Source organism: Gallinula chloropus, assembly GCF_964237585.1.
Source record: "Gallinula chloropus genome assembly, chromosome: 26".
NCBI classification, from domain to species: domain Eukaryota; kingdom Metazoa; phylum Chordata; class Aves; order Gruiformes; family Rallidae; genus Gallinula; species Gallinula chloropus.
The window spans coordinates 5580004-5721966 of NC_140111.1; the positions used below are offsets into that span (position 1 = coordinate 5580004).

Genomic DNA, 141963 nt, shown 5'->3' on the forward strand with positions numbered 1-141963 from the left:
CAGGCACTGGCAGAACCCAAGTCCAAGTCCACAACTTTTTGCCAAAGTCTTTCATTTACATTCTGTGAGTCTGACCATGTTGTCATATGTATAAACCCCACAACTTTAAAAAATGGTTTGTATGAATCCAAGCCTAGGTCTGCTGGTTTTCAGTCCTACTTTCCATCTATCTAGCTAATTATGCAAACATTTATGTCCTGGCACATATACTCAGGGGGGATAGAATTATCCCAGTATTCACTTCAGCCAGGAGCAGCTTTAGGTCTGAGCAGAGGTCTATCTGTAGGGTTTAATTCCTGCACATCACTTTGCACTCCAAGTTAAACTGCTGGGACCCTGTTTTCCCAGTGGAGCTCCCACTGTTATTCCTCTACCCTCAGATGTGGGAAAAGGAGATGGCTTACCCTTCCCACACGTGAGAACCCGCAGCTCTTGCATTGCTCCAGCACCCTCTGCAGCTGGTGCTGTCACTCAGCTGCTCAGCAGGGGCCTGTGTGACCCCTACATCTTCCTGACACTTCATTCCTGAAAGAAGAAAGAACAACAATCCTCCCTGCTTGCTAAAATCCCATTTGTTGGTCGAGGCAGCCACCTTTAACCTTCATGAAGTCAACATCTCTCCAGTCAAGCGCTGCGTCGCTCTCGCAAATTGATTTTGCACGACTTGGGGGTAGCAGCAATGCAAGATTGATGATGGTTATGGTAAATCACAAGATGAGATTGTGTGATATTTAATGACACTTAATCATCAGCCAATTAACTGAGCGATTCAACAAATTGTGTTATAATCAAAACAGCCACTTAGTTAAAGGTTCAGCGTGGCAAGGTTCACATGAGAGTTGAGGAAGAGTTTCCTAAATCAAATCACATCAGCAGAAGCACGTGCAGAGATACAGAGGTTACCCTGTGATCCACAGTTCTTCCTTCCTGTGAGTGGTGGGCGATTACTCAGCCTTCTCCTTCCTTGGCATTTATTAGCAGGCAATCTTTGAAGCTTTCACCTCCATCGGCATCGATCGGCAAGCAATCTTTGACCCTCAGAAAATCATAGCCTCACAGGCTGGTTTGGGTTGGAAGGACCTCAAAGATTGTCTAGTTCCAGCCCCCTGCCATGGGCAGGGACACCCTCACTAGCCCAGGTTGCTGAAGAAGGGAGAAAACGGTACCAGCTCTGAGTTTATTGAGGAGATCCAAAGGGGCTGTGATGCCTCAGCATCAAGTTCATCTTTGTGCATAGGCAACAGGAGAGCTGGAGAGCAAGCATAGAAAACCCAGTGCTCTGGATTACTCTTGAAAACCCCCCTGAGTCTGCTCTGAGTCTTTCTGCCCCCCCTCAAGCTTCACACTGATCCCTTCTCCTCAGCCCTCCTCTTTTCCTTCCACTGAAGGTCCTTTCTACAGTCTACCCCAAGAGAGTTTGTTGGGAGTGTCATGTGGGATCTGCCAGGCCTCCCCATGTTGATATTTCAGTATTGACCTCCACACCAGAGAGGCTTTAACCACGTGCCTTCCTTGACTGCAGGGCAAGTTTCACATCCATGGATAACCTCTGGGATAGCGTCTGCGGTCAAGTCCACCCCTCAACCATGATTCTATCTCTGTCTTGCATCTCTTCCTTGATGGCCCGAGGTGTCTTTGCCCCAGGCTGTTACTAATTCACCCTCATGTTCTCAGTCTAGATGTATCTCAGCCACTTCAGTCTGAGCAGCCTGATCCACTGGCTGCTTGTTTTGATGTTCCTCCATGGCCTGACTCTTGGGTATGTGGGCACCTATATAGTGTGCTTCTACAATTAGCTGCTTATGGGGAGCTGCTGAGGGACCTGGGTCTGTTTAACCTGGAGAAGAGGAGGCTGAGGGGACACCTAGTTGCTCTCTCCAGCTCCCTGGAAGGAGGGTGTGGAGAGGTGAGAGCTGACCTGTTCTCCCTAGTGACAAGTGATGGGACAAGAGGAAACGGTGCCAAGTTGTGCCAGGGGAGGGTTAGATTGGATGTTGGGAAAACCTTCTTCCCAGAGAGGGCTGTCAGGCCTTGGAACTGCCCAGGGAGGTGGTGGAGTCTCCATCCCCGGAGGGATTTAAAAGCCAGTTGGATGTGGTGCTGAGGGACACGGCGTAGTGGTGGGTGGCAGGTTGGGGTGGTGGTTGGACTTGATGCTCTTCCATCCGAGATGGTTCTATGATTCTCTACCCAGGCAGCATTATTGAATCAAGGTGATCAGTTGGTTTTGTTACATGAATTATATTTACCACAGAATCAGGTATAACTCTATTATATAGACACATTTTGTTCTCCTCTGGATGGTTCACTTGCTATGCACATATGGTAGGCTCTAAAGCTGTATCTCAAGAGGACTTATTAAAAAATTTCAATTCATATTGATTTAATGACTTGAGTTTCTCTTCTCCACATCTTATTTCACCTGTTTTGTTCCAAACAGTTAAAAAGGCGAAGGGGAAAAGGACTGAATGTTGCCTCTTTGTTCAGAGAGGGGGTGGGTGCCCCATCCCTGGGGGTATTCAAGGCCAGGTTGGCTGGGGCCCTGGGCAATCTTGTGTAGCTCCAGGCCTGGAGGTTGGTGTCCCTGCCTGTGGCAGGGGGGTTGGAGCTCTGTGATCCTTGGAGTCCCTTCCAACCCAGACCAGGCTGTGATTCTATGATTCATCTGGCAGTTTTGCCTGGGTAGTTTTCCTTCTCATTGCTTTTATCAAAACTGATGCTCTTGCAGTTGGGAGGAGTGAGGCCAGTATATTTGGGAATATTCACCTGGTTAAGTGGCTGAATCCATGCTATGCTGTTTAATCTCTTCCCAGCCCAGATGATGTATGCCAGGTTACAGCTGTTGCCATGTAATCTACATGCTTGATAGTTGTGATGAAACTAGCTGAACAGAAACTTGAACAGGATGTACACTTTCCTGTTTGTTCATATCCATAGCAGGCAAAACGTGGGCTGAAGACTTATGTTTGCTACTGATTTACTCTCTGTTGTGGTGAGCCAACTGCAAATTGAATCCGATGTTCTCCTGACAACAGGCCTGTAACTTCATAGTTCCAAAAGGACTGAAATTACTTTCTGATCTATTTGCCCTTCCCCTTTCTACAGAAGCAATTGTACCTTCTAACAACTGTCAACCACTTAATTTTCTACAAACTAAAGTAGTAGGAACATGCTCACTCTGAACACAATGTATTTAGAAATACCCTGGTTTTTTCCTCCATTTATATCACTTCATCCTCTATTGCCCTGTTTCAGATCATGGCAGGAGGGATAAGGAGATGATGAAGGGCCTGGAGCATCTCCCCTGTGAGGAAAGGCTGAGTGAGCTGGGGCTGTTCAGCCTGGAGAGAAGAAGACTAAGGGGGGACCTTATGAATGTTTATCAATATCTGAAGTGTGGGATGCAGGGGAAATGGGCAGCCCCTTCTCAGTGTCTGTGGGGACAGGACAAGGGGCAATGGCTGCAAGTTGGAGCACAGGGAGTTCCACAGCAACATGGGGAAGAACTTTTCCCCAGTGAGGGTGAGAGAGCCCTGGGACAGGCTGCCCAGGGGGTGTGGAGTCTCCTTCTCTGGAGAGATTCCAGCCCCATCTGGACACCGACCTGTGTGACCTGTCCTAGGGAGCTGCTTTGGCAGGGGGTTGGACCCCATGAGCTCTGGAGGCCCCTTCCAACCCCTACGAGTCTATGATCTACCCAGGGGATTTTTTGCAGTCTTCCACCTCTTAGCCTTCTGCTGCTGCTTGAGTTTTTCACTTTCCTTCATTTTCTTAGGCTTCCCCCATAATTTTTCAAGGCATCTCCATGATCTTAGCATTTTGATTCCCTGTGAGGTAGGAGGTGTTCATATAACCTTCATTAGCTGGCAGGAGCTCTAGTCAAACCACTGAACAAAATTACCAAGGCTTTTATTTTGTCCCTCAGTCTTGTCTGATACTTATTACTGAGGTTCAGTTCTGACTTGCTCTGCAGATGGAGAGCTGGCATCACTGCCACCAGGATTTCTAATTTAATGATAATGTTTCTTTTAGCACTAAGTCAATATTTCCGGTGTTAATTAAATTTGATGGCTTCACAGTAGTAAAAAAAGTAAAAAAAAAAGATCTGCTTCAGGTACAGGAAACATCCAAATGTGTTCAGAAACACTTACCTGGTGATTTATCTTAGGACAGAGAGCAGGGGAAGCAAGAAGTGAAAGGCAGAGGTGGCTGGCTTTAAGGCTGCAGAGATAGGAAAAGGGAAAAAACCACCAACCCACCAGCTGGAAATGGCTTAATCACCTCACACAATGCAAAGTCTGTCAGGTTGAACACTGGTTTTTACTTGAAAGTTTTCTTCTTTTTCCCTTTCCCCTCCCTTCCCCCCTCCCTTCCCCCTCCCTTCCCCCCTCCTTTCCCCTCTCCTTTCCCCCCCTTTTCCCCCCCTTTCCCCCCCCTCCCCCCCTTTTCCCCCCCCTTTTCCCCCCCTTTCCTCCCCCTTTCCTCCCCCTTTCCTCCCCCTTTCCTCCCCCTTTCCTCCCCCTTTCCTCCCCCTTTCCTCCCCCTTTCCTCCCCCTTTCCTCACCCTTTCCTCCCCCTTTCCCCCCCTTTCTTCCCCCTTTCCCCTTCCCCCTCCTTCTCCCCCCCTTTCCCCCCCTTCTCCCCTTTCCCTCCCCTTTTCCCCCCTTTTTCCCCACCTCTCCCCCCCTTTTTTCTCCCCTTTCCCCCCTTTTTCCTTTTTCTCTTTTCCCTTTTTTTCAATCTATTTTTACTACAACAAGGGGCTTTATATATGAAAGGTGTGATAAGGAGCTAGAGGCAAACAATGGCAAACTGCATTCAGTGGGCTCACTCCCAGGAACAACTCACTTGCATCTGCAATAACTATATCCAATAAAGTCAGCTTTATCTCTGTCTTACCATTTCTCAGTTTGTTTTTCCCTGGTACTTGTCATAGAATCCCAGCCTGGGCTGGGGTGGGAGGGACCCCAAGGATCACAGAGCTCCAACCCCCTGCCACAGGCAGGGACACCAACCTCCAGGCCTGGAGCTACACAAGGTTGCCCAGGGCCCCAGCCAACCTGGCCTTGAACACCCCCAGGGATGGGGCACCCACCCCCGCTCTGGGCAGCCTGTTCCAGCCCCTCACCACTCTCTCTGCAAAGAACTTCCCCCCAATATCTCATCTCACCCTTCCCTCCTCCAGCTTCACTCCATCCCCCTTGTCCTGCCAGTCTCTGCCCTTTCACAAGCTGATTCCCCTCCTGTTCCTCTGCTCCCTTCAGGGACTGGGAGGCTGCAATGAGGTCCCCCCACAGCCTTCTCTTCTCCAGGCTGACCCAGCCCAGCTCCCTCAGCTCTTGTACCAGAATAAAACCAATGTCCCAGCTCTTCTCACTGAAGTAGTTGCTACCCCCTCATGCAACTCTGTTGGTGGATAAGAAAGCTGATGATCAAAACACTGAACTCTGCAGAGGTTGAGTAAGCAATTAGCAACATCATTTGAGCTCTGGAGAAAGAGCAGCTGGCAGTAGGGTGTTGACAATGTCTTGTTCCTAAACAGAATTGATATGAAACCCTCCAAAAAGTTGGGGCTGCTGCTGCTGTCATTGAAACTGGGGAATCTGAAGCAGGATGGGAAGATGTGTACACATTTTTCTTCTAAGCTGGATCTGTTCCCACTTAGTTGGGATTTCCTTGTGCAACTGGATTGAACCATTGCCTTTTGTCTTCTCTCCAATAGCAAGAAATGAATGTGAATGAAAACAGGTAAATGTTTATCTCTGTCTTGAGACTTAGCAACTCCAGGAGGTCAAGTGTGTTCAGTTATTCCAGCAGCTGTGCTAAGGGAGCAAAGAGCTCTGCTTCCAAGTCTAGACAGCAACTTCTGTATTCCTTGTGTGTCTCTCCTCTTTCAAGTGTTTTTTTCTGGATTTGAGGCCCAGTGCTACGTAAAAATGAGGAATATCCTTTCCTTGAAAGGTCATAAAAGCAAGCAGTGTCTCAGCTGCAACATTAATCCTTAAGACAGGAAAGACCATTTGCCAAAAATGTTGATAAATCATCCTTTTTAACATAATGTGTTCTGTCTTTACATTCTGCATGCTGTTGTGGCTATTTCATGAAGAGCTCAACGTCCTGAACAAGGTCCAAAGCACCAGAAGCTTTCTATTAAATCAAGGATACTTTGTTTTTAGAATCAGCAAAGGAACAGTTAGAAGAGTTTGATGGGCAAATATTTGGAAAAATACAAAATTAGCTCAGCTTTTGGCATATTGCAGAACTCATCTGTTGTTTTCATCAGGCCACAGGACCGATGGCATCCCCAAGGAACAGAGCATTCAACCTTTTGAACCATTTTTTGTGGGTGTAAAATAACAACCCCATGCTTGTGCTTCAGTGAATGGCTCGTGCATTTGGAGGTGGGACAGAGTGGAACAGTTTCATCTTGAGTTTTTGTTGTTATGAGGATGATGAAGGGCCTGGAGCATCTCCCCTGTGAGGAAAGGCTGAGTGAGCTGGGGCTGTTCAGCCTGGAGAGAAGAAGACTAAGGGGGGACCTAATTAAAGTCTATAATTATCTGAAGCAGGGGATGCAGGGGAAATGGGCAGCCCCTTTTCAGTGTCTGTGGGGACAGGACAAGGGGCAATGGCTGCAAGTTGGAGCACAGGGAGTTCCACAGCAACATGGGGAAGAACTTTTCCCCAGTGAGGGTGAGGGAGCCCTGGGACAGGCTGCCCAGGGGGTGTGGAGTCTCCTTCTCTGGAGAGATTCCAGCCCCGTCTGGACACCGACCTGTGTGCCCTGTCCTAGGGAGCTGCTTTGGCAGGGGGTTGGACCCCATGGGCTCTGGAGGGCCCTTCCAACCCCTGTGAGTCTGTGATTCTATACGTTTCTAGAGATCCTAATAAATCTGTTGGATTATGTCCCAAGTGATAACCTTTTAAATTTCTTTCGTGCTGGAACTTCTGCACGACTTTTCTTGAGACCACCCTTTGCCGCTGCTTTTGTCATTGAGCTTTGTGATCTCTCTCACTGGAGCTACCTGATCTAACTGCAATTCAATGAAAGTTCTGGGGACGATTTTTGGACGAGATGGAATTAATCCCTCTGCTGAGTGACTGCTGTGGACACTGAAATAATTTATTTTTTAGAATTTGCCTGCAGTTAAGAATTATTCCTAAATTATCATTTGGGAAATAGTCACAAAACATTTCTAGTTTTCAAGAGATCAGCATAAATTCTGGTGTTAAGCATGTCCTGTGGAATCCTAGATGGTAATTAAAGTTCAATCAGTTTACAAGTTCATTAGGGATTTCTGGTGAAACCACAGAACACGTTAGAGCTACTGTATTGCCTCACACCTCAGAGCTAGAGCAATGAGGATGTATTTCTCTCCAATCTCTTTCCCCCCATCATTTCCTCTGTGAAGGAATTGTTAGTGGTAGAGTATCTCCCTCTTCTGTCAGCAGCTGTAAATGCAATGTAACTGTGGTTTCTATTTAAATACACACCAATCCACTGATTTTTCAAAACACTCTAAGTTATGCTGCCTGTGAAAAGGGAATTTGTACTTCTCAGGGCTTCAGCACGTGTACTGGAGCATAACATGGACAAAGGGGGGTGGTCAATGGCTCTATGTCCAGGTGGAGACCAGTGACAATCAGTGTCCCCCAAGGGTCTGTTTTGGGACGGGGGCTCTTTAACATCTTTATCAATGACATGGATGATGGAATTGAGTGCACCCTCAGCAAGTTTGTGGTTGACACCAAGCTGAGTGGTGTGGTTGACACAATAGAAGGACAGGAAACCATCCAGAGGGATCTTGACAGGCTGGAAAGGTGGGGCTGGGTGAAGATAATGAGGTTCAACACTGCCAAGTGTCACTTGTTGCAGTTGGCCCAGAAGAATCCCAGCCATAGATACAGATTGGGAGAAGAGCTCCTGGAGAGCAGCCCTGCTGAGAAGTGCCCAGTCCAGGGGCACAATCCCCTCCCCAGCCCTACTGGACACACTATTTCTGACACAAGCCAGGATGCCATTGGCCTTCAAAGACTTCATGTCCAATAGAACACATGATCCATCCCATGTTACAATGATTCTGTGACTGGCAGTTCCTGTGCTCTGGAAAGTCTGGTTTTAACTATCCTCTAGGTCACAGAACCACAGAATGGTTTGGGCTGGAAGGGACCTTAAAGATCATCAAGTTCCAACCCCCCCTGCCATGGGCAGGGACACCTCTCACTAGACGGGCTGCTCAAGGCCCCATCCAACCTTGAACATTTCCAGGGAGGGGGGCAGAGTTTGCCTTGGAATATAATATACCAAGACGAATTTCCCACGTTGCCTTTGCATTCAATAGCATTTCCGATTTGTTTTCTAAAGCTACTTCAGTTTCACACCACGAGGTGGAGATGTCTACCTGCAAGTCTTGGTAACATGAGCCTAATTTTTAACTGTGAAGTTGTAGTTAAGTTTTGAATAAAATGCTTCCTTCCCCCCACCTTCCCTCCACTTAAAAAGAAGTTAATTAATTAATTAAAAAACCCCAAACAATGCAGAATAAAAGTATGCAGATGCTTTAGCCAGAAGCTCCATCATTCTTTCCGTTTGTGCTTTTAAAAACCCCACCTGCCCAGAAACAACTGTCCAGGCTGGGTGGATGTGAGCATTCCCCATGGAATTTTCCAGTGTCCATTCCATAGGCCCACTGGGAAGATTTGCTCCCCTACCTCCAAGATGGAGCTGAGAGCTGGGGACGATGCTTTCAACCTGAGTGGCAAGGCAAGGAAGCGAGGAGCTCCTAAGAAGTCCACACCTAAGCTTATGAAGTGGTTAATAAATTCCCAGCTGGAGGAATTCTGTTGGGAAAGGGCAATGCAAAACCAGGTCAGACACCCAACACTACAGCTAATGCAGAGAGTGAGAGAAATCCCAACTTCAGAGAATTATAGAATCATAGAATGGCATGGGTTGGAAGTGTCCCCAAGGGTCAGAGAGCTCCAACCCCCTGCCACAGGCAGGGACACCAACCTCCAGGCCTGGAGCTACACAAGGTTGCCCAGGGCCCCATCCAACCTGGCCTTGAACACCCCCAGGGACGGGGCACCCACCCCCTCTCTGGGCAGCCTGTTCCAGCCCCTCACCACTCTCTCTGTAGCAAATTTCCCCTAATATCTCATCCAACCCTTCCCTCCTCCAGCTTCACTCCATCCCCCTTGTCCTGCCAGTCTCTGCCCTTTAACAAGCTGGTTCCCCTCCTGTTGGTGTGCTCCAGGACAAGCTCTGCTTCACTCCAGAGAGAAGCGTTTAGGCCTCTGTGCACCAGGAAAATGAGGACAAGCTCAGGAGCTGGTGGCCGTTGGGTCAAGGGGCAAGAGTTCCTACAGATTTGCTGAATTCATGCTCCCCTCTCCCTAGGTACCACCATTGCCTCGTGGCTGTATCCTCATTTGGTTTCAATTCATGTTTATAACTTACACACTCCAGGCTCCTTCAGCAAATTATAAGTGTGTTTGCCAGATTGCTGTCTGGGAGTAAGGGAAGAAGCTATTTTTTCCTTGTCATTGGGCTGTTGCTATTGTGGGAGAAATGTGTCTGAGGATCAAAATCCTTTGCTAGAAGGTGACCCTGACAGTCACTCCTGTTTGACAGGCACCATGGCTCCTGCTGTGACTCAGGATGCTGCAGTTATGGTTTATGGAGAAAAAAAATTTGATTTTTTGCATTCTCTTGAGTCCTACATGTCTTGTTCTTTTTAGTTCCATGGATGAAGAAGAAGGTAAAATGTTTCTAGTAGATGCCTTTTTTGTTTTTTGAAGTGTCAAGGAGCTGGCTCCCCCCAAAAATAAATGTTTAGATTTTAAAATCAGGGAAACTGAAGTGGAATTTGTTAACACACACACACACTAACCATTCATATATGGAGCCTGACATGCAAAAGAAGCATAATTGCATAGGATAATGATGCTACAGGATAATTGAGATGAACCCGTTTGACACCAGAGTAGGACTCTAGTAGACACATATACAGCCTGGGAGAAGAGCTCCTGGAGAGCAGCCCTGTGAGAAGGACCTGGGTGTCACGGGGGATGAGAAACTGAACATGAGCAGCAGTGGCTCCTGCAGCTGGGAAGGGCGATGGGATCCTGGGCTCCATCAGCAGAGGGGTGGCAGCAGGGACAGGGAGGGGATTGTCCCTCTCTGCTCTGCCCTGGGAGGCCCCAGCTGGAGTCCTGTGTCCAGAGCTGGGGCCCCAGGACAAGAAAGATGTGGGGCTGTTGGAGAGGGGTCAGAGGAGCCACGGAGATGATCAGAGGGCTGGAGCAGCTCCCCTACAGAGAGAGGCTGAGGGAGCTGGGCTGGGTCAGCCTGGAGAAGAGAAGGCTGTGGGGGGACCTCATTGCAGCCTCCCAGTCCCTGAAGGGAGCAGAGGAACAGGAGGGGAATCAGCTTGTTAAAGGGCAGAGACTGGCAGGACAAGGGGGATGGAGTGAAGCTGAAGGAGGGAAGGGTTAGAGGAGATATTAGGGGGAAGTTCTTTGCAGAGAGAGTGGTGAGGGGCTGGAACAGGCTGCCCAGAGAGGGGGTGGGTGCCCTATCCCTGGGGGTGTTCAAGGCCAGGTTGGATGGGGCCCTGGGCAACCTTGTGTAGCTCCAGGCCTGGAGGTTGGTGTCCCTGCCTGTGGCAGGGGGGTTGGAGCTCTGTGACCCTTGGGGTCCCTTCCAACCCAGACCAGGCTGTGATTCTATGCCTGCTAAGCAATTGCAGGGAATGGAATGACCAGGAGCAAGGGAGAGTATGTTGTGATCAGCCACGAAGGGAATTATTTAATATTAAATCTGACAGAGAGAGAAGGATCCACCTCAGGCTGAATAAACATTTAGGTCAAGACACAGTATGGTTTTCCAGAACTCTAAGCTTTTGCTTTTCCCTGGGAAGATAAAATCAACCACACTCTGGGGTTTAAAGCTTCACCTCCACCCTTGGCTACTACTTCAAATATTCCCTCCTCTGACAAGGCAGGTGACAGAATCCATGAGCAGAACTGTGCTGCAATCAATGAACCCCTTTTGTACAGGTCATCCAACCATCATTGCACAATGTCAACTGCTACCAGCTGAGGCTTGACACCTATATGTCAATCCCATCAGTTAGCCAGGGTTCACGTCAAGGAAAGGGCTCTTTGTAGCAGAAATGTCTGTAAACTCGAAACCAAGCTTGAGGTGCTGAGGTGCATTAATGCACAGAACCCTTTTCCTCCATCCCAGAGAGAGAGAGAGATGCAAGAAATCAAAGTGCAGCCATTTTCTGTAGTAGAAGAAACCATTTGACAAAATCCTAATCTAAATCAGAACCTTGAATAAGCTCCCAGGAAGGTATGTGAGCTCTCTAGGATGATGATGTTTGTTTTCTTTGAACTGTTATGCCCAGTTGGAGGAGGCTGGTGAAGGGCACAAACGTCTCTGGGGTTTCTTTGAAGTATACACAGGGAACAGGAGCAGTAGGTGAGACCCCACCTGGAATGTTGTGCCCAGTTCTGGGCCCCTCAGCTCAAGAAGGACATGGAACTCCTTGAAAAAGCCCAGTGCAGGGACACCAAGATGATTAAGGGAATGGAAGCCCTTTCTTATAGGGACAGGCTGAGGGAGCTGGGCCTCTTTAGCTTGTAGAAGACTGAGGGGTGACCTTATTAATGTCTATAGATATATAAAGGGTGAGAGTCAGGAGGCTGGAGCCAGGCTCTGCTCAGGGATGGCAGCACCAGGACAAGGGGCAGCGGGTGCAGCTGGAGCAGAGGAAGCTCAATGGGAATATAAGGAGAAATCTTTTCACTGTGAGGGTGGCAGAGCCCTGGGACAGGCTGCCCAGAGAGGTTGGGGAGTCTCCTTCTCTGGAGACATTCACACCAGCCTGGATGTGTCCCTGTGGGATTTAGTCTGGGTGACCCAGCTCTGGCAGGGGTTGGACTGGGTGATCTTTCAAGGACCCTTCCAACTCCTGATGTTCTGTGAGTCTGTGCTAAGTCAGGCTGGTATAACAACAGTAGCATTTCTAGAAGGGTAGGGACTGAATATTTCTGCAGCTTTTCCCATCAGTTGCAGCCAGGAGGGTGCTCTGCACCCAGGTTTGTCTCTGAGGAAACCTCTATCTTTTCCAAATTGGCTTTTTTTTCCTCTTTTGTTTTTTCCTCCTTACAGAAGATTCCCTGGCAGTTATGCTACGTTTCCACTGTACTGACTCTTTCCTCACTCTTGCCCTGCAATCCCCTTCACAGGACTCTGGAGCAGGGATTCCCAGTCCACAGCTTCCTTCCTAATCGCTGAGGCAGTTTTCTCTGCTGGAATGGCCTCTGCCGTTGCCATGACAGTGACTAGCAGGATCATAACACAAAGGTGAGGAGCCTGTAAGTTGAAGGAGGCCTCATGTAGGGTTTGATTGATAGAAAGAGTGATTTTTAGCTTGGTAAGAAAGAGTGTGAGCAGCTCCTCCACTTGCCCCTCGCTGGGTTCCCAGGCCCCAAAGCCCTCTTGCAAATAGGGAGGTATTTGCCCAGAAGCTATGAGAACAGAAGCTTATCTAAAAAAAACCCAAGGAATTCTTCCATTTCTCTCTGAAGGATTCCAAATAGCAAAAAAAGAGCTAAAGATGGGGCAAAGAGGAGCTAGCTACTGATCCATCCACTCCAAAGCATATATTACACTGTGACTAGCTGCAGCTAGGAGTATATGCTGCTCCTGGCAGACAGAAACACCCTGGTACTTGATTTTTCCCTTTATCTCCCATATATTTGGATATGCTTAGAAGTCAGAACAGAAGTCAGTCTTTTGGCCAGTCAGTCTTGCAGTTAATGTTACTCTTCTTCATTAAAAAGAGCTACAAGACTTAATGTCACAGTTTCCACAGTTCCTTCTTACCCGTATGTGTTTTTAGGGTCTTAAAAGTTGGAAAGCTACTGCTACTATACCTGTTGTAATTAACAAACCTTCTGTTCCTTTGTGGTAGTCAACAGACAATGATAGAATGGGGAAATTCATTGGAAATGAAGAAGCTTTGACTGAATTTTCATTACTATAACGGTCTAATTCTAATGGTATCAACGAGAAGTCAGAATGAGTTCTAAAATGATATTCCCATTATCAACTACTGGAGTTCCTAGAGAGAAAAAAGGAGGGAAAATGTTAGAAAGAAACACTTTCCCAATGTTTTCCTTTATGGTTGCTAGTGTTTTTTTCAGGCCTGCAAGAATATCTCAGGTATTTAGGTCAGTAAACTGTGACAAGGCAATGTGGAAAATATACTTGTGTTGTGCCTGTGATTAAATACATATTGGATATACAGCTGGAGTCAAGCTATCAGTATATTGTACTGATAGTCCTTCTTACTTCAATCAGAAATCCTGGTTTCTAGCCAGAATGACCCAAATAATGAAGTGGGAAATACTTAACTTGGGAAGGAGTGTGGTGAGGAACAGGCCCTGAAAGTCAGAAGTGTATTTTCACATAGTGATTGAGACACCATATAGTTGTGGGCAATTCATGTAGGAACAAATTTTCTGTGTGTTGCACCTGTAGCTGTAGATTTTCAAGAGAGCCCAACTTGCAACACACAGCTGTGGGTTCATAGAATCAGAGGATCACAGAATCTCCAGAGTTGGGACCCAAATCTAACTCCTGGCTCCACACAGGCCCAGCCCAGTCAGGGCCTGGGACTGAGGGCATCATCCAGACACTTCTTTCCCTCAGCCCAGCTTGGGGCTGTGCCCCTTCCCTGGGGACCCTGTGCCAGTGCCTGACCCCCCCCTCTCAGTAAAGTTGCTGTATCAAGTCCTCTGTTTTGCCAGGGGGCTATGCCACTAGAAGCTAACAGTCATAGACTTGGAGGACTTAGATGTCTATTCTGTTCAGTTCTCTGCTAGAATGTCAGCCTAATGCAAGTAGGAAATGTCCAAAATTAAACACAAACTGACACTAAATTCACACTTACAAATGGTTCCCATTCAAAAATACTGTAGCCTAGATCCAATTAGCTGTTACCACTTATCATGAACAAGTAGAATTCTAACCAGGCTGATTTGAGCCTCAGCTACCCCCTCAGATTGGATTGGCAATTAAGGTACTAGCTGTATTAGTAATTATGGTTTACCATGAAATTACCCTCCCTTCTCCCCTCTCCCCTCAAAAAACCATCAAATTAGCTGTGAGGGGAATTATATTTATCACAGGCCCCTGTGCAGTAGAGACATAGCAAATAAATACAAACAATTAGAAAACCACTCAGAGTACTGTGCCAGCACAGTAATTAGGGTTTGAAGACAGGAATTTTTGCTGAAGCCAAATTGGCTGGGTTGTCATCCAAGTGCTGCTGCAAGTGTCTTCAGCAGGCACCCCTCAGGGTGCACATCCAGCCACTGGCTCCCCTGGTCCCCTTGCAATGGCAGATCCAGCACAAGGAGCAATGCAGAGAATAGAGTGTTCTCCCAGTATAACCCTGCAGTAAGGAGCAGAATGTGTATCTACCAGTTTACTCTTCTCTGAAATGGTTTAGTGACCCCAATGGATAACAGGCAGATGACTCCTCACCTGGAGTACTGTGTCCAGTTCTGAAGTCCCCAACATAAGAAGGACATGGAACTGTGGGAATGGGTCCAGAGGAGGCCACAAAGATGACCAGAGGGCTGAAGCACTTCTCTTGTGAAGCCAGGCTGAGAGAGTTGGGCTTGTTTAGCCTGGAGAAGAGAAGGTTCTGGGCTTACAGCAGCTTCCAGTCCCTGAGGGGCCTATAAGAATCTGTGGAGGGACTTTTTAGAAGGGTATGGAGTGATAGGACGAAGGGGAAGGGTTTTAAATTGGAAAGGGGTAGATTTAGGTTGGATATTAGGAAGAGTTTCTTCACTCTGAGGGTGGTGAGGCCCTGGCACAGGGTGCCCAGGGAGGTGGTGGCTGCCCCATCCCTGGAGGTGTTCAAGGCCGGGTTGGATGGGGCCTTGAGCAGCCCAGTCTAGTGAGAGGTGTCCGTGCCCATGGCAGGGGGGGTTGGAACTTGATGATCTTTAAGGTCCCTTTCAGCCCAAACCAGCCTGGGATTCTGTGACTGACAGTCAGATCAATACAAGGCTTTTCACTTTGGCCTATGGAACAGCTATCCCACTTCATCATCACCTCGACATTTGTTGCCTTGCAGGCTGTGAGGTACAGTTGGTTTTGTGTATGATCGCTGGGGGATCATGGACTGCATATTGTGCATGCATTTAACCAGTTACTTTAAATTATGATTTTATTTTTTTAAACTTTAGAGGAAGTAGCTTTGCCTCACCAAACAGGCAGAAATGCTGAACATTTTATTTTTTTCAACTCTTTTAGCCACCCAAATATGCAGAAGCATATTGAATTTTCTTTACCACATAAGAATTTTCCCTACCTTAAAGTTGAAGCCTTACCTTGCTTTTAAGCAAGCAAAGAAAATAATATTTTATTTATAAATTCTCACATCTTGATCATCTTTAGACCAGTGTTTGTAAGAGTAAGAATCACCTCTCCCCAAAGAACATCTTTTCACCAAAGGAGCTGCTCCTAGGCCTTCAGATTCCTGGGAGGTTGGGTTTTTTTCATGAATTGTGGTAGGTAATGGTGTATTTTCCACTCTCTTATGCTTCCATGATAGTTGATGATGGAAGCTCTTTCTCTTACAGACTCTTACAGATTTTGCTCAAACTCTCTGAAATGATTTCTACTTAGTGGTTAGCACATCTTCAGCTTGGTTCAGAAGCCAGGCAATTCTGGTTTTGGCCAAAGCAGACTTAAGGAAGATACTATGGCTTATACCACTCGAGTTAGGTACTGAGGAATGTGTGAAAAAGTATCCTTCCAGAAACTTCCTCTCCTACAATACAACCCACCAGCACAAGAAGACTCCTCTTTTACTCCATATCGTGTGCCACAGAACCTCCTCCCATGGACTTACACCAACAAGGCTTTCTTATCTAGAAGAGAATTGTTCCACTGGTTTTGTGGAATAAGAATCTAAAACAAATTATAAAAGATAGAAGCTTTAAAAAAAATAGTCTTACAGTAGAAATATTCACATGTTCTTAACCTGTATACACCACTGATGCTCCAACCTCTGCACGCCTGAGATTTAATCCAAAGGGAATAATTTCCCTTTTCTAGAATGTAGAGACAAACTGGTCCATCAGTCATGTGTAAACACCATGAGGGGATGATTTCAGCATGTTGTTAGCTAGTCTTTGCATAACAAAGAAACAGAGCTGGCAAAATGAATGATATTACAGATAGCCTTCTCTGGTTACTGTTGTGCTTTTTACATCATCTGCCAAGGATTAGAAATTCATCAAAAGGCCTCTGATATTGCAGCAGAATGGTTATTTCTCATAGTAATGTGTGATCTCTTCACATCTTGAGCACATATTCATAGATCATTCTGAAGAGCCTAAAGTTCCTGAAAAATGGATCATTTTGAGAACAAATAATAGATCTGGGGAAAAAAAACCTGAAATCTCTTTGCTAACTCTAAAATGAACCCCAGAAATACAGAATACAGGCAACTAAAGGTTTGCCTGCCTTCCTTATGTCTGCAATAGAGTCACTGTGTGTGTCAGGGCAAAAAAAGGGAGTGTTGTAAAGGTTTTGTTCCTTCTGCTCTGAAAACATTCACATGACAGTGAAATTTGCTGACATATTTTGGAACAACAACTGTGCTTCTTCAAAATGGATGGCAGGGTTGTTCACTGTAAAACAATGTCTTATTTTGTTTCCTTTTTCTTTTAATAGCATACCATCTCCTAAATTCCTATCCTGAACCTAAGGCAACACTTTCTTTCCATTTCACTTAGATGTGATTTCTGATCTTGCAAGGACTTAATAATGCAGAGAGGAATGCAATTAAAGGATAGGCTGTAGTGCATTCTGAATGGCATCATAAATAATTAAAGCACAATTATTAATCTAGATGCTTGCCATTAAAGAGGAAAAGACTGAAGAAAACAATAAATGGCCTTCATTTGCTTTACAGAATCTATAATTGAAGATATATTGACAAAAGGAAGCAGTCAGTGTAATACTTTGTCTCCCTGTCTGTAAAATACAACATGATACCTCTTCCCATTTCAGCCAGAACAATCTAGGGTGCAGACAGCAGAGAATAGAACGTTTCTATCATAGTAATTCAAACTACCTGTTTGACAAATGAAAAAAATAGCCTCCAGCCCACACGTTGTGGCCTGGCACAGAGTGCCATCCAAAGATGAATGCAGCTGATGAGATTAATTTGTCGGGCCCTTACTTATCACCTACAGACTGAGGCTTCGTATATTATGAGCTCATTTCCTGATGCATGCACAACGTGCTATTTCAGCTTGGCTCCATCCAAACAGGACAATTTACTGTGGCCAGAAGGGGCCAGAATTACCACCGTATCACATTATTACAATGCTCTCCTAGTTTGTTCAGCCATACCCCTGAGTATTAGGTCTGCCATGAGCTTCTGCTGAGGGTGGCATGTTAAAAGCATCTTTCTTTTTGGTCTCTCTGTCACTTTTTGTCCCTTTGACATTTGAAACATGGGAAACTCAGGAGCTCTGGCACAGGATTTTCTTGTTTGCACTTATCCGTATGCTGGGGTCTGTTTGATCATGTTCTTCTCTTCATGAAATTATAGAATGGCATGGGTTGGAAAGGACCCCAAGGATCACAGAGTTCCAACCCCCTGCCACAGGCAGGGCCATCAACCTCCAGGCCTGGAGCTACACAAGGTTACCCAGGGCTCCATCCAACCTGGCCTTGAACACCCCCAGGGACGGGGCATCCACCCCCTCTCTGGGCAGCCTGTTCCAGCCCCTCACCAGAAATACAGAACTTCTCCCTAATATCCAATTTAAACCTTCCTTCCTTTAGTTTCACTCCTTCCTCCTTGTCCTGTCATTATCTACCCTTTTAAAAAGTTGATTCCCCTCCTGTTTGTCTGCTCCCTTCAGATACTGTAAGGCTACAATGAGGCTGCAATAGATGGGGGTAATTTAGAGCCCTGGTATAGGAGTAGAGTAATGAATAGTTTGTCTGGCAGAAACAGTTATTGTCTCCAGTGCCACACAAATTCCCAGCATGTAGGGTCACACCCCATATGAAAGCAGGGAGAGGATCAGAGCTGGGACACTCAGTGTGGCCAGAGGGCCATGGGCCACGACTTGCTCAGCTCAGAGTGTGATCAGAATCATGCCAGTGGCTTTAACAAGGACTTTGGTGACTTGCAGCTCAATATGATCCTTTGGAAGGTGGTCCTTGCAGGAATCTGGCACTTCTTCTGGCCCTCAAACACCAAGGATGATGCGGCTCCTTCAGAGTCGGACCTGCAAACCCAAAGCAGCGCTGCCCTGCTGCCTGGCTGCAGTGGCACCAGAGGCTCTGTCTGCATCCACAAATCAACATGAAAATCTCTCACAATTCGGTTTATTTTAAAGAGAGAGAGTTTGGCTTCTTGTTTTATAACTTCTATAAAGTGGGGCTCTGTGTACAGCCCCAGCATACTGCTCCCCTGAAGACAGAGCAGCACCTCTGATGAACAGTTTATTCCCCACAAGTGGATTGTGTTTGGAAGTGTGTTACTCACAGTACTGCTCTAGCTGTGTCCGCCTTCTCATTTCAGCTGGAATTGATTTTTTGTGTAAAATACTACCAAGGATCAAAGCATTCATGGTGAGGAAGTTTTTCTGTTCAGCTGTGAGAAATCAAACCCTGTCCAGGATCCAGAGTCATTCTGAGCCTGCTTTGGCAGGGGGGTTGGATCCGATGATCTCTTGAGGTCCCTTCCAACCCCTACAAATCTATGATTCTATGATTCTTAAGGCACGTGCAGAACAGTAATCTGATTCCAAAGAAAGATTTACATATACCAAACTACTTAGTATTTAGCTGTGTGATATGAAAATAAGGTATTGCTCTGGAGATATTTGTAGTCAGTGAGAAAAGTTCATATTGACACTGTTATCTGGCTTGCAGCATTTTCCCACTGTCTCAAGGACTCATTTCTATGTGTATTTTTGCTCCTGGAGCATTTTTCCCTTGACACACACTTCAAATCTAATAGTAAATTGTAAACTCAGTAATTGAACCCTCTACAACTGAGGTTGTTGATCCACCAGGCTTGCCATGTGCATGTGTTCTTGTTTCATGACACATAAATAGCTGCCCAGCCCTGAAAGCAAGATAAGATGTGAGTCTTTGAGCTGCAGGAAGGACGGGAGGAGTGACTGACAGCAGCAAAGCCGTGAGAGACTGGTTGAGACAACTTTAATTTGTTTGTACAGCATGGCATATGGCAGGGTCCTCACCTCCCGTTTGGGTAATGATAAATGGCAAGATGTCGACAGTTATTAATTAAACTGCCTGGCATAGTAATGTACATGATGATAAGGCCTAAGAAATGTGGAACATTCCTTCCACCCCGTCATGAGAATGAGGCCCCTCCACTGTTCTCTGGCACAGCAGAGATTAGACCAAAGCATCAGTATTCCAGGACAAGCTGGCTACCTAGTAACTGCCTGAACCCAGGGTCTGAAAAATGGAAATCCTCTCTCCTGCGATATGTAGTAATTAAAGTTCAGCATTCCTTCTGCAGGAAATGTTTCTCCTGTGTTGTTCCCACAGATTGTGCTACAACAACAATTTTAGCCCCATGAACTGTTAACCAATTATAAAGGGATTTTCTCAGTCTGCTTTAACTGAGGATCAAAGGCAAAAATAGGGGGTTGGGGGGGGGATGCTGGGGGGGGGAGGGTTTGGCCAGGTATTATAATTTAGGATCCAAAACACTGAGTGTACACAGGGCTGGGGGCTTTGGTCAGTCAAAGAGAATGGAGTTGGGGGAGTAACTCACACCCCCATTGCAGCTTTTCTGAACCTTATTTTTGATGCAATTGTACCTCAGTAAAATCTAACAGGCAATCTGGCCAGTGATGCTTAATAAGAGCTTTAAAGCAATGATTTGGGTGCCAGGAGAGCAGGTGTCAGTGCCAGGGGACTGCCTTGTACATCCTATTCCTGCAGTACTGGCCCTTGGCAACTGGCCTGTTCCATCCTCTCTGGTTACACAGCTTGTGCTTCTGAAATCAGGGAATGCTTTTCCAAATCAGCTTTAGCAGATGTGTAGACTTTATGAGGAGAGGCTGAGGGAGCTTGGGCTCTTTAGCCTGGAGAAGAGGAGGCTGAGGGGTGACCTCATCAGTGTCTATAAATATGTAAAGGGTGAGAGTCAGGAGGCTGGAGCCAGGCTCTGCTCAGTGACAGCAGTGATAGGACAAGGGGCAATGGGTGCAGCTGGAGCAGAGGAGGTTCCATAAGGAGAAACCTTTTCACTGTATGACAGAGGGAACAGGCTGCCCAGAGAGGTTGGGGAGTCTCCTTCTCTGAAGATATTCAAGCCCCATCTGGACACCGACCTGTGTGACCTGTCCTAGGGACTCTGCTTTGGCAGGGGGTTGGACTCAATGAGCTCTGGAGGTCCCTTCTGACCCCTACAGCTCTGTGACTCTGTAAGGAGGCTTGGAATCAATTACTGCATGAAAAGTAAAATGGGGTCTACAGTAGGAAATGCAAAAAATTGATATAAAGAACAGTGAGAAGAAAGTGGCACCTAAATACTTCCTTGCCCTAGAGCAGCCCTTCCAAAGTCACCACAGGTCCTACACGAAGAGGGTCTTTTAGAAATACACACACAGCTTAAGAATTTTCACAGCTGTTAAAAACACTTTACATGATTCTTAAATTCAGAAAAAGAAAGAAAAAAGAAAAGCAGTCACTATATAAAAAAGCCAACAACCCAAGCCCTCTCTCATGTAATTAAATAGCAAGAAAAAATGTTACATTCTCAGAAAAACTAACTGCATCTTCTCTCCTACCAGTGACAGTCTCCTGACTCAACTCACTCTGCAATTAAATCTTTTAAAGCCCTCAAGCTGGTAGCAACACAAAATACCTTCTTTAAGGGCACCAAGTGCCTTTCTTAATGTGAGATTTAGGGTTGGGTTTTTTTTTTTTTTTTTTTTTGGAACTGCCAGAATGTTTAACTCACTTTTCTTTTGTTATTTGACTCTGTTATTATTCTATATTTATACTGTACAGCCCTAACTGCCCTCACTGGGCTGGGATTTTTTAGTCCTGTACACAAAGAGCAACCTGGAAGTTCTTACAATGTATGTGCTGACTGTATTTGACCATATTTTTACTATATTTTACCATATTTTCATTATTTTTTTGCCATATTTTGTGTAATCTATCTGCAGTCTGCAGGGAAGGGACTGCTTTAAATCTCTGTTATTTGTAACAGATGTGTGCTATGACCTCCATAACTACTTTAAATGTTCCAGCAGGATTTAGACCTTTCAGATTTGCCTACCTGACTAGAATGAAATTTCACTTTTTAACAGTAGCAACATTTATCCCAGACATATAAACAGCCTGGGAGAAGAGCTCCTGGAGAGCAGCCCTGCTGGGATGGGCCTGGGGATTCTGGTGCATGAGAAACTTCACATGAGCCAGCAGTGGCTCTTGCAGCTGGGAAGGGCGATGGGATCCTGGGCTCCATCAGCAGAGGGGTGGCAGCAGGGACAGGGAGGGGATTGTCCCTCTCTGCTCTCCCCTCCCCAGCTGGAGTCCTGTGTCCAGAGCTGGGGCCCCAGGACAAAAAAGATGTGGGACTGTTGGAGAGGGGTCAGAGGAGCCACAAGGATGATCAGAGGGCTGGAGCAGCTCCCCTACGGAGAGAAGGTGAGGGAGCTGAGCTGGTTCAGCCTGGAGAAGGGAAGGCTGTGGGGGGACCTCATTGCAGCCTTCCAGTCCCTGAAGGGAGCAGAGGAACAGGAGGGGAATCAGCTTGTTAAAGGGCAGAGACTGGCAGGACAAGGGGGATGGGGTGAAGCTGAAGGAGGGAAGGGTTGGATGAGATATTGGGAGGAAGTTCTTTGCAGAGAGAGTGGTGAGGGGCTGGAACAGGCTGCCCAGAGAGGGGGTGGGTGCCCCATCCCTGGGGGTGTCCAAGGCCAGGTTGGCTGGGGCCCTGGGCAGCCTTGTGTAGCTCCAGGCCTGGAGGTTGGTGTCCCTGCCTGTGGCAGGGGGTTGGAGCTCTGTGATCCTTGGGGTCACTTCCAACTCAGACCATTCCATGATTCCATGATTCTATAAGAGGTTGTTTGGCTTCTGAAGGAAAGCTTGTCCAGGTGCTTTTTCTTTTTCCTTTCGAAACAGTCATATTAATCAGGCCATCAAGTTCTATTTTTATTTTATTTTATTTTTTCCCCAGTTGGGAAGCATGGATTAGTTTTATGGTTGCTGATATAACTTTTAATATCCTCACATTCTCTGTGAAACTTTATCTTGGGCAAGAGAGCATGTTGGAATGATCTCCTTGCAGTTACAATTAGAAAAATGTCAGCCAACATCTACACTTCTATCCTGCTGCAAAATGAGAATGTTAAATACTGAATATGTTAAGGAAGAGATCTACATTTGTTAATATAATATTAAGACTAAAGAAACATCCCACCTGGTACATGTGTGGAGTTTAATATCACATCTGTGTAAAAATATTTTAAAATAACACCACTACATGCTGATTTACTACAAAATATGTCCAAAAGCATGTGTGGGGGGTTTTTTAAGGTAAACTGGGTACTTGTCCTCAGCAGCTTGCAAAAAATATAATGGAAATGAAGTCAAAGGAGAGAGGTCAGCTTAAAAGAACTGGTAAATTAATCTTTGCTCATGTTTGGAGAGGTTATTAAGCTTAAGCATTAAATCCAAATATTCTTACTTTATTTTTATAATATTCTTATAAATAAGAATATTCTTATTCTTACTTTTGAGAGATGAAATATTGCTGACAGGTCTCAGTTTTGGCTCTCAAGAGACGTAACTCATGCCTATGTATGCAACCAGACTCAAATGGTTGATGCCTCATTGTGCAAACCATCACTAATTCGACATTCAGTGGCACTGAGAAAGCTCTCTCTCCAGGAGCTCAGCAGGCAGACATAGAACTGAGTCCCAACAGACAGCTTTTGTCTTCTTAAGAACATGAGGTTTGCTTACTCCATACATCCTGTGAAGGAGTTCAGTCCATAAACTAGAAAGAACAGAGTGTGCACAGTTGTGAGAGTACAAAAAGGGATTTATAATAGCACCAATGTTAAAATGTGATTCTCTGCTGTGTTTCTGTGATGGGGGTGACATTGCAAGCTAGCATGAAGAAGGTTGGAGATAGCTGAACATACTTCACACAGTCAATCTTCTCAAAAAGACAGGGATCTCCTGGAGAGAGTCCAGAGGGGCTACGGAGATGATGAAGGGCCTGGAGCATCTCCCGTGAGGAAAGGCTGAGTGAGCTGGGGCTGTTCAGCCTGGAGAGAAGAAGACTAAGGGGGGACCTTAGGAATGTTTATCAATATCTGAAGGATGGGATGCAGGGGGAAATGGGCAGCCCCTTTTCAGTGTCTGTGGGGACAGGACAAGGGACAATGGCTGCAAGTTGGAGTACAGGGAGTTCCACACCAACCTGGGGAAGAACTTTTCCCCAGTGAGGGTGAGGGAGCCCTGGGACAGGCTGCCCAGGGGGTGTGGAGTCTCCTTCTCTGGAGAGATTCCAGCCCCATCTGGACACCGACCTGTGTGACCTGTCCTAGGGAGCTGCTTTGGCAGGGGGTTGGACCCCATGAGCTCTGGAGGTCCCTTCCAAACCCTATGATCCTGTGATTCTATGTTTCTATGATTTCCAGGCCAGGCTCCCTTAGAAGCAGGTCCCAGAGTCTGGGTGTTTGTAGCTCATGAGTCAAGAAATTAGCTGAATTATTTTTTTCCTGTTAAATGGATTTCTTGGCTATTAATCCATTGTAAACTGTCAGGTGCTGCAGATGTGGAGAATCCTTCAATAATATGTTCCTTTTTTATTGATTCTCATGGCTTTTTTTTGGCCTTTCATAACTACAGTGATCTTTTTAATACCACGTAAATATAGTCAAGGTGATTGTCCTTTAAATACTGTTTTAGGATCCAGATGTCAAAAATCAGCAGAACTCAATGAACCCCATAATGGCTGCATTTTTTTCAAGGACATCATTTTCTTCTTAGCTATGGTTTGTTCACTTGGGGTTTTGTTGTTGCTGGTTTAGGTTGTTTAAATGTTTTCTGGACCAGTTTCTCATCAAATGTGTGTGTGTGAGGTCTCACCAAACAGCCAGCTCCAAATCTGTTTTCAGTATACCCACCACTGGCCCAAAGGCCACCCATAAACTTTCTAGATTAAGTTAGAAGGGTTTATGTGAATGCCCTTAGGCATGTGTCATTTTCACTGCTCTTGGGCCTTCAATTTGCCTTCTAAATAGCAGAGCATTATATATATATATATATACATACACAATATTATATCATATAATATAACAACATTTTATATATATATGTATAAAGTTATATTTGCACTTTTTGCAGAGAAATACGAGTACATTCGAAGCCATTAGGTGTAATGTCTGCATGTAACCTGCACTTCAAAATAATAGTGGTGTATGTCAGTAAATATAGTGGGCTGGTACTGCTTACCAGGGCAGAATGAGAGCTGTGTAGTTTAAAAGTAAATTGGATGTGGACTGGATGTATTGTTCCTGCAGTTTGTTGGTTCACTGTATGCTGTGAAATCAGTCGCATGCATCTGATGGTCACTTTGGGTTCCAAGCATTGAAAAATAATGATAAACTAAGTAAAATACTTAAATTCTAGTCAGACAGCTTTTCCAGCTAGAAGGAAGGGACATGCTTAATGATCACAGAATCTCAGAATCACAGGGGTTGGAAGGGACCTCCAGAGCTCATGGGGTCCAACCTCCCTCCTGCCAAAGCAGCTCCCTAGGACAGGTCACACAGGTCCGTGTCCAGATGGGGCTGAAATGTTTCCAGAGAAGGAGACTCCACACCCCCTGGGCAGCCTGTCCCAGGGTTCTCTCATCCTAACCAGGAAGAAGTTCTTCCACATATTGGTGTGGAACTCCCTGTGCTCCAACTTGAGCCCATCGCCACTTGTCCTGTCCCCACAGACACTGAAAGGGGCTGCCCATTTCCCCTGCATCCCATCCTTCAGATATTGATAAACATTCCTAAGGTCCCCCCTTAGTCTTCTTCTCTCCAGGCTGAACAGCCCCAGCTCACTCAGCCTTTCCTCACAGGGGAGATGCTCCAGGCCCTTCAGCATCTCTGTCCCTCCTCTGGACTCTCTCCAGGAGATCCCTGTCTTTTCTATACCACGGAGCCCAGAACTGGACACAACACTCCAGGTGGGGCCTGACCAGGGCAGAGTAGAGTGGGATGCTTAAATTCTGAAATTATGGCAGTTTTTCTACTAAAAATACCCTATTCATGAATTCCTGTCACTGAACTATGAATATTCACATTTATTAGCTTTTCACTGCAAAAAGTACTATTGCCCTGTTCTTGTTGCAAGTCCAAAGAACAATCCAATCCATATGACTGTTAGCTCTTGCTGACATATTAGAGATGTTAATCAGAAGACTAATTCTAGAAGAATATGTCTTTTTAAATGACTGGGCCAATTTTTGGCTCCTAGGAGGAGTCCAGACACCTCTGATTTGAAGACTATTTTATTCAGAGGCCCATATTAATTGGTGACCAGGCTGCAGTTTGACATGCATTTTCTCCATTCATTGAAAGTCTATGCAATTGCCTGTCCTCTCTCTCCCCTCAATAATGATTTCTTGATAGCACTGTTTTTGTTTCTAGACACGCAGAAATTCATCACGAGTGACAAGTTGCTGGTTCTGAGCACCACCCTTAATCTGAAGAACAATTTTAGAAGAAAACGGTCACTTTTAAAACTAACTTCTGCTGCTAATTTAACTAGGAAAAAATAAGGCCCTGCAAATAGCAAAGCCCTCCAAATGGGAGAGTAATTACCTTAAATTAAGCCTTATTTCTGGTTATAAAAAACCCAACAACCAACAACCACCCAATTTTAAAAGCATGTTGTGCAGACTGGAAGCATTGGAGTTAAATACTGGCCATTTTCTAGTGAAAGGGAAGGAAATGGACAAGAGGAAGATAGAAGAGATTAGAGAATCTGTCAGATGTAAATAGTCTCGGAGGAGCCACTATGTCCTAAGGCCTCTCCTAAGGGAAGTTTTTACACCAAAGAATCTGGTAGCCTGAATGAAGAGTGACATCACTTACTTATTTAGCCAGAGCTGAGATGTTTTCTTAAGACATTGAAATAACCTCATGCCACAAGCATTAAATTGTTGGTGAAGTGATAAAGATGTCTGTTTAATTTAGGGCCTTGATAACCACGAAATAAATACACTTTTGTTCCTTGGTTTGAGAGTATATTTAAATTGCCTGGAAAGCCATGAACAAGAAAGCTAGAGCCTGAAGTTTAATAGCACAGAAAGCCTGATGTGGGAGTCTTCAGTAGGGACATACATGAATTGGGACTTGTAACTCTGTCAAGGAGCTGGGGCTGCTTTCCTCTGAGATGAAAATGATGGCATTACCCTTATGGACACCAGGAACACAAATCAGTGTTTCCACATACTGGGTGCTGTAGAAATTCCTAAGAAAGGGACAGTTTAAATCTAAAGTGCTGCTGCCAAAGTGTCGTGAGAGCCCCATCTAGATGAGTTAGAACCTGAGTAGCCAATAGGTAGCACTAAAGTGACTCACATCGCACGCTGTTTCATCTGGGTTGGCTAAAATGGATGTTCATGGCACCAGCATGAACCAGTCAGGCCCTGGTAGCACAAGGGAGAAGCAAAACTGGGTTGGATTACAGGCTTAGATACTAAAGTGTTCCAAATGATGTCAACTTATGCAGTGTGGCCAACACGCTGGAAGGAAGGGCAGGCTGGAGAACTGGGCCTGGGTGAAGTTCAACAAGGCCAAGTGCAAGGTCCAGCACAAAGGTCAGGGCAGTCCCAAGCACAACTACAGGCTGGGCTGTAGGGCTGAGAGCAGCCCTGGTGAGAAGGACTTGGGGTGTTGGTGGACAGTAAGCTCAACACGAGCCAGCAGTGTGCACTCACAGCCCAGAAAGGGAAACGTGGCCTGGGTTGTGTGCAAAGCAGCATGACCAGCAGGTCAAGGGAGGTGATTCTCCCCCTCTCCTCTGCTCTCATGAGACCCTACCCGGAGTGCTATGTTCAGCTCTGGGGTCTGCAGTACAAGAAGGACATGGATCTGTTGGAGTGACTCCAGAGGTGGGCCACAAAGATCATCCAAGGGCTGGAGCAACTCTCCTGTGAGGACAGGCTGAGAGCATTGAGGTTGTTCAGCCTGGAGAAGAGAAGGCTCCGGGGAGACCCTATAGCAGCCTTCCAGCATGTGAAGGAGCTAAAGGAAAGACAGGGAGGGACTCTTTATCAGGTAGTCTAGTGATAGGATGAGGGACAATGATTATTCAGCTGAAACAGGACAGATTTAGGTTAGGTATTAGGAAGAAATTCTTCTCTTTGAGGGTGGTGAGATGCTGGAACAGGCCGCCCAGAGTTGTGGCTGCCCCCTCCTTGGAAGTGTTCAATTTAACCACACCTAGTGATGTGGTAGAGGTGAGAGAATGTTTTGAAGGTTGGCTTTGTGTTCCTTTTACTGCAGCATTAGGGCTTGTGCTTATGAGTTATATTTTACTGATCAGTTGTACTATCCTTTTTTCACAGTAAAAACTGTGTTCCTAATTCAGTGAAAAGACAACGAGGCATCATGGGCTTTGTCCATGAAGCACTGCAGCTTTATGTCACAACTCTCCAATATTCAGTGTAAAAACTGTTCCCACAGTTCTGGCAACATAAGAGAAATGTCTGTCCCTTTGCATGTAACTGGAAAAAAACCTTGAGCAGAATTCTCCTTTGGTGGCTTTAAAACTGTAACGGGGAGTGGCTGCCCTGTTTTATACAGCTGAATGGCATCAGTCGTGTTTGTTACAAGTTCTGCTACATGTACTGGCTTTATTTTAAACTGTGAGTTATTTTAAAGGTGAGCTATCAGGGGGGCTTCAGTTTATTCAAGTTTCAGGTTACAGCTGCACAGTATGTTCAATCCAAGCTCAAACTACATGTAAATATGTTCTATGTTAATTTAAGACATTTTGGGGCCTGTTTACTATAGAAAAGTTGTGCTGCGCGCCCATATACTGCACCAATTTGAGTGAAACAAGCTAATTATAAGTTGATGTCATACAGCTAAAAAAAAAATATCCAAACATGTTTATTCCTTCCGTATTTCATGATGCTGACGTTCTAAACCACAGTTGCAGGACACACACAGAATGTGTTTTCTGGGCCTAGGCCTCGGTGGATACAGTTACATCCTTTATTGTGCAATTTGTAATTAAAAAGCTGAGCTTCATGCAAAACCTTTGGGACCCTGTGGATGCCAGGAGGCTGTTTGGGCTCCCTGGGAGTTGTATTTCACTGAATAATAGCAGAATTGGGATGTTTTTTTGGCCAGAAAAAGAAGTAGAGTTGGCGCAGGGCCTATTTATTGTGTCAGGCAGTATATTGTAGAGCTTCACCGTCTACACAAGTTGGAAAGAAAAAATGGGGGACAAATGCTGGTTTGGGGGCATCAGGAATCCTGTCTGAAATAAGTAATTTTATTGATTTTGTGTGAACCATCCATTATGATAGTTGTTCAGCTCCTGACAGGCAGCTGTGTCCAGCCAAGCGAAGGCAAATTCAGTGTTACTACTTACAGTCCAGTAGCACCCAAATTATGCACCATTGTGCTATTTTATTGCAAAAATTACAATGAAGAAATTTGCTCTTGCCTTGAAGAGTTCATAGTCCTGAAGAAAAGCTATTTAATGCTTCTGTAACAGGAGTGCATAGCAGGTCCCTCCCTATTAAAAGCCCCTTTGGAGTATTCATCACTCTGAAAGAGTCTGTCCCAGCTATGTCTGGTGTCTGGTAATGTTTCACTGATGTAAGGACAATCTATAAAGACACTCTGGTTTTCTGTTATTTCCTGTGTCAAGCTTTTTCCCTTAGGAAAGAGCTGAAAATATATAGATTTGGTGTGAAACAAACTGAATTTCCCTACAGACACCCATTCTCAAACCCCCACTTAGAGAAGGCCTCTCCTTTATACATCATGTCCCTTGAGTCCTAAGTAATGCTTTCAGCAAAGTCTAACATAGTTTATTTGACCAGTAAGTCACTCTCTAAATTGCAGTCTTGTTCTAGAGCCCTACTAACGGCTGTAATATGTACTAATCTGGGGGTAAAATCATGTATACCTTTAAAAAATCATGTATACACTTAAAAAAAAGAGAGAGAGGAAAAATTCAACCCAGATGCTCTGTTTGAAAAGTACCCACAACAGGGCTGGGGACATCACACAGACAACAATGTAGTTGCCTATCCCAGTGAAAGATCCCACATCTTGATTTTTCAAGCTGGTTTTGCACAAGTTCCTCTCCAGGTAACATAAATTACAACAAAGGTGGTTGGAGGAGACTGTTTGAGGAGTTATATTTCCATGAGAAATGTCATGTATCAGACTGAGAAGTTCCAGGATCGAGTTTCTTTAGAGATGTGTGGGTTATCAATTGAGAGTTAAAGACCCTGACATACTCTATCATAGAAATTGGAGTCAACACCCTGACTTTTCCATAATTCACTGGCTTTGCAGTAAATCAGCTTTATAACGTAGCCAAAAATCAATGAGTCTTCCTATAATTAATCATTGTTTCTACTTTATTAACAACGTGTTTAAAATTAAAATCAACAGACTAATATTTTTAAAGCAGTGTTACTTCTCATACTCTACAAGGAAAAACATTGCATAAATAATTTCTGAGAAAAAAATAAATACATAATTCACTCTCTGAAACAATAACTTTTCTCTCTAGTTTCTGGTCCCCCAGAAAATAATTGCAAAATCTATTAACATTGCAAATTTCCATAGTTGATATGATTTCAGCATAAACTCTACATAGGAAATAAGAACAGTCAGGACCTGTCTTCATCCCAAACTGTGTTCATCTGATACTAGGCATAGCACTTGTACAGGATATATACAGCATGTGACAATTCACTTTCTGATAATATTCTTTAATGTAAAAATGCAAACATTAGTCTGAATGTTGAGAAGCTAAGTAAAATTGCTGTCGAACTAAAGGCTTACCAAAGCTGCACATACCAGAGATGTTTCTAGAGGAATTAAGGACTTTCAAACTAGCAGAGGCTCACTTTTAATGCAGAACTAGCACCTTACTCCCAGAACTTGGCTTGCACGGTCTAAGAGGTGTGTAGCCAGATAATCCAAACTCCACAAAATAGAAAATGTAAATTGAGATATCTAAGCTGATACTAAAGTCATTTGTGTTCTAGGGAATAAGGGATAATCAGCATATTCTATGTTAAATAATGCAAATCAGCATATTTTATGTTAAATAACGCACATCTTTAGCTGTTTACTGGACAAGCATCAGTGAGGTTATCTGGCTTGAGAGGAGCATTCATTTCACACATCTACTCCACACAGTAGTTTGTTCAATAGTTCCTAAAACAAATTGTTGCCTCTAAACCAAGGATTTTAGTTATCAAATCTCTGTTTTGAATCTGCTGATCCTACAGTCTTTTAATGAAAAATATTTAACAGATTTGTCACACATGTTTTGAGAACATGAGTGTCCTATTTTGATTTTTGTGTTTTAGAGGAAAGAACCGGGGCATGAGGACATCTGACCTGATGTCAGTTACCCAACAGTTCGACTTCAGTCACCATAACTGTTGATACCCCTACTACCACTAACTTTCTACAGCTCATCCAAAGAGCGGTAACTCTCCTGGTGCAGCCCTAATCACATGCCTGTCCTGCATCATGGCACTTGGAAAAGTGGGAAGGGGATCTCTGTGTTCTTTTCACATAAAAGTGAGGAGAATGACTTCTAACAAAGTGAGACTGTCACCGTAACGGCTTCACTTTCCTCTGCCTTCCTACTGGTCCAAGCCACATGACCTCACGTGAGTCTCCAACGTATAACCTCTCCTCTCAGACTGAATTTAGATGTTGCTCCCTCCAGCTCGGTTTATCTCATTCTCTTATCAGACCATAACTGCTATAATCTGATAGATTTTTGACTATGTGAGCCTTTGACCCAGCTTAGCAGAAGGAATTGGAACCCTACTGCAGTCAGAACATCATGCCGTGGCCTGTGAGCGCCAGTTGATGTTTTGTAAAATATCCAGAGCTGCTAGGCTGTTATCACTCAGAGCCACCTTCTAATAAGCATTTTCTAACTCATGCTGGTTAGATTTGCTGCTCCTGGCTCTGGAGAGACGGGGCTTCTTGTTCTTCTGAGGCCTGGCAGTTTCCTTTCCAAAGTCCTTCAGCTCAGACTGGTTGTGGTAGCGGGTGTAGCGTTTGCATTTGCAGGCCGTCACAGCTCGGAATTTATAAGTCCGAGTCTCTTCCTCAGGACAAGCCATCTGGATGCGCTGCGTGCGAGTGTGAGCAGGGATGCAGCGATAATCCAGGGCATTCTGACGCCACCACTTCCCTCTACCGATGGAGTTGGGAAGGAGGTGTGAGGGGACACACTGACCAGAGCAGACCAGTTCCTTGACAGGCTTGACGCTGCGGCAAGGCCCCTCTGTGACATAGCGGGTGGTTCGCATTTCTCTGCAGCTGAAGTCAGAAGCATCTGCAAACAAGAAACACATTATTTACCCATCACTTTCTTCCCCATCCTTGAGAAAGTACCTTCTCATTTCCATAGCAGATACCTGGCCCCGAGCCACACACAAGCTGAACGTGTTGAAGGGCAGATTTTGGGAAGAGTTTCTCTCCAAGGACTCACTTGTGCAGCTTCTGACTCTTTGGCTACTCTAGTTACGAGACCCTTGAATAACAATGTGCAAACACATCCATCCTTCTCTTGCCACTGGCTAAATTTCATGCCAGGCTTGTGGGCAGTGGAACTTCTGCCGTGTAATGCCAGCAGCAGTGGTTACTTCCAGGGAAATTTTGATGGAAATCTCCTGACTTCATTTACCCACAGGAAAAGCCTGTTCTCATTGCTTGAGTTTAACTTTACTTCAGAGGTTGTGTCCAGATTTAAAATCTTTTGCAGCAAAGAAAGTTTTAAGTGGTTTGTAACTCAGTTTAGTGTGTTCCAGGTTAGGAAAATTAACAGGTAACAAGAAGCTAAGGAATTCCTACTCTTCCAGCTCTAGGTTTTCCATGTTCGCTGCTGCTCTGTGTGATAGCTGCATATCATTTCCTTCAGACAGCTAAAGGCATCTTCTGGCTGATTAGGAAATGTACAGTACTTCTCCACACTCCTTGGGGTTTTTTTGTCAATGGATAGCTATAGGAAAGTGAAACATTAGGAAGTGCAAGAGTTTTCTAAATCCTTAGCACTAAAAATCTTTCCAACTTTTCCCAAAGGTGTCTCCTTTGCCAAGTGACATGCTTGGATAATTGGACTTGCTGGGCTAATTGGACTTGCTTGGAAGACAGAGAATTTGATTTTTGAGGGTGCTCATCACATACCTTCACCTAGATAAAGAAAGGATAATATTCTTCTCTTAGAAAAAAACCAACATAGTATTAGTTTAGGAACACTAATTGTGGTGGAAATCCTTGAAGGTGGGATTACAAAGAGGATGCTGTGGCTCTCAGGCCCATTCTCCTTGCTGTGCACAAGGTGTTTCTCTACTTAGTATATCCAAAGAGGACTCTGTCCTCGAGTTGTTAGTGATAGAGCAGTATTTGTACCAACATTTTACTTTTTGTTTTTCCTGTGAAGTATGGAAACATCATTTTTAGTGCTCCACTTGATATTTCCCAAAGCACAGCTAGCAAGGGTTCATTTTTCACAAGCTGTAGAGGTCTGTAATTAATGAAAGGCAACCATCTCTGTCAGGATGCTGTGACAGCAATGCTGACAACTGAACTCCATGTGCACTTAGGCTAATACTCCCAGGTTCTCTAAGGATGTAACAAAATCATGTCTATGTAAAGATAACGCCCTAAATCAGGTGTTTTCTACCACCATCGCACGTAGGCAGGCATGGTTAAATATACAGGCATTTGCCTCAGCTATATAGGTTCATTTCCTGTGCTTATATGCCCTCTGCTTTACGTGTGTGGGTTCCACATGCTGCAAAATTATTCATGGTCTGGTGCAACATTATGTTGCCAACATTATGTTACCCTGGAAGGTCTGGCTACTTCACACCATTGTTTTGACTCCTGGTGTTGAAGATGTTAAAATATGTTGTGTAAGACCATTGCACATCTTGAATAACTGTCCAGTCTCCTTCACTCTCATCCCCAAGTAAATGTGCTTTCCCGCACTTGATGTCAGAGCACAGAAGTGAAGGTCAGGCTAAAAAAATGAAGGTAGTGAGATGTAGCAAAGCCAACCTGCCATGAGCTAGTGGTTGGTGGAGCTGCCCTTGGGAATCACAGTGCTCCCCCTTTTAGGGATTTAAGACCCTTATAAGGTCACACTCTCAAAAACATTGCTTCATTTTTTTCCTTCTTCTAAAAAGTGTTATTGCCATGGCTCTAAACACCTTAACTGACAGCTGCCATGGGAAAACACAACTCCCTCCCAGTTGTCCTCAGAAAAACAAGCCCAGCTCAGATCTGCGATGTGCATCAATGGAAACTCTAAGCTTGACTTGCTGCTACTGTGCATTTTGTAGCCAAAGGAGTCAGTTTGGAGGACCAGGGTCTCCCTTTTTGCCAGTACAATGCTTATTTTAAAATAACTTTCTCTGATGGGTGCTAAGTGCTCATCTTCCTTCTCACTTCACGAAGCTTGTGCTTTGCACCATGGCTAACGCTGGACATGTGGCCAAATGCAGGGACCACCGACTCTGAGACTGCCCAGCTCTGCAAAATACAGCCCCCTCCAACTCATCTGGGCTTGAACTCCCCCTCCTTGGGGCATTCATGCCCAGATGAGTTGGAGGGGACTATACCCCTCCTGGGTTAACCCTTCCTAACAGCTTCCGTGGCTGCTGGCAAAGCGCAGTGAGCAGCACACTCCTCTCCTCGAGCTGGACCCAACCTCTACATTTCTGCTGTATAAGCTTAGCCATCACCAGTGTGCCTCTCTCACAACATTAAGGATTTATATTGTTACCTCCCACGTTCAGCCCACTGCCCCATCCTCACATCAGATGTCTTTTTAAGCCAGCCACTTCCTTTGCAGAGCTTGCCAAGCACTAAATACTGGGGAATTTAAGCAGCATCTTCTCCAGGTTTTACATGATTGGAGTTGTGTCTGCAGAGAGCAGATGGGCAGAATCAGAGTGCACATTGTGGTACCTATGGGTTGTTCTATAGACCACATTTTTCATCAGTAAACTCTCATATATCCCTTCCAACCTTCACACTGATAACTCTCCAAGAGGAGATGTAACTCCCTGTCACTTCCAGCATTAGGTCCACACCTAAAGCTTTTAATAAACAAACATACATGATAACAAGTTTCCTTTTACAAACCGGCTGTTAAAGAGTCCAAACCAGTAATAACAACGTTATTTTTCTTACCATTAGGCTCTGGAGCTTGTTGTATGTGTCTTCCTCCATGCTTTGCCTGGTTCATTGTGTTGTTGTTGCTGCTGGGTGTCTGCTCCACCGGGGTTTCTGTATTTTCAGTGATCTCAGGGATTATTTCTGTAGCATCATTTTTAAACATCTGCCACCCTTCCACTGAGCGAAATGCAATCTGTATTAAGACACAGACAGAGCACACAGCCCAAGAGATCTGCATGGTGGCAGCTCACAGATTAGCTTTTCAGCACCCTGACAGTCTCAGATCCCAGGCAAAGGCACATTATTCCCCTTTTTTAAATCCTTTTTAGAACCGAGCCAGCCAATGACTATACAAAGTGGGAAGGGCCAGACAACAACTCATTCATCTCAGCTTTTGTCAGTGTGAAATAAAATGGGTGTGTGGGGGTGGGTTAAGTGACAATATTCTACAACTTCTATGTAAGAACTTCTCCTATGAGCTTCATTTTTGTGCCTGGCAACAACAGGGATTGACAAGGCTGGGATGAATTGCAACCTGACGAGTCTTTCTGCAATTTCTTCTAACAATGTTATGATTAAAACCTGCTTCTACCTCCATATTTGAATATCTTTGGCTGTTGTCTTTTCCAAAGGCTTTCAAGATTTTATTTTTGCTGTTCTTTTTCTCCTCTTTTTCCCCAGGCCAGGTACAAAGTAAACAAAGCTGCAAACTGTAGCTCAGTAGTTCTGCTTTGCAGTCTCAGTAGGGACAGGGTGTGAGCTGTTTGGGGGGATGTTTCTTTTCTCCTTTATGAAACAAGGAGCTCTACATTTTGTTTCACAAATGTACTGGAAGAAACAGGAAAGAGCTTCTTTTCAGAAAGAAAAGTTGTTTGGGTTAGTTTTCCTTAAAAAAATAGGCTGCTTGGAATATGTTAGTTAGGGTAAACAGCCAGGATGCTGTACCTCAGGCTTTTTGATGTGCCCATTCTCACATTTTTATTGCTTAAAAATATATATCTATATATTCATTGCATACTACTGCTTTTGCTGACATTCTGTGCAAGTGCTGAATATAGTCTCTGTGCTTAAATACAAGAAGATAGGTCTTTTCCAGCCTTGTGATTCTGATAATCAGACTGATTTCCATTAGTGATGCCAACAACAGAGAGGGAATTGATGCCCTTATGTCTAGGGCACTTGTGCCCAAGATGTGTCATGTTTAAAAACCTCATCTCTGGTATTCTTCTTCCTTGCAAAAGTTACAGCAGTGATAGCTGCATCGTTTCTTTGGCTCAAGACCACAAACACTTTCAAGTTCTTTGCAAAATATATCAGGCTAAATACATGAATGTGAAGGCATCTCAGCTATTAGTAAGGTTAGATACTACATCAAACCTGTTGTAGGTACTGAGAGCAGAATGCTTTGTGTTGCTGCAGTGTTTCTGTACATCCTCAGGAAAGTATTTCATGGAGAAGAGATTTAAAAGTGATTCACTGCCTGACTTTTCCATTACCTATGGCTTGCATTCTATCCTGACAGTTCCCCTGACTTGGCATGGAAAACAGGCATCACCAAAGGCAGAGTGGAGGTGTATTGTCCCTTGGTGTGACCTCGATGATAAATAAAGAACAGCAGCAATGTCATGAGGACATTTCACTTCAGCCTTACACACACACCAGAGCACTACCAGTACTGAACTTGAGGAGCTTCAGCCTACCTGCTCTATACAGCTGAAGTTCACTGTGACATGCTTTCTCTCCTAGCCTTTCTCCTTGCCCAAAATTACAGCAATCAGCATTCTCAGAGGAGCCCCCTCTCCAAAGCAACCATGCCTTGTGCCACATGCAGCTGTGAGCCCTTACTGTCTGCTCCCCTTCCTCCTTCCCTCCAGCCCCCATCTCATGCACGCTGCCACCTCAGAAATGACTCTGTTCTTATGGAGGGGTACAACATACTATTTTCTTTTGCCAAGATGTTTCTCCTCCACAGGCAGTGAGGGTAGCCTTCTTTGATACAGACTGTTGTCACATCATTTCCCTCAGATGTGCTGAGTTCCATTTGCCCATCATCTGCAGCAGCTCTGATTATCCTTCATTAATAACTCCCCCCTTTACTCAGAACAGCTAACGATGGTCTCACAATTACAGGAAGCCCAAACACTCAGCCATTTGCAAACACTGTTTTCCAGGCACAATTTTTCTTAGTTGTTGGTAGTCTTTTTTGGCTGAGAGCTACAGGTGGAATCAGGGCAGGGGATACACAGCTTCACAGGGGCATCGCCTGACTGCCCACCAAACACAAAGGGTTCTGAAGACAAGACAGCCCCCAGCTGGAAAAGCTGGAGAGCCACTGTCCTGACAGAGTTTTGCTGATTGTTTTGGGGTTTGATTATTTATTTTTGTAAATTATTTTTCTCCTTCAAAGAACAGACTAGGCTACTACAGTGGAGTTATACTTGAGACTCTTGTGTAGACTCTGCTTTCAGGTCTCACAATACAGCTCTTATTTCTGTCCTTTGGATATACTGATGTGTGATCTTCTAATGGTCCTCAAAGGAACAAGAAGGTGTGGAGTTTGGATTTGGGGGTTTTTTACTTTAATTTCGGTTGGGTTTTTTTTTTAATGACCAAGTTGGGAAGGATGACAAGGAGCTAAAGAAAGAGTTGTAACTTTTGTCAGACAGGAACACCACCTTGCAGAGATATCCACCACCAGCAGGCTTGTCTGAAGTGGGGTCACAGCTTGTGCCACACTGGAGTTCAGGTGGAAAGCAGAACAACAGAGCAGAGAACTGAGTACTGGTAAGCACTGAACCACTGCCACCTCATCATACCTCATCACTCTTCTATTTAAATACCTTCAGACATGCACACACCTTCCAAAGCTCAATTTCCATTCATTTCCTTTCATATCAGGTTTCCCTAGAGAACATTCCCAAAAGCCACCAGTCAGTGTAGGCCTACTGCAGAGAACCACCCTTACAGCAACCAACTGCCACCTAAAGCATTGCAATTTTCTTGATGTAGCTTCTCTAAGTAAACAATCCCCTGTATTAACTGTCTTAACATTTCGTTTTGCCCATTGGGAGAGGTAATACCCCAAAAACCTATGGAAGTGAAAATCAGAAGTTATATTCAGCCTTCAGCTTAAAACTTCTTGTCCATAAGCTCAGAGAGCATCTTAATAGAGGCAAGAAAAGAATCCAAATCCCATAGACAATTAGATTCCTTAACTGCAAAAAATTCTTCCATGTCCTGTAGGTGCTTGGCTGCTCACAGGACTTTCTGCAACAAGGCAGAGGTGGTCTGGGCTGCAGCCCAGTTGATTTATGAAGTATGGGGAGGGGATGGGGTGAAATAAGACCCATGAAGGATGCTTTCAGAATGAAACTTCCCCCACAAGGGTTGAAGTGAGTTTGGACCCTCTATATTCATAACTGGGCTGCTGGTTTCTGAGTTGAAAACCCCATATCCGTGCTCAGAAGTAATGGGATGTATTAGGGGAGCTGGCACACAGAGGAAACCAGCATCATATACTCAGCCTGAACCCACTGCTGCTGCTTTCTGGACTTGGGCTTCTGTCCTGCTGTACTTGAATGGCAAAGCTGCACCATGAAGACATGTGCATACAGACAGCTCCTGAAACCACTTCTGTCACTCACAGCTTCTCGTGCTCGTGATGCACCCCCTCTGCCCAGTCCTGGGGCCAAGGGATGCTCTGTTAGGTACCCCAGCCTTAAAATACAGGTGTGCAGTTTAACCTTACCTGTGGACAGTGGCTCATCACCTACACACTGCCCAGGAATTCAGTTTTCTGACATATTCAAGAACTTATTTGCTTCTCACACAGGTCTAAGATGCTCCAAAGCCACCCTTCCAGGCAGCTCTTTTATCTGTCTCCTAAGAATTCTGCTGAGTCACAAACTACCTTGTGAAGTATCGATCACACTACGATGGGATTTTACCTGCAAGCAGCCAGAAATAAATGGGAGCTTCGTGTTCTTCAAGAAGAGACCAGCAAATGCACTGATAAATCCTTCTGGTGGCCTGTCTTGTTCGGTGATAGGACAAGAACACACATTAGATTTGGACAACAGCACTGTTCAGGAATGGAATGATGACTATCTAGTGAAGAATAACAAGCCTACAGCTCCATCTGGTGAGTCAGCTAGCCAACAACCTGGGCATGCTGGAATTAAAATTTAAACAAAAAAACCCCCAAACCAACCACTTACTTGTATTACTCCCATGATCTGCATTCCCAGGATTTATTTGCAGAATAGCAGAAATGAATAGGAAACTCATTCTTGTGAATAAATCCTTCAAAAATACCCCTTGGGCCCGTTCTACTTTCAGTTTTACTCATTGGCAAAGCCTAGAAAGTCATTTTAGATGGACACCTCTGCTAGACTAAATGAGATTGTATTAAATAGTCCCTCTGTGCTAAAAACAGTAAACTAGCAGAACTGATTTAAAGAAAGAAGGGGGAAAAATCCTGCTCCTACTTCTAGCATCAGAGATATAGTCACTTCTGGACAACACAGCTCAGTGGAAATATTTAAATTATGAAAACAGAGCAATGAAAATATTTAAGATGAATTAATGCTGACATCAGTAAGGGAGGTAAGCCAGGCATGCTCATGTTGTAGGAGAAAAACATGTCCAGGACCAACACAGCCTCAACATCCAAAAATGGAGTTACAGTGTATTGTGGCTGCTAGTCCTGTGTTTGGGTGTTACTCATTCTAAGTCTGAAAGAACTTCATGAAATGTTTGGTCTTCAGCAGTTGACATATGGCAACATTTGCTCAGGAAGCATTTTCTGGTACCGACCAGTCAGAGTAGAATCACAGAACCATGAAGGCTGGACAAGACTGCCAGGATCATCCAGTCCAACCATCCCCCTGCCACCTATAGCCCTCACTAACCCCAGTCCCTCAGTACCTCATCTTGACCTCAGTACCTTCCCTTGAGCACCCTGAGGGATGGTGACCCCACTACCTCCCTGGGCAGCCCATTCCAACACCCAACCGCTCTCTGGGAGAAGAAATGTCTCCTCATTTCTAACCTGAACCTCCCCTGGCACAACCTGCAGCCATTCCCTCTGCTTCTGTCACTTGGTATCTGTGAGAAGAGGCTGAGCCCCAGCTCCCCACAACCTCCTTCCAGGGAGCTGGAGGGAGCAAGAAGGTCTCCCCTGAGCCTCCTCTTCTCCAGGCTGAACAGCCCCAGGTGCCTCAGCCATTCTCCATCAGACTGGTGCTCCAGCCCCTTCCCCAGCTCTGTTGCCCTTCCCTGGACACGCTCCAGGGCCTCGATGCCTCTCCTGGAGTGAGGGGCCCAAACCTGAACCCAGTATTCGAGGTGCCAATGAACTCTGAACACACAGTATTCAGGTAGCAGACTGGATACACCACCTGCCAACACTGCAGCCTCAGCTGCAGGACCAAAGGAGGAAGAAAACACTCAGAAAAATGGAAATTTTTGCTTTGAACCTTAATTTTTAGTTACAAATTTCTCTCCTGTGCTTATGCAAGACCTGAGAAAGACTTGGTTCAGCATGAGTAGAAGGTGAATTTATTTTTACATACAGCATCATTTTATCTACCTGGACTCCTTTGTTCCTTGCTATGAAATGCTAATAGCTTCTCACCTCCAGTGCACTAACTCTTAAAGACAAAACCCCAATGCTATTGCTTTTTCCTTCATTCTGCTGGATTTACCATGGTAATTGTATCTGTTCTCTGTTCCAGAGACCCCCTCCCATCTCCAGAGTGGCTTTCTACACCAGAAGTGGCTTTCCACACCAGAAGTGGCTTTCCACACTGCTATTCTGGATAAACACACTCATGTAAATCCCCATCACACTATTTTAGCTATAACCAAGAGGTTTCAACTCCAAAAGCTCAGTGCTGCTATTTGCAAGTTGTTCTTCAAAGTGTCATCCAGAATAAGCATCCTTGGAAGGACCATCCTACAGCAGAGGGCAAGTAGTGTCAGTAGAATAGAAAGGTGTGTATTCCTTCCAGTGCTTTCTCAATTTCATGTTGCATGGAAAGGGATCTCTCATGCCCATTTTTATAAGTTTCCTTCTACAGTTGGAGAAATTTAGACACATACAGCATATTGTTATGGGTCAGAGCCATACAAGCTCTTCTTGGGCAGCTAAAATAGGCAATCTGCAACATTACTGTACTTAAAACAGCAAGGTAAGACTAAAGGAGGAAGGCTATGCTCCATTAATGGAGCAGCAGCCTGACATTCTAACTATTTTTAGCTTGCTCTGAGAGCTGGACTAGGAAGTTATTTCATTGGAGCCACCTGTCAGTAACTCAAAATAGGATATACCATCTTAGAGATCAAGTTTTCAAATCAGTTGTTAACATTGGCTTATTTATTCCTCTCCCCACCCTATTACAAAGCATTTGTTAACTCAGTTTTGTTATAACTGAGATAAATGGGTGAGAGTACCACTGAAGTTACCACACTGAGCAGTGTCCTATGAATTAATAAAATCTATTGACTATAAACCCAAATTCCTGTATGCCTTGATTTCTCAGTATTTCTTCATACTTACAAATGCTGAAACATCACCATGAGGTGAACAGGCTCAATTCAGTAAATAATTCTGGCTTTAATCTGACAGCTAATAGCTTTTATTACCATCTATGGAAGAGTACAAAAATCTAATGCCCAGTAGTTTCTGAGCTATCCAACGGACTGGAATTTTCAGTTCTAAGCACAGGTCAAAGTGCTTTTTGCACCCCCTCCCTTGCAGCACAGACAGGAGTTACAAATCCACAGTGTGAGATGGGAGAGAGATAAAATCTATGCCCAAAGTAAAAATGTTAAAAGGATTATTTATACATAAGCCTGCAGTATAAAACATCAGTATAATAGAAAAGTTAAGGCCAGTATTACAGAATCACACAGAGTCCCTGGGCTGGAAAAGACCTTTAAGATCCAACCATTCCCATCCTGTGCTAAACCATGTCCCTGAGCACCTCATCTACCCTCTGTTAAACACACCCAGGGAAGGTGACTCAGCCCCTCCCTGGGCAGCCTGTGCCACAGCCCCACAACTCTGCCAAGGAAGAACTTTTCCCTCCCATCTGCTCTGACCCTGCCCTGGGGCAGCTTGAGCCCATTGCCCCTTGTCCCATCTCCTGCCCCCTGGCTGAAGAGACCATCCCCCACCTCTCTGCACCCTCCTGTCAGGGCAGTGGAGGTGGGGAGAAGGTCTCCCCTCAGCCTCCTCTTCTCCAGGCTCAACACCCCCAGCTCCCTCAGCTGCTCCTCAGAGGATTTGCCCTCCAGCCCCTTCCCCAGCCTGGTTGCCCTTCTCTGGACTCACTCCAGCACCTCCATGTCCTGTTCCCCAAGGTACACAGCATGAAATTAGTAACTAAGAATTTTGCAGAAGCAATTAATTGAATACTGATGTAGTGGGAGAAAGGAAACAGGCATGTCATTACCAATCAAACTAATTACTGCTCATTATTACTGAACCAGCCCAATTCAAACCAAGCACTAACTACTGCCTGAGCACAGGGAGGGGAAAGGGAACATGATGTAGAGTGTTCCCTGGTTGCCCCTTTAAAGCACACAAAGAGAAAAGGCTGCTCAATTTGGCAGACCCCACCCTGGGTAAGGCAAGAGAAGTAAGGCTGGACTGCAACCAGGAGAACACCCTCTGGAGTTTAATTTCAAGAGTGTTATCTAGCTCTATAAAGAACTCCCCTCCTCCCTCTGCTCCCAGCCCCCAGAACCACCCCACCCCAACGAGTAAAACAACATACATCCTTGATGAGTGACCTGAAAACAAATGAGTAGTTCTGGGCTTATGAGTGTTAATAATCCAACTGTCTATCTGCTTAAGACAGTGTTCAGGTTTTCAGGCTAGAATGCCACTAAAGCCCAGATAAAAAGGGCACATGTAAGTGTGAGGTTCTGTTGGCTTCACCAACAGTTCCAAGGTTGCAGTGGGAGGTCTTCTGCATTCACACAGTGCTGTAACTCACACCAAGGCAGTGCTCCTTCTCCCACCACTGTGATGACTCAGTTCCTCTGTATGGGAAGCAGAACCAAGACATCCTTTATTTGAAGAGAGAGGAACCTTTTCCTATCCCATGTGGTATGTAACAACAGTGATTTCTGGTTTTTAATAGCCATGCAGTCCAAGGAGTAGAGTGTACTGCTGCAAGCTGCTCTGTAAGCACACCCATGCTGCCCTACACAGGCCATCCCCATGTGTGCTCCTCCATTCCATGTTAACAACCAGCAATAATAAAGATGGGAGAGAGAGAGAGAGAGACATTGAATTCAATACAGAACTCAGGAGCCAGTGTATTCTGATATTTAGGTCTTTATCACACTCCTAAATACAGACATTATTTCTTCCCTGCTCAAGTTTCTTCCTCAACATTCACTCCTGACATTTCTTTTTCCTGCTATGACTTCAGCACAAAAATCAAAGGGCATTTAATACTGGACTATTTCATGTCAATCACAACAGCAAGGAGGGCACAGTGTGCATCAAGACTGGGCTCTGAATGGCTTTACTACCACACGCTGTGTATTGCATCAATCCACACTGAACACAGTGCTGCTTACACTTTATATGAGTGCATCTGTGTATGTGTATATATAAATATATATATATATGCTTTTCTGTTCCTGGGAGCTCCTACCCACAAACATTAGGCACCTGTGTGCATGGAAAAAGGAAAGCTTTAGAAAATACAGTCCTTTAATTAAGGGTGAAGAGATGAGTTGGGGCTCTCCCAATATAGTGCTCTGGTGGGGGACAAGGCAAAGCTTAAATGAATCACACTCAGTGCGAACCACAGAGTCTGGGGAGGGGGGTGTCTGAAACACACGTGAAGGCAGCTCTGATCACTGGAGTTACCCCACCAGTGACCCAACTTTGTGTCCTCTTGAAAGACAGATCCAGAGTTCAAGAAAGAGCCTTTCACCAGCCCAAAGCAGGAATTCTGTCTCCCTCCCTCATATTAGGTGACGTAGCTTGGTGATTTGGGTTTGGGAATCTAAAGCCCCTAATAACGTCCTCTGATGGTTTGAGACCCTTCAAAACCAGTCCGGTGCTTTCTTCTAGGGCTTCAGTTTGCCCTCCTTCAGCAGCCGCTCGTTGAGCTGGCAGAGCTGCCTCAGGAAGCCGTCGTTGGGGCCGATCTCCCGCTTCTGGCGCACGGTGCTCAGCGCTGACTTGACGTCCATGTTCTGGCGCAGCATCAGGTAGGCGATGACCAGCGTCGGGGAGCGGCTGTAGCCCTCGCGGCAGTGCACGAACACCTGTCCTGCAGGGAACACAGGGCACGACTTGGGTTGGACTGGGAGGTATTTATGAAGGGCAAGACAAAATAGGGAGCGTGGGAAGTGTGGGAATGCCAGTCCTTCAGCAGCTTGAGGAATGTGAACTCTGACTGCTGCGGGAGACACAGAACTCAGGGGAAGGTGCTGTCGCTCTGTGAGCAGCTACGTGTTCTGGCACCAAGGATAGGTCTTGTGGCAGGACTTGTGACCCCATGGGGGGCCCATGCTGCAGCAGTCTGTTCCTGAAGGAACACAGCCCATGGTGGAGCAGCTAGTAAAGAACTGAAACCCTTGGGAAGAACCCACACTAGAGACCTGTTTTTGCAGACCTGGTTTTGTTTCTGATTTTCCTGCTCTGATTTCATGGGTAATAAATCAATTTCCCCAAGTTGAGCCTGTTTTGCCTGTCATGGTTATTGTTGGTGATGGGCCCTGGGTAACCTTGTGTAGCTCCAGGCCTGGAGGTTGGTGGCCCTGCCTGTGGCAGGGGGGTTGGAGCTCTGTGATCCTTGGGGTCCCTTCCAGCCCAGCCCATTCTATGATTCTATGGGCATCCAGCCAAGCATAACCCACCACATCAGTAAATCCTGGGGGTAGGTATCCTGGGACAATACAGCAGAGAAACCCAGCTTAATTTTACTGCTTCTCAGCTGCTTCCTCTTTGACCTGCTTTTCCAGACACAAAAATTTTCCCCTTCCCACATGCACTGGGAGATATGGACCAAGCCTATTCTCCAGAGTGATTTTTTTTCTGAGACAAGTGAAGAGATGAACTGTGCACACACATTTGCATCAGAACCACAACTGGCTTTGAACCACAGCAACAGCAAGTTGGGTTACAGTCGCCTTGAGCTGCAGAGGCCGCTCAGGTCAAGGCAACTGTCTAATCAGTACCAAGTTAAACACCTAAAATAATTAATCCTCAACATTTCTTGAGAGCCCATTGGCATAAATTAGTAGGTTTTAGAGATCATTCATCATATACATGGAAGAGAATTGACTTCCTGTGCTGGTTTTGGCTGGAATAGAATTAATTTTCTTCACAGTAGCTCGTACTGGGCTAAAGGTGCCTGGGAGGGAGCTGGGGAAGACCTGTTCCCAAGGGCATGGAGCAATGGGATGAAGGGGGATAGTTTTAAACTAGAAAAGGGGAGATTTAGGTTGGGTATTAGGAAAAAGTTCTTCTAAGGGTGGTGGGTCACTGGCACAGGTTGCCCAGACAGGTGGTGGAGGCCCCATCCCTGGAGACATCCAAGGTCAGGCTTGCTGGGGCTCTGAGTGACCTGACCTAGTGAAGATGTCCCTGCTCACTGCAGGGTGGGACCAGATGGGCTCTGAAGGTCCCTTCCAACCCAACACATCCTGTGGTTCTATCCTATGATCCTATGCTTTGGATTTCTGCTGAAGATGGTGTTGATAATACAGAGATGTTTTTGTTACTGCTGAGCAGTGCCTGCCAGAGTCAAGGATTCTTCTGCTTCTCACCCCACCAGCAAGTAGACTGAGGGTGCACAAGAAGCTGAGAGGCAGCACAGCTGGGACAGCTGACCCTAACTGACCATAGGCTACTCCATACTGTATGACATCGTGCTCAGCATATAAAGCAGGGGGAGGAAGAAGGCAGGAGGGATATTTGGAGTGATGCTGCTCATCTTCCCAAATAACCATCATGCACAATGCAGCCCTGCTTTCCCTGGCCCATGGGAAGCAGGGAATGAATTCCTTGCTTTGCTTTGCTTATGTGCATGGCTTCTGCTTTACTTACTAAGCTGTCTTCTCCCCAACCCCCAAGTTTCCTCACTTTCACCCTTCTGAATTCTCTTCCCCATCACACTGGGGTGGGAGTGAGCGAGGAGCTGTGTGGTTGCTGGCTGGGGTTAAACCATGCCACTCACCCTCTGCAACTGCTCAGGAGGGTTTACAGCCTTCCTCTGTGAAAGGCAGTGTCATGAGGGCTGCCTGCCAGATCTTCAGCATACCACATCTGCCTCCCAGAGAGTAGAAGTCTGAAGTGCCAGTGAAGGAACATGCTACTGCACTGATCTTCACTTTGCTGTCCTTACTCCACATTTCAATGTCAAACTGAACTATCACATTTCACTGGTGAGTTAATTTTAAACCTGCCTCCAGCATAACCCAGCTACAAAGTTCCTCCTTGTTTACCACAGTGAGAAAACACCAGCAGGTATGACAGACAACCACTGAGAACTGTAATTCAGATTGATTCTGCAAGTGCTTAGATCAAACTGGGCAGGGACAGGCAGTGGCAGGAGGCACTATTAAACTCTTCTTCTCCACCCCAATCTGTGTCAGTGAGTCACAACACTAACTGGAAGGGTTGCACTTCAGTTTTTAGAACTCTTCATGCTCCACCAAACTGGAGATAGTATTTCTTTCTGTCTGTCAGAAGCATATCCCAGCTCTAGTACCACCTTTGCCCATCTCAGAGAAAGAGCTTGTACAGCTGTAGGAGTTCTCATTCCTCCTTTTTCATGCTCATTCATGGAGCAAGGAAAAAATGAAGCATGAGTAGAAATAACTGCTATGCAGAAATAGTCAGGGAGCAACACCATCTGGCCCACTGCTCTCTGTCCTAGGATTCCTGCTGAGAAATGTGGCAATCGACAGGATTGCAAACAGCATCCCCAACCTCCCTGCAATCCCAGGGGATAATTGGGTAATCAGCACATAAAATAATTCATGACTTTACAATAAAAATTACAGTAAAGCTGCAGTCTCCATCCTTACTGAGCACATGGGAAAAAAAACCCACCATGTGGCAGGTCGTGCGATTACCCTTCAGCAACACGTACCTTGTAGCACTTCTGCCCTTAAATTTACACTTTCTAGTGCCCATAACCAACTTTTAGAGCCTGGATTTACTTTATTTTTTTCACAAGACTTACCACTTCTAAGGAAAAATAACATGCTTTTCCAGAAAGGCACTATTATAGGATGGAGCAGCTCTTTCATTTTCCAGTCACCCCTATAGCGACAGGCTTCTGTCTGCCTTCTACTGTAGGCTACATGTATGGCCAGAGGGTGTCTTATGGTGTATTCTGGGTCTGTGGATTGTGATCTGAATTCCTGACTTGGTCATTCAGCTGATAACCTGAGCAAAAGAACCATTTTAACCAGTAAAAGAGCTAAAGAGACACACACACAGTTCACAGAAAACAGGGTAGAAAGAGATTTCAGTTTGCCTTACCATCCTTCTGGGAAAGGGCTTTCTCAATAAAATCAGCTGCCTCCTCAAAATAGCGACTGAGGTTAAATTCCTGTGTGTCATTAGCTTTAATGCCATGGTATCTGATGCCTGTGCCTTCATAGAACTCTGCATTAGTGTTCACATGCATGAATGACTTCCCCTCTGCTGCATTCAGAACGTGGGTTATCCCCAGCCGCTGCAGCTTCGAAATGTTCTTGGCTATGAACCTGTGTGACAAAAAGTGTCAAGAAAACTATTAGAACGTGGTGAATCAGCTCAGTGTTTATGTCCCCAGGAGGTACTGATAACCACACCTTTGATATTTCTTTTTTTTCCTGGTAATAGATGCTAAATATACTGTGCCCAGAAGTGAATTAGCTACGGATTAGAAATCCACAGGAATATTTAAGGCCATGCTGGTGCATGAGAGAATGCTGCTTTCTGGGCTGACAACCAAGCAGAGCACACATGGAACTGAATCTCTTAAACCTCACTGTGGCACAATATTGTAACTCTTTCTGGATGTGAATTTTTGACCAAACTAAGAAATCATCAGAGATAACACAAAGTGCAGGATAGTCACGTCTAAGATTAATGGTTATCTATATAATTATAAAAGCAGTTATAAAATGCCTCTACTGCCAGCTAACAGTCTTGTGGGGCTAAGTAAGCAGGAGCTGGAGAAGAGAAGGCTGTGAGGAGACCTCACTGCAGACTTCCAGTCCCTGAAGGGAGCAGAGAAACAGGAGGGGAATCAGCTTGTTAAAGGGCAGAGACTGGCAGGACAAGGGGGATGGAGTGAAGCTGGAGGAGGAAGGGGGAGAGGAGAGACTGGGGGGAAGTTCTTTGCAGAGAGAGTGGTGAGGGGCTGGAACAGGCTGCCCAGAGAGGGGGTGGGTGCCCCATCCCTGGGGTGTTCAAGGCCAGGTTGGATGGGGCCCTGGGCACCCTTGTGTAGCTCCAGGCCTGGAGGTTGGTGTCCTTGCCTGTGGCAGGGGGTTGGAGCTCTGTGATCCTTGGGGTCCCTTCCAACCCAGCCCAGTCTGGGATTCTGTGACTTGCTAGCCTAATGCTTCTTACACACTGGAACACAATCTCTAGGAAGGGCAGATAACCACTAATACAAGGTGGCTGCTGACTCCTTCTTCCCACTAACCCACTGCTTTTCATTTGGAGTTTGATTACTTCCCTATGTCAGTCCCAATCTTTGCCTTGCTTTCCTGGGAAGAAAAAAACCAACCTATGTTCTATCATGGCATGTGATCTCCTAGTAGAGTCTGGTCAGCACTAGCAGAACATGCTGGAAGGCTTTGCTGAGAGGTAACTGAGCTCCTGTACACTCTGTGAACAGAGGGAGCCTAAAGAGACACTAAGTCCCTTGTTTTTCAAGGCAGTGTTCACTGTGTGTCTAGCTGGATGTGGGAACAGAAATCTTATGCAAAAAAATCTCCCTACAGCTCAAGCCATAAACTGCAGATACAAGGAGTTGTGATATTAAGCTGAACCCCAGAGGATTTCTGTAGTCATCTTTTTGGACAAGGTTCTAAGAGATGGGAACACACCTAAGGGTCTTGGTGGGCACTCAGCTGTCCTAAAAAGAGTTAAAATCAAACCCAAACTTGGTTGGTTTCTTCTATCTGTATGAATCTCTGAGGGCATGTTTATAAATATCTCAGAGGTGGGGCACAGGGGGACATAGGCAGCCTCTTCTCAGGGTCTGTGGGGACAGGACAAGGGGCAATGGCTGCAAGTTGGAGCACAGGGAGTTCCACACCAACCTGGGGAAGAACTTTTCCCCAGTGAGGGTGAGGGAGCCCTGGGACAGGCTGCCCAGGGGGTGTGGAGTCTCCTTCTCTGGAGAGATTCCAGCCCCGTCTGGACACCGACCTGTGTGACCTGTCCTAGGGAGCTGCTTTGGCAGGGGGTTGGACCCCATGAGCTCTGGGGGTCCCTTCCAACCCCTACAACTCTGTGACTCTGTGATTCACTCACAATCTGCCCATAACTCAAGGCTATATGAACATCTCCAGTGCTCCTTTTCTGACTGTTCAACCCTTAAATTGTAGAGGAAGCAGATGAATCCTTATGCCTGAGCGAAGCCTCTACATGTCCTGCTGCCTGTGCCAAACAGCCATGGCAATGACCCAAATATTTGTAAAGACTTCATTACCCAAACAAATGTTGACAGATTTTCCATCTGGCAGGACATTATCTGTGCCAGGGGACACAGTGCCTGGGTACCTCTGCTTGCAGCACAGAAGTAAATCCTACAGTGCAAAGCCAAACCTAAAAAGGGAAAATTTAGCTGTGAGGTCCTATGCTCAGTGGGGTGAGTATATGGGTTAAATGTATAGATCAGTATACATCCCATCAGCATCAACAGGAGTTCACATCCTGGAGCTGTGTGGTTGAAACTGGGAGCACAAGACTGGCTTCCCCAGAGGCAAACTCATTCCCAGTGGATTATTTCTGCAGATTTTATAGATTTTTTCCTAATCAGCTAGAGATCAAAAAGAAAACATTTGTATGCTGGGTTTTTTTTTCTCTCCCTTTCCAAACAGGCCCTGGATCTCTCCCATCCTGAAAATTTCATACCAGCTGCATCATGTTTGATGTTGAAATCCCAGCTCCTCCAAAGAGCAGAGAGATGCTAACATCAGCTGCTTCTGCTTCCCTAGGAAACAACAAGGAATCACATCTGTTCTCACTATGGAAGACTCAGAGTTCCCCATCCTGTGACTAACACTAGTAAGAAGTGTTTAGGGAGAAGAGGAGACTGGCTGGAGAGCTGTCAGGCAGAGAAGGACCTGGGGGTGTTGGGTGGCTGCAGGCTGAGTATGAGCCAGCAGTGTGCCCAGGTGGCCAGGAAGGCCAATGGCATCCTGGCTTGTGTCAGAAATAGTGTGGCCAGTAGGACTGGGGAGGGGGTTGTGCCCCTGGACTGGGCACTGGTGAGGCTGCACCTCGAGTGCTGGGTCCAGTTCTGGGCTCCTCACCATCAGAAGGACATTGAGGTCCTGGAGTGAGTCCAGAGAAGGGCAACCAGGCTGGGGAAGGGGCTGGAGGGCAAATCCTCTGAGGAGCAGCTGAGGGAGCTGGGGGTGTTGAGCCTGGAGAAGAGGAGGCTGAGGGGAGACCTTCTCCCCACCTCCACTGCCCTGCCAGGAGGGTGCAGAGAGGTGGGGGATGGTCTCTGCAGCCAGGGGACAGGAGATGGGACAAGGGGCAATGGGCTCAAGCTGCCCCAGGGCAGGGTCAGAGCAGATGGGAGGGAAAAGTTCTTCCCTGAAAAGAGTTGTGGGGCTGTGGAACAGGCTGCCCAGGGAGGGGCTGAGTCACCTTCCCTGGGAGTGTTTAAAAAAGGGCAGATGAGGTGCTCAGGGATCTGGTTTAGCTTAGGATGGGAATGGTTGGACTTGATGATCCTAAAGGTCTTTTCCAACCTTGGGATTCTGTGATTTTGAAAAGAGATGAACCCATTTACCAGCCACAACACACAGGTATTAGAGACCCATACTATAAAGTATGGTTATATGGGTTTATAAACAATTAAACTGAGACTTTTATGGCAAACAAAACTCCAGAACATGAACACATTGTCACTGCCACTGTTAAGTTCATGTAAAATCATTCCCTTGCTGCTTCCTCCCATTCAGTCACTAAATTCAACACTAGTTTTTGAAGAAAGCCTTTCATACTTCTCAGCACACACATGCACTTCTGGCACATTAAGCCCAAAGAGCTGCTGCTGCATGGATTGAACCCACGAGCATTAAAGCAGACAGAAAACTCAAGATTGGAAATTCATACCCAGAATGTTTTTACCAAACACAGGCCTGGAGATGGGGCTGGAATTGTTACAGGCTTCCAACAGACTGTGACAACCCACCAAACCAACACCAGATTCCCTCAGCCAGTAGCTGAGAAAGCTAAGGCTGCTTGCTTTCTGGCAAACCACTGGTTTTGACAAGACATGGTTGGTCTGAATAAACCCCCCTGAAGTCATCTGACAGATGAATTTTTATTCTATGCTGTGACCTCATTTAACCTCACCTGCCTGGATGTCTGTGGGATGCCTGGAGCATCTCCCCTGTGAGGAAAGGCTGAGTGAGCTGGGGCTGTTCAGCCTGGAGAGAAGACTGAGAGGGGATCTGATCAATGTTTATCAATATCTGAAGTATGGGATGCAGGGGGACATGGGCAGCCCCTTTTCAGTGTCTGTGGGGACAGGACAAGGGGCAGTGGCTGCAAGTTGGAGCACAGGGAGTTCCACAGCAACCTGGGGAAGAACTTTTCCCCAGTGAGGGTGAGGGAGCCCTGGGACAGGCTGCCCAGGGGGTGTGGAGTCTCCTTCTCTGGAGAGATTCCAGCCCTGTCTGGACACCGACCTGTGTGACCTGTCCTAGGGAGCTGCTTTGGCAGGGGGTTGGACCCTATGATCTCTTGAGGTCCCTTCCAACCCTTCCAGCTCTGTGACTCTGTGATCCATTTCTCTGAAGATGAATTACTCCTAGGGAGAGACAGCAGCACCCCATGCAAAAGATGCCAAATGTTTTCCAACAGAAGTTTCTGAATCTCACTCACACAGTTTAATTTTTTCCTGAGCCCCTGTTCAAATTCTCCTGCTTTTAAGCCACACACTGGGGCTTTGATGTTAGAACTCTACAGACGTGGTTACTCTGCGAATTCTGACTGGTACAAAATCTCTGCCACTTACAGTGGTGTCCCTGGACTGCAGAAAGGAGAGTTGAATGTCAGATAAACTCAGTACTGGTTTGTTCTCCTGCTGCATTGCCTTTCTGGACTTCCCTGCAGCTCAGCACAAAGTGCTTCCAAGGACTCCTCTGAGATTCAGGGGGGAGATTTGTGCAACAAAGGCTGAAACTCAGGGATGAGGTGACCACCTCTCAGATACACACTGTGCCAAGACAGCTTCCAGATGTATTCCAAGCTCCAGGCAGATGCTGGAGCAGAACAAGACAGGCTGATGAACTGCAAACCCAGGCCCCAAAGCTGTGCCTTATTTCTTGCATACAGTGGTAAAAGCTTTAATGATGCCTTGCAGGCTGCTGGCCAAAGCCTGAAAGGTTGAGAGCAAAGGAGATTCACTTCCCCAGCAGTCTGAGGAGGAGTCAGGTCAGGAAAAGAGACTTCTCTTTAGCCTGATCTTTACAGGAGGGTACAAAGGAGGGACCTGGAGCTGGGAATGGTGTGAGAACAGCTCTGCAGTTTCAAATCCTTTCAGAATGACAGCTAATGCAGCACATGCTGCTTACAAGGCAGTGTGCCACAACCCCACTGGAGGCAAAAAACCTCCTCTTAAGAATCAGTATTGCTTCCAGTTCAAGAGTGTCCCTGTCTCTAAATGGGCAAGACATGGATTTGATGGATGGACCACTCGGTGGATCAGTAATTGCCTGGATGGTGACACTCAGAAGAGTTGAGGTCAATGGCTAGATGGCAGGTTGATGGTCAGTTGAGGTCAGTGGCTAGAGACCAGTGATGAGTGGTGTCGGTGAAGAGCACACCCTCAGCAAGTCTGCTGCCAACACCAAGCTGTGTGGTGTGATCAATGCACTGGAGGGAAGGGATGCCAGCCTGGGGAACCTTGGCAGGCTTGAAAGGTGGGCCCATGCAAACCTCTTATGCTATCATCAACTGCACTGCTGCTCCAGCTGTCAATTGGCACCTCAAAAGCCCATCTCAGAGGGTAAAGCTTTCCACTAGACAGACACTTTCCACCCTGCAACCTTATGTGCATCCTGTTCCTAGACAACCTTGCACCTGAACACACTGAAGTCCATACTGTGTAATTAAATCAATCACTGAAGAATGAAAACTACAGTAGCCAACTATCTCCAATATTATTTTTTAATTATTTACTGTGCACATCACCTTGCAGGCTCTGATTTCATTCCTTCACTATGATTTCATTTCTTCTGTGCAAGGGCTAGAAACATGAAGCAGAAGGTGGCTGCCAGACATCAGACTGGCCAGTGAGATAATCATTCCAGTTCTATCTCTAGGTACACACACCCTGCATCAACTGGCAGGGACAAACACCGTTTGGTTTGGCTTAGGAGAACACAGATGAAACTGGCTGCTTTTGGCTTGGATGGGTGTACTCTTCCCTGGGTAAAAAACTGGCTGCTGAGCCCAGAGAGTGCTGGTGAATGGAGTTAATTCCAGTCAGCAGCCAGCCACCAGTGGTGTTCCTCAGGGCTCTGTGCTGGGGCCAGTTCTCTTTAATATTGTTATTAATGAGAGGATTGAGTGCACCCTCAGAAAGCTTGCAGGTGACACTGAGTTAAGTGGGGGTGTTGATCTGCTTAATGGCAGGAAGGCCCTATAGAGGGATCTGGACAGGCTGGGTTCATGGGCCAAGGCCAATGGCAGGAGGTTCAACAAAGCCAAGTGCCAGGCCTTGCACCTGGGTCATGAGAGCTCCAAGCAGGTGACAGGCTTGGGGCAGAGCAGCTGGACAGCTGCCTGGCAGAGAGGGGCCTGGGGGTGTTGGGCACCAGCCAGCAGTGTGCCTGGGTGGCCAAGAAGGCCCAGGGCACCCTGGCCTGGAGTACTCAGCGCTGGTGAGCAGGGCTGGGGGAGTCATTGTGCCCCTTACTCAGCGCTGGTGAGGCCTCACCCTGAGCGCTGCGTCCAGCTTGGGGCCCCTGGCTACAGAAGAGACCTGGAGGTGCTGGAGTTTGTCCAGAGAAGGGTGATGAGGTTGGTGAGGGGATTGGGGAAGAAATGTCCTGAGGAGCGGCTGAGGGACCTGGGCTTGTTTAGCCTGGAGAAGAGGAGGTGGAGGGAACACCTAACGGCTCTCTCCAGCTCCCTGGAAGGAGGGTGTGGAGAGGTGAGAGCTGACCTGTTCTCCCTAGTGACAAGTGACAGGACAAGAGGAAACGGTGCCAAGTTGTGCCAGGGGAGGGTTAGATTGGATGTTGGGAAAACCTTCTTCCCAGAGAGGGCTGTCAGGCCTTGGAACTGCCCAGGGAGGTGGTGGAGTCTCCATCCCCGGAGGGATTTAAAAGCCAGTTGGATGTGGTGCTGAGGGACACGGCGTAGTGGTGGGTGGCAGGTTGGGGTGATGGTTGGACTTGATGCTCTGAAGGTCCCTTCTAACCAAGACGATGGTTCTCTGAGAACTTAGGGGTTCCAGTTCTATTTCTTCAGGGCCCTGGTGTTCTACACCCGTACGAAACAGCCCCGAGTTTCACAGAGACGAAGAGTACAAATTCTGCCAGAGAGAGCAACGAACAGCAGCCGGGCAGGGCAAGGCTGGCACCGGTACCGCCAGTCCCAGCCGCCGCGCCAGGGCCCCGCAGCGCCTCCCGGGGCCCATGAGGACCCCGCGGCCCGGCTCTCCTGCGCTACAAGCCCCGCTCGGCCTCCCCAACCTCTGCGCCCAGGCGCTTGCGAGACCCCAGCGCACAGGCCGCCGGCTCACACCCTCCCCCCCCCGCCCCGCCTTCCCCGCGCCTCTGGCGAGCCGCCCGCCTCGGCCCGGCCCCGGCCCGGCCCCGGCGCGGCCCCGGCGCACTCACGCGTTCCCCACGTGGATGCGCGGCACCACCTCGTTGCTGTGCGCGCTGGGCAGGCTGTAGCAGCCGCTGCCGTTAGCCAGGAGGTCGTTCAGCTCCTCCACCGAGATCTGGTAGTCGGACATGGCCGGGCCCCAGCCGCTCCCCGCCGGCCCCTCGGCGCCGCGACTCGGGCCTGCCGCGCTCCCGCCCCGCCCCGCCGGGCACCTGCCACCGCCCGCTGGGCGGAGCCGCCTCAGCCGGCTGGGCCGGCGGCGCCCGGCAGCGCCAGCGCCGGGTGCGGAGCGCGGCGAGGAGCGGGCGGGTGTATTGGGGCGGCGCCGGCCCCCCGCTGCTTCTCTCCGGCCTGTGCCGCGCTCCGCGGGCGCTGCCGGGCCTGTGCGGCGCGGGGCATGGACCCTACAGCGGGCCTCACCCTGAAGCTGCTGCTGATCGGAGACAGCGCCGTGGGCAAGTCCAGGTGCGGCCCGGGCGGGCCGGGCGGGCCGGGCGCTCTGGGCAGCGGGGCTGAGCTCTCGGTTTCTTTTCCCCCCGCAGCCTCCTGCTGAGGTTCACCGACGGGACGTTCGAGCCCTGCCTGAAGCCCACCATCGGTGAGGCCCGGGACCGCCGGACCCCCAGCTGGGGACGTGCTTCGCTTGCCTGACTTCGGGTCCCGCGGGCGAGAAGCGGGGAGGGGGGGGGATCCGGGACGCTGAGAGGGGGATGCGGGATGCTGCGGGGGGGTGGGGGGGGGAGAGTTGGGACGCTGAGAGGGGGATTCAGGACCCTAAGGGAAAGGGTCGGATTCGGGACGCTGAGAGGGGGATACGGGATGCTGCGGGGGAGAGGGTGGGGTGGGAGGGGGAATTGGGACGCTGAGAGGGGGATCCGGGACGGCGCAGGGGGTCGGGATGCTGCTGTGGGGATCTGGGACGCTGCGGGGGGATCCGGGATGCTGCGGAGGGGCTGGGACGCTGCGGGGGGATCCGGGACGGCGGGGGGGATCCGGGATGCTGCGAGGGGGATCCGGGACGGCGGGGGGGATCCAGGATGCTGCGGGGGCGATCCGGGACGGCGCTGGGGATCCGGGACGGCGGGGGGGATCCGGGATGCTGCGGAAGGGTTAGGACGCTGCGGGGGGATCCGGGATGCTGCGAGGGGGATCCGGGATGCTGCGAGGGGGATCCGGGATGCTGTGGAGGGGTTGGGACGCTGTGGGTGCTGCTTGCTGGGGGCGGGGGGTGGGGGGTGGGAGGATGAAGGTGGCTGCCGGTTCTCTCTGACAAGCCTTTCGCTTCTTCTCAGGGGTTGACTTCAAAGTGAAGAAGATGGTGGTGGACGGCCACGCCGTGCAGCTCGCCATATGGGTAAGGTCTGGTCCCTCACTGCCACGGGCAGGTTTAGTTCCCTGGGGATGTCAGGACGTTGTAAGAGCTGCTTCTTGTGGGGCGTTTTCCTCTCCCTCCCCTGCCCGTGTGTGTGGGTGGTGAGCTCAGGATGCACACGGCCCGAGTGCCTGGTGTGGCTGCACAGCACTAGTTGCAGGTGAGGTTCTTCAAAAGCTCCAGTGAGCCCTTAGTGTGGGGGACTCCCTGCAGTTCTAGAAGAGCCAGCAGTGAGCCAGCAGTGTGCCCTGGGGGCTGAGAGAGACAATGGGATCCTGGGGGGCATCAGGAGGAGTGTGGGCAGCAGGTCACAGGAGGGGATCCTCCCCCTCTGCTCTGTCCTGGTCAGGCCCCACCTGGAGTGTTGTGTCCAGTTCTGGGCTCCTTGGTTTAAAAAGGACAGGGATCTCCTGGAGAGAGTCCAGAGAAGGGCCACGAAGATGATTAGGGGCCTGGAACATCTCCCCTATGAGGAAAGGCTGAGTAAGCTGGGACTCTTCAGCCTGGAGAAGAGAAGACTAAGGGGGGACCTAATTAAAGTTTATAATTATTTTAAGCAGGGGATGCAGCGGGAATCAGCCAGCCCCTTTTCAGTGGTCTGTGGGGACAGGACAAGGGGCAATGGCTGCAAGTTGGAGCACAGGAAGTTCCACAGCAACATGGGGAAGAACTTCTCCCCAGTGAGGGTGAGGGAGCCCTGGGACAGGCTGCCCAGGGGGTGTGGAGTCTCCTTCTCTGGAGAGATTCCAGCCCCGTCTGGACACCGACCTGTGTGACCTGTCCTAGGGAGCTGCTTTGACAGGGGGTTGGACCCCATGATCTCTTGAGGTCCCTTCCAACCCCTACAACTCTGTGACTCTATGATTTCGGGCTGCTCTTTCCTGCTCTTACACAACTGGGTTTCCCAAACCCTCTGTGAAGACGTGGCCTTGCCAGAAGGGCAGGCATTTCGTGCCTCCATGACCCAGAAGTGCTCCCAGGACAGACAGCACTTCAGTAAACTGCAGAGAAGTGATGTTCTGGGTAAGCTGCATGATTTCCTCTGGGTGCTCAGATGCTTTACTGTGGTTCAGATAATGGTAAAAGGAGTATACTTGGGTCCTGAACTATTTAAAGGTTGCTTCAGACTTGTTGGGAGACTTGAGCATTTGTTCTGAACTTCCAGACACTGTAGTTTCAGCACTGGCAAACAGATTGCAACTGTGTGGCCAGGATTGTTTGTAATCTTAAAGCTCCACCTGTATTCCCCTAAATGGAATGAAGGAGCCCCAGAAGGAAGAGATTTCGTGTGTATGGTCATAGGTATTTGAGAAAGAGCATGTTCTTAGAGATGAAGTCAGTGGAACTATTGGAAAGGGAGCACAAACGTGCCCTGAAAAGCAATAAAAAGGCCAGAAATCATTTTGTTTTCATTCACAGTGTTCAGGATGCAGAGGGATAAAGTCACACTTGCTCTAGCCAGTGAGTGTGTGTATTGGCTGGGTTCTGAACATGCTGCACACAGAGCAGGAGCTTTCATAGTCTCACAGGCTGGTTTGGGTTGGAGGGGACCTCAGAAATCATCTAGTTCCACCCCCCTGCCATGGGCAGGGACACCTTCACTAGCCCAGGGTGCCCAAAGCCCCATCCAACCCATGAACCCTGCCAGGGATGGGGCTTCCACAGCCTCTCTGGGCACCCTGTGCCAGGGCCTCACCACCCTCAGAGTAAAGAATTCCTTCCTCACATCTAACCTAACCCTGCCCTCTTCCAGCTTGAAGCCATCACCCCCTGTCCTGTCCCTGCCCTCCCTGGTGACCATTCCCTCTCCCTATTCCTATAGGACCCCCTTAAGATATTGGGATGCTGTAATTAGGTCACCCTTGAGCCTTCTCCTCTCCAGGCTGAACAACCCCAACTCCCTCAGCCTGGCTTCACAGGAGAGGAGCTCCAGCCCCTTGATGATCTTTGTGGCCCCCTCTGGACTCGCTCCAACAGCTCCATGTCTGGGGTACTGGGGACCCCTGAGCTGGGTGCTGTGCTGTGAGTGCCCAAGAATTCTTTGCCCTATAATTGCCCAGGGGTGTGTCTCCTTGCTGTGCAATGGGAAGCCAGAGCAGGACTTGCACAAGTTGTATAACTGGAAAAGGCACTTTGGCAGCAGCCAGCCTGTGACAGCATCAATCAACCTGCTCACTGGGGAGGGGGGAATTGGGGCAGCTGAGCAGTGATAAAAGCTGCCAGGCACATACAGCACATCAGGGGCAGTAAGAGGTTTCTGCTTCAGCATCCATGTGTGTGTGGATGCCTGAGATACAGTTCCCTTAGCAGCAGTGACCTGATTTATGCAAATAGATGGCCAACTTTAGTTCCTCTTTTTAACAAACTGCAGCACAGCTCTTTGTCTGTTGTAATCACATAAAGTTAAATAAATATCTTTGTAAAAAATGGGATTTGTGCAATTCTTTTGCCTCCTTATTGCTTGTTCTGAGGGGTTTTGGAATTTACTGTTGCTCTGCAAGCTCTTTTGAAGGTTCATAAGGGGGTGTGATGTACTGCAGGAAGAACTGAGGGAAAGTACTGGGTTGAAATGGCCCATCTGCTTAGAGGGTTAGCAGGCTGGAGGTGCCTCTTTCTAACTGGGTTCTCCTTTCCTGCTGTGGAAGAGCTCAGGGAGATTTTTGGAACCACTGTGCCTCCTTTCCTGGGCTCTCTCTCCCTGGGATCCTTGCACCATTCTGCTGGGCTGATCCTTAATGGGTAAAGCCTGGCTGGCTGGCTTGCAGCAATAGCCTTTTACATGTTTCTTTTGGGGCCTGTTGACTTTCTTCTTGCCTTCTCATGCTACAGGTGTCTCTGCTTTTTGCTTTACCCTTCAACCAAGCCCTCCCCCTGTGCTTTTCTACCCCTCCTCACCCATTTTCTGGTGCAGTTGCTACCGTTTCCCCACTGCTTCCCTCACCCTGTTGCCCTGCGGTGTTACGTATCCTCACTGGGCAGGAAGAATTTACCTTGTGTAGACTAAAATACCCATTTTTTGTTTCATATCTGTTTGATTTTGTGTATGTATTTGTGGGCTTTTCTTATTGCTTTGCTATTTTATTTTCTCCCTTGTAGGACACAGCAGGACAGGAGCGCTTTAGAACACTGACTCCCAGTTATTACCGAGGAGCTCAAGGGGTTGTTTTAGGTAGGAGTTACACAGAAGAAAACCATCATTGCTCTAAGTGTGGTCTTTATTAATCCCTTCTAGGTGCCTGTCCTTAGCCAAGGAGGTTGCCTGAGACAATCTGAGGACCAGTCAGGGTTTTTACACAGTCGCTGCATCGTTGGCTGGAGCACTGAATGTGCAGAACCACTGGCAGGGAAACGATGCTGCTTCAAACTCCTTTCACACACAGAGATGTCACACTGCCAGCTGCTGAATGGATGAATTATTAGCTTTGCAGTAATTACTCTGTTGAGCTTCTAGTAATAAGGCAAAATGGGTTTTGTGGTTGGTTTGGGGGTTTCCTCCTCCCACCCCAATGTTTTTACTGGTTTTTTTCCAGAAACTGTTGGTGTGAGACATCAGATGTGAGGTTTGCAGCACAAGGATGGATGGATAGTCCCTTTCTGTGTGAAAAGGAAGGGATTCTTATTCTCAGGGGTTGTGAAGGCTGAACACCTTGCTGTACAAAATGTTCTGACAGCTCTTTAGACCCTAGTGACTGAGTGAATGGATACATGGCTAACATCATGAATACATTCATGATGTTACTAGTCACTCTGTTTTTAGGAGCAGTGCCTGCAGGTAGTTACACATTAAATGAGGTGGCCAAATACCCTTTTAAAAACCATTCTGTGTGGCCCAATCTAGGACCAGTAACAGGTAAAAGAGTTCAACTGGTGTGTCTGACTTCCAGTCCCAGCCCTGTGGCAGGGATGTCAGTGTCCTGTAATCCCCAGGGGTGCTGGGTGAGTGCAGCCACCGTGTCCCAGCTCAGGGAGGAGGTTCCAGTTGATGTGTTTTCCTGTCATTTCCTAACACTGCTTCATTTTCAGGGCAGTGGGTAGTAGGGACTAAGTTCTACCATAATGAAGTCAACGTTGATGAAGATTCCACGTGTGTTAAGCTCTCTCTCCTCTGTTACCAGTGTATGATGTTACCAGAAAGGACACTTTCACAGGACTGGATGGCTGGCTGAACGAGCTGGATCTGTACACTGCCAAGGCCAACACTGTCAAGATGTTAGTTGGCAATAAAACTGATAAGGTCAGTTCAGAAATGCATCCTCTTCAGGCTCTTCCACGGGTTCCTTGGCTGTGATGGGACTCAGCTCACATTTCTACTGTCTTAACTTGAATAAGCAGCCTTCCTGTGCCTGAATTGCAGCCTTCCCATCCCTGAGGGGAGCAGAGGAACAGGAGGGGAATCAGCTTGTTAAAGGGCAGAGACTGGCAGGACAAGGGGGATGGAGTGAAGCTGGAGGAGGGAAGGGTTAGAGGAGATATTAGGGGGAAGTTCTTTGCAGAGAGAGTGGTGAGGGGCTGGAAGGGGCTGCCCAGAGAGGGGGTGGGTGCCCCATCCCTGGGGGTGTCCAAGGCCAGGTTGGCTGGGGCCCTGGGCAACCTTGTGTAGCTCCAGGCCTGGAGGTTGGTGTCCCTGCCTGTGGCAGGGGGTTGGAGCTCTGTGATCCTTGGGGTCCCTTCCAACCCATTCCATCCTATGATTCTATGGTAATACATCCAATTACAACCTCTTTTTTTTTTGGAAGCAGATCTTGTTAAAGATTTGAATGGAAACTCTTCTGGAGAGATGCAGATGATGAGGGAGGTTTTCTTTAGCCAGTGAGAGGTCCTGCCCACAAGCTGCTGTGTAGCATCACGTGTAGCTGCAGCACAACAGCACAAGTGCTGCTTGCTTTCTGACTAGCCCAGGACTTGGACAAGTAGAGGGGAAGGAGAATTCAACTCTTCAAGCAACTGTAGAGTACACATCTGTGTGGGTGCTTCATGTTTCTGGGGTGTTTTAACATACCTTAGGTGCCTGTTGCATCATGAGACGTTTCAGTCTTGCTTCACTGCAGGAGGTTTCCAGTGTGGCTATCCTGAACTAGCTTTTCTGCCTCCTTTCCAAATCTATCCATTTTCAGATCCTTTGATGCACTTTTTCAGCTGTTTGAGGACTGAAGCCTCCTCTCTGCCATGTGTCTTGCTTCTAGCTCATTCAGAGGATAGCAACACCTTCATTTCCTACTGATTCCATGTTGCTGGTGTTCAGTTTGACCTCCTTAAGGAGCTAAGCTGGCTGTGGAGTGGGAAAATCTGGTTGCTGATGACTACATGGCTTTATAGACCTTCTTCTTTCCAGCAAACCTTTCCTTCTGCAAGGCTGCTTTTCCAGGGGCTTCCTCCAAGTGTTAAATGTACCTTGGTTTAGTCGTGTTCTTCATTCACCTGCAGCCTGATCGTGAAGTAGAGAGAAGAGAAGGACTCCAGTTTGCTAGGAAACGCTCCCTGCTTTTTATAGGTATGTAACTCTGGCTAAACTGGTGCTTATGTTGGTGCTGCTGAGTGTGAGTGAAGCACACAACTGCATTTCAGGTTGATTTACTTCATTTTTTAGCACCTAGTTAACCCAGTTTCCTTTTGCTGCATCAGTTGGCTGTAGGTTGCAGGGGTTTTTTTCAGAGATGGCTGCAATGGGAAGCACTTTTCTCCAAAAGATGTTTACTTCATGTGCTGTGTAGGCATGAACTTCATTAAAACTGGCAGGGTTTTTCATTCAGAGCCCAGAAGACTGGAATTTTTCTCCTGGCTGATGTCAGCAAGGACCCTGGGCAGCCTCTTAAGCTTTCAGGCTTCTGTTGCAACTACATAAGATCAGCAGTGCTGTGACAGTCTGAAGATGGGGAAGAAGTGGAGTGTGTGTGCTTGGAGTGTTGTGTGTAGGTGTCTTGTTTCCTTTTTCAATAAAAAGGACCTTTTATGTGAAGCTGGTTGGAAAGATTTCCAGATAGAACTGGGTCAAACACCTAAGGGACAACAGGCAGTGACCTCTGCACTCTGCTTCCCAGCTTAGTTATGGAATTACCTTGTAGATTTACTGTCACAACCTGAGAACAGCTTCTCTTTCTCTGTGTGAGAGAGAATGGGGAGCTGTGCAGTTTTTTCAGATGGAAAAATGAGTTGCTTCAGACTTTATAATACCCAGTGTTTCTGTTTATCATGCTCAGTTCAGCAGAAGTGTGCCTTTCAGTGGGAAGGGAGAGGAGAGCCACTCATTAAACTATTGCACCTTCTTTTTGGTCCTTAAAAACTTCTTCTGAAGTGAACTGCTCCCTGCAAATAAAATGAAATCCTCTCCCCTGCCCCTCTTCTTCCCTCTCCACCAGAGACCAGTGCCAAGACACAGGATGGAGTGCAGCATGCCTTCGAGGAGCTGGTCATAAAGATCCTGCAGACCCCAAATCTCTGGGATAAAAACACAGGGAAGGGGGGAGTCCAGCTCACAGCATCTTCAGCACAGCAGGATCAAAGCTTCTGTGGTGCTTACTGTCCCCTTTCTTAAATCCCCAGGGGGCTGCTCTGTGGGAATGGAGTGGACTTTTTTCTTTAAAATAAAAGGGGAAGGGGGGGAAGGGGGGATTCCAGCACTACTTGTGCCTTATTCGACCTGACACCAGTTGTGTTGATCCAAACCCCAAAGTCATTAGTCAAATCCATTTTTGCTCATGTCCTGGATTTGGCCAGGATGGAGTTAATTCCTTTCTAGCAATGGGTGGATGCCCTGTTTGGGAGTTGGGATGAGCAATCCTGGTATCACAGGGCTGGTTTAGCTGCTGCCCAGCAGTCAGGGACTTTGCAGTTGTTCCTGTTTCCCTGCTGACGAGAAGGTGGGGGGCACCCAGGGAGCTGGGGGGGAGGGATGGACACAGCCAGGACAGGTGACCCAGCTGGCCAGAGGGGGTATTCCATGCCAATGTCATGATGCTCAGCATAAAGGGGGCTGGTGGGGGAGGAGCAGGCAGCTCCAGGACGTGTGGTTTTGGGGATGGGCTGGTGTTGGGCCAGCTCTGAGCTGCATCGTGTGTCACCAGCCTTGTGTATTTTGCTATAAAGTCCTGTTATTATTATTATTATTATATCCATCTCTCTGCTACCCCAGTAAACCACCCTTATCCCAGCCCAGGAGGTGTTGGCTTTTCTGGTTTTCTCTTCCCTCCCTTCCCCAGTCCCCCCCAGCTCCCTCCTGGTCTGCCCCACGGTGCCTGCCTGGGGCAGACCCACAACAGCTCATGAGCAGAACACACTTTCACTTTCCTTTCTGCACAACTGCTCGATCCAGATATACTTTTTTTTCCCTGGGAACTATCAGATTTTCCACTGTTAGACCAGAGAGCTTCTTCCAGCACTGGGCTTGGGCTGTAAGACATTCACCATGCACTTCTGAAACTCACACCTTAGGGTAAAATAAGGCAGTGGTCCCTTTTGGAATATGATTGACAAGCTTCCCTTCTCCAGAACAGCACCTGAGTTTTCCTTAAATGTAGCCAAGAGTCAGGAGTCACCCTGCGCCATGACATTGTTTCTCTATTTTCATAGAATCCCAGCCTGGTCTGGGTTGGAAGGGACCCCAAGGATCACAGAGCTCCAACCCCCTGCCACAGGCAGGGACACCAACCTCCAGGCCTGGAGCTACACAAGGTTGCCCAGGGCCCCATCCAACCTGGCCTTGAACACCCCCAGGGATGGGGCACCCACCCCCTCTCTGGGCAGAGGCTTTAAGCAATCAAAATTGCCACGTGTCCCCAGATAGTGAGTTGAGTTACCACTAAATCTCAGGGTTGTAGCAAAGGGGTGTATCTACTAATACTTGACAGGAAATCCTGTGCAGGTTACCTCCTGCTACTCTTAAATACTTAGTGCTGAGGATCAGTTTTGAAATCCTTGTCTTCTCTCCAGGCTGAACAGCCCCAGCTCCCTCAGCCTTTCCTCACAGGGGAGATGCTCCAGGCCCTTCAGCATCTCTGTCCCTCCTCTGGACTCTCTCCAGGAGATCCCTGGCTGTTTGATCCCAGGGAGCCCAGCACTGGACACAACACTCCAGGTGGGGCCTGAGCAGGGCAGAGCAGATGGGGAGGATCCCCTCCTGTCACCTGCTGCCCACACTCCTCCTGATGCCCCCAGGATCCCATTGTCTCTCTCAGCCCCCAGGGCACACTGCTGGCTCATGGCCACCCTGTCACCCACCAGGACCCCCAGGTCCTTCTCCACAGAGCTCCTCTCCAGCAGGTCACCCCCCAGATGAAATTTGGGGACAATATTAAAGCATTTAAATTGTAACCTGAAGAGCTTGTGAACAAGCTCCAGATGCAGAGAGTCGGTCATTACAGGCCCTGGTCACTCCAGAACAGAAGAAACACCCGTTCTTTGGAACACACGGCTGCTGTCAGCCTTTCAGCTGGAACCATCTTGGGTGGAAGGGACCTTTAGATCATCAATTCCAACCACCACCCCAACCTGCCCCCCACCACTAAGCTGTGTCCCTCAGCACCACATCCAACTGGCTTTTCAATCCCTCTGGGGCTGGAGATTCTCAGTCCTCCTCAGGGCTGCTTCCCAGCACATCAGCTCCTGCCCTGTAACAGGGACTGGCCCAATCCAGGGGCAGATCAGCACCTGAAAGCTGCCAAGGTCCATGTTTGGAGAAGGCAGAGGTGGGTAACCACCCTTCAGGATGTTTTGGGGTAGAATTAACTTAGATTCAGTGACACTGGTGTGTAAGAAATGCAGTTTTAATACACAGGTAACTGCAGCAGGACACGAGTAACATCACACTGTTGGGATGCAAGGAAGGAGACTGGTGCACCAGCAGGTCTTGTTAAAGGGCACAGCACACAGGACAGGTCAGACAGCAGGCAATGGAAAGACAGGAACTCCCTTCAGCTATCATGCACCTGTACAACACAGAGTCTTTTACAAAGAGTTAGAAAGCATAGTTGCTTCCAGCATTTTCTCAGTAACTTCTAAAGATCCCCCATATTCACATCTCCTGGAACATATACAAAGTCCTCTGACTATCAGCATTTCTTCAAGACTTGATGTATCATTAGGTGCTGGAAGCCTTTACCTGATGCTGAACAAAGGTAGAGTGATAAAGCTGATGATTTGGACCTGTAGCTGAGCTACTTGGTATTTCAGGTTCTTCCTTTTAGCTGAGCTGGTTATCAAGGTGGTGCCCAGTCAGATGCCTTCACAGAGATGTCTTGTAGAAAATCAGCTCCTTAAGTCCCTTTTGAATCCTGTGCAGTTATTTTTGTGTAGCCCAAAAACCCCACCTCTGGTTTATGAGCTGGCTGGTCACACATGTGTGTTCACAGGTGGAAGCAACTGGGAGAGTGGGCATAAGCTGTGGGTGAGCAGGCTCATACCTGTGCAAGGCAAGGTGGAAGCACTGGGAAATGTGGGATGGACATAACACCTCCCCTCTTCACATCCCATAGACACTAAAGTGTATACAACTTATATAAGTGGCCTGGTTTTAGTGCCTAATTAGGAGGGATTTGCAATTAATGATTCTGAGTGAAGAGAAACAGGGGTTTCTGGCGTGTCAGCCAGCTGGTCTGAGTAACTGAGAGCTCTCCCCAGAAGACACCCCTCAGCTCACTGCAGCAGCATGTTCTTTGGCAGACCCTCTCCTGAAACATCCCTTGTTCAGGTGCCTCATCTTTACCCACAACATTTGTCCCCTAAGGATGAAAGATCCAGCTCATCAGTGTCCCAGCACGACTTCAACGCCTTGGAAGTGTGAAACTTGACTGTACAAAGTGCACTATTTACAGTCAGACAGTCCCCCCAGCCTTGCACTGAGGGGTTCAGTCTCAGTATTCACTTTAACTGACAGCTGCTGCTCAAGGGTTTCACTCAGAAGGCACTCTCAGCTTCTGACTGTTTAGCTCTTTACATACTTCCTTCTAGATCGACCAGCTGTTCTGAAATGAGTCTGACACGTTTCCCTCTTCAACTCCCTCTATTTACAAGACATTTTTACACACTCTTTCCTTTAAACAGATGAGAACAAGCTATGACCTAACCCAGCTGACTGGCACCCAAAAGGAATCCTTGTTTAACTTCTCTAACACAGTTTTCAGCTGATTACATGCACTCTGGAGATCCTCTTTCACCAGCACAGTGTCAATTAAATGGCCATACTGCTCTTCAATGAAAGCTGCAGAGTTAATGATCTCCTGCTGTTCTTCATCCTGCTGATCAACACAAGGAGTTGGTATAAAATGTACAGCATTCTCTTTTTAATTACTAGCAGTTTCAAGCACATTAGCACAGTAAGTCATTACTTTGAGATGTTAGTGAAACGAGCAGCTACCATTAGGAAAGGGTGTGTAAGATACTACAGCTGAGACCAGAGGGTGGTGTGTGCTACTGCTGGGATGTGGTGGGGTGTTTCAAAACTGCACCAAGTGACAGGGAGGAAGAAAGATGATGTTACAGGAGGGGTGCAAGATGGTGCTGCTGAAGAGTCACTGCCCAAACTTAACACCTGGAAATCCTCCTCCTCCAGACTTGGAATGCTGGACCCACTCACCCCCAGACTCAGTGACTTTGAGAGGTAACACGAACACGAGTGAGCTACATTCTGTTACATGTACAATCAGGTTACCCAAAGCAGTGATGTTATGCACACTCAGTGTTTGTGTTCATGTCTACATATCACTGATTGGCAGCTGCTGGAGGTTTTCACCTTGTAAGGCTTCCCCATGGTGCATCTTGTGTGTATCTGATGAGCAGCCTGGGTGGGTGTCAGAACTAGGTGGCTGTGCCCTCAGCATCTGACAGGGCTGCTCCTCAGAAATGTGCAGTTATGCTGAGTTTATCTGAGCTTCCACTGCTGCAGCCTCAAGTGATGTACAGAGATCACAGACTCACAGGGGTTGGAAGGGGCCTCCAGAGCTCATGGGGTCCAACCCCCTGCCAAAGCAGCTCCCTAGGACAGGTCACACAGGTCGGTGTCCAGACGGGGCTGGAATCTCTCCAGAGAAGGAGACTCCACACCCCCTGGGCAGCCTGTCCCAGGGCTCCCTCACCCTCACTGGGGAAAAGTTCTTCCCCATGTTGCTGTGGAACTCCCTGTGCTCCAACTTGAGGCCATTGCCCCTTGTCCTGTCCCCACAGACACTGAAAAGGGGCTGCCCATGTCCCCCTGCATCCCATCCTTCAGATATTGATAAACATTCATAAGGTCCCCCCTTAGTCTTCTTCTCTCCAGGCTGAACAGCCCCAGCTCCCTCAGCCTTTCCTCACAGGGGAGATGCTCCAGGCCCTTCATCAGATCCTCACATTAGACATGCACTTTGCTTCACTTATGGTCAAGTTTCACAGGGAATCAAAAACCAAATCCCATTCAGAAGCTCCAGCTGCAAGGCTGGATGTGCACTGGACCTGCCTAGTGCCCCACTCTGACTCTCACTGTCATGAAGCAGCAGCTCCTCCATATCACACTTTTTTCACAGCCCAAACACTTTCCACGTCTAAAAGGAAGAGATGAAGGTTAGGGTACTTACAATGGGGGATGAGATTTCTTCTGCCATGGGAGATTTTAAGACATGTTTTTTCTTTTCTGGAATGAGAGGCTTCACAAAGATAACATAAGGCTTAAACTCAGGAGTCCTCAAGTGCTTCACTGCCTGTGAACAGATTTTTTTTGTCACCATTTTTTTTTCTGTTTGGTTATGGGCCAATGAACTTCTCAAGCTGGGTTCAAGAGTTTCACTAGTACAGTCCTGGGTACTACACATCCAACCATGGTAACCTTTTGGACTTCAGAAGAAAGGCTGATCATAGAATCACTGCCTGGTCTGGGCTGGAAGGGATGCCAAGGATCACAGAGCTCCAACCCCCCTGCCACAGGCAGGGACAACAACCTCCAGGCCTGGAGCTACACAAGGTTGCCCAGGGCACCATCCAACCTGGCCTTGGACACCCCCAGGGATGGGGCACCCACCCCCTCTCTGGGCAGCCTGTTCCAGCCCCTCACCACTCTCTCTGCAAAGAACTTCCCCCTAATATCTCATCCAACCCTTCCCTCCTCCAGCTTCACTCCATCCCCCTTGTCCTCTGCAGAGCAAGGACTCACCAATGGTGAACAGTGTTAATTTACTAGTTAAACAACAAAATGGTGATTTATTAAGAAATACTTCCTTTCCCTAAAAACAAAACAAACCAAACACCCCCCAAAAAAACCTCCCCAGCCAAAAAAAAAGCTGCAGAACTTACTTCAGGTACCACATCCACCAAGCAAACCTTCTTCTTGGCCATCACGGTCCGGATTGCCTCAAGACTTGTACCATAGAGATTTTCTTTGTATTCCCCATGTTCCACAAATCTAAAAGGTCAGCAAAGTTTTAGATCCTGTCTGCAAAGAATATTTAACTCATAACACTTGGTAACTGCTTCCTGAAGTCTCAGGAATCAAATGAGACAGGTTTCTTTTTTCCTGATTACTTTTTTTCCCTTCTGGCTGCTCAGTAGCAGTAACCATCTTCCCATGGCACTAATAACTCATCAGCACTGCTGGCAAACAGGGGAAGAAGCTGCAGTAATGCAGCTGACTGATGTTTAATAGAAGAAAAGAGGGTGTTATTCACAGTAAAACAGAACAAAGCTGGCAAGGAAATACTCTGACTATTTCATCTTCTGGGAGACTAGCTGAAAATCCACACTTGGAGAAAGCACACTCCATCTTTTTATCCATGGATTCAGTCTACAACACACCCTGAAGTGGATTTATAAATAAAACTTGTTACCCATTATATGAAAAGGAGAATAAGTAGGTCCAGCTAAATATACACCACACTGACTAGATTAAATCCTGACCAAATCATACTACTGAGGATATGCAGACCTGAAGTCTAACTTGCAATTGTTCTACTAGTCCTTTGTTGTTACTCAGTTGCTTCTCACTAAATTTTTGAGGTGATGCCAACAGTCCAAACTCAATAAAGAGTTTTTTCCTTGGGAAGTTGAAGCTTTCTAATAGAGCTACACTGGCTGTTCACTTGGTATTCAGGTTAGATATGATTGAACTAGCTCTGTTTTTGAAATACAGCCAATTACACCAGTATTTGAAAAATAACTCACTTGTTTTGCTGCACATCTGTCTCAAATGATTGTTTGGAGACAAAATTGTATTCTACTCCTTCTTTTTCATGGCTTTTCCTTGACCTGGTTGTATCTAGAAAAGAACAGAACCAAGACACAGAGATGGATCAGCCTCTGCACACAACTGTACTGCCTGTTTACTCCCAGTCCCATCTCCATGGCCTCAGACAAGGCAGTTACACACTGGCAAATCCCAATTAATAGAGAACATGAATCAAACAGTAATTCTGTTTTAAACTCCATCACAAAACCTGTTAAGATCAGAAATGAAGTTTGTTTTGCTCCCAAGCATCCTACAACTACCACAAAAACTAGGAGGCACACTTCTTACACCCAGTAGAAGCAGCAGAGTATATCCAACAGTTCAGAGAGACTTTGCCATAGGAGTGTTGGACTCATTTTCTCTGAAATGTGGAAATCAAAATAGGAAATAGGGATAAAGTCCTGTTTCCTCTGAATTTAGAGTGTCTCTAGCTGTTATCCCATGCTACTGCAAAACGTAGAATTATGTGTGCTCCCTCATCTTTAAAGCCCTAATTTCTTTCAATAATTGTTATTAGTGCAGGAGAAACTTGTTTTTACACAGCTATGCTTGGCCATGAGAGTGCCAGCTGCTATTCTGTGTGTGGCTGTGGTCAGATTCAAGTAAAAATTACCCCCATGAGTTCCACAGCTAACTAAATCCAACATCTGCCTGGCAGATGTTTCTTGAAAGTCTCAACTGACATTTAAACAGTGCCCTCAATGTTAATATTTTGGTTTGCAAAAGTAGCTTATTGTGGAACACAAACCCTGGCAGATTTTTCTCTGGTGTCTCACGTGGCTTTTTAGAAAATAATCCAGCAAAAGAACTTCAGTGTAACTCAAGCCACAAAGCTGTGCAGCAGAATCACCAGTTATCACTGTCTGGCTTGTCTGAACAGCCCAGATACACCACACAACAATTAAAACAACAATTTAAGAAAATGTATCACTTCATTTATTGCTGTCTACTTCTTTTTATGAAAAGAAACTTTACCTGGTACTATACTCTGAGGAAAAATCATCCTCTTTTAAACACATGCAATGTTTTTGCTGAATCTTAAGATGCCAGTTTTTCACACTCACTCTTTTTGGCATTTGGAATCTTATTTTTTCTTCCTGTATTCTGTTTCTCTCTCTTTTTTTTTTTTAAAGGACACTGAGAAAATGCAGGATGTTCACTTGGGAAAGCTCAATTTAAATAAAAATAAATCAGCTGAGTGGGCTGCCCAGAGAGGGGGTGGGTGCCCCATCCCTGGGGGTGTTCAAGGCCAGGTTGGATGGGGCCCTGGGCAACCTTGTGTAGCTCCAGGCCTGGAGGTTGGTGTCCCTGCCTGTGGCAGGGGGTTGGAGCTCTGTGATCCTTGGGGTCCCTTCCAACCCAGCCCATCCCATGACTCTATGACAGCATCCCAAAGTGCACATGTGCCAAGCTATGTGGTGACCCATTCAGCTATTAAGGGCAAACACAGTGTATTACAGGGAGAACAACAATTTGAAGTGCTTCTGAAATATGCATGTAATCAAGAGCCTAAACACAAATCACCATTCACCAATGCAGGCAGCAGTACACTACTGTACAGCTTTTATGGGCTTTAGTGGTGAAACACAGAAGTCAGTCAGTTTTACTCACGTGGAACTGCAACACCATACTCCTGTGGGTTCTCTGACACCACCTTCTGCTTGAGCTCACTTAATTTGGCCCCCAAACAACCTAATAAAATAGGACTGAATGACAGATTTCTGTGTGGAATGAAATACTGCAGAGAATAAATAAAAGACATTTCACAGGAGTAGGACTGTGCTGGGGACTGGGGGTGTGTGAAGAGGTGTGTGTTGGTTTAGCTGGCTGTGGGGTGAAACAATGACACAGGGGAAGAGGGAGACAGGAGAAACGTCACTGTTTCAAAATCTACCTTACCAATCAAAACCACCAGCCTCTGCTGTTCACCAGGCTGCTGCTGGTACTTTGTGACTTCTTCATATGTGAGGAACTCTGGTGTGTCTGCCTGCTCTGCTTTCTTCCCTTCATTCAGGTTGTTCTCCTTCTCTTTACGACTCAGTCGGAAGCTCCTCCGCAAGCCAGCTGCAGGAGAGCGAGGAGCCTGTCACACTGCACCCCACTCACCTCACTTTTCCAGTCAGCTGAGTTCCTCTCATGATTATTTTAATAATCACATCACTGCACACTTGCTGATCTTCTGGCTGAAAGACTGGCATGTCAGGCAGAAAGCTGAGAATCATAAATCATCATGGCTGGAAAGACCTTCGAGATTAGCAAGTGCAACCATCAGCCCTGCAGCCCTGTAACCTCTAATCCCACCATCAGCCCTGCAGCCCTGTAACCTCTAATCCCACCATCAGCCCTGCAGCCCTGTAACCTCTAATCCCACCATCAGCCCTGCAGCCCTGTAACCTCTAATCCCACCATCAGCCCTACAGCCCTGTAACCTCTAACCCCACCATCAGCCCTAGAGCCCTGTAACCTCTAATCCCACCATCAGCCCTGCAGCCCTGTAACCTCTAATCCCACCATCAGCCCTACAGCCCTGTAACCTCTACACCATCTCCTGAAGCCCCACACCTACCTGGTTTTCTGAATGGTGACCCCTGGGCAGCCTGTTCCAATGCCTCACCACTCTTCTGGTGATGAATTTTTTCCTAATATTCAATCTGAACCTCCCCTGGTACAAATTGAACCCATTCCCTCTTGTCCTCTCACTAGTTATGAGGAAGAAGAGGTCAACACCTGCCTCACTCCAACCTCTTTTCAGGTAGCTGCAGAGCCATCAGGTCTCCCCTCAGCCTCCTCCAGGCTGAACAGCCCCAGCTCCCTGAGGCTCTCCTCATGAGGTCAGTTCTCCAGACCCCTAATCAGCCCAGCTGCCCTTCTCTGCACCCTCTCCAGCACCTCGATGTCCCCCCTATACTGTTAACACCCAGAACTGCACGTAGTACTCGAGGTGCAGCCTCCCCAGGGCTGAGAAGCCCAATCCATAACAACCCCTCCCCACATCACCTTGGACTGCCATGTGTTGGCTGTGCCAAGGCCCAATGACACCTCTGCACAGATAATCTGGTTCAGGAAAGCACAGAACATCAGCTTGAATGGAAAGCAGCCAGTCTGCCCCCACTCCAGGGTGGGTGTTACCAAAGAGGGAAGGGATTTGGGTTTCTCACCTATGTACTGTCCATTGAAGTATCCTTCACAGTCACAGTCCTCTGTAAATTAAAAAGCAGGGAGACAGGGGGGTAAGGGCACAGGGGAGAGAGGGGAGGAGGGAGGGATTTTGCACAGTGCCTGTGATGCACATCTGGCTCATTGGTGAGGGAAGGAGGAGTTTTATATCCTTCTTTATACACACATCCTTTGCTAACACAAACAGTAGTGGTACAAAAAATGATCTGCACTGACTAGTGGGGTGTGTATACATATATATTAAATATATATATTAAGAATATATAATTATGTATTATGTATTATCTATCATGAATAAAATAGATAAATATTTATTAAATAGCTTAACATGTGTATTTGTTATAAATATTATTTATAATAAATTATTGGAAATATTTGTGTCAATATTCCTATATATTGTAAATATATTTGAAAATATATAAATATATATAAAAACACATATATAAATATATGGTGTGTGTGTATATATGTGTGTGTGTGTATATGTGTAAAAATACCTTGGTGTCAACATTGCCCAAGAGGGTTTTATGTCTCACTCTTTACAGCTCCCAGCCTTTATGCTCTTTAGCATTCCTCACATTTGACCAGCCCTGCTGAAGCAGAACATTCAGACTGAGTGAAAAAGACTGAGCAAACATTTTATACCCAGGTCTGAGTGGGTGAGTGTTGCCTCTTCTGAACATTTCAGTATCATCTGGGCTTGAAGAAAGGGAATTGGAGTTGACTGAAATGTGAGCTCTGAACACCTTCCTTCATTTTGAGTGTGAAATTATCACTGCTTATTAATTCTTGATTAAAGAGGTAAAGATTTGATGCTTTTGTTGATTATGTGTATGTAAAATAATATGCAAATCTAAGTTGAAACAAGCCAACCTACCCCTCCCTCAAACTACAACCACCACAAAACAAGCCAACCTACCCCTCCCTCAAACTACAACCACCCCCAAGGCCCCTAAAAGAACATAAAATAACCACAATGCTTCATTGTGAAACACTCTAATGCAACCCTGAGGTCAAGTCAGAGTCCCCATCTCTTCTGAACAAGGGCTATGTTAAGTGTTAGGTACCTGTGCCCTGCTACAGCCAGGAAACTCCACTCATTTTAAGAGGGTGGATGGTTCTGGGACAAGCCCAACCACTGACAGAGATACCTGCAGCTTAAAACTCTCAAAATATACTCAGAAAACACTACACCTCCACTAACCAAAGGTACCTAGTAGTGATATGTGCCTGTCCATAGTTAAGATCAGGGCTGTTTTCTATTGTTGAAGGTAGGATCTAGTTTCACACTCATGTTTTGACAGGACATACCAGTCCTGACCAGCTAATTGCTTAGTACTTTCATCAAGGTTGATGGAATATCAATATTCAGATTCTTATTCCTTCCAAAGAAGCAGATGCAGTATGAAAAAAAGAATAATCAGAACATGCAGAACTCAACAGAATAATACCTGATACTTGGAAAGGTGTGTGGTACCACAACACATAAGCTACATGAGCCCAACATAACACAGAAAACAAGTCCAATTCAACAGCAAAGAAAAATTAATTTGGATTGATAGAGGTGCCCTAAAATGTTAAACCTCATTATTTTTTATTTAAACCTTGTTATTTTTTATTTAAATGCCAGATACACCCTCACTCAGAAGCCTGCAGAAGGTGTAAATTCTTATAGGAAGATACAAATTGTGAGTAAATTTAGAAGTTATTACCTAAATCATCAATCCAAATTAGTTTAAATAATAAAGGAAGAGATGATTTCCTGAAATAACCAACTTCAGGAGGAAACTGCTGCAGGTACAAGCTGTATGTACTGTTCCCTTTGTTTTGGGGCTTTGCAAGGGTTTACAAAAGAGGCATTATCTGCTTATGTTCAGACAGAAAATGAGTCAGGAGTGTACCCACCTCTATCAGAAGACTGATCATCTGCAGGCAGCATGAAAGGCAGAGTTCATGTATTAAAAGACTGGCAAATGATAGAGTAAAGTTAGAGGGAATGATAGGAAGGTTCTCCTGGTCTGATCTGCTGATGCAGCAGTGTCCCTGTATCAGCTGAGTAAAGACTTTTTGGGCAAAATTTAGGTTTATAACTGATTCTAACTGGATTGTCTGGAGAGTGTGTGACAAGGAGCCTAAGCAGCAATCCTCACCACATGACTTAACATGGAATGTAAAGGAAGACCATTTGGAAAGGCCTAATTTCAATCAGTGATGCTATTCTGCAGTCTGGTTACAGCATGACAGTGTCTGTATCACTTCATGGGATGTGCCATGCACCAGGGGTCAGCAGTTCACTTGTGTCACTGGAGATGGACAGTTTTCAGCTTCCTGGTCTATGTGTTGGTGGCACTGCTAGTGTCAGGACTACCCCAGACATCAGCACCAGCTGCACTGAGGTAGCCAAGAGCAACAGGAACACCATATTCTGGGATAATACAGAACTCCTTCTGCCCTTCAACACTGACCAGCAATATCATCACTGGGAGCAGTTTCTGTGTGAGCAATTCACTGACAGAGGCATCAGAGGTGTAAATAAGATTCACTTTAAAGCCTACTCAAGACCAGCTCTGCAATGTTAAGCCTGAAATGCAGATGCTATTGCCAGTTCCAGTAACTTTTAGTCTCCTTCAAGCTAGTTAATTTTCATATGAGCCATTTTACACACTCAGGTAAGAATTTCAGGATTACTTTTGCAGCTTTCAGGTTTCTAACCATAGTAAGGAGGTGAACACTGGCACATTTTAGGGGGACAGAAGTGTTTTGAATAGACAGGAGCAACACTGGATAAAGTGCAAACCCAATCCTCTCATGTGGTGCCACTCAATCAATGACAGGATCACACCTAACATATTAAAACACATCATTATATAAGAGAAAAATACTGAGAAGCTGCTATCAAGTAAGACATCACTGAAAAAACCCCAGAATATACTTACATAATGGTTTCTTCACAGTTCTGGGATTCTGCAGAGTGCCTATTGTTCTTCTGTAGGTCAATCTCCTGAGCAGAAAGTGATTTGATTTTAGCCACATGAGCTCTGAATTATTATTTAGTTCAACAAGGCCAAGCACAAGGGCCCACACACGGGTCAGGGCAAACACAAGCATGACTACAAGCTGGGCAGAGAATGGACAGCAGCCCTGAGGAGAAGGACTTGGGGGTAACAATTGATGTTAAGCTCAACCTGAGCTGGCAAAGTGTGCTGCAGCCCAGAAAGCCATGGAAACACAGCCTGGTCTGGGCTGGAAGGGACCCCAAGGATCACAGAGCTCCAACCCCCCTGCCACAGGCAGGGACACCAACCTCCAGGCCTGGAGCTACACAAGGGTGCCCAGGGCCCCAGCCAACCTGGCCTTGAACACCCCCAGGGATGAGGCACCCACCCCCTCTCTGGGCAGCCTGTTCCAGCCCCTCACCACTCTCTCTGAAAAGAACTTTGACAGCTTTTTCACAGCCCCAGCTCCCTCAGCTGCTCCTCAGAGGATTTGCCCTCCAGCCCCTTCCTCAGCCTGGTTGCCCTTCTCTGGACTCGCTCCAGGACCTCAATGTCCTTCTGATGCTGAGGAGCCCAGAACTGGACCCAGCACTCGAGGTGCAGCCTCACCAGTGCCCAGTCCAGGGGCACAATCCCCTCCCCAGCCCTACTGGCCACACTATTTCTGACACAAGCCAGGATGCCATTGGCCTTCCTGGCCACCTGGGCACACTGCTGGCTCATACTCAGCCTGCAGCCACCCAAGACCCCCAGGTCCTTCTCTGCCTGACAGCTCTCCAGCCAGTCTCCCCCAGCCTGTAGCGCTGCAGGGGGTTGTTGTGTCCCATGTGCAGCACTCTGCCCTTGGCCTTGTTACACCTCATCCCATTGGGCTCAGCCCATCAGCACGACACTATTTGTGTGAAAACAAAAAAATCTGTAATCTTAATTAACAAACCTTTCCTGGAACTGTTTTGAGGGGATCAAGCCTGCTCTGAGGTTGGTATCTCCAACACGCTTTGCTTGCCACCACGTGGGGTCATCTTGGCTTACAACTTCTAGGACGTGTCGCCTCTTAAACGGCAGCCCAGCCTCCTGGCAGGGAATGGCTCTGTCCTCTTTGGGGTTGTAGCAGAAGAGTGCCCTCATGAACACCTTGAAAAGAAAGCAACACACCCTGTCAAAGGAGGCCAGGAAGATGATCAGAGGGCTGGAGCAGCTCCCCTACGGAGAGAGGTTGAGGGAGCTGGGCTGGTTCAGCCTGGAGAAGAGAAGGCTGTGGGGGGACCTCACTGCAGCCTTCCAGTCCCTGAAGGGAGCAGAGGAACAGGAGGGGAATCAGCTTGTTAAAGGGCAGAGACTGGCAGGACAAGGGGGATGGAGTGAAGCTGGAGGAGGGAAGGGTTGGATGAGATATTGGGGGGAAGTTCTTTGCAGAGAGAGTGGTGAGGGGCTGGAACAGGCTGCCCAGAGAGGGGTGGGTGCCCCATCCCTGGGGGTGTTCAAGGCCAGGTTGGCTGGGGCCCTGGGCAACCTTCTGTAGCTCCAGGCCTGGAGGTTGGTGGCTCTGCCTGTGGCAGGGGGTTGGAGCTCTCTGACCCTTGGGGGTCCCTCCCAACCCAGACCAGGCTGTGATTCTTGTGCTATTTGGAATGTCAAACTATCTTTAAAAGGTTTCCCCAATACTTACACTGCTAACTACATATACTCTTCATCTCTCCTTTACATTTTACAGCACTCAAAGCCACTGAAACCTAGCCAGCCCATCTGTATTTTGACTGAATTGCTCCAAAAAATAAACTACCTTTGAAGCACACACACAGTCACTGTGAACTGGCACTGCAGGACAGGAGACTCAAAGCTCAAAACCCCAAGAAACACAGTATAAAAGTATAAAATACAACAAAAATTGAAAAAAATACACAAGGGGTGTGTGGGGGGGAAATACACAAGGGAGGGGGAAAGCAATAAAAAGGGATTTATGGCCAAGTTGCTATAAAGATTGTCCCTAACATGTTCCTTTGATACAGAATAGGAATAGTACAGTTGGATGTATCTTACCCTATTTAACACATCACAGTAAAATGGGTTGTAAGAGATTTGTGGTGCTTTGTGGAAAAAAGTTGGGAACTGAGAGTAAGGAAGCAAAACCAGGTTGACAGAGAAATCCTCTAAGGGATCAGTCCAGCAGTAAATAGCTGCTGATCCAGGGAGGCAAAGGAAGCACTCAGGCGTGTTGGTGCTGGCAGTGGGCTAATGGGAGTTCAATGATCAATGCAGCTGTTTGCCAATGGGTCTGTTTTGGCTCAAGCAAGTGGCAAAATGCCCAGGGATAATAATGGATAGATAGCTGGGAGAGGAGACTGGCAGGAACACCCATTTTAATTATCTGAACAAAAAGAAGAGGCTAGATTTCCAAAATTCTATGAAAGAACGTGTGCAGAGATGAAGAGTCAAGTCACCTAATAATTCCACTGAATAAAAGGCTAAAATAAATTGCTTTACTATCTTTTCAGGTTAATTACAGGTCTGTGACACTCCTCACTGGAACAGAGGAACCTTGCACTTACAGAGCAGTGTTTAAACACAACCCCAGGTGCTTTGCTGTTCCCCTGGCTGCATTACCTTGCTGTCTTTCAGACGATCTTCCTCTTTGATGGCTGGAATTATTTTGAGTGTTATTGATCCCTGAGACTGAGCCTGGGAAAGAGAGAAATGGGTTTTACTTTGAAAGCAGGACAAAGACACAATGCAGCCTATTCACCTTCCAGTTTAGGAAGTCTGTCTCTTCTTCTCAGCCCTTTTAATAAGCCACTAATTGACTTTATTGCAGAGACTATCCATGAATCCTTCAAACCAGCATCTTCCCTGGGCAGACATCCACAGGAACTACTTGGGTGCTGCTTTAATTACTGGATCACAGCTCCCAGGGCATTAAGTGCTTCTGTGGCTTTTAGCAGGACACATATGGAAGTTTTTGTGGACTAACCATCTTCAAGTGCTCCTCTGAAAACCACTGTTGTATCTTCCCACACAGTGCCTAATTGCTTAGGGTGAAATGTAAACAACATAAACATCCACTTTCACTCTAAAAATCTTTGCTAGCAAATGTCAATTATTAGTTATGATAAATTAAAAAGCACTTCTAGTGCTTTGGAAATCTAGAATAGGTTATCTGATCTCTTTTAGATGCCTTATTTTGGATGAGGAGAACTGTGTTCTAGAGAATCCTGCTATTCTGCACAGATTAAAACAGAAACCAAATCAGCCTGGACATTTGTAGCTCTTCCTCAAAAAATAAACCATGAAAAGGAAACGATTACACTGCAGGAATTTAAGAAATGACATAGCATGCCAAGGTCCCCACTCTACAGTATTTCAAAATACAGTTTTGAGCATTCCCCCTGCCCCCCCTCCAGTTAAAAGCAGTCCTTCTCCTTATTCAGGATTATTTTGATGTAAATTTAAGTTAGGTGATGGAACAATGCCAGATAATTCCATCTCCCAGTGCTGCCATTCTTATCACTGTGTCTCTAACTTCACTCCACACCAAGACAGGGGGGGAACAAGCCCCAGGAGGGGAGTCAGAGCCAAGTTAGCAGAAGAGCTATGACACTTTCTGCAATGCAGCAGGCTGACCATGGATATGGAGGTTTAGAGTACCAAGATTTGTGGGCATTAACATTAGAGAAGCTTGAAGCAAGAACTTGATAATGCTGCAAAGAATCTGCTGGTAAAGAAGGGCTGACAGCTCTACCAGACACACAGCCAAGACCTTCTTCATGCTGTATTAAGAATAAACTGCTTATCTCCTAGGAACACACTTTTAATTTCCAATTTGCTTGTGATAAAGCACATAAGGGAAGTTCTTGACATAGCAAACACAGCTTTCTGGTTGTATATTGGTACTGATTCAGTTTGCAGAAGTTTCTGAGGTCAAAAGATTAACTCACTGGGAGAGGAAAAAGTCCTAATGCAAAGATGCAAAGACAAGCAGGGATTGCATCTTTTAGCTCTATAGGTGTTTTAAACTCATGGTTAAATTTCATCATTTATTTTAACTACTGGTTCACTCAACAGAGAAGATCTGGAAATGAAAATCAGTGCAGACCAAAATCTGGCTTATTTCTTCTGGTCGTTTGTGAAGCACAGTAATGCCATTGACTTCCCTCAGCTCATCTCCAACATGGACAAGACCTGAAAAGACAGCAAGTAAATTCAAGTAAGGCTACAGAGTGGAAAGCAACACTCCTCTGATGTCTGACCTAAATCAATAGCATGTCTCTCCTCTCCTGCCTTCCCCAGCTTAATGGATTTCCTAGTGCAGCCAAGAGCTCTGCTGGCAACATGCTCTGAGTCTCCTGCCCTTATTCCACATGGGATTTGTTTTTCCATGCAGCAGTCTCATAGGAGACCAGAGTGGAGACAGAGAATGTGTGGTAAGATAAGATACTCTGGAAGGTCACTGCCTCTATATTTGGAGCATCATTAAGAATGCAAAACTGGAATCATATCATGAGAACAATCACATCTTGTAGAGCCTGGAGACACACTGCCAGCTGTAAAGGCAACATGACATGGCTGTCAACTGACAGATCAACCCTACACAGTCCCAGGAAGAACACTGGGTTAATTGTTTTTTAACAAGCCATGAAGAGACCCTTACAAGTTTTAGCTTTAGTTATCCAGGTCAATAAGAAATGCCACAGCTCTGTTATATAACTACCATGAACTGACATAAAATAATTTCTCAGTTAGGCAAACAGAAATCAACACATGAAGCACTGAATAAAACAAGTAACCTGATTAAAGGTAGAAGCCCCAATTCTTTTCTTTCTTCTACAGCTTAGATTTACTTCTGCCATCTCTCTGCATTTTTTCCTAGAGGCTATTTTGGAGAAAAACATGTCTAATTGAATTAATAAATTACTGATGAGATGCAGAAACGCTAAGCACATGTTCTAGTCACTGCACATTACATGTATCAGATTACTAATTTTAAGAGTGATAATCATCAGGAAGAAAGCTGTAATTAGCTAATATTACCTCATCAAAGTAATTCATTAATTTTGGGGCTGCATTACTTGTATATTTTAAAAAAAAAAATAACTGCATGAGGCTTGGAGTCTGTGAATCTCCTAAGGCCAATTCAGCTTATTTAATGAAATCTGGATGATCACCTTCCAGAAAAAAGGACAAATCCTGCATGAATTAACCCTGCAGATCTTGAAAGCATGCTGAATGAGAGCCTATGCACAGAGGTCTCTCCTGCCACTAGACACTAGAAATTCAGCATGTAGGCTCCCTTTATAGTCAGTAAGGAGGCAACGAGATTTCAGCAGTGACATATCCCATTCTAAAGCTCGTTGAGATTTGTCCTCCAGCAACATCCATCTCCTTCCACTGACTGCACAGGCACTACATACTGGTTCAGACTAAAGATCTAACAGCTGACTTAAGATTTCCATCATCAGAACAGTTTGCAAATGCAGCTTGAACTCCCTGTTTCCTCAGGGATTTACCACTGCGATCCGCGGCGCCGCCTCGCATGATCCTGGCAACGATCACAGCTCCTGTCTGCTCATCTCTTCTGATGGTAGCTCCCTGAAACAAAACACACACCCCTCAAGAAACTCTTATTTGCTTACAATGCAGTAAACAGTGAAATAACACAGAAGTTAATACATCTTTTAATGAGGAATTAAGTCACTGCTCTCTTCTGCTACCTTCTGTCATATATAAAAAGAACTTCAGAAGATTCTTTGTACTTAGGAAATCAGTTTTCCCATTTGTATAAAACTAGTACCTCCTCAATACACCTGCCCAACATACTCTTGGACAGGGAGGGGATTGTCCCTCTCTGCTCTGCCCTTGGGAAGCCCCAGCTGGAGTCCTGTGTCCAGAGCTGGGGTCCCAGTACAAGGAAGATGTGGGACTGGTGGAGAGGGGTCAGAGGAGCCACGGAGATGATCAGAGGGCTGGAGCAGCTCCCCTATGGAGAGAGGCTGAGGGAGCTGGGCTGGGTCAGCCTGGAGAAGAGAAGGCTGTGGGGGGACCTCATTGCAGCCTTCCAGTCCCTGAAGGGAGCAGAGGAACAGGAGGGGAATCAGCTTGTTAAAGGGCAGAGACTGGCAGGACAAGGGGGATGGAGTGAAGCTGAAGGAGGGAAGGGTTGGATGAGAGATTAGGTGGAAGTTCTTTGCAGAGAGAGTGGTGAGGGGCTGGAACAGGCTGCCCAGAGAGGGGGTGGGTGCCCCATCCCTGGGGGTGTTCAAGGCCAGGTTGGATGGGGCCCTGGGAAACCTTGTGTAGCTCCAGGCCTGGAGGTTAGTGTCCCTGCCTGTGGCAGGGGGTTGGAGCTCTGTGATCCCTGGGGTCACTTCCAACCCAGACCAGGCTGGGATTCTATGATACTCTTACCACACATTACCAACTTTCATGCAAATGAAGGTACTAATTCATTGCACATTAGCTACAGTACAAATGGAATTAGCATGTAGAATAAACTTAATTGCTTGAACACAGTTCCCTCACAGCCTGTGTTCCCTGCATTCCCTGGCATTACAAACCCACACCTTTAAAGCAGCTCATGCCAAATCTCAAAGGGGCACTGACCAAAGTTTTCTTTTTAAGTTATTTTACTACCTTCAGAAGAGCTTTTACAGGCTGACAACGTCCTCAAGGATCTCCTCCACACTCACAGTAACACTTTTGCATTACAGAGTTTCATGACTAGGGATGGGTCATCTTACACATACCAGGGGCTCTTTATTTTTCACCAGCCGAACAATTTTCACTGATTCCTCATCAAAATCATCTTCAAAGTTATCAGGCAGAGGTGGAAGGACTGGGTCAAAGTTCTTCTGTGCTACAGTATCATGTACTACAAGCATGGCCTGCATAAAGCAAATAAGAAAACAGTAATTTAATGGGGTAATATCACACTTTAGAGTTCTTCCAGCAAACTTAAACCTCCCCCCTTCCCACCCTCACCACAAATCCTCCCACAAAAGATTCTGCAGTTATTTCACCCATCATGTAAGCTGTATATTGTTGTGTGCCACTATGCAAAGTAAACCCAGGCAATAAAAAAGCTTAGCCTAAATAAATATATAGGATGGAGGTGGACTATGGACCACAACATGTTGAGAAATGGCATCCTTTTCTCTTCTCCTCCCTCAGAAGAGATGAAGGAGGGGAGAGAAGACAACGTGGTGCATTATGCATGAAAGGCCTGTCTTCTTCATCCCCTTCACATCCTAAATCCTGTGCAGAAAATCACAGTGGAACAGAAGTACAGTTTGTAGGAGGTTTTTCCTTTCTCTTAGAGACTCTCTAACATAATTATTCCAGTACAAAACCTTCTATTGCAATTCTGCAAAGGAATTTCATTAAAATCTCTGGTGCATTTTTTTTTACCCTGAGATGTGGTGTTGACAACAGCTGAAGTAGCTCTCTTTCTTCATTATTCACTGGTGCAGTCTGCAATTCCTCAATTACCTTTAAAATAAAAGTCAACAACCTCAAAATAAAGGGACTCCTGCAAATACAATCATATGACACATTTGAGGACAGACTGGATGGGGCTCTGAGCTACCTGATCTACCTGAAGATGCCCCTGTTCACTGCAGGGGTGTTGGACTAGAGGACCTTTATAGGTCCCTTCCAAACCAAACTATTCTACAAGATATTTGCAAGTGAGTGTTTCTGGTGAGTGTCAGCAGAGTAGAGGGACAATCCCCTCCCTGTCCCTGCTGCCACCCCTCTGCTGATGGAGCCCAGGATTCCATCGCCTTTCTGAGCTGCAAGATGGGAGAAAAACTCCTCCCCAAAAGCCTGTAGCAACCACCTATCTAGTGCAAGGAGTCCCTTGTTGGATAAGCAGGATTAAACAACAGGAAAATAAGGAGACAAGAACTTTTACTCACATCTTCAACTAATCCTGCTGCACTGTGTAAAACAGGAGTTGGACTCTGTCTTTCATAATGACGAAGTTTTTCATGAATCTGGAAAAGATTATTCATGCATATTACTAGAGACACAAAGCTTCCTAAATATATAACTGCACTGGAATATTTTTATATTTAAGGAATATATTTTTGCTCAGGTAGGTGTCCAAAAAATAAGCTCTCCCAGAGTTATTTTTGCTCTGTTTAGGAGTCTTTGTTTCACAAAGGAAGTTTCAGAAAGTTTTAGGAGTCTGGTTTCACAAACAGCCAGAAAAAATCTCTTAAAGTTCAACATAAAGGGGAAAAAATGAAGCTATCTCACACTGATTTTTAGCTGCAAGGCACTGCAGCTGCATTTTGGGAATCAAGGCAGCAATGTTATCTTCTGAATGAAGTATGTTGTCAAAAGAGTGTTCTTAATATTTGTGCTTAGATAAATAATAAGTTTGGGCCAGTAGAGATTCTACAAAAAAAAAGCTTTTTGCAAAATAAACAGCTGGTAAATTAATTAAACAGAGAATAAGTAACCTGTAAGGAAAATGTACTGTCATAAAGGAGCTGTTACCTTCATCAGGTAGCTGAGGCTTTTTTCACTGAAGACATCCCTAAGGAATCCCATTTCTTCTTTATGATTTGAATCAGGTCTTAACTGAGATGTCAAAAGAGCCAGAGTTTCATGCAGTCCTACATTTCAATTCAAGACAGAACAAAAGCTTTGGAGATAACATGTCTCATGGGACCTCCTGCTGCAGACTGAACATCAAATGTATTTCTGTAGGTACCATCTCTATCTTCCACTCATTTTATAACACCCCCTTCTTAAAGCTGGAAACACAGCTTAAGATGTAACATGCACCATATTAAGGCAAAAGCTTCCCAAGCAAAAGATATTTTGAAAGACATTTCTTGTGAAGTTTCCCCCTTCATGTTAATGACCCTTTGTTTCTGAAACAGCCAGCCTTCTAACAAACTCTGAGCTGAGTGCCACAGCACTCACCAAATGACCAAATTACCTCCTTCGTTTCACAGCTACCAAGTCTACTTCCCAAGCTACTTTACTTACAGGTGTTATCCTGCCCTTTCTACCTCTGAGGCACCTGTTAGAAGCCAGGTTGGACCACAAGGGAAAGCCTGATGTAGATTCACACTACAGTGGAAATCTACAGTCTTTCAAAAAAGTGTTTAAATCATGAATATTCCAATTTTGCAGTGACAGGGTTAGACAAAAAGCTTCTTCCTTTGGCTATCCTCTCCATCAACTTTAGAGTGTATTTGGATCCAGCAGACCCAAACTCATTTCTGCTTTAAAACAGTATCATTAGCATTTATGACTTCACCCTGGGTAGTGCTGGAGAAACTGGTTAGCAAGCCTTGAATGGAACCACTGGGGTTTTAAGTCAAAAGAAAGCATGTTTACAAAGTTTACCAACACCTCTTCAGAAAGTGTTAAGGCAGGCAGCAGGTATTTGAGGGCTGAACTTTAATAAGGATACATAGAAGCCAGTGTTATGCTAAGAAGAAAAAGTTTGAAGGAGCCTGTCTACCAGTATGTATTCAGGGCTCTTACAGAACTAGGTATTTCCTGAAGTTATAAACTTCTACCTTTTATGCTCTACTTTCCTCATTTTCTTTCAGCCATTTGCTAAGAAATCTAGTTAAACTACCTTAATTCTGTTTTATTTAACCCCACTTGGAATGAATTTCCTGTGGGAAACACAAGTAACTAAGATTTCAGTCCCTGGTCTGTTGAAAGCATGCAGATGAGTTACCTGAGTCCTCTGAAAGCACTGGCATGGCTTTGTTCTTAATGAGACACACTAATATTCAGCTTAAATCAACACGATGGGTTCTTCTTTCTGGACTGTGATTCAGGAGCAGTCCTGAAACGAGGAGAGATAATACCTCAGCTCAAGCATGTGAGAAAAATGGCAAAACCCAGCAAATCCCTAGTCCATCTTCCTCTCAAGTGCTCAGTTGAGCCTGAATCAGGCACTGAGTCCTGCAGCTATTCTGCTACGCAAGCAACAACGCGGAAGAATAGTTATATAATAACTTGCATAAAGCTGATGCTGAAGAGAGCAGATGGTTCCCTATTCTATTTTCCAGAGAGGCATTTTTAGAAGGCCTAAGTGACCACTTGAAAAGACAGATAAGGAAAAAAGCATGCTGCAGGATGGATGTCTGAAAGCACTGATAAACACCCTCTGCACAGGGACAGCATGGATGCTGCCGTCACAAGATGTTCTGGGGCTTCCTAAAAGCAGACCTCAAAGGATTCCACATGCCCCTGGCACTCTGATGCAAACCACCCTACAATTACACGTGACCCATTAAAGCCAGCAGCAGCATCACTCCATCAACCTCAGCCCTAAGTACTGAGGATGCTCCACGACAACAAACAGAGCTGCTCCCATCGCACAAGATTCCATGAGATGCTTTTATCCTTGGTTCTTCTTGTCACTGGGAGCTAAACGACTCCAGAGCAATTTCATTTCAAACTGAAAAATCTGAATCTGTGTTTTACAATCACCAGTCCACAATGAAACCCTCTGTGTGTTCCTGAGCACTTAAACTCTTGTTCATGCTCTCAAAATTCATCAGACTAACGTGTGGAGAAAAATAGAGTCCTAACAGTACACAAAAAGGATTGGGATGGGATACTCCCAGCTCCTTGCTAAATGCAATGAAGGATGCTCCCTGTGTTCAGTTTGGAGACAAACCTCTGCTACTTTGAGCATAGGACACAAGTTTGACAGTTTTCTGATTCCATTTTGATTGACTGCCTGAAAATATCGTAGCACTGCCTGTGGCAGGGGGGTTGGAGCTCTCTGATCCTTGGGGTCCCTTCCAACCCAGACCATTCTATGATTCTATGACAAGTTAGCACGTATCAGTGGAGCATTTTCTACACTCAGGAGTCTCTCTCCAATGTACTGAAAGATTAAGCTCAGTAGTGACCTGTGTTCTGCACCCTGTTTTGTAGCACCACACTATCCACCTGGATATCAAAACAAATCCCAGTTCTCTAAGCAGATGAGCCAAGCACTGCAGTCTCACTCTGCCCCACAGATTATCATACATCCAGTGCATCATACATACTGTGAATTCAGCTAATTAACTTTCAGAAGCATTTTTACTACCTGTTGCTTTGAAGAAAAACACATTCCACAGCCACACTTCATGCCAAAAGGAATTTATAGTTACTTCATTGAACCACTCTGCTTCCTTGACTACTGCATTTTAATTTGACACTTACTTAAAGACTTCTCTAGCTGCCAAGACAGGGATCTTCAGTTGTGTGCTCTGTCTTTGTAAAAACACAGAATCCCCACAAACTTACTTAGTGCCAAAGCCCAACAAAACACAAGTAATTTTCCAAGCTCTTAGCAAAAAAAACATCACACAGAGGAATCTGGAAATCATGTTTTAACATCTCAAAAACCTGACAGCCAACTCAGGAACAAGAGAATTACACGAGTTAGGCCCAGTGAACAAAGCAGAGGCTTCACCTAGAAGCATTTCCCCTGCTCTGTAAAAAGCCTGTGAGCCAGGGCTGGTTAGAACCAAACACATTCCATAGCCAATACCTTGCACCAGCACACTCCACCTCAATAAACATTCAGGCCTGACCCCAAGGTATTAAACTCAGCTATTTTACACAACAGGCTCCAAACCACAGATCTGTCCTGTTGTCACTGCAGCCTCAATAGCCTCAAATACACTTTGCCTCTAAATATCTACCCTACAGCATCGTTTATGTTTCCCACATAGCCTTGCCCTGCCATTCCCAGGACTGAACATTTGAACCACTTTCCATGCCAAGGAAAAGGACCGTTGATACCTGGAAAAGGCTAAATTGAACTGAAGCTGCAACATGGGGTCAAAGAATGGCATCAAACAAGCGTAACATGCTTTGGCATATCCCCACTGCCTTGGAAAAGAAACCTGGAGAGGTTCACAGCCTAATACAGCATAAAGCTTCTGTGATTTGGGCGCATTGGTGAGAGCAGTAGAATGGTCTGGGTTGGAAGGGACCCCAAGGATCACAGAGCTCCAACCCCCTGCCACAGGCAGGGACACCAACCTCCAGGCCTGGAGCTACACAAGGGTGACCAGGGCCCCAGCCAACCTGGCCTTGAACACCCCCAGGGATGGGGCACCCACCCCCTCTCTGGGCAGCCTGGTCCAGCCCCTCACCACTCTCTCTGCAAAGAACTTCCCCCTAATATCTCATCTCACCCTTCCCTCCTCCAGCTTCACTCCATCCCCCTTGTCCTGCCAGTCTCTCCCCTTTAACAAGCTGATTCCCCTCCTGTTCCTCTGCTCCCTTCAGGGACTGGGAGGCTGCAATGAGGTCCCCCCACAGCCTTCTCTTCTCCAGGCTGACCCAGCCCAAGACCTCCTTTTGGAAAGCTGTTGTGTTTCAGCGTCTTTCCAGATCACCCCCAGAGATCGGGTCAGGAAACGCATCATCAGGACCCTAATATCACACCCGGCACCTGAGAGCTTCACCCCGCTCTGCTTCTGTAGACAAGCAGCGCCCAACTCTGACCCAACGAGCCCCTCTTCGGGTACTACCCCGCCTCGCTCGGCACTAGGAAAGCGAGCGCTGTGCCGGCCGCAGCACAGAGGAACCCGCACATCCATCGATCCCTGCCCGGGCTCTTTGTCCGAGCCCCACGGGCCCGCCCGCGGCCGCTGCTCCGGGTTTGGCGGGAACCCGGGAGGCGGCGCACGCCGAGCCCGGCTCCCCCGGCACGGCCGGGCGGGACTCTCCCGGCCCCGGGGACAACTTTTCCTCAGCTCCGCCGAGCTCGGGCACCAAGGACTCTGCCGGTGGCAAGGCCGGCGAGCCCGACCCTCCTCAAGGCCCCGCCGCGGAGCGAGGTCACGCCCCGCACCGGCCCCGCCGGTGGAACGAGACGTTCCTCCCCGGACCTGTTCCACCCGCTCGCCGGCCGGGCCCCGCAGGCGCCTCTCAGCCCCATCCCTCCCTCCGGAGGGCCCCGCGGGGCTTTTCCCCAGGCCCGACCCCGCTCACAGCCCGCCGGGCAAAGCCCAGCAGACCCCCGGGCTGCCGCCACGCCGGAGCCCGCGCCAAGGGAGCGGCGTCAGAGCTCGGCCCGGCCCCGCCCCGGCACGGCGCCGCCCTGCCCGCCGATGCCCGCAGGGAGCCGCGCCGCACGTCGCAGCGGTGCTGCCGCCGGGCCCCCGTTACCTGCGGGTGCGAGTCCGGGCCCGGGCGGGGCGGGACGGGCTGGCTGCCCCGTCAGGCCGCGGAGCGACTCCCCGGCCCTCGTAACGCTGGGGCCCCGCGGCGCGCCTCGCACATGCGCCCTTCCAGCTGTGCGACGCGCCTCCTCCCGCTCCCCGCCCCCAGCCTGCCCGGCCGGCTGCGGGGGCCCGCCCGGCTCGCCGTGCGCCCGTGGGCCTTCGCCGCCAGACCGCAGCGCGGGGAGGGGGCGGCAGCGCGGGGAGGGGGCGGCAGCGCGGCGTGAAGCGGAGCGACTTGCGAGCTCCGACCCGGGGTTTCGCCCCGAGGTGGCGGCGCCGGACGCGGCTTTGCCCTGAAGGGCCCCAGGCGCCGCCGGGAGACGTCAGGCGCTGTACGGAGCTGGGCCCGGCCCTGCGCTCCCGGTCTCCAGAGTCCCTTCTGAGAGCCAGCCCTGGGGACAGTGGGGTGGTGAGCACAGCATCCGGAGAAGGGCAGCCAGGCTGGGGAAGTTGTAGTGAGGCAGCTTCTGAATTACAGCTCAGGATGAGCTGGGCTCCTCAGCATCAGAAGGACGTTGAGGTCCTGGAGCGAGTCCAGAGAAGGGCAACCAGGCTGTGGAAGGGGCTGGAGGGCAAATCCTCTGAGGAGCAGCTGAGGGAGCTGGGGGTGTTCAGCCTGGAGAAGAGGAGGCTGAGGGGAGACCTTCTCCCCACCTCCACTGCCCTGCCAGGAGGGTGCAGAGAGGTGGGGGATGGTCTCTTCAGCCAAGGGACAGGAGATGGGACAAGGGGCAATGGGCTCAAGCTGCCCCAGGGCAGGGTCAGAGCAGATGGGAGGGAAAAGTTCTTCCCTGGCAGAGTTGTGGGGCTGTGGCACAGGCTGCCCAGGGAGGGGCTGAGTCACCTTCCCTGGGTGTTTAAAAAAAGGGGAGATGAGGTGCTCAGGGATGTGGGGTAGGAGCAGACAGGTATGGTTGGACTCAGCTCTGGATCTTTTGATCTCAAAGGTCTTTTCGAACCCTGGGGGTTCTGTGGTTCCCTAGCTGACAGCTGCCAGGGGTGCTGTGGCATTGGTAGGCTACAGGAGGACACTACAGTGGCTTTCCAGATGTCTTTACAAGGGGTGGTGTGGCATTGGAGTGTGCACAACAATACTTGGGGCAAATCGTGTGCTGGTGGCTGTTACTGTGGCCAGGCATCACATCAAGGGAGCAGAAGCTCACAGGATGATGCTATAATGCTGGATTCTGCACCTGGGAAGGGGCAACCCAGGCTGCACACCCAGCCTGGGGTATGAGGCACTGGAGGCCAGCCAAGCTGAGAGGGATTTGCAGGTCAACGGCTGGTTACCCATGAGCCAGGAGGGCCCGCTGTATCCTGGGGGGCATCAAGCACGGCATGGCCAGACAGAGGGGATTGTCCCACTCCACACTGTGCTGGGACAGCCTTACCTTGAGTTCTGGGTGCAGTTTTGGGCACCACAGGACAAGAGAGACATAAAAATACTGGAGAGTGTCCAGAGAAGGGCAGTGAGGATGGGGAAGGATCTGGAGGGGAAGGCTTATGAGGAGAGGCTCAAGTCCCTCAGTTTGTTCAGCCTGGAGAAGAGGAGGCTGAGGGGAGACCTCATGGGGTCTGTGGCTTCCTGACAAGGGGAGCGAAGGGGCAGCACTGATCTCTCTCCTCTCTGTGGGGACCAGGGACAGAACCCGAGGGGATGGTGTGAAGCTGCACCAGGGGAGGTTCAGGCTGGGTGTCAGGAATAGGTTCTGTACTGAGAGGGGTGTCAGGCAGTGGCACAGGCTCTGCAGGGACGGGGTCACAGCCCTGAGCTGGGCTGAGGGCAAGAAGTGTCTGGATGATGCCCTCAGACCCAGGCTCTGACTTGGCTGGGGCTGTGTGGAGCCTGTGGAACTCGATGGGCCTCAGGGGTCCCAACTCAGGAGATTCTGTGATTCTCAGGTTCTGCAGGACAGCTGGCTGGCCGTGCACAAGAAGCCTTAAAGGTAAAGACAGCGGTTTTGAGGAGGTAGAACATGGAGCCAGTGGAGAGACCAAAAGAGAGTGTACAAACCACAGCGCTATGGCAGAGCTGTGAGGCTCTACAGAGGTAGCATTTTAGGGGTTTTTTTCTAGAAATAAATATTACTTGGGAGATGGAGGTTAAGAACAGATGAGTTTTAAGTCTCTAGCTTTTCAATCCTTAAAAGCCCTCAGCAGTAGGGATAGGGCAATCTATTGACCACTTACCAGATGCAATACAAAGGAATAACGTAGGAGTACAGCTACCTTGTCAGTAAAGCTCTTTGGAGTAAAACATCCTTTTAAAATACCTGTGTATATCAAAGCCAGTCTGCAGCACACAACATCACTTTGGAAAGAATAACCAAGCTATTTATCAGTGTATTTACTAAACATTCATGCTAAATTTATGCTTATGGAATGTAATGTATAATTAAATACTAATTTCCCTGAAGCTATTCATTAGCAGTACCTCATTATGGTGACATATGGCATTAATTAAAGGCAAAGCAGAAGTGCTCCCCAGTATTCTCCAAAGGTTTACCTGAACGTAGCATTAAAGAAAATAAGGTTTTCTAACAAACAGCAGCGCTCCCATCTGCAGCAATCACTGCTGGGATTGTAAAGGCACAGGAAGATTTGTCCAAATAATGAGAAAGGCACGTGGCAGCTCGTTGGGAGGCTGCTCTGATAGCTGGTAAATAAATTCCTATTTTATTTGTAAAACTGCTTATGGTTTCTTTAGTCACAGCCACACGAATAGTCACCAACTCTCTTCTACTTCTTTATGGGCAGCTCCTCAGTGCAGATTGTTTAAGGATTTACTGGCTGTGCTTTTGCAGATACGTATGGGATCAGCTGGGTTTTTTTCAAGTGAAAGTTAATCATTACAAGGACAACTAATACCACTTTGCCAGCCTGCTGTGCTTACCAGGAGGGGAAAAACCCAAACACATCGCTCTCCTTTGCACCCTCGGCCTTTTGGGGTTTTAAATGGAAGCAACTGTCAGTTATTATTTTACAGGAGAAAAAGAAAGATGATAAAAACAGAAAGAGCAGAAAGAAGGGACACCCCGTGCCAGGCAGAGCCCCACCAAGCAGCTTTGGGCGCCGCGCAGCTCCAGGCGGTTCCCACTGGCGCTGCTGCGCCCTGACCGCGTCCCAGCGCGCACACGGCACCCCCGAGTGCTGTGGGCGACTGCGTGACGGCGGGAGGCTTTGGGGTTTCTTTTAAACACCGCTGTACCTCGCCTGCCTTTGTTTCAGAGCCGCCCGCTCTCCCGATGTCCTTTAGAAACGGCACCTCCCGGGGTGCCGCGGTGTGAGACCCCTCTCCGGCCGCCCGAACCCCGCTGCGTCCGGGGGGCGCACGGACACTGGTGAAGCGCTTGTCCCGGCCCCAGGCTTTCCGAAGGATGCCGGCTCCGTGCCGCTCAGCCCCGCGGGGCTCCGGGAGCCGACCGCTGCTCTGCCCCCGCCCCGGGCCCCGCCGAGCTCCGCTCCGCCCCGCGGTTCCTCTCGGCGCGGTACCGCCGGTGTGCCCGCGGTCTCTCTCCGCCGCTGCTGCTCTGCCCGACCTCCCCCCCGCGCTGCCGGCAGCTGATTCCCGGCCCCGCGGGCATCCGGGCGCGCCCCGTTCCCCCGGGGACCGGCGCCGCGCTCGGCTGCAGCTGCGCGCAGGCGGCAACGTGCCGTCCCCCCTCCCCGCCAAGGCTCCGCCGCATCCTCCCCGCGGCCGCGGAGGGGCTCGGCGACCGGCGGCATGTCTGCCGTGCGCAGGAAGCCAAGGGACGAGTACCAGGCGGTGGGCCCGGCCGGCAGCGGTACCCGCAGAGAGAGGCAGCGCTTCGTGGACAAGAACGGGCGCTGCAACGTGCAACACGGGAATTTGGGCGGCGAGAGCAGCCGCTACCTCTCCGACCTCTTCACCACGCTGGTGGACCTCAAGTGGCGCTGGAACCTGCTCATCTTCCTGCTGACCTACACGGTGGCGTGGTTGGTGATGGCTTCCATGTGGTGGGGCATCGCCTACCTGCGGGGTGACCTGCACCGGGCACGGGACAACACCTACAGCCCATGCGTGGCCAACGTGTACAACTTCCCCTCCGCCTTCCTCTTCTTCATAGAGACCGAGGCCACCATTGGCTACGGGCACCGGTACATTACAGAGCGCTGCCCCGAGGGCATCGTGCTTTTCCTCTTCCAGTCCCTGCTGGGCTCCATTGTCGATGCGTTCCTCATCGGCTGCATGTTCATCAAGATGTCCCAGCCCAAGAAGAGAGCTGAGACCCTCATGTTCAGCCGTGCCGCCGTCATCTCGCAGCGGGATGGCAAGCTCTGCCTCATGTTCCGCGTCGGCAACCTCCGCAACAGCCACATGGTGTCTGCCCAGATCCGCTGCAAGCTGATCAAGGTGAGGCCGGGTGTGCCAGCGCGTGGGACGGGGCGCTGGGGTTGTGGTGGGCAAGCTGGGTGTGGGTAAGGATGAGCCCATAGTGTGGGTAGTGTGGGGTTTCCACTGTGGCTGCTGCCCTGTCGCTTGGCATGTGGGTGAGAGGATGGAGCTCAGGGGGTATGAAGGGCTTCAGAAAAAAAACCCATAGTGGGAGCCATGAAAGAGCCAAGCAGGTGTAGGACAAAAGACAGTCTCATAGAGAGCTCCTAGGGGCATCCCAGTGGATTGTGAGGCTGGCGGGAAGCCCGTTTGGTCAGGAAGGATGGATGGATGTATCAGAGTACTGGCTAGCCCCAGGGAGGGATGCTAGGGCATGCCCCTTAGCAGGTGGTGGCTGGGAATAAGGAATTAATTATACCTGCTTTGTGGTGACATTACATTAGGACAAAGATCAACCCTGACCTCCTCTTCCCCTCAGGGAAACTCAGGGAGCTTTATCTTGCAGTCGTGGTTCCAGCCAGCAGCCTGCCAGCGTTTCAGAGAGGCTGTCCAAGTGCTGTAGCAGAAAGGCCCTTTGGTTGTCACCAGTAGCTATTAATCACTGACCATGGTTAGTGTAATTCAGGAAGCAAGGAAGCTGCAATTCAAAGGAGACAGTAACCATAAGAATAATACATCCTCAGGAGACAGTAGAGTTTGGTGAGCACGGAAGGATGGAGGAGACAGGCTGCCCAGGGAGGGGGTTGAGTCACCTTCCCTGGATGTGTTCAAAAAAAGGGTTGATGGGGTACTTAAGGATCTGGTTTAGCATAGGATGGGAATGATGATCTTCAAAGGTCTCTTCCAACCTTGTGATTCTGAGACATGGGGCTGGAGTAGAATGGAAGGAAAACATGCACGCAGCGTGCTGAGATGGAGCAACACAGCAGCCACAGCAGCTGCGTCTTGCCATGGGAGCTTGCTTTGTGGAGCTTGCTCTGTGGGGAGCATCAGAAGCTGGGTCACAGCAGTGACAGTGATTTCAGATGATCATATTTGAATGCTCTCTGTGGTAATCCTCTCTGTGGAGCAGCTGTTTGGCCCTTTTAATCACCCGCAGAAACCAGCACCCTGCAGCAGAGGATGGGACAGTGGGAGGTGCAGGAGGCTTGAATGAGCTGTTCATTTCTCCCATCCCAGAATACCAATTAAAATGAAGAATCTGCTATGATTCAAAAGGAGGTTGGATATATATATATTTATATATATATATCCACATACACACACATATATGGGAACAAGCTGTCTGGAGTTACAATGCACTGATTTTCATAGGAATCAGCCACCTAAATGATGATCCTGGGCTCCATCAGCAGAGGGGTGGCCAGCAGGGATAGGGAGGTGATTATCCTTCTCTGCCCTTGGGAGGCCCCAGCTGGAGTCCTGTGTCCAGAGCTGGGGCCCCAGGACAAGAAAGATGTGGGACTGGTGGAGAGGGGTCAGAGGAGCCATGGAGATGATCAGAGGGCTGGAGCAGCTCCCCTGAGGAGAGAGGCTGAGGGAGCTGGGCTGGGTCAGCCTGGAGAAGAGAAGACTGTGGGGGGACCTCATTGCAGCCTCCCAGTCCCTGAAGGGAGCAGAGGAACAGGAGGGGAATCAGCTTGTTAAAGGGCAGAGACTGGCAGGACAAGGGGGATGGAGTGAAGCTGAAGGAGGGAAGGGTTGGATGAGATATTAGGGGGAAGTTCTTTGCAGAGAGAGTGGTGAGGGGCTGGAACAGGCTGCCCAGAGAAGGGGTGGGTGCCCCATCCCTGGGGGTGTTCAAGGCCAGGTTGGCTGGGGCCCTGGGCAACCTTGTGTAGCTCCAGGCCTGGAGGTTGGTGTCCCTGCCTGTGGCAGGGGGGTTGGAGCTCTGTGATCCTTGGGGTCCCTTCCAATCCATGCCATTCTATGATTCTATGATTAAAAAATAGTAGAAAGCCTCCTACAAAGTATTGAACTCTGTCCATCATGCAAACTGGGATGTGACTCAAGGTGGTATTAAAGCAGTGTCACAGTCCTTTTACACTCCCAGCATTTCGCTATGAACTTGTTTTGAAATAAGCCACTAACTGTCGCCCTTTCTGCTCATGATTCTGTTGCTACACAAAGCTGGTATGCAGATGATCAGGACAGGAAACACCTGGCTATTTGATGGACCTTCTTGACCAATTCATCTTATGATAGCTGTTTCATAGGCTAGACAGTAAATCAGCAAGTCATACTGATTTCCTTCGAACGATCATCATGCCCGTGACCGGCTGCTGTGGGACCTTTGGCCAATGTAAGCTGCACACAGAGGAAGGTTTAAAAGTGAATGTTTGTGTACCAGCTGTCTCCTCCATCCTCATTGTAAGGTGTGGTATCAGTTCCCATGTCTTTCTGTAAATCCTCATCAGTGCATTGAGGTGCCCCTTGAACCGGACACAGCGTTGCAGGGTTGGATGGGGCAGCCTGGGCTGGTGGAGGGTGTCTCTGGCCATGGCAGGAGTTTGGAACTAGATGGGATTTGAGGTCACAGAGTCACAGAACATTAGGAGTTGGAAGGGACTTTGAAAGATCACCCAGTCCAGCCCCCTGCCAGAGCAGGATCACCCAGACTAAATCCCACAGGGATGTGTCCAGGTGGGTGTGAATGTCTCTAGAGGAGGAGACTCCCCAACCTCTCTGGGCAGTCTGTCCCAGGGCTCTGCCACCCTCACAGGGAAAATGTTTCTCCTTATATTCCCATGGAACTCCCTCTGCTCCAGCTGCACCCGCTGCCCCTTGTCCTGTCGCTGCCATCGCTGAGAAGCCTAAATTCCCTTCTAACTCAAACCAGTCTATGGTTCCACCAGTCACAGCCTCCTGACACATGGGGCAGCACGTCCATTTCTATCATCTGCTTTGAAGCAGCTTCCCCAGCCCAGAATTCACCTGCTGTTTATCTTCAGCAAGTTCTGCCTTTTTGTGACGTGCTCCTTCCACTGTGCTTCATGCACTGCTGTTGACAGCTGATCCTGCTGTGCTTCTCCTGCACCCGGTTAGATAGCTAGAATTCTTTTAAACTTGTGTCACAGTGAAAGAATGGGAGGAAATACAACTCACTGTACTGGAGATACATTTAGTAGTGAATGTAGGGTGAAACATGGGACTAGTGGAGCACCAAGGATTTACGTTTGTAAAGAAAGCACAGCAATCTAAGTGTCTGAATGGCATCTACTGAAGTGGTGATACATCCCCTAGGATATTTTGTAGGTTACAGGGTTGCCATCATGCTGTTCTGGCTTTTTTTTTTTGGTCCAGGGGGCTGCCCAACAGCACGGTGTAATCACAGACTCACAGGGGTTGGAAGGGACCTCCAGAGCTCATCAGGTCCAACCCCCTGCCAAAGCAGCTCCCTAGGACAGGTCACACAGGTCGGTGTCCAGACGGGGCTGGAATCTCTCCAGAGAAAGAGACTCCACACCCCCTGGGCAGCCTGTCCCAGGGCTCCCTCACCCTTACTGGGGAAAAGTTCTTCCCCATGTTGGTATGGAACTCCCTGTGCTCCAACTTGCAGCCATTGCCCCTTGTCCTGTCCCCACAGACACTGAAAAGGGGCTGCCCATGTCCCCCTGCACCCCATCCTTCAGATATTGATAAACAGTCATAATGACCCCCTTAGTCTTCTTCTCTCCAGGCTGAACAGCCCCAGCTCACTCAGCCTTTCCTCACAGGGGAGATGCTCCAGGCCCTTCAGCATCTCTGTCCCTCCTCTGGACTCTCTCCAGGAGATGCCTGTCTGTTTGATCCCAGGGAGCCCAGAACTGGACACAACACTCCAGTAATGATGTAATGGAAAAGTCTGGCACCCTTTTTGGACTAAACTGTGGAGAGTTTGGAAGACAGTGACAAGACTAACTGTGCATGTTTCAGCAAAAGCTTTTCCAGATACCTGGGACACTCTAATTTACATTGAGTGCTTTAGAAGCAGGAAGAAGCAAACTCTTGGGGTAAAAAAAATTGTAAAGAAGCTGAAAATGTGCAGTTCCAGGTCTTGGCTATTTCAGTATCACAGCAAATTGTGGTTTTCTGCTTCTTAATTCCTAGACCTCACTAGTATGCCTGAGTGATCTGGTGACAGCAGCAGCAACCACCATCCAGCATATGGGGATCAGCATTGGGGTTTGGTTTGCTTTGGTTTTGGGTTTAATTAGTTGCACCACCTGGTTTTATCTTCTCTTGATGGAACTACGTATGATAAACATGACAATGTTGCCGGGTAAAGTGGTCTGGAAAGTGTTTCAGCTGGTAAGGTAGGATATTTTGATTCAGAAAGCTGAGGAATGTAGAATCATAGAATCCCAGCCTGGTCTGGGTTGGAAAGGACCCCAAGGATCACAGAGCTCCAACCCCCTGCCACAGGCAGGGCCACCACCCTGTGGTCGTGTGCCCTTGTTGAAGCATGTATTAATCTGTGGAATTTATTTGGCTCTGTCTTAGGAAAGTGATAAAAATTAAGGAGTCAGAAGCATGCCTTCCAAACTACTGCTGGCACTGCAGAGTCCTCTGCCCTGTTCTGTGAGCCTTTGAGTAATGCTCTATATCTGCAACAACACTCACTGGCAAGGATGATGTGTTAGGTGTAGCTATTAAGCTATCTTCATTCAGGCTGATTTCTATTTAACAAATAAATTTCTTTTAAAAATTCTATATCCACCAGTCCTGTGTGTGAGACACCAAAGGCCTCAAACCCAGCCTTTCGCTTTCTCCCAGATCACCTTTAATTGTCCTTGCTGGATTTCTTTACTATTACACTGCTCCTCTTCCACAGAGAAACATGGTTTGTAGAGGAAACAGTCTCCATAATTGTCTCTGATAAAACTCTGGGAATGTTTGGGCAGAGCAGCTGGAGAGCTGCCTGGCAGAGAGGGGCCTGGGGGTGTTGGGCACCAGCCAGCAGTGTGCCCGGGTGGCCAAGAAGGCCCAGGGCACCCTGGCCTGGAGTACTCAGCGCTGGTGAGGCCTCACCCTGAGCGCTGCGTCCAGCTTGGGGCCCCTGGCTACAGAAGAGACCCGGAGGTGCTGGAGTGTGTCCAGAGAAGGGTGATGATGTGGTGAGGGGATTGGGGAAGAAATGTCCTGAGGAGCTGCTGAGGGACCTGGGCTTGTTTAGCCTGGAGAAGAGGAGGTGGAGGGAACACCTAACGGCTCTCTCCAGCTCCCTGGAAGGAGGGTGTGGAGAGGTGAGAACTGACCTGTTCTCCCTAGTGACAAGTGATGGGACAAGAGGAAACGGTGCCAAGTTGTGCCAGGGGAGGGTTAGATTGGATGTTGGGAAAACCTTCTTCCCAGAGAGGGCTGTCAGGCCTTGGAACTGCCCAGGGAGGTGGTGGAGTCTCCATCCCCGGAGGGATTTAAAAGCCAGTTGGATGTGGTGCTGAGGGACACGGCGTAGTGGTGGGTGGCAGGTTGGGGTGGTGGTTGGACTTGATGTTCTTTCCCATCTGAGATGGTTCCAGGATTCTGTGATTCTATGAACATTTGCAGTTGAGATGTTGCTCTGTTCAGCTCACATCAACCCTTGTGACCTCAGATCAGAGATCATTCCTTGCCCACCCATCTGCGTCCTCGCTGGAAGAGCAGTAGCCAGGCAACCACCGCGGTGGCGTAGCCTGCAGCTTGGTTCTGCAGGTTCCCTGGGGAAAAGAGGGGATGTGTTTGCAGTAGTTTGATTACACCTTTGCTGTAGCAGAGCCCCACGATCGCTACGCAGTGGGTTTGATCACTTTTATTTTACACCACTGGCTTTTACCTTACAAAACCCACTCTGTGAGCACGCTTGAACAACCCATCAGCTGGTATCTTCCCTGTCTGCAGCAGTAGCAGAGAAACTCACTCCTGTGCAAGGGAGAACTTGGTTATTTAGAGAGGATTTCTTTATTTTTTTTAAATCTTTTCCTCCACAGAAAAAGAGACACATAGCATGAAACTGGAATAATTTAATATTTAATAAGGAGCTGTACTCTACCAGCTACCTAACTGGTTATGTACTCACTGGTAAATACTGGGTAATTAAAAATTCAGGATTTTTAAGATGCAGGTGAAGCAGACAGACAGTCTGAAGGTACAGTAGTTTCTTAGGGATTTATCTATACATTTTTAAATGCACAAACTTTCTTAAAAGAATACCAATCAGATCTGAGTCACTGGTAAAACTGCTAGTTTTTAGCTCTCAGCACTAATGGACAGGGTTTCCAAGCAACAGAACCAATACATTTGTCAATACCAATGTGACACTGTTAAAACTACTTAATAACTACAGAATAATGTATCATTTATAATCAGCAGTTGGCTTCTTAAAAAGTTAAGTGCTTTCTAATCCAGCAGTAAGGAGAAAGGATTTTAAATGGGTTCTGCTAAGCTTCAGAATTTAATGGTAATTTCCATTAAAGCAATCAGCTGAGGTAATTTGGGGGGACACTCTGGGATGGGGGGAAGCTCTGATATCAGTGTTTTCACTGATTTGAAATGACATGAATAAAAACAGGAGATGACACTAAGCTGGGAGGAAGAGTTGATCTGCCTGAGGGTAGGGAGGCTCTTCAGAGGGATCTGAACAGGCTGGACCGATGGGCTGAGCCCAACGGGATGAGGTGGAACAAGGCCAAGGGCAGAGTGCTGCACATGGGACACAACAACCCCCTGCAGCGCTACAGGCTGGGGGAGACTGGCTGGAGAGCTGTCAGGCAGAGAAGGACCTGGGGTGTTGGGTGGCTGCAGGCTGAGTATGAGCCAGCAGTGTGCCCAGGTGGGCAGGAAGGCCAATGGCATCCTGGCTTGTGTCAGACATAGTGTGGCCAGTAGGGCTGGGGAGGGGATTGTGCCCCTGGACTGGGCACTGGTGAGGCTGCAGCTCGAGTGCTGGGTCCAGTTCTGGGCTCCTCAGCATCAGAAGGACATTGAGGTCCTGGAGCGAGTCCAGAGAAGGGCAACCAGGCTGGGGAAGGGGCTGGAGGGCAAATCCTCCGAGGAGCAGCTGAGGGAGCTGGGGGTGTTGAGCCTGGAGAAGAGGAGGCTGAGGGGAGACCTTCTCCCCACCTCCCCTGCCCTGCCCTGCCAGGAGGGTGCAGAGAGGTGGGGGATGGTCTCTTCAGTCAGGGGACAGGAGATGGGACAAGGGGCAATGGGCTCAAGCTGCCCCAGGGCAGGGTCAGAGCAGATGGGAGGGAAAAGTTCTTCCCTGGAAGAGTTGTGGGGCTGTGGCACTGGCTGCCCAGGGAGGGGCTGAGTCACCTTCCCTGGGTGTGTTTAAAAAAGGGTAGATGAGGTGCTCAGGGATCTGGTTTAGCTTAGGACAGGAATGGTTGGACTTGATGATCTTAAAGGTCTTTTCCAAATCATCTTTTCATCTTCAGTCCCGACAGACACCAGAGGGAGAATTTCTGCCACTAGACCAGTGTGAACTGGATGTTGGATTTGGAACTGGAGCTGACCAGCTGTTTTTAGTTTCCCCATTAACCATCTGCCATGAAATTAACTCCAAGAGCCCCTTTTTTTTCCTTTCACAAAGATCTCTGAGGAGTGAGCAATTTGAAATCGTGGTCATCCTTGAAGGAATCGTGGAGACTACTGGTAAGATACAGATGCTCTAAGTTTCACTCTTTATTTTCAGTCCTGCTCTGTTGAATGAGTCAGCTGTTAATCCTTTCAGGATGCTAAATCCTGGATGCTCCAAAATATCCTGCTGTATGCTAAAGAGCTTCAGTGGCCTTTACCAGCCAACAGGAGACCTCCCTTCCCCACAGGGCTCTGTATTACCAGTGCCCAAAGTGGCCAGTACACCCAAGAAGAGACTCACCCCTGTTTTAAGGACCATCACACTCTGAAAGTACATTGAATTTTAAAAAATTGCCAGTGCTGCAGAATCACTTTCAGCCTTTATGGGAATAAATTGAACACAAATCCAGATTTCTTGTACAAATACAGACTGCAGACTCACACAGATTATCAGAACAAGCAGTTATTGGCAAATCTTCCATCAGCAGAGGGGTGGCAGCAGGGATGGGGAGGGGATTGTCCCTCTCTGCTCTGCCCTTGTGAGGCCCCAGCTGGGGCCCACAATGAGGTCCCCCCACAGCCTTCTCTTCTCCAGGCTGAACCAGCCCAACTCTCTCAGCCTCTCTCCGTAGGGGAGGTGTGAGTATGTTTGGTGTGAGTCTGCAATATTCAATCCAATATTTGCACAAAACCCTACTCATTGCATTAGAGGTGCTCCACTGACTGGGGACAATCACTGCATTTTATAATCTATATATTTGTTAGCTTCCAGGCTACAGTTGATGTTAATCAGTCAGCCTTGTTTGGTTTGGTTGGGTTGGGATGGTTTGGTTTGGTTTTCAGGGTTTTTGGTTGTTTGCTTTGGTTTTGGTAGCTTTGGTTTTGTTTGGTTGGGCTTTTTGTTCCATATTCTGGTCTACTTGCTTACATCAGAATGTCCTGCTCTTTTCTCTGTGTAGGAATGACATGTCAAGCTAGGACCTCATATACAGAAGATGAAGTTCTTTGGGGTCACAGATTCCTCCCAGTGATGTCTCTGGAAGATGGCTTTTTCCGTGTTGACTATTCTCAGTTTCATGCAACATTTGAAGTCCCCACTCCTCCTCACAGTGTTAAAGAGCAAGAGGAAAACCTGGCACTGTCATCACTTCTGAACAGTCCTGTTGACCACAACACAACCAGAAGAGAACAGGTTCATCTGCTTGACTGTATGGATACTGCAGGAGAGAAAAACAAGCTCCCTTTTAAGCTCCAGAAGATCAGCTTGAGGAAGGAAGACCTTCCAAGAAGACCCCTGAGAATGAGTTCTGGTAAGACAAAGAAGACTTGCAGTACTGGAGACCTCTTGGAAATTCAAGAAATAAGCCCCATGTCTGATGATGAAGAGAGTGATGACAGGATGCAGCTGAAAGCCTTACAGATAAATGCTGAGGCTTTGACTCAGTCCACTGGTGATCTTGAGCTACAGAAGAACCCTCTGAGCACGTGCCTGGAAGAGAATTTCCCAGGAAACCCTGGAAAAAATGAACTCTGATCATCACCTCTCTTGAGAGCAGAAGAAATGGGAGCTGTTGCTGACAAACAGCATTCAAGACTGCTGACCTGAGGAGAGGTGTCTTGCAGTAAAGTCATGAGTTGGTTTTGCTGCTTTCAGGAAGAACAACCCTTGTTGTGTCATTGTTCTGTGCACATCCTGCGTCTGTAGAGCGATAGGACTCTGAGGGGCAGCAAAGTTAGAGGGTGCTGCCAAAGAGATGGCTGCCCTGATGGTGTTTATCAGCATGCTTGTCACAAATCTTCATTGTCTTCCATATGTGTGGATGCTTTCTCACAGAGTGAGGACCAGAGCCTTCGTTGCAGAGTGAGATGTTGAGAGGTGTAGCTCAAAAGGGTGTAAACCCAAACCCAGATGAAACACCATTGTGTGCAGCTCAGACCTTGGACTGTTCCTGATCCAGCAGAACACAGGAAGAGTCTGTGATGCTGCTCAGTGGTAGAGCAGTTCTCTCAGTGGCCCTGTTGGAAGGTGTCCCTCCCATGCAGCCTAGCAGCACGCATCCTCCTCTCTCAGCCATCATAACATGCCAGCCCTGTGCCCCCAGAGTCTTGTTCACTGTCATTGAGGTAAAGGAAGCAGTTTGGGATGCTGTTTGTGTCATCTGACTCACACAAGGTCTCACACACACAAGTATCCTTTGTCCTGCCCAAAGTTACACCCCAGGAATCGATCTGGTGGATCACATGTATCACCACTCACTGCTTTAGGTCTGTAGCTCAATTTAATGCTGTGTCTCCCACCTCAGCTTCATGAAATTTTAGTTTGGAGGCTCCTCCTGAGTAGATAAAAGTGCTGGATGATGCTCAGTCCCTACAGGAATGTACAACAGCATGTACACCTCTCAGAATTTTACTGAGCAGCGAGGGTCTTTGGTGTCACTCCAGGGGGGTTGTTATATTTGCCTCCTTTTATGTGTGATTCCCAATAAGTCTGTAGGTTTGACATTTAGAATACTATGCAATTCATTGCAGGGTAGAACTCTTAGATACAGAAAGAACTCTTAAGATACAGAAATGAAAGGTGTCATGGGTGCCTCTGACACACTAAGGGTGCAGCTGACAGAGGGCTGTTTCTGAGCTTAAGGGAACCTCCTCTCAAGAGGCTTCTGTTGACAGTAGGGTTTCACTTTCAGTTGTTCAGTGACTAGTTTAGAACATCATCCCTGGAAGGTGGGGACCCTTTCTGTAGAAATGACCAAGAAGATGTCAGTGAAGATTTACAGGGAGGTTGGTATTTTGGAATTCAGTTTCTCTGTTTAAAGTGTCAGGTGGCTTTTTCTGAGTGACTGGCCTTGAACGAGAGGGAACAATGTTTGTCTGGTTCAACCCAAATCCCACAGAACCCAAACTAGAATCAGAATCATAGAATCACAGCCTGGGCTGAGCTGGAAGGGACCCCAAGGATCACAGAGCTCCAACCCCCCTGCCACAGGCAGGGACACCAACCTCCAGGCCTGGAGCTACACAGGGTTGCCCAGGGCCCCATCCAACCTGGCCTTGAACACCCCCAGGGATGGGGCACCCACCCCCTCTCTGGGCAGCCTGTTCCAGCCCCTCACCACTCTCTCTGCAAAGAACTTCCCCCTAATATCTCATCCAACCCTTCCCTCCTCCAGCTTCACTCCATCCCCCTTGTCCTGCCAGTCTCTGCCCTTTAACAAGCTGATTCCCCTCCTGTTCCTCTGCTCCCTGATCATCTCCATGGCCTCCTCTGAACCCTCTCCACATCTTTCCTGTATTGGGGGTCCCAGCTCTGGACAGATCAGCAAGAAACAGTCAGAACTAGACTCTGACTTCCTTAGATTTCCTGGGGTTTGACACTTCAGAATAACCACATTACTATTCAGTTATTCTCATGCCCATCCCAGTCTGTGAAAGATGTGGGTTTCCCCAGTTGGCAGCGAGCCAGAGTAATGGGACCTCTACTAGTCTGTCAAACACAGCGTTGGGTAGCTCAGCATACAGGGTGCTTATCACTAGCAGAGCTCTCCTCAACAGAAGGATATCTGTGGCTCTCTTGTCCTCATAACGTTTCCTTCTTGGTGCTCTTTAAACAATACAGCTTTCTCTGTTGTTGCAGGGGTGGAATGCTAGCACTGTAGTGAGGTTTGCAAGGATTCTATTAAATATCTGAAGGATGGGATGCAGGGGGAAATGGGCAGCCCCTTTTCAGTGTCTGTGGGGACAGGACAAGGGGCAATGGCTGCAAATTGGAGCACAGGGAGTTCCACAGCAACATGGGGAAGAACTTTTCCCCAGTGAGGGTGAGGGAGCCCTGGGACAGGCTGCCCAGGGGGTGTGGAGTCTCCTTCTCTGGAGAGATTCCAGCCCTGTCTGGACAGCGACCTGTGTGACCTGTCCTAGGGAGCTGCTTTGGCAGGGGGTTGGACCCCATGGGCTCTGGAGGTCCCTTCCAACTCCTGTGATTCTGTGATTCTATGACAGGTCACAGCCACACTGTGAAAGGCATGCTTTGCTCCTGATGTCTACACTTCCCTTTGTGGTTCTTTGTTTGTAATTCTTTTTTCCCTTCAGCAATGGGAGAGTTTCACTGGGAACTCTGGAGAAAACATAAAATAAAGTCACTTTTTCCATGAAGATCCATTTCTCTGTGTGGCATTCAGGTCTTTCCAAGCACGCCCATGTTTTCACTGCTTTCTGTGTACAGCACACTGGAACTGTGTCCCTCTCAAGTGGTGGTTTGCAAAGGCTGTTCAAGGAGAGATCCTCTTCACAGGGCACAGTGTGGGGTGGGTGCTGTGGGTTCAGTTAAAGGTTAGCTAGTACCACAGTAAGAAGCTACCAAGGTTACTGGACCTGATTCAAGGCCCAGAGGTGTCAGTGGGTTTCTGTCCATCAGGTTTACTGAGTTGTTATTCCATCCCACAAAAACACTGCAGAAATTAGGGTGACAACCCTGCAAGTCATCAGAAGAACGAGGCAGCCCCCCGATCGCTTCCTTGGCGTGGACAGAACCCAAGGTGGTTGTGTTAAAAACAAGATGACAGGTAATTCCTGGAGCCTTGCTGCATACAGCACAACACTACAGAGCAGAGTAGGAAATGGAAGCCTCTGGAGTTGCTGTTGTAGGGAGGTCTCAGCAGGATGCTCTCCTCATTTCCCGTGGTCCAGCTAAGGGACGGTGGGTAGGGCAGGCATGGCATTGTCCCCACGGTTAGAGGCCACGTAGGAGGCAGTGGGTTGGAAGCTCCCAGGCTCTGCCCATCACAAGGATGCCTGTTGTTCTGTTATCTTCCTCTTCTCTGACTGCAGCTACCCAAACCTGGATGATGCACAGTAATTCCACAGAAGGAAATGTGAGTGGACACCCAGAAAGGAAGGACTCCAGTCTGCTGTGTCCCTCAGAAACAAGGAGAGTTTGGCCTTGTTCTCTGAGCACCCCAGGTCATGATCACAGGAGAACCCACACAGCCACTCTGGTGACAGGACAATGTGGCTTCAAAACAGCAGAAGATACACTGTGGGGAGAAATCACACCCAAAACATTCACTGCCCTCCAGGTATAACGTTACCTGCCACAACCAGAGCACTCCCACTGGGTCCCTGTTCATTAATCCAAGCAATAACTCTCTTAAGACCAATGTGTAGGAGTTAGAAAGCAAGGCATTCCTTATTGCAGCGCTGGGTGCACACACTCCAAACAGTGAGATGTGACTTAGATACACAGCAAAGACATTGAGGTCCTGGAGCAAGTCCAGAGAAGGGCAACCAGGCTGGGGAAGGGGCTGGAGGGCAAATCCTCTGAGGAGCAGCTGAGGGAGCTGGGCGTGTTCAGCCTGGAGAAGAGGAGGCTGAGGGGAGACCTTCTCCCCACCTCCACTGCCCTGCCAGGAGGGTGCAGAGAGGTGGGGGATGGTCTCTTCAGCCAGGGGACAGGAGATGGGACAGGGGGCAATGGGCTCAAGCTGCCCCAGGGCAGGGGCAGAGCAGATGGGAGGGAAAAGTTCTTCCCCAAAAGGGTTCTTGGGCGCTGGAACAGGCTGCCCAGGGAAGGGGTTGAGTCACCAACCCTGGGTGTGTCTAACAGACGGGTAGATGAGGTGCTCAGGGATATGGGTTGGTAGAGGACAGGGACGGTTGGAGTCAATGACTCCAAAGGTTTTTTCCAACCCAGGGATTCTGTGATACTGTTTTTGCTGGAACTCATGAATATGTGTGTATGTCCTTTCCCTCCTGTGCATTCACACAGAGTGGTGGTTGTCAAGTCTTCACCATCACCTGTGGCAGCTGGTGACCTCAGTGTTCGTGCAATCCCCACCAGGTTTTCTGGCTGCCTTACACAATTTTGCCCAGGTCGCTCTGTCTTGCTCCTGTCATCTCCAAGGACAAGGTCTTAATTCAACACTATTACACCTTTAGCTCCCAAACTCCCTTTTCTTTCTCAAAAGCACCACCTTCCAGCTGTGTTCTCACATTCCAGGGATCCAACTTCACCCTCTTCTGTTCTCTATTCAGTTTCTCTTTCCACTTTACGTCTGGGAGGGGAGGAAAGGAGAGAAACCATCAATAAAGCGGCGCCTGGGAAGAAGGGAGGTGGTGTTAAGTTGTATTTCTCATTGTCCTGCTCTGTTTTCAGTGGGTACTTTGTTGAGTGGGGATGGTGGTAATAAATTAGATGCCTTTTTAATGCTGTGCTGAGTTGTTTTCCACCTGTGCTGTTACCTGCTGAGTGCTCTCTCCCTGTCCTTATCCCCTCTAAGCCTCCTGATAGGTGTTTTCTCCCCTCTCCAGCAGAGAAGGGGAGCGATAGAGCGGCTCTGGTGGGCGTCTGGCCTCCAGCCGGGGGGGTCAAACCACCCCAGGGGGTCAGGCGGTGCCCCCCTACCCCGGTCCTGCCGTGTGCGGCGCTGGAGGGGCCGGGCCCTTCCCGCAAGGGGCTGCTGCCCGCGGAGGGGCCGGTGCCTCCCACTGCCCTGCCCCGGGCGGCCCTGGAGAGCCACGGGAGGAGCGGAGCCATCGCCCGGCTGCGGCCGCAGCGAGGGAGAAGGCGAGTGGGGCCGCGCCATGGCGGGGAGGGTCCCGGGGGAGCCCCGAGGAGGGTGGCGGCCGCTGCGGGGCTGCGAGGCACAGAGCAGGAGCAGCTCCCTGGGCGCGGGCGGTGGGACGGTGTCCGTGCGGGGTCAGACAGCACGGGCATGCCGGGAGGTGTAGTCCTGAGGCGTGTGGCGGCCTTTCGGCCATGTTTGCTCCCGGGGCATGCCGGGAGGTGTAGTCCTGAGGCGTGTGGCGGCCCTTCGGCCATGTTTGCTCCCGGGGCATGCCGGGAGGTGTAGTCCCCTGTGCCTGTGGCGTTTTCCTGCTGTCATTCCCACAATCACAGACTGGTTTGGGCTGAAAGGGACTCAAAGATCATCCAGTCCCACCCCCCTGCCATGGGCAGGGACACCCTCACTAGCCCAGGCTGCCCAAAGCCCCATCCAGCCAGGCCTTGAATCCTGCCAGGGATGGGCCCTGCACCCCCAGCCCCCCGGGCACCCCGTGCTGGTGCCTCCTGCAGACTGCTGGGCGGCTGGGGTTGCTCCAGCACGGGGGTTGCTTTTGTTCCCGATTTGCAGTGCTTTTCTGCAGGCCTCCAGCTGCTCCTGAAAAAGATCTCATTCCCCCTGCCCCTTCCCTCCACCACCGCACAGCCTGGCCCTGCGTGCCCCGTGTTCCCTCTGCGCGTCCTGGGAGGTTCTGCCCTGCCCCAGCCCCGTCTCCTGCCCACACTGCTGTGGTTTCCTTGGCTTTCCTTTACCTTTCCTCTTGTCTCTTATCTCCCGTTCCCTCTTTCTCTCTCCCTCTCATTCTCATTCTCCCTGGTGGGTGCTGGTGGAGCCTAAAAGTGATACAAGGAATAATTAGGCTGGGATCCCTTGGAAAGGAAAGCGCTGAGCCCCAGGGTCAGTGGGGCTGTTTACGGGCTACGTGGGGAGGTTTCAGGCCTGGTATGTCTTTCAGTCCTGGCTCCTTTGGTTTGGGAGCTACTGCTGGACGTTTGGCATGTTTGAAATGGAATTCAGGCAGAGCTGAGCAATGACATAGAGGGCACTGTTAGGACTGTTCCCTTGGAAAGGAAAGCCCTGAGCCCCAGGGTCAGAGGGGCTGCTTGTGGGCTGCATGGGGAGGTTGCAGGCCAAGAACACCTTTCAGTGTTCACACCTTTTGTTTGGGAGCTATTGCTGGGTGTTTCGCCTTTCTGAAGGCGGGTGCTGGTCTTCTGAGGAGAAGCTGAAGTCCTGACGAGCCAGGTTTGTTCAGACATGCTGCCCAGTGCTCAGCATCCCAGAGAGTCTCCATGCTTTTTCCTTTGCAGGCACTACCATCTAGTGCAGCACACTGGAACTTCATGTTTTCCCTGTGGATTTTATTCTGTGATTGCAGTTGATCATTGGAGCTGGTGGAATAATCACTGCTTATTAAACGAGCCACTGCATGGAGCTGTTTATTCTTCTTAAGGTGGGCATGACTCCTACAGCCACGACGACAGGAACACTTGCTGCTGGATTCATTGCCTCTAACAGGCAATCTGCAGAGGGGTCACACTGGTGGTTCTCAAAGGAGGGGTGTTTTCTTGATCAAGAAGTTGACCCAGTCTGTCTGCAGGACCTAGGCACGCAGGATAGCTGTGAGCAAAGGTAAGGAAAGGGGAAAATCATCATCTGTCATCTCCTGGGAGGTCTGTATGTGAATCACACACCAAGCCAGTCAAGGGTGTGGCATTTCTCAGGAGAATAGGTGAGCAGTACACTGGGCCAGAACCTTCCACCTGGACAAGCCCCCTCCTTTGATGCTTGGTACTCTACCTATTTATTCTCACAAGCTCCCAATATTTCTACAAACTGCCTCATTTTTCACATGAATGCTACAAAAAGATGCAACACTGGCATGGTGGTGCAGGAGGTCTCTGCTGCTGAACCACCACTGACTCCTCCAGCTCCCAGAGCCCCATCAATCTAGCAAAGGAAACTGGAAGGTCCAAACAAAGAGGTTCCTTGGAGCCAGGCTGGCTTTTCCTGTCCTGAGAAGTGTCTCAGCATTTGAGTGGGTTGTGTCATAACTTTAACTAAGGGCTTTCAGATCTAATGCCTTCAGGGGCCTCAGGCTAAACTGGAGGACCTGCTTGTCCACCCAGAGTGCTGGCACTTCCCCCAGCATTGGGTAAAGAGGGACCAAAGTGACAGTTACTCACCCACGGCTTAGGTAGGTTTGTGGTGGTGTTTGCTCTGTGATTCTCCTCCAACACTGGTTTCAGGTAGAAGATGGTTTTCCCAAATAAGAAAACAGAGAGACCCCCAGTCTCAGTTTGGGGAGAATTGCCAGGTAAACAGTGGTCTAAAGCTGTGGTGTGTGCCCTGTTCCTCCTCAGTCCCATGAAGGGCCACAGAGATGATCAGAGGGCTGGAGCAGCTCCCCTACGGAGAGAGGCTGAGGGAGCTGGGCTGGGTCAGCCTGGAGAAGAGAAGGCTGTGGGGGGACCTCATTGCAGCCTTCCAGTCCCTGAAGGGAGCAGAGGAACAGGAGGGGAATCAGCTTGTTAAAGGGCAGAGACTGGCAGGACAAGGGGGATGGAGTGAAGCTGGAGGAGGGAAGGGTGAGATGAGATATTAGGGGGAAGTTCTTTGCAGAGAGAGTGGTGAGGGGCTGGAAGGGGCTGCCCAGAGAGGGGGTGGGTGCCCCATCCCTGGGGGTGTTGAAGGCCAGGTTGGCTGGGGCCCTGGGCAACCTTGTGTAGCTCCAGGCCTGGAGGTTGGTGTCCCTGCCTGTGGCAGGGGGTTGGAGCTCTGTGATCCTTGGGGTCCCTCCCAACCCAGACCAGGCTGGGATTTTATGATCCCATGGCACCCCACTCATAGTCACCACCTGAACACAGGGTAGTGATGGGCTGAGGTACTTTGGGGGAGTGAATCCTGGGGCAGAGTGCCCTGGGCCCATCTGCAGTGTTGGTTCCAGCTCTCTGGGACAGCCCTCCATCCCTGCTGTTTGCTCACAGTCAAGAAGTTTCCATTCAGTGGGGAAAGAAAAGACATTATTCCAGCCAGAGCTGATTTCATGAAAAATGCAACATCTTCCCACAGCTTCAGTGAAAAAATATTAGTTTCTGGCAGATTTAATTAAAAGCCATCTATTCTCAAAACTTGGGAAGAACTGGCACGAGAGAGGAGTGGACAGGAACAGCTTGAGAGACTTCAGATCTCTCTGTGGGGACTGCAGTCACCATTTCTCTACAAATGAAACAAAGGTTTCCTCCTCCTGAATGTGCAGTGGAAAATAATCATCTGAAAACACTAAAATATTCATTTATTTATGGGTCTGGGCTCAGGAATTGCTGCTTTGCTTTTGCTTGAAATGCATCATTGTGTCCTAAAAGGGAAACTAAAATTACAAGTAAAACTCTTGCCCAGCTTAAAAACCAGGAGTAATGGCAAGTGAAACAGAAAGTTTCATTCAATAAAAAAAACCTATTTCTATATTTACTTTTAGAGGCCTTCAAATTCTATTTTTTGCCTCCAGTTCTCCCAACAACGTGTTGTGACAGACTTTGTGCTGCAATGAGAAATCACCACACTTCACTGGAGGGCAAATCCTCTGAGGAGCAGCTGAGGGAGCTGGGGGTGTTCAGCCTGGAGAAGAGGAGGCTGAGGGGAGACCTTCTCCCCACCTCCCCTGCCCTGCCAGGAGGGTGCAGAGAGGTGGGGGATGGTCTCTTCAGCCAGGGGACAGGAGATGGGACAAGGGGCAATGGGCTCAAGCTGCCCCAGGGCAGGGTCAGAGCAGATGGGAGGGGAAAGTTCTTCCCTGGCAGAGTTGTGGGGCTGTGGCACAGGCTGCCCAGGGAGGGGCTGAGTCACCTTCCCTGGGGGTGTTTAAAAAAGGGTAGGTGAGGTGCTCAGGGATCTGATTTAACACAGGATGGGAATGGTTGGATTTGATGACCTTAAAGGTCTTTTCCAACCTTGTGATTCTGTGATCATGTAAGTGTCACAGTTAAGAAGCTCCTCTTTTCCAAAGTTCTCTTTTGGGCTGGACCCAGCAAGTCCTCAAGAAGCTACGGGGCTCTCAAAAGGACTTGGCTTCTCTTTTGAAGCAGACAACTGAAGCCCTGTTTGCTAAAAGGTGGTGTGTTGGTCAGGGACCAAATACTTGTATCATTTTGCTGGCCTTGACTTTGCTACCAAACAGCCCCAAATATGTCTCTCTGAAAAATAAATGGTCTTGGAGTGGCTCCATTTGGATGCTCTTGAACCAGAACAAAGAGGCTTATTCTGGTTTAACCTTTGAAACCAAATTAACCTTCCCCAGAACAAAGTATTTATATTCTGGAATAAATGTTCTCCCACAGAGTTATTCTGTAACTATTATGAACTTTAAATTTGGTCTCCCTGTAACATGAACCAGGCATAGAGGCAACAGGTTGTGCTGACTAATGAATACCAAGAGCATCCCCTGCTGCCTGGCAAAGACGTACACCCTGTGTACTCACCTTCATTAGTTTCTCTAATTTGATATTTGTCAAATAAAAAGCAATTATTGACTGAATGACAAAGCAACCTGAGCACCCAAAGGTCTTGTGCCCTGGGAATCCCAGTGAAACCCCTATCAGGGGTTTTTACACCTGGTGTCTGCAGGAAGATAAGGAAGTTTTGGGGGAAGTTCTTTGCAGAGAGAGTGGTGAGGGGCTGGAACAGGCTGCCCAGAGAGGGGGTGGGTGCCCCATCCCTGGGGGTGTTCAAGGCCAGGTTGGCTGGGGCTCTGGGCAACCTTGTGTAGCTCCAGGCCTGGAGGTTGGTGTCCCTGCCTGTGGCAGGGGGTTGGAGCTCTGTGACCCTTGGGGTCCCTTCCAACCCAGACCAGGCTGTGATTCTATGATAAGGATTTAACAGAGGGGATTTGAATCATCATCAGGCTTTGCAAGGACTCTTGTTTCTGAGTGGGTTTGTGTCAATCCCTTTTAAAATGGTTTGAAACACAGTAAATGGAAAGGTTTGGACAGATGAATCTGGCCAGCAGATCCCACTGCTCCAACTGGGCTGGTTTGTAAGACTTGGGGGGCAGAGGGTAGAACGTAGAAATGCTTCATTCTCCTAAATACCAGAGCTGCACCACCACAGAGCTGCCCTCCTGTGCACAATCAGCCAGACATGATGATGTGCTGAAGATGGCTTCTGCTGGGGCCTGTCCCTGCACCAGGCAGTAAATGATGAGCACCCAGATGACTCTGACACCTCCAGCTCTGGAGGAAGATGGGTTGCATTGCTTTGTCCTGGTTTGATTAACAGGTACCAGCCCTGCATCTGTCTCCAGGCTATCTGCAGTTTCCCAGGGAGGAGGAAACAAAGCAGGTTTGGACAAGGTCCACTCAACCCAGTCACAGCTTTCTGGTCAGGGCATTTGCTACTTGCAGACTTGTCTTATTTACAGCTCCTGGGGATGGGGTTTCCCTGTGGGTGCCACAGCAGAACTGGTAATTGCAGGGGTGGGTCTCTGAAGGTTTGGACTGATGCCATCATGGGAGATGCTTCCAGCCTCCTGTGATGCCTCCATCTCTTTCCAGGGCAGCTACAGCTGCTGTGGTGGAGATCCTGCCCACTCACTGGCCTCAGCTCTGCTCATCCTGGCCTCCACTAAGCACTGGGTGCTGGCTTTGCTGGCCATTTTGGCAGAGATGAGAGTCTTGAAATGCTCTTCCACTCTAACAGCTTGAGCTGCTGCTCTGGTGACAACTGCTGTCACATCTGGCTTCCAAGAGAAGAGGAGTAATGGACAGGTTTTAGCTGGTTGGGGATTTGCTTCCCATCTGCCCTGGGGAGCTGCTTCCCCACCACCCTGACCAACTTACAGGATCTGGGTCCCTTGTTTTAGGCTAGCAGCAAACTTCCCATCACACCCTGCCTGGCCAAACTCATGGCCATGGCAGAGAAATGAGCTTTGTTCTTCCATTAAAACTTTATTTGTTGCTGGATTAAAACATGAATAACCCAGAAAGCAGAGATGGGACTCTGCTCCTGGCTGACTGTTATTAAAACTCTAAATCAGGTTGCCTACAGAGCCATCTCTGTTACCTTCACAAATGAAAGTGGGGAATTGGCCTCTTTTGCCCCTGGTGAAGCAGAAGGCACTCTCAGCAACACTAATAAGGCACCTGGATTTTCCTCAACCTGCCAGCTTCCAGTCTGCAGTGTTACAAGCCACCACAACAGGGTCTTGTAGGAAAAAGACACCGAGACCCACCTCCTAAAGCACAGCTCTGCTGTGATTCAGACCAGCAGAGACAAGGCAGGGGGCAGGTAATTGGGCTGTGCCTTTGCCTTCCCGTGCAGCCTGGATCTCCTTTGCCTGTGAATCAAGTGATGGACTCCCTAAGTGTGGCTATTTGTATCTCAGAAACCCCCACACACATTTGTTTTCTCTCTCCCTAACCCAGAAAGGTTCCTCTTGCTGAGATGTAGCTAGAAGGGAAGCTTGTGGGGGAAAGGGGATATTCATCTTCTATTCTGTTAAGGCTGATTTAATTTAGTATTTTTTTTCCCCTTCAAATCACAAACACCTCCCTTCCCCCCAGTCTTTTGTTTCCATTTGTGCTTTTTGTTGTCCTTACACCAGCTTTACCTTTTTTCATTTGATTCTTCTGGCAGCTCTTTATTCCCCCCCCCCAGATATCACTCACCAGCTTCACTACAAATAGCTCTGGCTGACCTGAAAATGCTTTTCCACTGATCAGATAATTCATCTTAAATGCTCTGCCAAGTGAGAGCAGTGAGTCACTCGTGTCTCTACAAACTGGGTAACAGCCTGCTGCACCAGTCAGGCCAGCAAAGCTCACACCCACAGACAGACATTGTTCAGCACTTGGAGTTTTTTTTCCCTCTCTGATGCTATTAAATCAGGGAAAACTGATCCTTCCATCATCCCCAGGAACAGACTTTCTGTTCTATAGACAGCAGACCTGCAAAGACAGCAGGGTGGAGAGCTGGTGATGCATTTGGGGATGGGAATGAGCAAGGATGTGCTTGCAGGGACTGTCTTCATGCATGCATGCACTTAGGGCTCTGCCTTTCCTTTTACAAAGCAAAATAAGGTGGGGAGAGGAGCACAAGATCTTCAGGTGCTGGCAGGAGATGAGCTTCTTCAGCCCTGCTTCCCTGCCTGAAGGTCCTGAGCTCTGGGTGAGCAGAGAGGGATGATCCCCTCTGGATGAGCACATGGAATGATCATCCTGGCACAGAATCAATAAGTAATGTCAGCCATGGGCTCATCACAGCAAGGGTGAACGTTGCTGCTGGTCAGGTGAGAGTAAACTCATGAAGCCTTTTACTGCTGGGTCATGAAGTCCTGGTTGCACAAGTGGAGTTATTAATAATTGTAGCCCAAGAGAGGGGTTTTTTTTTCCACTTCTTTGGGCAGCCTGAAAATCAAGTAAGAAGAGTGAGCTGCAGAGGTTACAGAGCATTTCAGTTTAGGGCTTGAGTCCTTCTCCTTTGGGTTTCCATTTGTGGAGGCAGCTTTTGTACCTCTGAACACACAGTATTTGAAAAGACAGGCCAGCCTGCATTTTATCCCCACTGAAAGGGGGGGCAGGCAAACCTCTCCTTTAGCTCTTCTGGGTCTTTCTTCTCCCCTGGCATCTCAGGTACCATCTCAGGGAACCTGTGATGCCTCCCCACAGGAGCAAAGGGCTCATGGTAAGACACATGGTTCTTCTGTCACATCTTAGACAATCTGAAGGGATCCTTGGCCAGCTCCATAGAGCAACAATGCCTGTGCTGCTCACATCTGCAAAGGAAAAGCCCTGTTCAGTCATTGCTGTGTCACTTTGCACTGATTTAAGTTATATCCAAAAGGAATACAGAAATTCCCTGTATTCTTCAGAAAGGGCAAGGATTTAAGCTGAGGCTTGTTCTATCAGTGCAGGGACAGCTCCTCTCTGGAGTGGATATAATCTAACTGAAGAGTAAATACCATAATCTGACCCAGTTCCTGTCCCTGCTGCTTCTCAGACCATGGAATAAACACTAACTAACCCATCCCAGAGGAGGGGAAAGGGATTGACCCATTCAGCACATCCAGGAGCACAAACAAATTACATGCTTTGCTTCCACCCACCATGCACCTCAGCTGGCAGACTTTGCCCTTTCCTTATCCTGGGCTCAGATTTCCCTAATGAAAGGTCTAACGACACAGCCTTGATGTGTATCTATCCCCCAAAAGCATAGAGTCTCTGAGAGGCTTTATAGGGCTGCTTTAAGTCAAGTGATATCAGCTGCAGCCCCCCAAAATCCCACTGAGGAGATCCCCAGTGATTTATGGAAATGGAATGAAACAATTTCAGTCAAATGTAGTTGAAACAGGATTAAAAGAAACACCCCAGGGCTGGTGTAGGCTCTGGTTCCCACTTGTCCTCCAGCACATCACCAGCTAACTTAACCCAAGCTCCAGAGACATCTGGAAGGGCAAAGGCTGAACACAACTTGTCCCATAAGGTTGGCTCAGCTCCCCTCTGGGCACGGCTTGGGATTGAGCCCTGCTGCACCATCAGCATTGCTGGTGTCACAGCCTGGGGTGAGCCAGTGCTGGGGGGTGGGAAGCAGGTGGGAGTGCATCCCACTGTGATGGAGAGGTGAGGATCACACCCCTGTGACTACAACCCTCCCCCTGGCTGTCTCGTTATTGCACTGTAATTAATCCAAACTGGGATTTGCTCTTGATATCAATGCAAATCAAAGTTTTCTACCTGCAAGCTCTGCAAAATCAATCAGGGCTGGGAAACCCTGCTGTGTTCTCCTGGCACCTGGAGGGGGCTAGGGGTGGAATTGAAAGCTGCTTGGGACTGTGGTGTGCCAGGAGCAGCACTGAATCCCTCACTCTGCTCAAACTATCCTGCTTGCAGGCTGGAAATCTCCATGAGGGTACCAGCATCTTCTCTTCTCTTCTGGCTGGAACTGATCAGTGGGGTAAATCCCTCTTTGCCTGACCCATTAATTGTGCCCAAGAGGTTTTGAGCTTCATATCCACAGCACTTCCATAAGCAAATGCTCCATCAGCATGGGGCAATGTCCTGATGGGGGACATCCTCATCAGGATCCCCCAAACATGATGATGTTCCCATGTGCTGGGTGTCTCCATTCCCTCAAGTCATTGGGAATTGAGTCAACCCAACCTGGGGAGCCCAGAGGGCAGCTCAGCTCCTCCTGAGCCTGGTACTTGCCACCAGGATTTTACCCCTTGCTCCTGAGGGCTGAAAGAAATGCTTTGTGCCATGCTGAGGTCAAAGGGAAACAGCACAGAGAGGTTCCCCCTGGAGAACACGGAGGAGCATCTGCTCCATCTCACCTCCCAGCGCTGCTCTTCCAGCAGCAGGATAGCAATTATCTTGTAGATTGTTGGGTTGGTTTTTTTTTTCCTTGTTTTCTCAGTTCAGCCACTTGAGGAAGGACAATCAGGGTTGCCATAGCAACAAAAGGATGATTTCTTAATTTGTGGTATTCTTTCTCTTAATTATTCCAAGAATTGTAATCCCATGAAAAGTGACTTCAGGGGAGAATTTCACTCAGGAGTTTCACTGGCACTGAAGGAGAAGTTAAATGAAGACATTTTTTGGGGCAAAAGAATTAAAAAAAATACATATTTTGGTGAATTTTCCTGGCTGACAAGAACAAATGGCTGGTGTTATCCAGAAACAAGGGCCTGGAACGGGTCCTAAACTTGAATTATTCATGAGTCATTCAAAGAGCTTTCATAGACTTTCATGAGGAACAAGAGTATCAGGCAGAACTAACTCTTATAAATCAAAATAAAATCGTGTACAGCTTAATGGAGAACAAGTGTGATTTCAAGGACTATTTAAATGGGGAGGTGCCAAAGGGAAATGGCATTCTTCTCTTGCATTGCTCACCCCCCAAATCTCTTAGCCCAAGATGGAGACAGAAACACTGTTACTTTAATTTTGCATAGAATGGAAAAAAAAAACCCACCTATGGCTTGCTGAGGGTCGTGCAATGGCAGGTGAGGATGGAGCTGGAGGCCCCTGCAATCCCATCAGCTCACTTTGCACGCCGAGCAGGTGCCACATGAGTTGCTGCTATATGTGAACATCTTCAAACCCTGGCTGAGAAACATGGCCCTGGAGAGAGGGCTGATAAATCTGAGGCTCTTCAGAGACAGGGAATGTCAGAGCTGCTGAAAAACACTACTACAAATCCAATGTTCCCTCTCTAATAAAATCTGTAGCTGGAACTTGGTCTGCAGGCTCTGGGATGATTTGGGCTGAGAGTAATTTCTCTGCCCTGGGGAAGTCTGTCCTCCCATCACCAGCCAGAGTTGGAGGCTGGAGGCTCAGCTCTGCCACCACTGAGCTATTCATAGAATCCCAGCCCGGTCTGGGTTACAAGGGACCCCAAGGGTCACAGAGCTCCAACCCCCCTGCCACAGGCAGGGACACCAACCTCCAGCCCTGGAGCTACACAAGGTTGCCCAGGGCCCCATCCAACCTGGCCTTGAACACCCCCAGGGATGGGGCACCCACCCCCTCTCTGGGCAGCCCCTTCCAGCCCCTCACCACTCTCTCTGCAAAGAACTTCCCCCTAATATCTCATCTCACCCTTCCCTCCTCCAGCTTCACTCCATCCCCCTTGTCCTGCCAGTCTCAGCCCTTGAACAAGCTGATTCCCCTCCTGTTCCTCTGCTCCCTTCAGGGACTGGGAGGCTGCAATGAGGTCCCCCCACAGCCTTCTCTTCTCCAGGCTGACCCAGCCCAGCTCCCTCAGCCTCTGTCCATAGGGGAGCTGCTCCAGCCCTCTGATCATCCCCATGGCCCTATTAACATGCTATAATCTTTCTGCAGGCAGCAGAGGAAGAGGAGGAGGAGGAAGGCATCCCAGAGCATCCTCTCTGCTGCTGAGGGATACCAGGCACAGCTGGGGGAGAAATCTTCCCCTCAACGATAGTTCTTCCACCAGAAGATGCCGATTCAACTCTGTTGCCATGTTTTATCAGCACCCTTTCCTAGGGAGGATGGGGTATTAAGATGGAGCATTTTATTGCTTACTGACACCTTCCTTCAGAAGGTGTTTCCCAACACACAGCCATTGGAATATTCTTGGTTTCCTTTCAAGGAGACTCTTTTCTGCTTTAATTGCTTTAATTGCTTTCATTTTAGACCCCATTATAAACCCAAGCATAATATTAAATACATTGAAATCCAATCAAAATTTCCATTTTCTCCAGATATTAAAAAGCCATTTAATGAAGCCAAAGGTACTTTGGAAGGGATCAGATTTCATTCCAAGGGAAGCTACAGTGTTCAACATTATGTTCCCATTTGGAAAGGTGGATTCATTTAGGTAGCCAAGCTCTCTCTGCTAAGTGGAGCTCTGGGTCCCCAACAGCTTGAAGAAAACTGGCAGTAAGCAGGTGACAGGATGGTTGGGGAAAGGCTGAGAAATGATGGGAGACTTATAGGACCAATGACCATATTGAGCAAAGTCCTTCTTTTCCCAGTTAGCATCATGGGCCAAGTGCTCCCTGGCTTCCCCTCCTGTGCCTGGGTTGGTTTTTTGCAAAGCCCATGGAGATGCAGGGATAGCTGTGTCCTGTGAAACAGAGAGGGACATGGATGGGGACGTTCTCTTGGTGCTCATTGCAGCCTCCCAGTCCCTGAAGGGAGCAGAGGAACAGGAGGGGAATCAGCTTGTTAAAGGGCAGAGACTGGCAGGACAAGGGGGATGGAGTGAAGCTGGAGGAGGGAAGGGTTAGAGGAGATATTAGGGGGAAGTTCTTTGCAGAGAGAGTGGTGAGGGGCTGGAACAGGCTGCCCAGAGAGGGGGTGGGTGCCCCATCCCTGGGGGTGTTCAGGGCCAGGTTGGATGGGGCCCTTGGCAACCTTGTGTAGCTCCAGGCCTGGAGGTGGGTGTCCCTGCCTGTGGCAGGGGGTTGGAGCTCTGTGATCCTTGGGGTCCCTTCCAACCCAGCCCAGTCTGGGATTGTAGGATTCTGACTTTTCCATTTCCTAATCAGCCCCAGAGAGAAACAACAAATTGGCAGCGAGCGCAGCAGTGTCGGGTGCTGAGGAGAGGACCCTGGCCAGGGGCAGTGGGTACCACGTGCTGAACCACACTAGGGACCAAAGCATCCCCTCTCATTGTTAGAACACCCCAGTGCTCTGCCTGGGAGGCCAGTCGGGACTTTCCCCAGTGCAAACCCTTCTCCTGGGACTTGCTTCTGGGAAGGCTCAGGTGGGGCTGCGGCATCAGAGGGGCTCACACAAGTGAGAGGAACCCCTTTCCATCACCCCCCCTCCCTTAATTAACCTGTTTCCCGCGTGTTTCGGGGCTGGGAGGTGGGGGGTGGGTGTCCCTCACCCTGAGCAGTGCAGCAGGGACACAAGAGGGCAGCGCAGGCTGCGCAAACAGGAGGCTCCATCCTGCTCCCCGTGTCCCTCGGCCACCCTGGGCCCGCTGCCCCCCCCTGCTCCACCACATCCCTGGGGCGGGGGGGGGAAAGGAGGAAGGGGTTTTCTTGAGGGATACGTCTTCTGGTCCTGCCTGGCTCCTCTGTGCTTCTTTCTGAAGGTGATTTGAAGCAGGGAGGTATATGGGAGGGATATTCAGGGGCTGAGGTTGGGCTGTGAGCTCCCAAAACACATCCCAGGATGCACTGGCATTCCTCAGGTGTCTCCAAAAGGGGAGTGCAGGTCTCTTCACCTGAGCTCTGCCATCTCAGGTGCTTTTATGGGACCAGACATGCTGCTTTGTCCTTTCCATGCACATCCACCCGTGGAGAGGCTCCTTACATGGATGGGGAGCGGTCCCAATGCCCCTTAGTGTCCCTTACAACCCACATCCCCCCTCCTTGCTGGTGTCACCCCATAGCACATCCCTCAGAGCTGCTTTCCTTGGCTCTCAGCACACCCTGGCTGATGTCAACCAACTTTTGGGCACAACCTGAGCACACAGGCACTCACCAGAGAGCATTTGTCTCCCTGGTTTGTCCCCAGCCCCAGGACCAGGGGAGCAGAGTGTGAGGAGGCAGTGCTGGTGCCAGGCAGCACTGCTGGGCACAGAGCTTTTGCCTCCAGCCTGCAGCCAAAGTGCTCTACACAGTTAAATAATAAAAGGCAGCAGATGGTGTATGGTGTGAATTACAGAACACAGGATTGCAAAGGCAGCGTGCATGGTGAAGGAATGAAAGCACCAATGCACCAGGCCAAACAATGCAGACAGGGGGATGAGGAGGGGGATTTGCAGATGGGTGGGAAAGGGACCTGTTCCTGCCAGGAAATTTTTAGAGAGGGAAGTGGTCTTGTCCCTGGCTGTGGGGAAATGGTGAACTCAAAGGCAGCGAGGTCTGCAGCCCAGGAACGAAGGTGCTGTGGCCAAACTGTCCTCAGCTGATTTCACTCTGGTTCACAAATTGGCTTGGGTCTGCTCAGCACTGGCTTCTCCATCCCTCCTGGAAAGGGCATGACAAGATGCAGGAGGTTTGTAAGGCCCCACCTTGGCTGAATTTCTGCTTAATAAAGAAGGGTCACAGCTCTGTTTACCCACAAACAGGCTTGTATTGAGAGCCTGGCTTTCAGTCACCACCAGCAGAGATTTGGGAGGTTTTATGGAGTTCAGGGCTGATATGGGGTTATATAAAGAGGAAACCAGCCTCCAGTGGCAGCTTCTGCTGTGTCTGCACCCCATCTGTCCCTGAGGACAAGCCATGGTCTCAGCACAGTCCTGGAGCCTTCTTGCTATGGAAGGTGGGTTCAGCTTTAGGGCAGCAACCTGGTGCTCTGAGAAGACCTACAGGGAAACTCAGCCCCTGGCTGTATTGCAGGCTTTCTGGGTGACTGCTCATGAGTCCTTTGTCCTCTCCTTGCCTCAGTTTCCCTGGTGCAAAATGCAGAGAGTAGTGCTGTGTTGCCATACAGCAGCACTGGGATGAGCAGCTCAGGGTGAGAGATGCTCCTATAGGATCACCTGGGGTTGGGGATGTCACAGCTGTGCTGGCCTTTGGCTGCCAGGGCCAGATGTGGCTCTGGAGGGAGCAAGACCTGAAACTATCTTATGCCTGGGTGAAAGTCATCAGGGGCAGGGCAGGGTGGCTCATGGCAGGGGGGAGAAAGGCCTCGGGGTGGGGGGTGGGGGGGGTCTATCTGTGGAGGTGAAGCACCTGAAGAGCAGGAGGGGCCCAAGGGTGTGAGGTGCAAAGGCCCTTTCAGGGTCCACTCTCAGGACAGCAGCACTTGGGGGTGTGAATTTAAAAAGCTGGGCTCATTTTGTCATGGATGATGTTTGAGTTTCCTGGGTGGCTGAGACACCAGGCATTGCCCCAGGCTGTGCCAGGCTCTGTCTGTGCTTTGATCCTCTGCTCCCACCTCATCCAAACTGGGAAAGTCCCCTGGGTGCTACCGTGGTGCCTGGGACCCTCACCTGCTGCAGTGCTGGGTGCTGTACAGAGACTGAAGCTGTTTATTAATTCTGGATGCCAACAAAAGCAGGGAAAATCACTGCTGTGCACTGAGACAACACGGAGGGGAGTTCCCCCAGACCCTCCTCACACCTCAGCACCTTTTATCTCTGGGTTGAACACACCCACTACCCCCATACCCACCTCCTGCAGCGTGCACCAAGGATGCTGTCACGTGTGGAGACATCCTTACAGGATTCTGCAGTCTCTCTTGGGTAGGAAACCTTTCCCATTTTGTTTCCCACCCCCTCTCTTCTCCTTCCCAAACCTCCCGGCTGAACGCACATCTGGGCGCATCCTCCCCAAACACATCCATCACAGCTGCCTTTCAGGCAAACATCTGGAGATGCTGTCGGCAGAGTCTTCCCGAGTGCGTTGAGCCCGGGGGGGCTTCAGAAGCTGCTCGGTAGAGCCCTCCGAGGCACAGCCGCTTGCACAGGTCCCCCTTTACCCCCCCCTACCCCCGACCCCAGGCTGGAGCCGCGGGTCTCCGATGGCAGCTCCCTCTCCCTGCCCTCCCCGGGGCGGTGCGGGACTCAGGGCGCTCAGCCGAGGGAGGGATGCTCTGAGAGAGAGAAGATGCTGCAGCCCCTCTTCCTCTCCCCACCGAGCCCTGCCCTCTCTGAATCTTCCCTCCGGGCTGCTGCACGGCAGAGGAGCAGCATCCTGCTCAGTGTGCGTGTGTCTGTGTGTGCACAGAGCCGAGCAGCAACTCCCTCCCACCCCTCCACTCCCCCTTTTTTTTTAGCCTTTTCCTTTCCCTCTCCCTTTCCCCCTCGTACTTCTCCCGCTGAATTATCTGCCCACCTTTCCCTCAGCGAAGCCCTTGGAAACAACACCGGCAGCACAGGGTAGGGTTGTTTCTTTTGGGGTGCTATCTCCTGGAGCCCTGCCCAAAATGGAGGGGGTGGGGAGGAAAAGCGATGCCTGAATCCAGCAGTTTGCCTTCCCGGAGCAGGGAGAGCATCTCCCCGGTGGGTCTGAGAGCCCTGGTGCTCTGCAAGCCCTGGGAAGCAGCATCCTCGGGCTTTAAGGCGCTGGGTAGCAGGGTGCGAGCTGCCTCGACTGGCTCTAAGCTTGTGCTTATGCTCATCTCCCATCGGCGTGTGTATATGTGTATGTGTATGTGTGTGTGGGGTGTGTGTGTGTGTAGGGGGAGGACTTTATTGCCATTGGCTCAGCTTTCGCTGCCCACCCCCAGCTCTTCCTCATCACCTTGGTGTCTCCCTAAATAAAACCAGCCCTTCTTATCGCACCGAGGAAATCGAGAGCCAGAGTTTGAATGGATTTGATATAAATATTTACCCCTACGAACCTACTGCTGAGCCCGCAGGATAAACTCGCAGCAGCTGGCCAGAGACTGTCCTCCTCTCTCCCGCCTCTAAAAGGGTTTAATTACTTTCAGAAGGGGAGGGGAGGGATCCAGCTCCCAGTTCCAGCTACAGACTGACCCAAAAAGCAGTGCCAGGATTCAGCTAACAGTCCCTCATGGATAGGAAGGACAGCACCAGCGAGGGCAGCATGGGCAGCCTGCAGCCTTCCAGCATCCAGATTTTTGCCAACAACTCCACACTCCACGGGATCCGCCACGTCTTTGTCTATGGACCAGTGACCATCCGCCGCCTGCTCTGGACTTTGGCCTTTGTGGGCTCGCTGGGTCTCCTTCTGGTTGAGAGCTCAGACCGGGTGGCTTTCTACTTCTCCTATCAGCATGTGACCAAAGTGGACGAGGTTGTTGCAAACAGCCTGGTCTTCCCTGCTGTCACCATCTGTAACCTCAACGAGTTTCGCTTCTCCCGTCTCACCACCAACGACCTGTACCATGCTGGGGAGCTCCTGTCTCTGCTTGATGTCAACCTGCAGATCCCAAACCCTCACCTGGCTGACCCAGCTGTCTTGGCCATCCTTCAAGAAAAGACCAACTTCAAGCAGTATAAACCCAAAGTTTTCAACATGCAGGAGTTCCTGGGACGGGTTGGACACGACCTGAAGGACATGATGCTCTACTGCAAATTCAAAGGGCAAGAGTGCAGCCATGAGGACTTCAAAACCGTGAGTATGAGCAGACACTCTGCTTTTCTCTTCTCTTCTCTGGGTGTGCACACCGTGGTGGTGTTGCAGGACTGGGTCAACACCAGAGGTCACTGGCCAACCTCTGTGGGCACAGTGTGATGAGTGGTGTCTGCTGGTCTCCAGCGCAGTGGAGGAGGCAGCCTGTTGAGTTGAAGTTTTGTTTGCTGGAGTTTGGGCAGTGAGGTGGCCCAGCCCTCTAAAGGGTCTGCAGCAGATCCAGCCTCTGCCCTGCAGAAGTCCCATGGCTCCCAGGCAGCTGGTTGATGTCAGACCCATCGGATGGGTCCTGCTGAGCATCAGAGGGTCTTGGTGGTCTCCCAGCTATGGCTGCTATGAATGTTAGCTGGCTGAAGGAAGTGGAGAGGCTGGAAAGAGGCCAGCAGGTGTTGGGGGCTGGTCTGTGTGATGTCCATCACCTAGTTGTATTTCCCCAGGTGTTTGTAGCCTTGCTGAAATCTTGGAGGGGGAAATCATTCTGCTTGTTCCTGGCAGTCACGGCTCATAAATCCTAGTTTGCTGCATGCACAGTGTGGGCAGCAGCTGTGTCCTTTCCTGGGGTTGGTTTAGAGAGAAGGGTGGAAAAAGAGAAGGAGAGGAAAAGAAAGGCTCTGCTCTGAGCCCAGTCTGCTCTTAGGCTTGTGGGGATGTGCTGTGAGCTAGGCAGCCTGAGAATCCTGGAGGAAGCAGACACTGCTCAGTTTACAGCTTCTGGATGACATCCTGGAGGCAGTGCAGGCTGGGCTGGGTAGTTTGTCAGTGTGAAATAAAAATAAGAAGTTGGTTGCCTGGAAGAAGTGATTCCCCCATGTGCAGCTGGGGCAGGTGAGGGTGCTGAGCTGGACAAGGGGCTGCAGCGGGGTCTGCTCCCCCCAAGGCTGGTGGTGTCAGTCGTGTCTTGGCAGAGATGTGAACATGCAGACTCAGGTCTGGGCTAAGTTGTACTCTGTTCTCTGGTTGTGCTGGCCAGTCCCTTCACACCGATTCAGCTGGTTGAGGGGATGGGTAACCCTGGAGTCAGTAACGCTGCAGCTTTCGGATGGTTGTTCTGTGGGAGGGGTGCTGCTTGTTCTGCTCACTCCTCACTGTCCTGCAGCTGGGCAGGTGCTATCACTGGTTTCACTGCGGTCTGGTTTGTCAGCTGGATTTCTGTCTGGTTTTAGAAGGGAATTATTTTGTGTCTCTGCTGGTTTTGGATCTCGTGGTAAATGAGTCCGACTGATCCGCGCTGCAAAGTCGCTGCTGTCACCTGGCCTGTGCTGTCTCTAAATGTCTGAGCAGGAATGTATGATTTTATGCCTCAGTTCTTGCCTGTGCACAGCCCTGATGCCTTTCCCACGTCAAACTGGACGTGGAGGCAAACTGCTCCTCTGGTTCAGCTCCTTGAGCACACGTTGGGCTGTGTGAGTTGCATCAAGGTATCAAGAAAGTCACTAGGAGAAGAGTTTGCTAAGGAAGAGCCACGTGTGAGCAAGTTTGGAGAATGGGATAGAAAGGGGGAACACCTGCAAAAGTCCAGGGAACAGGAGAGTTGGGGAGCAAGGACAGATCCTTATAGGACAGGCAGACCACCTAACCATAGCAAGGGTGGTAGGACAGGAGCCCTTGACAGTGTCCCTGGGAAAAGTTAGGGTGTCATCTCCCTGGCCATTTAGTTTTTCAAGGTAGCTGCTTCTGAAACAATGATTATTTTTTATGGGGGATTACAGTAGTTTCCAGAAAGACTAAACATTCCCTGTCTGCTGAATAAATCCTTGCTCTGCTATAAGAGGTTAGAGCCAGCTAGAAACAGGTCGGATGTTACGGACTGGCAGTGCTTGTCTGTGTCAGAGTACTGTAGAGATTCATCAGAAACAGGGCAGTGAAATTCGTCAGTCCAGTCTGCAAAACAACTCCTAGATGACCCAGAAGAAAACATTTTCCCTTCATTACCTCTGTGCCTTTCTAACAGGCTGGGGTGGTAGTCCCTCAGGTTATGGGAAGCCAGGGAGCTGTACTCAAAAGGGACTCAACAGCCCAGTTTTCCTTCCAGACTTCATCCCTCAGAGATAAAAGGCAGCAAAAAAATGTCTGTTTGAAAGCTGAGTCAGTCATCCCACAGAGGCCATGCTGTAAAGGTCTTTGAACTGCCCCTGGGCTGAATCAGGACCTCATGTCCTGGATGAATTTTGCATTTAATCATCAGAAACCTGTTGCAACCCCATCCAGACTCTGACAGCCCAGCCATTCCGCTGCAGCATGAGTTGGAAAAGGGGAGAAGCATCACCCCTGAAGCCTGATTTATTCCCTGTCAGGAAGCAGAGGGTGTAAATCCCAGAGCAGGTTTTTGTAATACGTCAGCATGGCAAAGAACTCCAGCTCTTTTTCTGTTCTCCCCACATCCGTGGCGCTGGGAGCAGGAGTGTTTGCATGAGGAGGCTGCACTGATCTCTGCAGTGAAGCTCTGCTTAAAGAAGTTGGTGCCCAAACTGCCAGCCCCTCAGCCTTCCCTTTTTGATGTCCACGGGGAGGGGTGTTGTGTGCAGCATACCCCCCCTTTCCCCCCCAAATAAAGCACACCCTGTTTATGCATATGGCAAAGCAGGAGCTGGGATGGCAGTGACAGCACTGTGAAAACGTGACTCTACCCCCCCTTCAGCTCCCTGTTTTAATTCCCCCTCACTGCTCTATTAACAGGGTTTGAGCTCTGCTTTCCTGACACTCTCTGTTCCTTCTCCCCAGGATAATAATGTCTAATGCCTCTCAGACAACAGTGCCCCATATTATGGTCTTCCCAGGAGAGTGAGTCCCCAAAGCTTTTCTGAAGAGGGACATCCAAAGGGAACAGCAAGGTTTTAGCTGAGTATGTGCTGATTCCTCTGCTGGCATTGCAGTGCACTGAGCAGTAGAGAAGATAATGCAGATCTCTGCTGTAGGCAAAGCAATGAAGAACAGAAAATAGGCAGAATACGCTTTAGCAAACCCATTCCCATGGAATATACGGAGGAGGGAAGCCTGATAGCAGCAGCAGCTGAGGAAACCCCCTCCTCTTTCTGTGCGTTGCTCCTCCCAGGAGGTCTCTGCTGAAAATGACCTCACAGATGGCATTTTTCTGGAGGATCTGGGCTCATGCTGCTCAACATGACATTAAGGTCTTCCCATCCTGCTGCTGCTGAGCGTGGTAAAGCTGTGGCTTGTCAGCACTAGATGGACTGCTGTGATTTTTTTTTTTTGGGTGTCTCTGTGGATGTGTTGGAGCAAAGCCTTTTTCCTGGATCTATTGTTGTGGTTTGTGGTCATTTGCTGTTCTGGAATGGGATGAACTGAGCGATAGCAGGGGAGCCATGCAGGAGATGTGTGGGGCAACAGAAAGGTCTATGAAAACCCTTTGAGCCCGTGGGGCAAAGGTGGAATGACTGACAGGGTGTAGATACTGTGGGCTGTATCCACAGCTGATGGAAAGGGGCTACTTCAGTCCCACCTGGCTGAAAAAAATCAGCCCCAGCAGCCAAGTGCTGGAAGACATACCTGGATGGTGGCTGGGGGTGTGTTCTGGTGTGGGAGCTCGTTTTTCACTCGGGTTATTTGCTAAATCCAATGTGTGGTGTGTGTTCCTCGTGCGCCCAGCGCTTTTCAGAGGTGACTTGGTAACTCACCTTGTGCCTGCCCTGCCTTTGTTGGCCAGATGTCTCTGTATTTTCAGTGACCATGACAATTGAAGGGGAGAACTCATTTGCTTTCAATCCATATTCCCACTGACAGACAGTGGCCGCAGAATGGAGAGCATCTCATGTGAATATTGCTATTTTGAGGCACAAGTTTCTGTCAATCTATCTTGCTCTGTACATATTTTTCTCCCATTCTTTCTGTTGCTGCTGTTTAGTAATGGGTTTGGCTATTTTAGTCTGATTAGTCCATTCTCACCTCCTATTATACAACTTTCACTTTCCTCAAAGAGTTATCAGAACGGTAAGTGCTTGATATGGAAAAGAAGCTGTTAACTTCTTTCTGTTGAATAATTGTTCTGGAAAAGCCTGACCTCCCCAAGTTTGGCCCAGAATCTGAGATGCCATAATGAGATCTGTGGTTCTGTGATAGCTGTTATGTGGGTTCCACTAAGATGCCTTCTCAGTCCACGTTTTACCACCTTGACTTTCCACATGGTGTTGAGTTTCGGTGTGAGGGGGTAGGAAGAGGAAGGAGGACAAGGTTGTTGTGTTGCTGCTGTAAGTGTCTTGGTTGGGTGTCTAAAATGAGGTGGATTGCCTCTGGGGCATGTTGAGTTTCAGTGTGTGAAGGTAGGAAGAGGAAGGAGGACAAGGTTGTCATGTTGCTGTTGTAGGTGTCTTGGTTGGGTGTCTAATATGAGGTGGATTGCCCCTGGGTCATGTATCTGGCTGATGTGCAAACCATGCTCCTGAGAAATGCAGACCCTCATTCTACCTGGTATTTTCCTGGCCTAAGTTCCTTTGTCCCTCAAGCATTTTTAGCTATAAAATGAGCATGGTGGTACTGGGGTTTGTGGCTGATGGGGTTTGTGTTTTCTTTATTTGTCACAAAATGGTAAAGAGAATGTTTTGAAATTCACCAGAAAGTTTAATGGGAGGATGAACAGCTGGGATGAACATGTGTTTGTTAGAAAAAGCTTGCTGGGTCTTGAGTGGTTACTTGAATGGGGCTAAGATCTAATGAAGAGGAGGCTGTAGAACTTGAGTGGCATCTTTTCATGGCAAACCCAATCTTAAATCCTTTAGTACTGGAAGTATTCACCCTGGATGAAACAACTCTGATCCAACAGAAAGTTTAGAAGTGCGCCTGTAGGTCATTTGCTTGGGACGTGGGTGATCCATGTTTGAGATGCTGCTTTGACTCAAGATCTGAGCAGCACAGTGATAAACTCTTCCCTAATTTTCATTTAAAATGTGTGTGTTTTGTTCTGGTTCGAGCTGTTTCTTGACCAAGCACATTCCCCTCCCTCATTAAGGGTTTGAGATGGGAAATTATCTGAACATTTGAGATATGTCGGAAATGAGCACAGCCAAAGTATCAGAGACAGCTGGAGATCAGAGGGTTGGGGGTTCAAAGAGAGATGAGGCACAGGGGGAGCCTGTGGGGGAGGAAGGACAAAGCATTTCTGCGCCTAAGAGCCAGATGTGGGCTCAGCCTTCCCTTGCTCAAGGCCTCAGCCTACGCTGTGCACCTGGCTGCCTCGTTTGAGGGGGAGCAAGAACCGCTCTTCTCTCCTCAGTGACTCCCATTTATCACAATTATTCATCAGGAGGCCAAGTAAGAGCTTCTCTGTCCCTCAGTCCCTACCAGAGATTCGCACTCAAAACAGCATCTGGAGCCGAAGCGAAATGCAAATGCCGCCCTTGAGAAGAGGAAGAAATGCTGAGCAAGAAGGATGTCATTAGAGCTGCAAGGATGGAGGAGATTTTTGAAGGCTGCAAGGCTTTATCAATATTTTCCTGGGAATTGCAAGAGGCTTTTCTTTCCAGTGGAAATACCTCTGAGTCTGGCTTTGTGCACCTCAGCTCTCCTACATGCAAGAGGGCGGGAAGTAGCCTTTCTCCCAGAGAAACACTGAGAACTGAAGTGGAATCTTTGTGCCTGTCTGACCAACTGCAGCGTTGCCATGTGGAAAAACATGATGTGACAGCTGGAAACTACTCTGCAGGTTTGCTCTAAAGACTTCATGCAAGGTCCTGACCACGATGGTTCAGTTTCCCATGTGATTCCCATGGAAGGAAATGGGCACAAACCAAAGCCAGCAGTCACACAGGGAAACAAGCAGAGTTCTCACTTGTTTACAGGAGAAATAGAGGTCAAACTTCAGTGTTGGTCTGTATGGCCTCTTGAGGTGCCTTCCAACTTGTATTATTTTATGATTCTGTAATGGAAGGCAAAGAATAAAATAAATACCTGCTGGGACTTTGTGCCTTTTGCTGGGTTTTGTGAGTCTCTTTTTTTAATGCTCAATTCACTCTCAGTCTTCAATCCAAGCCTGAGGAACGACAGCCAGTTGTGGAAGATGGTTACCTTCCCCTCTCTGTGAGCCCTGCATAGAAGTTCAAGTTTGCATTATTTACCTAAGGAAAAAAGAATGGCCTAAAATGCACAGTTGCCAACATCTCTGCACTGAGCATCGGAAGCACTCACAGCTCAGATTCCATAATGAACCCGTCACTGTTTCTCTGAGCAAGCCACTGACCTTTTCCATCTCCTGGAACCATCTCTGTTTGCTGTAGAAGGAGACAATGGAGATTCCCTGGAAAAAAACAACCCAACAAGAACTCAAATCCATCATTCAGCTCCCTGTGACAGAGAAAATGCGCCTTGGAGCTCCTGAGGAGCGCAGCCGGCTGCACAGCAGCAGGGACAGCGAGGTCATCTGAGGCATCTCCATCTTCTCTGGCAGAGCCTGGCATCTTTGAGTCCCTCCTCTGTCTTCACTAAAGCATTTGTTAAAGGAATTTCTACCTGGAGTGCCAGCCAGAGACTGCTTGGCTGGTGCAGCAGAGCTACGTGTCAATTGACTGTTGCGGGGGGATGATGTGTGGTCAGGGTGTGGGCAATAAAAGGCAATGCATCACCCAGGTACTGTGAGAAGGTGGACTTGAGCAGGGTGCTATATGGATGTGTTGCTGCCACAACTGCATTTGTGTCTCAAAAGATACAGAAAATAGCTGAATCTCTTGAGAGGCTAAGGAAAAAAAGCCTTTTATGTATTCCCTGTACTGAGTGTTGAGCAAAACCTGAAGGGTCTTCTCAATGCTTGTGAGGATTTCCAGGCCTGAGAGTAGAGTGATGAAACCTCTTAGGGAGCACAAGCTCAACAAGCTAAAATGAAAAATAAGCTAGATGAGGTAGACATGTCTGACCCCCATCTGCCACAGATCTATCTATGAGATTGTCACCACAAAACCAAAAATGCCCCTTGAAGGTAAAAGATACTATGAGTGATTTAAACACATTGACATTAGTATTCTTGGGGCCCATCAAGAAACAGTTTCCAGCCAGCCATGAATATTTACAACTGAAGCACATTCCATTATTTGAAGGAAAGCTGAATTGTTTTGATCATTTGTTGTTGCTGTTGAAGAAAGGATTTAACTTGTGCGTTAAGTCAGGGAGCGTGAAGTGAAGAAGTGAGCGGTAACAGAAAATGCACATATATTTGCTCAGGGTGAGATAGATGAAAGGAGGTTTGATCTGCACTTGGATAGATTTCAAGAGAGGAGCCAGGGGAACCTGGGCCATCAGGACTTTTTCACGTGCAATATAAAGTTGCTCAGGTGTCTGCTCCTGAGCAGTTCTGTGCTGTGATTTTCTCAAAGAACGGATTTGGAAGAGAAAATCAGGTACTTCTTCAGATCGGTTTGATGTACAAGAAGGTAATTTCAGCGCTGTCTCAGTGGTGGGTTTTTGGGCTTCCCTTTCAGTTCGTCCCAAGGTGGCTCAGATTTCACCTCCAGTGTGAGTTTGTTGGGGAACAGAGTTTGTCCTTAGAGAAACTAATAGTACCAAGGTTTCCATATTTGAAAAGAAAAAACCCAAAAACCTAAACTCAAACTCAACAAGTCGAGCGCCGAAGATTTTAGTGGGATGAAGTTGAACTGTGTGGTGGTTTGGCCCTGGCTAGAGGCCAAATACCCACCAAAGCTTCTCTATCACTCCTCTTTTCAGCTGAAAAGGGGAGAAAATATCAATTGGGAGGCTTAGGACTTGAGATAAGGACAGAGGGATCACTCTGCAATTAGTGTCATGGGCAAAACGGAGTCAACACGGAATGAAGAAAAGTAATTTACTACACTACTGCTACACACCCAGTGAACCAGAGTTGGGTAATGAGACGTGCAGCTGGGTCTTAAAGCACCTTCCCCCCACCCCTCCCTTCTTAGCAGACTGAACTTCATTCAAGATTTTACTCCCTTCTTCCCTCCCCCCAATGTGGTGTGGGGAGGGGCAGGGAATGGGGAGTGGGGGGTTTCAGTCCATTCCTCCTGAGTTGTCCTCCTCCTTAGCTGGGAGTGGGGCATTCCACACACCCCCTTCCCCTGCGGCACCGTGGGGTCTCACCCACAGGAGACAGTCCTCCGTGAACTTCTCCAGCGTGAGGCCTCTCTATTGGGGAGTCGTCTCCTCACCACGGCCTCAGCAGGGCTCCCGTCCATGGGTGCTGACCTTCGAGCCCAGACTCCCCTGGCCTGGTCCCCCACAGAGTCACAAGTGCCCAGCAAACCTGCTCTGGCGTCGATCAATCTCTTCACAGGCCGTAGATGTCTCTGCTCCCTGTCCTTACCCATGGGCTGTGAGGGGACACCCGCTCCACCATGGTCTTCTCCACGGCCTTTCTCTCCAGCACCTGGGGTGTCTCCTTCACCCTCTCACCTGCCTTGGTGTCTGCACAGCTCCTTCTCACTCTCTTCTCTGGTGCAAAATGCGTCTGCCTGTGGGGTTTTTTTCTCCTGAATGTGATTCCCAGAGGCCCTGTGACCATTGTCGGCCTTGGTCAGCAGCAACTCCGGCCTTGAATCAGCCGATGTAAAGTCTGGGGCCTGCAGAGAGCTGCTGGCTGCTGCCTGCAGAAGCCATCTCGGCAGCACCCACTTCTCCATTAAAACCCAGCTCTCCAAAACTGCAACAAACTGCTTTAGAACTCAGAATCTGCAGGGTGCTGTTTCACCAGTGTTGAAGGCTGATACATAAATGAACGTAACATAAAGATGGGCGTGGAATTGAAAGAATTAAAAATGTGTTTGCCTTTTGAAAGGCTTTGTTATTGCTGGAGAGAGAAAGTCAAAATAACCCATTTAGACATTTCCTCCGTTCATGTTTCATCTTTGTCCTTTCCAGCTCTCTGAAACTCCACGCTTATGCAGTCCTGCAAGTCCTGAAGGCCTGCAAGGCCTTCGCTTTACAGGGCCAAATCCTGTAACAGTGATTCAACCTGTTTGTTCACCTGAGTGTTTGAGGGAAATTAATCTTCGGCCAGGAGGAGGGAATAAATAAAGCCAGGCAAATGTTCCCTGGTGACTTAACTGCATGTACTTTGAGCAGGACAATTTAGGGCCTCAAATCTCTGCCACCTGATGGGTGACTGACTGACTTCCCCCAGTTCAAGTAGAAAATGGTGAGGTGAAGCCCTGGGTATGGCAGTGAGGTGAGCACAACTGTCATGTGAGATTCCTTAATGGCAGGCAAGAAAACATCACTGCAGTACGTCACAGATGGGACAAGAAAGGATGAAATCAACTGCAGTGGAGAATTATTGACCATTGGGAGGAATTAACATAAGCTTAACCCTTAATTAGCTAAATTTTCAGCATCACACTCTACTGCTTCCTGGCACTAAAATGGATGGTATCTATAGAGATATCCATTAGAGCCTCTGCATTTCTTCCACCACCACCTGCTATGCTTTGGAAGAGCAGCATGTGTGATCCCTCTTTGCCTACCATGCACGAAACGGTTGCGTCAGTAGCGCTGTTAACTCATCAGCAGTTTTCCAGCGATGGAGAAACCCGTGAGAGCTGAACAAGGGTATCAGGGATGCTTTGACTTGACCTCAAATGTGTGATAGCATTACATTTTGAGAGATGGGAGGACTCTAAGCCATCTGGAAAGTGATGATTTATTCTAGGGGGGGGGGGTTGCAGGGAGGGTGGGCCTTGGATTAGAACAGAAGTTTTGCCACCAAGTTTCTTGGTATTTTCTTTTCTTTTTTTCTTCTGACAATGTGAACCAGAAATGTTACTGTGAAGTTTGCTGGGAACTGCAGTTTCACTCCATCATACTCCCATTTGCCTCTGTACACACTCTTTGGATTGTATCTCCCAGAACATAACACAGTGTCCACTCTTTTCCTAGGGAGGTGATGGCTGGTTACAGCACAGTCCTGATGTATTAATGGTTTTTGTTGAAGCACTTAATGGTTGGGCATCCTTCCCTTTTTTTAATGAAGAGAAACAGAGTGTTTTCCCAAAAGGTTTTCTGAAAACTGCTGCTGTGTTAGATTCTCCAGCAATATTCCCATCTAAACAATCTTTATGTAAAAAAAATTGAACCAGTTTTTATGAGTGTCATGGCCAGAGAGACTGTGGATATCATGCCATCATTAAGAGGAGTTGCTGTGCCAGGTATTAAGCTTCATACTTGTTGATTGAACTGCATTTTTTGTACTCCACCCTGGCAATGAATCCTACAGCCACCATCCCTTCGACAGATGCTCCAGGAACACTCTAAGTGGCCATTAACTAATGCTAAATTATGATGGAGCATCTCCTGAAATACATCTGACATCCACATGAATAACAAATGAATTTGTTTCTGTCAAGGCAATGACAACGGATTGCAGTTGAATTAACATGAGTGCTCTGTGCTGCTCCACACCAACTGCAACGAGTTCCTTGTAGGGTGCATGTAATTACAGGGACACAAATGACAGAGGAGAGGTGCTGGGAGTGTGAAGGTGCAATGGTATAGACAGTTGCTAAGGATGGGCTGTGGGAAAAATGGGTGTCAGGCTGATAAACCATTCCTGTTTCTATTGAACACCAGTAATAATGAACGTGAGGTCATGTTAGCCCCCACAGTTGCATCCATACATGGAAAAATGATTACCTTCTCATTATCACTTGGTAGTGCTTAAAGACCCTTAGACATCAGTCCTGTGGTGATGTCCCTGTACACCTGCATTGCTCCAGACAAAAGTGCATCAAGAGGGAAAGGAATTCTCCATGGTGTTCATGCCTGATAACTCCTATAGTGCCTGTGGGACTCTATAAAGTTTTGGAAAACTCTCTGCTGGGTGTGTTGGTGTTCAGAAACTTGTGCTATATCTTTGCTTCTATTGATAAGTTGTGTCAGGTTGAGCTCCCAGGTCCTTGTTTTTGGTCTGTATCTTGGGATGCTGTGCAGGGTGTGAAGTGGCAGTTAAATGAGGCAGGAAAAGGGATGAGGGGAAAGCAACAGAGGATGGGGGAATGTGAGACAGAAATGGGAGAAAACTGTGTTTATGGCATGAGGAGGCAGAGCCCTGATGTTGGCTTAAAGAAAAGCAAGTTCAGATCAGAAGTAAATACGGGGTTTTGAAACAGATTGATGAGCCTGGAATTGGTCTGAACATTTCCATTGAAAACTTTCCATCAGAAAATGCTTTCTGAAGGCAAGAAATTGCTTTTGTAAAGTTACACTGACTGGGATGAGATTTCCCATGAGAAAAATGAAAGCTTTTTGTCTTAAAGCATTTCTAGTTTCCATGAAATTAATTAAAAAAAAATAGTCTCAGAGCAAAATAAAATCTTGAAACCCTGGGATGTCTCATTAAATGGATGTTCTGATTTTCAGATAGTTCTGAATTAAGTAATGGAAAAAAAATCACCCAGAGCTCAAGAACTTTCCATCAGGTGCTGTACTTACTCCTTCAACTTGTAGGGTAGGTGCACCCCAGACTCTATTTTACATGGGTTTTGAGGCAGAATCTGGTATCAGATGCTGGTAAGGGTGAAGCCTAGGTCATATATTCATGTTTGGTTTTCTCTGAATAGGGGGATTTCATAAACTGCATTCAAAAGAGTCTTTCATTTCAAAGGGCAGGTTTCAGAGCAAGATGCTTTCTGATAGCCCATCCTCTGAGGTTCCTGGAAATGGTTCAGTTTTAACCTTATTTCCTGATAATAAAATGTTTTAGCAATTTTGCCTCCATTTGAAAGAGCCTCCAAAAACATTTGGTTTATACAAGTTTTGTGAAAACTGGCAGCTGGGAGAGACCCAAACTCAAGTCCACTGAGGACAAACAGGGTCAATGATGGTATTATACATTTTGTGTGACAGCAACCAGCTGTCCAACAAGCATATGTGCCCCACTTTCTCCAAAACCAGCCTGGCAATTACAACAGAACTTACACTTTTCTGACAGTACAGGCAGCACAACGGAGAAAATAATCAGTCTGCATAGGGCTGTGCTACCCCTGGGACATGGAGAAACAACCCAGAGGTAGATCTCTGTGTGTGTGTGAAGGTAGGTGCATGGATGTGGATGCTGACAGCTCCTGGCTTATTCTGCTCTGGCCTGATGGGGATCCTTAGGGACAAAAAAAAGGCAAAATAACCTCATCCTTAGGAAACAAGCTTCATTATTTTTTCTGTCCCAAGAGCAGCTTGGTTTACAGTAGATTTGCTTTTTCACAGATTGTGCCAAGCTTTCATTCCCTCCCCTTTAGTTTCTCCCTTGCATTTGCTGAAGAGGTTTTCTTTTGCTGAACAATGTGGGTAACTGAACATCATTAAACGGATGTTCTGATTTTCAGCTAGTTCTGAATTAAGTAATGGAAAAAAACCCCATGCAGAGCTCAAGAACTTTCCATCAGGTGCTGTATCTACTCCTATAGACACTCCTATAGGTAAACACACGTGTGTCTACCTATATACACAGGAATTGACCTGCTGGGAGGTCATTGCAGGTTCCTGCTGGGACTGCAGGTGCTGCATCCTGATGTTTTAACCACAGTGCTTTCCAGGAAGTCAGGGAGGCTCATGCTGGTTGGTTGTTGAGCCATGGCTTTGCAGTAGTGCTGTATATAAACTATGGGCTACATAGAGAGGATTTGGTGGGGGGGACACCAGGGCCTCGTGGTGCTAGGTGGTTTATGCAGTAAATGTCCTCACCCCCCCTCTCAGCAAGAAAGTGGGAGAGTAGAAGAGGAACTGGGGGAGTGGAGACATCCTTTTAGTTCTAAGCTAACGCCCAGACAAATGGTGTGAATCTGAGTCTTCCCTCATAAGCCTGGGAAAGGGTGGGAAAAGTAGGAGCTTAAACCATTTTAACACCTTCTCTTGCTCAGCTCTGATGCTCTGAGTAGTCCCCAGCCATTCTGGTGTGACTTCTTTTACACTTGTGTGGCTTCTGGCTGGCCAGTAGAGGTGGGACTCCTGGATGGAGCCCTCCAGCCTTGCTCCTGCTGTGCCTCCTGCTCACCCCTGTGAACAGGAGACTGCCCTACATACCCTCCCCCAAGCACAGGACCTCTCTCTTCATGTTATTCATCAAAAAGAGAATGTAAGTGTGGCCACCCTGATGAGGACCAAGAGAAGACACCAAGACCCACATGCGGTCACGCTGCTGTGTCTCCCCAGGATCCACCCCAGCTTAATTCCATGAGCAACAGCTTTTCCCCTCCAAACAACTAGCTCTGAGCCTGCCTAATTCCTGGCAGCAGGAGCTGTGAGTGTGCACTGCAGGACTTGGGATGCAGGAGCTGACCACAACTGTGCATCATGCTCCTCGAGGCGTGGGCAGGACCAGCTGCCATCCCAGCGCTGAGCCTCTGTAATGCTGCGTCGGTCCAGCCTCTGCTCGTATTGATGATGAAATTGTCAGCTCCCTGGGGCACAGACTGTCTTCCTGGTTTATGTTTATTATTAAACATTTCTTTTAACAATTGATTAAAAATTAAATAAGGGAGGTGATTCGGTGTAGCCTGCCTCAGAGTGACGTGAGCTGTGATTCCGTGCAGAGGCAACATCCAATAGTCACATTTGGAAGGAATTAAAACCAAACAGAATTTTCTACTGAAAAAAACCCCTTTTTGATAGCCTTGCTTACTATATTTGCAAGTCAGGTACACAGTGTACCTGCACATCCATAGCTACTCCCAGCTCTGCAACCCCCAGACAGCTTCTGCATGCGCCCGCAGGCTAAACAGCATCCCCAAGTAAAACGGCTGCCTCCCTTCCACTTTGGAATGCTGTTAAATGTGGTAAGGTATTTCTAAGCCTAAGATTACTCCTCCATTCTGTGTGCTGTTGGCTGTTTGCTGGCACAATTAATTGCAGAATATTTTCCTCCCATGTTTCCAAACAATCTATAATGCTCCCCCTGGCAGGGGGTTAAAGTACAGCGCAGCCACCACAGGTAAATGCAGGTGGCAAACTATTTCTAGAGATCAAGCAAGGACAATTTAGTCACCAGGGACAGGCAGTTGTGCTGTGCACTTGTTTTGTTGCAAATCAGGTATTGGTCCCCATTTGCAAAGTAATCTCAGGAGCTGGGGAAAAGGTGTAAGGGAATTGTTAACGCTGTTGTTGTCAGCCCTTTTAGCTTCTTGTGTATTCCTTCCCTGCTTTTTGCTATCAGGAGGAGATGTAAATGTGGAAGTCAGGTATATTCTCCTAATTGCATTTGTCTTTCAAAAAATAAACACACACACTTTCATTAAACACAGTAAAACCTGAGAATAGCATGCAGCTGCTTTGCTTTGGTCTGCCCCTCCTCTATGTATGCCCAAGCAGCTCCATCTCCCTGCTTTTCTTCCTGGTCCCACTTGGAACAGTTTGTTTTCTGTCCAGGCACATCCAGCTGTGAGTTTTTCAGCTATTAGGTGTGTGAGCAGGGGTCCCCCCTCAGACCACATCAGTATGATGGTTTCCAGTCAAGATGTTGGCTCCTGACTCACTGGACTGTTAAGGATGGAGATGATTCAGTGATGGAGATGACTGGTCACTCCCTGGTAGCTAGTGCCAGGATAAGGGGAAACAGTCTGAAGTTGAGTCAGGGGAAGTTTAGATTGGGTATTAGGGAAAATTTCTGTATTGAAGGGGTTGTCAGATATAGGAACGGGCTGCCCAGGGAGGTGGGTGAGTTACCATCCCTGGAGGTGCAAACTGGGAGAGGAATGGAAGGTGGAGAAGAGGAGCCTGCTGTTTGGAGTTGTTCCTGGGCTGGTGGGGATGGGGGAGGCTGCTGTCCCTGCTGCAGGTAGGCAAAGGGCTGCAATGGAGGATATTCCCTGGGGACCATGCTGGTCCCTAGGGATGTTCAGCTCATTTCTTGCAATCACCAGGGGTGAACTTGCACTGGATGTGAAGAGCACACTGGTGGCTGTAAGCTGGGAGAACTTCTCCTGGTGAAAGGAATGTGCATGTCTTTGGCTGAGTCCAAGGATGAAGAGGAAACCTGTCTTCCTCTGCTCCCTGCAGCACAGCAGTAGCAGCATCAAGCTTTTGCTCAAGTTACCATACTCTCCAGGGATCCAGGAATGGGTCCCCAAGGACAGTGTCACATGTATGCACCTTCAGGAACCTGGGCTCTGCCCTTCAATGCCGGTTCATTTGGGGGTCTCCACAAACTGTGTCACTTCCTGCAGTGGGATGGCTGTGGAAAAGCACAAGCAGGTGATGAGGTTATCCTCCCAGCCCTGAGGCCAACTGCCTGCTCTGCTGTCTGTGTGATCTTGACTCCAAAAAAGGGTGTGAGGGACATTTGTCTGAGCCTCCATTGCTGAAAATAACACTTAGCTCTACTCTTTCCCCATATTTTTCATGCCAGGCTGTCATTAAAATACTTCCAGGCTGTAATCCCTTCCATAGCTTCCCTTCCTCCTGTACGAGTAACACAGAATTATCTTCCTGTTTCTTTAAAATTCAGATGTTTAGCAAGCTGATAAATTGCACTTCTTAAAACCCCAGCCCCAACTGTGAGGCAAATCTTCCTTTCCTCTCAGGGAACCATCCCCTTGCCTTGTTATTTTGAGCTCCATCATGGTTGTTGCCATGCAGTGGCAACTTTGTGGAAAAGAAAGGTTAAGTGCTAAGGTCAAAACAGGTTCAAGCATAATCCAGAGTGCCCTTGGCAAAGACAGGAGTGTTTTAGTGGGTCTCATTCATCATTGCCTGACTGCTTAAAGTGGTAGAGTGGCTCATTATTGTTTTTATATTCTGTTATGAGAGCTGCAAAAGAGCCAAAGAGAGGAGTGCCATGGTCTTCCTTAACCCACACTCAAGAAGGAACAATAATATTTAAGATCTCAGAGTGCAATGGAAAAGGTTTTGTCTTCAAAAACCAGATTCCTCTGCACAAGCCATGTGGAGAGGCTCAGGCTCAGCTCTGGAGAGGAGGTTTCTGTTGGGTTGTGGCATTATGTCTACAGCAGCGTTTTGGAGCTGATAGCAGGGAGCTGCTATTGCCACCTGGTATCACCAGACCTGCCTCCATGAAACCATCACCTGCCCCTGAGCCAACAGGTGCCTCTTCTCATGGATGCCATGAGCCAGCAGTGTGCCTTGGGTGCTGAGAGAGAGACAATGGGATCCTGGGGGCATCAGGAGGAGTGTGGGCAGCAGGTGACAGGAGGGGATCCTCCCCCTCTGCTCTGCCCTGCTCAGGCCCCACCTGGAGTGTTGTGTCCAGTTCTGGGCTCCCTGGGGTCAAACAGACAGGGATCTCCTGGAGAGAGTCCAGAGGAGGGACAGAGATGCTGAAGGGCCTGGAGCATCTCCCCTGTGAGGAAAGGCTGAGGGAGCTGGGGCTGTTCAGCCTGGAGGAAAGAAGACTAAGGGGGGACCTTATGAATGGTTATCAATATCTGAAGGGTGGGATGCAGGGGGAAATGGGCAGCCCCTTCTCAGTGTCTGTGGGGACAGGACAAGGGGCAATGGCTGCAAGTTGGAGCACAGGGAGTTCCACACCAACATGGGGAAGAACTTTTCCCCAGTGAGGGTGAGGGAGCCCTGGGACAGGCTGCCCAGGGGGTGTGGAGTCTCCTTCTCTGGAGAGATTCCAGCCCTGTCTGGACACTGACCTGTGTGACCTGTCCTAGGGAGCTGCTTTGGCAGGGGGTTGGACCCCATGAGCTCTGGACGTCCCTTCCAACTCCTGTGAGTCTGTGAAATGCTAGTGCAGGGCGAAGGGTTAGCCTCACATGTTCAAAAGCAGCTGAAGTAAAACTGGAGCAGGTACAGAGAGAGACCATGAGGAGGATTAAGGAAAAGAGGCACCTGTTCTGGGAGGGAAGATTAGGAGAATTTAGCTTGTTTAAGCCAGCGATGCGCAGGCTGCGTGAAGGGCTGCGATTACTCTGTAGAAAATATGTCAAGGGGATAAGCACTGAGAGGGAAGTGGAGATATTTCAGCTAAATGATGATGCTGGCTTTGGAGGAAATGGTATAAATTGGTCATAGATAACTTTACACTGGAAGTTAGAAGGGTTTTTTTTTAATGCTTGCAGGAATGAAATCCTGAAGCAACTGCTCGGTAGGAATAATGGGGATAAAAAGCCTAGCAGGTTTTAAAACAGGATCATCCCTTGTGGATGGGATTATGTGATATGGTTGCCAGTAACAGGAGGCTGTGTTCAAGGACCTCTTCAATTTGATGCACACCAAAATTTTCCTTTAATGAAGAAATGGACTTGGTTTACTCCTGGATCATGGGTGCTAGGTACATCTGATCTGGGTTCAGTGAAGTGGTGGGATGACTGGGAAACCTGGAAAACACAGTCATATCCTGGAAAGCTCTTTCACCTCATCTGTTGGAGACACTCTGTGTGAATTCTGTGTTTATTGATTGGTCATGGGAAGATTTTTAATTCACAGCTGGTCAGGTCTGGACATTTGATTAACTCAGGCTCTATCTATGCCTGGATGGAGATATTAATATTTAGTCCATCAGGAAGCAAGTCCTTTGGGTTGTTAACCCTGTCCAGTGCTGTGGGAAGATCCCACATGGATGCAGAAGCAGTTTCTGTGGCTGATGATGTTTGCTTGCTACAAGCATCTACCCAAAAGATGGGCACAGGACACCTGAACTGCAGACAATCTCTGGTCTGAGTGTCTCTCTGACTTGTTAATGCCAAGTTGAGGGCATCCATGAGTGTTATTCAGTGGCATCTTCAAGGGGTGGTAAGAACATCCTGGGGGTTTTGCTAACGGCCAGTCTGGCTGAAATCAAGGCACTAGATGTGGGATGTTTGTTTATCATCTGTATTGATATAGCATCTGTGAGACCCTGGAATGCAGTTGTATTAGCTGTTGCGCAAAAATAGATCAGAAAGATGGTCTGTCTTCTCTATTGCTTAAAAAGAATGTAATCTTCTCTCTGATTTAAGGGGTCTCTGAGCAGCAAGGGAGTAAAAGAGGGGAAAGCATTGGATTGATTCTGACCAATAGCTTTCCAGTGCTCATAACACAACTGAGAGATGGAAACCTTATTTGAAAAGACAATAATACACTCCCTCTGCTGAAATGAGTGAGTTGGTCTCGATTTCATCCACCTGGGAACTCTGTTTATCGTCTCATGAAACAGAGCACCTGGTCTATTATCCCATAAATAAGGGAGAGCAAATGCTCTGTGTTTTCATTACAAAGCGTGGCTCCCCCGCAGAGCCGCCACACGCGCTGGAACATGCTGCAGGAGAGGAAGGAGAGCTGGAAGTTTGCCCTCAGGTTTCCTAGAGAGATGAGGCTGTGGGTAGCAGTTAGAGAAAGATTCCCTCTGCCCACCCGGGTTTCCCCTCCCGTGGCTGCAAAGTGATTGTTGTGGTTATTAATTAGAGCTGTGTGGAAACATTCACAGGCGAACGTGGAGCCCTGTCAAACATGCCCTGTGGGGTTGTGTTCCAGGCTGATATTGCAAATCAGCTCCCTTGGAAGATGCACTGCGATGCCGGTGCCGGAAGGGAGTGGGTGAGCGAGCGCGAGGTCT

The 141963-nt window shown here is 48.3% G+C and overlaps 6 protein-coding genes across 6 annotated transcripts in view; 3 read left to right on the forward strand and 3 right to left on the reverse strand.

The window, feature by feature from the left end:
• Positions 1-31262: 31262 nt before the first annotated feature.
• Positions 31263-34771, reverse strand: SOST (sclerostin; the record flags this gene model as incomplete). The annotated part of the gene is made up of 2 exons (XM_084275563.1): positions 31263-31684; positions 34549-34771. 2 exons carry the CDS (start codon positions 34769-34771, stop codon positions 31263-31265), a joined length of 645 nt encoding a protein of 214 aa, XP_084131689.1.
• A 7876-nt stretch (positions 34772-42647) lies between these two features.
• On the reverse strand, positions 42648-54764 carry DUSP3 (dual specificity phosphatase 3). Its single transcript, XM_084275513.1, has 3 exons — positions 54607-54764; positions 47057-47283; positions 42648-43832 (listed from the first exon to the last, which is right to left on the reverse strand). The coding sequence occupies exons 1-3, from the start codon at positions 54726-54728 to the stop codon at positions 43627-43629; spliced, it is 555 nt and encodes a 184-aa protein (XP_084131639.1). The 5' UTR covers positions 54729-54764; the 3' UTR covers positions 42648-43626.
• Positions 54765-54995: 231 nt separating this feature from the next.
• On the forward strand, positions 54996-62502 carry LOC311201356 (ras-related protein Rab-18-B-like; the record flags this gene model as incomplete). The annotated part of the gene is made up of 7 exons (XM_084275737.1): positions 54996-55063; positions 55141-55196; positions 55891-55952; positions 59067-59139; positions 60086-60204; positions 61395-61461; positions 62327-62502. 7 exons carry the CDS (start codon positions 54996-54998, stop codon positions 62500-62502), a joined length of 621 nt encoding a protein of 206 aa, XP_084131863.1.
• Positions 62503-66016: 3514 nt separating this feature from the next.
• MPP3 (MAGUK p55 scaffold protein 3) lies at positions 66017-85048 on the reverse strand (the record flags this gene model as incomplete). Its single annotated transcript, XM_084275480.1, has 18 exons — positions 66017-66196; positions 67514-67636; positions 68226-68334; positions 69090-69183; positions 70765-70845; positions 71053-71217; positions 72312-72353; positions 74236-74256; positions 75267-75331; positions 76264-76460; positions 77931-78005; positions 79417-79502; positions 80828-80909; positions 82064-82201; positions 82725-82805; positions 83234-83311; positions 83820-83938; positions 85024-85048. The coding sequence occupies 18 exons, from the start codon at positions 85046-85048 to the stop codon at positions 66017-66019; spliced, it is 1761 nt and encodes a 586-aa protein (XP_084131606.1).
• Positions 85049-92252: 7204 nt separating this feature from the next.
• On the forward strand, positions 92253-101958 carry LOC311201126 (G protein-activated inward rectifier potassium channel 1-like; the record flags this gene model as incomplete). The annotated part of the gene is made up of 3 exons (XM_084275429.1): positions 92253-92903; positions 100283-100499; positions 101384-101958. The coding sequence occupies 3 exons, from the start codon at positions 92253-92255 to the stop codon at positions 101956-101958; spliced, it is 1443 nt and encodes a 480-aa protein (XP_084131555.1).
• A 20948-nt stretch (positions 101959-122906) lies between these two features.
• Positions 122907-141963, forward strand: part of LOC311201279 (acid-sensing ion channel 2) — a gene marked incomplete at its 3' end in the record, with an annotated part of 569954 nt that continues 550897 nt past the window's right edge. The window contains exon 1 of the mRNA XM_084275638.1: positions 122907-123485. Within this exon, the coding sequence (XP_084131764.1) occupies positions 122922-123485 (564 nt within the window). The 5' untranslated portion in view covers positions 122907-122921. The remainder of the gene's footprint in view (positions 123486-141963) is intronic.

What these genes read in the sequence shown, in the direction of transcription:
- DUSP3 (XM_084275513.1), bottom strand. Translation starts at nt 54,728, where the DNA reads ATGTCCGACTACCAGATCTCGGTGGAGGAGCTGAACGACCTCCTGGCT. An exon ending in CGCATCCACGTGGGGAACGC is followed by an intron (nt 47,284 to 54,606) that starts GTGAGTGCGCCG and finishes TTTGTCACACAG; the next exon opens with GTTCATAGCCAAGAACATTT. An exon ending in AGCCCTTTCCCAGAAGGATG is followed by an intron (nt 43,833 to 47,056) that starts GTAAGGCAAACT and finishes TGTTCCCTGCAG; the next exon opens with GACAGGTGTTCGTGCACTGC.